The sequence below is a fragment of the Falco punctatus genome, assembly GCF_963210335.1.
Source record: "Falco punctatus genome assembly, chromosome: 6".
Classification (NCBI taxonomy): domain Eukaryota; kingdom Metazoa; phylum Chordata; class Aves; order Falconiformes; family Falconidae; genus Falco; species Falco punctatus.
In genome coordinates, this window is record NC_137585.1 from 7,030,472 (window position 1) to 7,152,367 (window position 121,896).

The following is a 121,896-nucleotide window of genomic DNA, read 5'->3' on the forward strand; positions in this document are numbered from 1 at the left end:
GGGGGGGAGAAGGGGGTCATATCCAATGGAAGAAAGGGAGAAATGAAACGCATTCAGAAACAGTGGTGTGCACGGAGAGTTAGAACAGTAGTGCATATAAAGCTACTTTTAAAACCGGAGGAAGAGGAAAAGCTTCCCAGCTATGGCCAAGGCAGAAGGGAAGGTGCTGAGAAGGGAAGGTTTAGCAGTGACTTGCACTTTGTATCCTTTATCCTGCTGTCAACTGCCAGTCCGTCAGCCGCGTGTCGGTGCTGTGGTCGGCAGGGCCATGCTCTCCCCGTCCACTTTGCCTGGGTGAGCCTAGAAGTTGCCACCTGGCTTTGAAGCCGGGCCTCTGCTCTCCCCGCTGCTTTCCTAGTGTGATCTTGGATCTTCATTCTTTTGGGTTTTCCTTTTCTATGCACAGCTGCCCGCCAGGCTTGCTAAACTCAAAACTTCCCCTGACATCAGGGTGCATAGTCACTGCTACCCATGCAACGTGCTCAGTAAATGGGAGCATGTTGCATAAGCTTTTGGATTTTTCAACAGACAAACCCACAGCTAATGCCGTAGCATTCTATGGAATGGTAAAACTGCATGAATGGGAATCCTATCTTTTGTGGCTAAGGACAGGAAAGGCAGAAATACACAGATGAGGTGATGAGAGGCCCGCTAGTAGCAGCAACAGAAAAAAAAATGCATTTTTAAAAATGAATCATACATTCCAGGGTTCAAAATATGCAGTGTCTTAAGACTGGTTGCTTTTAACAGGGCATTAGAGACATTTATAGGCCATGCATTTTAGAATTACAATGATAGAACTTGTGTGGTATCCTTATGAAGTTTTCCAAGGTAATACACAGGAATGCAGGATCATCCAAATGTTTATGTACTTTCCCCCTCTTCTGCATAATCTGTTGCTTCATTGACTAGAAGAGCTGATAAGAGATAACCCCACTTTCAAGAACAGCAGGTCTGACTCCATGCCCTGTGCAGACAGAAAGGGAAGGGGAGCTGACATTCTTGAAGCCTATTCCCAATACGAGTCACAGATTAAGCCACTGAAGCTTCCTACACCTTTGTTTCCCTATTTGCAAACTGTGCCTAAGATGAGGACTGTCACGAGGCATAGGCACCATTTCAGAAGCGCCTTGCAGATGCCTGTGTATTGCTAAATGTCAGCTTTCAGTTCTAGGATCGCAAATAGGAAATAATAGATATAGACAACATTATCCTCTAAGATAGGCCACAATGTGTGAAACAGGAAAAAAAACCAGCATTGCCATAACAGCTCCTTTGTGAATGGCGCGACAGGGACTGAGGCTTGTGTTTATATGAGTCTGTACAGATCCACGTATAAACACTGGGCTGGGATGGGTCAGTGAATGTACTAAATGAAGGCACCATGGCATTGTCCTGCATTGTCCCACGTGATTCTAATAAAAACACTTAGCAATGCCTAGCCACATGTATTTCTGACCTGCTAGGTAGTGTGTTATTGCACTTGCTTCCTGGAATAACAGAAAGGGAACTTACCTTCTACAGAAATGAATCTGTGGTCAGAGATATTATGATTAAAGTAGGCTTATCACATAAACAGGGCTTCTAGTTATCGCTGCATCACACCCTCACAGCTTCTGTTCAAACGACAGGCTGCCTTCTAGAGGCACCCAGTATTTAGCACAGGTGATGGAGAATTCCCCGGGTCTGAATGCGTTCATTTTTTCCCCACATACACATGGAATGGGAAGGTTTTAATTACCATTTCCCCCCCCTACAAGTGAGTTTAGCATGTGCTGGGTGCTGCGTATCCCTTAATCACACAATCCTCCGGCTGTAGAGTCAGCTAGAGAGGGGGATGAGGGAAGAGAGGTCTGTTTCGGATTAAGGGATTGTTCCAAAACTTTCTGTTCAATGCAAAAAACAAAACACCAAATGTTTGCACCGTGAAATGGCCAGAACCTTTCAAAAGGGACAGGATGGGAAGAATAGAGCAGATGAAAGGAACTTCTTGCTATGACCTGTTCAAGGATGGCAAATGGAGAACCTATGAATGGCCATTAAAGAGTGTGAGAATTAAGTTACAAGCTTGCCACAGGATAATAAAGGCTTCACCATTCCTCAGAATTATTACATTTTTCAAACATAAGGTTTTCATTAATCTTTTTTTAAGTAAAGAAAAAAAAGTATCAGTTCCACAGTAAAAAAATCCCGCATAATTCAACGCTTTCCAAAATATTAAAGTCTGAAAAAGTATGAGGAAAATATGATTTGTGGCTTTCTAGACAGCTAAAGATTAAGGAAGGAGGTTACTGGCTTTTCTATGACTCTGTATCACTCTCTTCCCCTCTCATTCCTCACAGATTTATAAATCTTGGAAGCTTGCTATATAGCAGGCTCATCAAATGGGGAACTCATCAGTAACTTCTCAGTAAGTCTTCCATTTTAATAGGCCTCTGATTAAGGGAAGGATAATTTAATGTGCTCTAAAATAACACCACCAGTATCATTTACATACTATGTTTATTTGCGGGCTATTTTCCCATGAAACGTAAATGGAAGTAGTTTTTTGTCGATATGAAAAGCAGAGGGATGTTTGTATATCATGAAGGATCACACCAAGACCTGACGCTGAGGTAGGGCTGCGAGTGACCATCCAACTTCAATACTGACTGGGAACAGGTTACTGCTTCAGCGGACAATTTTATTTTTCATGTAGAATAAACCAACAGCTCAGATCCTATGGGTCAAATGCTCCTCTCTTAGCTGTTGGTCTGATCGTCACTGCTGAGAAATGCAAACGTCTCTTTTCCTTGCAAAACCGTGGGATGTTCGATTCAGTGGAATAAAATCAGGCAAAAGCAGGAGGTTTGAGTGCGTTTGAGGCATCCATACGTGTCACTAGATGGCGGTGCGAAACAGTTATGGTATAGATTGGGGGCAAGCCACCGGGCTGCGCAGGTTGTACAATAGGCTGCCGTGTTACCGTGGGATGCCCCCGAGAGCGGTCACTAAAGCCGCCTTGGGTACCAGCTCCCAGCCCCTTCAAGCTTGCTTAACTCACGTGTGAATAGGCTGAAAGAATCAACTCGTGGAAATCGTCAGCTTGCTTTCCCTACAACAGCCCTCCACGCTGCTCCTGCGAGCGTAGCTAATCCACTGAAACCGGGGACGAGCTGTTTCCATGCTGGATACGGCCCTAACTTGGAAAATCTGTCAGGCACGTTTCTCATGTCAAGCAGACGTCTCGTTTGCTGCCTTCCCTTAAAGCCTGTGATGGAGCTGATTTTCTAAAAATGATACAGGGAGGTGCTATGTCTATTAATATTTAACCTTAACGGTTTAAAAAATAAAAGCTAGGAGCTAGCTTGCCGTGCTGCTGGGAGCTCTGGGAATCAAGCTGGTCTCCTGTCACCCACCTCACCTGGACCAGGGCTGTCTCGCTCTGAATCTCAGCTCCGCTCGGCTTGCCCCCCCAGTCTGCCCTCACTGATGGCTGTGTGCTACAACTGGTGGATACGAGAGGGGAGAGTGATCGGCCGTGCCTTTACAGTTTAACTAACAAGTTTGCTGATGATGTGTGAGCCCAGAAGAGCCCCGCTCCCCCGCAAGAGCTGCACCTGTTCTGCCGGGCCAGCAGGCTCATGTTTACACAGGGTCAAGTCACACCTGAAGCTTGAGTGGGCACCGCCTGTTTTCCTTCTTCTTTCTGCACGGGATGTGTGTGTGTATCCAGGACTGGAATAGCAGAACGAGACGGAGCCGATGCAAAAGGCTAATACAGTCCTTTAGGACTTATTCCCCTGCCAACAAGATATCCTCCAGTGCTCTGCCCAGCTCAGACTTAAGTGACTCATGCACCATGAGCTCTTGCTATCTCCCTTGGGAAGTTACTTGCAAAGTTTTAATACATCTCCTCCTCAGCCTCAAAAGCCTCACCCTAAAGTTGCCTTTGTCCAGTGATCCCATCACCCTAGACTTCTCGGTAAAAAATCTCCTTCTTTCTGATTCTCTATATCACAGCCCAGTGGCTTGTCATTTTCCCAAGCTTAACATATCTACTCCTTTCACTATCCCCTCATCAGTCAGCCTCTCAGTCCCTCAATCACTTGTGTTGTTCTTCTCAAAGAGAATTAAATCTCTCCCTCTATAAATAGTTCTGGTTGGTGTTCCAGTCTGCTGCTGATCTTTCCATTACCAAAACTTCTTGAAATTTTATAGCCCACCGTCTGCTGTGCATGATGGCATGCAGATGTTAGTCATACAGATGTCAGACATTTTTGGCTACCAGTACAGCACTAAAGAAATATTTCTCTAACACAAAAACTTGAGATCTTGCCTTAAATGAACTAAGTAATGAAAGGTTAGTTCTGTACCGAGTCCCCTTTGCTTCTTGCTGTTGATGAATAAAATCACATTTTGTCACTTACATTCAGGGGGGAAATGCTCATTCTCCTCCTTCACAAGGTTCCTTACAAATCCCTAAAACCACCTCTTTGCTAATATGCCCCATACCGCTGCCACTGAGTTAAATGACAGAACTTTGGCCACTGGTGGGCTACCACAACGGCCTGGCGCTCTTGCCTCCATTCTTTTGTTGTCCCTTCAGCTCTTGCATCCATCCGCGCACCTACTGTCTTCCACAGAGATTACAACCCCCCTGAAGAAGAGATTTTCTCGCTGTCCCAGATTTTCGATTGCAGGTACAATAGCATCCTGGCCACTACTAATGGCCACCATGGATGAAATCAGAAACCCCTACCCCTTAAATGAATTCTTAGCAGTTAATAAGGTTTTATCAGATGTAATAGTGTATTTCCAAGGCTGAGATTAAGGACAAATAGTCTCAGAGTGTTGGTCACAGTTTTAGCACCAAACAACTATTACCAATAGATATTTGCAGGTAGTTTTCAAGGGGGGGTGGGAGGGGCATTACTGGAGGTGTGAAACCAATATGTTTCCATAGATAGTTTTTGAGAAATGGTGTTGTTAGTCAATAACAGAACTGGGTTGCTTTCTCTGTTTTTTTTTTTTATTATTTTTTTTCCTCTGGAAGGGGTAGCAGCTATAATACTAGTAACACAAATGAAAATCAGAGAATAGAGTCTGTGGAAAAAGAATGAAATGGAACGGGTATCTGATCATCTTTGTATCCTGCACAGATGTAATGGATCCCAAATGGCTTCAGAGCACATGGATATGCGGCCTCCTGCTTCTAGAGATTAGAAAACCACTCGCTATAGGAGGTGAAGTGAATGGCTGCTTTATAAGCATCTGTGTCACATGGCCATTTAACATCAGCTGCCTCTGTAGAAAGGTCACTGAAGAGAACTAGAGATCCAAATACGGTGTCATTTCCAGCAGTAGAAGATGTGTTGTGCCCTATACTGTCACAGCTGAAGGTGGCATCAGCATAAATTAGACTTCTTTACTCCAAAGATGCGGATTTTTAGGATATCTGCAAGAAGTAAGATATTTAAATCCTGTTTTACCCATGCCTACGTCACTGTACATAGTACTTAAGACAATCTCTTCTTGGTAGATAGCAGATTTCAGTTCCTTGCTCTCTGTTTTGAGTGCATGGACACACATATACACCCACAAAATTTTGTATTTGACTAGATGATGTCTTCTATATCTTCATTCTCCCAGCACTGACACATATGAGTAAAGCAGCTTTAATAACATTTCTGGTCATTTGTGTGTTAAATTTCCATTGCTACTGGAAAAAATCCCAGGCCATCTCCCCTCAGTGGAAGCAGGAGCTTGCTATAGTAATTATGGAAAAAATAACAACATCCAGACATGAAAACTTGGACCAATTATTTCACCTGGGATCTCTTTCACAACATATTTGCTTTCTCATTTCTTTCTCTCTCCTCTTTAAGTTTTGGAAGGCTGTGATCTCCCTTAAGTTTTCAGCTTAATTGTATCCTATAAATATGAGTAAAATGCAGGAGTCTTCACTGAAGTCAGGAACTTTGCCATTGATTTCAAGGCAGCTGGGTTCATATATCAGGAACACATGTGGATTTACGTACAAGGCCGCCTTTAACATGAAAATAAGAAAGCAAAACCAGCAATGGAAACATCAGTCCTTACTGTGTATTTCTCTGAAGCAATCTGTTACACAGATTTCCCTCCATTTTTTGTTGGTTTTGGAGATCATGAATTGTCAGGGAGAGTTTATCACTGATATAATTCTCTAAGGTGAGGTGACAGAGAAATAAATGCACTTATTTTGGTCTTCCAGGTCTGCTCAGTGCACACCTCCTGCCACTGCTTCTCTTGTGACTCAGTCCATTTATTGGACAGAAATGTTGAGGACATTGGACTGCTTTATCCCATGTATTTAGACAGAAGCTGCCTGGACTGGGAAGTCGTTCTCTAGTCGTACAGTACGTAGAGAAGTACCAAACTCAATGGTAAGAACTTACTGCACTATAGTAATACTAGTGCTTCTAGTACATGGGCACTGAAGTGCTCCATAAGTAGCCTGCAGCAATGATCTGTTAGAAAAGGGCAGTGACTGTCTCTGAATGCTTAAAAACAGGAATATACATGGTCTCTGTATATTGTAAGGGAAGCACATCCAAAAAAATAAACCTTGAAATGCTATCTAATATATAATATCAGATGTGCCATTTCAGATGTGAGCCTCTACAGGGGTATAATCCAAGAACAGCAGCAATATATTAATAAAACATGCTTCGACCACATTTTTTCTGGCAGATAGTATTTTTGCACTGTAGCCCAAAATATATAATGAAATCCAGATCTCGCTAGTTGCTGGAATGTCCTTTGTCAATAACTGTGAAAAATGTCTCTCACCCTGCAGTGCAAAACTGAGCAGTGGAATTTATGTGCATAAGTTCTTCCATCCTTAAAAAGTATTTTTTATCCTGAATGAAAATACTGACACTGATTGTGCATGGCAGAGACCACTCCCTACCTCTGCTGTATATCCTAATCCCTTCTGCACCAATTTTGTTTACGTGAATTTATTGCCTGTGAAGCAGACTACCTTAGCAACCTCAAAACCCCAGATTTTCTATTTCTGTTTGATTAAAATTAGTACCAGTATTACTGAACAGGAAAGAAACGCATATGTACATTTCCTCAACCCGAGACACTGTATCAGGGACCAGGATCTTTTTTTATTCTTTGCTTTTTCTGCTAGGGAAACTATTAGGATGCAACTGCATTGTTTGTTTTTGGCCTGGTGGAAACCTATCCACCTGGGGGGATACTTGGGGTTTGGTTCCAACCTGAGCTGAGATTAGATCACAGCCCTTAAAAAATAAACAAAACAAAAAAAACCCCACCCAGTTCCCAAACCTTTTGGACCAACGTCATGGCTCAAGACTTCTCATACCATTCTGCACCCTCTTCATATGCTTTTAGTTGAAATCACCAGAGTAGTCAGCATCGTTCCATTGGCAGCTGCTGACCCCTCACCATCATCTCATGAATTATGGTTTGAGAAGTAGCTGCCTACATGGTTCTGTGCATACTTCTGCTTCCAGAAGCAGCTCAGCAGGTTCTGCCCCAACACAGCCACAGAAGGGAAACAGAATCCTGCAAGGCAATAGGAAGAAGCGTATTTGCCAGCCAAACAGCATATTCAGAAAGTCAGCAAAGCAAAAGGAACCCCTTAAAGGAGGCTGTGGATCTTCACCCCACTCTAAATGATTCCATAGCTTCTGACTCAATTTTCTAAATACTCAAGTTTAAACAGATACTTGCCCATTTGCCCCCTGTCTCCCGGTGTGCTTCTGCAAGGTTTGGGTAATAGATGCTGTTGCTGAAAACTAGTTCACGGAAAGAACTTCGGAGCCCTGGACTTCCAAATACTTGTACTCCTTTCCCCTATTTTTATGACCCCACCTGCAGACCCCTGGCCTGTGGAGCACTTGATAGCCAGAACACCCACCGCAATGGGTGCCCCCTCCTCTGCCACCCACCAAGGAAAGATTCCAAAAGCGCCTGGCAGAGGAGATCTAGTTCAGCCCAAAGGAGATGAGGGAGAGCCACAGGCTGCCACTGAGCGAGACACGGGAGTGCTGATTCACATGAAGGAAAGAGAAGAGAGTGGCTCCACTGAACATTAAACACCGTAATGCATCTGATAGCATATAAATAAAGACCAGAGCCAGGAATGTCTGCAAGTGAGCACAAACAGCCTGACAAGGAGCGGTAAGTTATCTGCACATGATAATATTCCCAGCTGTCACTTTCAGGCTCAAACAGTCTTCAGCCTGACCTGAAGCAAAGGGACATAAACATGACACTCTTATTCTACTTCAGTCCTCTCCCGTGCCCGCCTTGCCTTGCCTTGCCTCCCTAGAGCCATACAAGCACAAAGGGAGGTGGAACTTCAATATACACTGAAGTGCTTTTCTGACTTCGAACCATCAGAGGATTTGAACCTCCTCCATTGACTAGTAATGAACATTAGGACAAGAATGTGCGCAGCCGTGTAACTATATTAAACTCCAAAGCATTCTGACACGTAACCACTGAGAGTAATCACTGAGCACAGCCCTGTTTTGGAAGGCTTTTCTATTGCTGAACCGTAGCACAGTATGTTTTTTAAAGATGACCCTCCTCTATGCCTACCCCTCCAATTTCATAATCAAAACAAGCCTTTAAAAACAAAAAAGAACAAATAAAAAAAAAAAACACAACAACAAACCAAAACCAAACCAAACAATTCTTTCATTTAAATTACAGGGTGCAAGAAAAGGATTTGTAAGCCAGAATATTTTAGGACAGATAATGAGACCCACAAATATGTAAGGAACAACCCCCTCTGAATCAGTGGGCTCTATTTTCTGGCAGAATCTCATTGAAGTTCCTCTACCAGTGCAGAGGAGAAATGAGTCTTTCCCGGTAAGTGAATGAGGTGATTGTACTGCAGGACAATTTCTACTTGATCTTCTTCCAAGTGTGCAGAGCCGTAAGTGGTTGCATTTGGACAAAACAGTTGTCGAAGAGATCAGACCTGGGTCTGAGATCAGAGAACACTAAGAATCCAAGTCCTAGTATTTGTGCAAAGAGCAAAATTGCATAAGCACCAGCTTCCATCCTGCTTATATCTGCTTTGTACCACAGACTGGGGCCACCAGGGCCAGGAGAGAATTCCCACTGTGTTCAGAAGGGCTCAACGTGGGCTGGCAGTGCCCCAGACAAAGGAAGGGAGAAGGACAAGGAAAGTGCATTGGAGAAAGGAGGTGGTGTGGATCACTGTTCAGACCCATGCCAGCATAAAGCCTTCTGGTGCAGAGGTGCAAAAGCGAGATGAGAATCCAAGCCCTTGCAGCTGGTGAGTTCATTGCCGTGGCCAAATTCATTTAGCTGTGCAGGCATGTGATTTGGGAGGGGTAACTGACAGCGCTTCATGGGACATCTTGAACATCAGCATCGTGAGACGCCAGGAGTACAGCTTCCCTGTGGGGTTACGCTGATGTGAGGAGAGGGATGTTGGCCCCACTCATTGATGACTGGAGCTAACGAAGTCTCCTTTTCCTAATCATCTCAAGAACTATTTCTGTGACTGCCTGCCTGTAACTACCCCAAGACTATTTCTGTAGTTTTCTGCATGCTACACCTCAGCAGCTGTATCATCGAGAAACCATTTGCAGTGCATGGCAATGGCTTTCTCACTCCCACCAGCTTGTGACTGGGGAACACCGTTTGCAAGGCTGGCAGATGGCCATCCCTGTATTCACTCGCTCTCAGGGATAACACTTTCGCCTTAGTGTACATAACATCGGTTGCATCAGTCAGTTTGGGGTAGAACTTGTGTCAGTCCTGGCCAGATGATGTTTTGTTCTCTCTGGCCGATGTTTCCATCCCAGATGTCAACCAGATGTTGAACAAGGAATGGGTCGATGCGAAAGCCTTCTTCTCACCAGGAAGCTCTGTAAACCAGACAAGGTGAGGTGCTAAACTCAAGGTCAGCGCAAGCACGGGCCAATGATAGCACCCAGACATCAGAATTCCACTGCATCTCAAATATAGCCTGAACCTTTGGGGCTGCAACCCTGTCAGTACCTAGCAAGCTTAGCCTCAGGTTAAAACATTTAATTTTAACATTTTTAATCTTTATTTTTAAAGCCTGAAGTGTCACTTTGCGTCACCAGTTTCTAAGCAACGTTGCTGGGGACTCTACAGAAAAATGGATTTTTAAAAAGTGAAGACCCAAATGAGGCCAACCTATTTATCAAAAGCGCCTTTCTATTTTGGGAGCTTGATCTGACTAACCAGGCACTGCTCTTTTTATTACGGGTCACTGCTTTTGCAAGCCTCCCTGTACTGACTCCTTTTCCTGCTTACATACAGGGGGCTGCAGCGCAGTTCCCCTGTTTACACTATTAGTTGTTATTTCTCCAGCTGCTGGCTGGGTTGTGACCCCAGTCAGATCACTAATAATAGCCTCCTCCCCTCTCAGGAAAGCCAGGAGCCAGCGGGGTTCAAGGAACCTGTCCCTTCTTAGAGCATCAACCATGTCTGGCTTCACAGGATTCAGGCTCTGATGCTCTCGGCTCTAATAACCCCCCACCAGCATCAGCAGGGGAACCTACACCTGCTTATCTGGCTCCCAGCTCCCCAGCACTGGACAAAGCAGCTGATGCCAGTTTTCCCAAGCTCCTTGACTCCTTTCACCTTCCTTGTAAGCCGTTTCTCCCACATTCTCTGGAGGATTGCCTGGAAGTCTGCGTAAAAGGAAAGCTCTTCCCACTCACTTCTCTGGCTGCCTCCTTCCTGCTATCTTATTTCTACAGGCTTTGCAGGACTGAGAAAGGATCCCAGTTCAGGAGGTAGTTGGCTTTCCCACTAATTCCGTAGCAGCTGAAATAGTGTAGTTGTGTGCTCACCCCTGGACACGCTTGATGTATGTATACATTTAAGTCTGATACCTAAAGCAGAATATAGAAAGACTTAAGAGTACTGTCATCCTGAAACAGTTATATATTTTCCCTTTGTGGGCACAGCATTAACTTTCAGTTCCTTATTAAAAGCGTTCTGAGGGCTACAGGGTTTGTACATTGCATTCCACCTTCCTCAAATTGCTCATGTCAGTTCAGTGGGCTAAAGAATTCTTTTCCATAAGCCTCCACAGAGGCACTCCTCAGGGGTGGGTGCTGTTTTGGTCTCAAATTTCCCATGTAGATGTGTCCATAGGGATCTCATTCCATCCTTTTGCCATGACTTCCAGTCCAGCCAAGAAGGTCTCTTAGAGCCTTGATTTGAAGACTAAGCAACAGAAAACCACCACATTCTTGAGGAAATTATCCCAGGGGTTGACTGAGACCACTATTAAAAATTCCAAGCAATTGCAATTACTTCAAGTCTCCATTTGTCAAGTTTTAATTCCTGATCATTGGTTATCCTTCTGCCTTCCTCTACTGGATTAAAAAGCAATTTATTTTCGGAAGTGTTTCCTGTGTATGCATGAGAAGATCATGGCCAACATGTGGCTGTGCCTTCCACATAGTTCTTTCCTCACCTCTGTTTCAACAGGATCCCATCCAGACACCTGGTCACTTTTTGAACCCTTTGTAGTCCTTTTGAAAAGCTTCATGTTCATGGCAGTAACCACCTTACTGACATTACACATGGTTTCCCAACTTCTTACTGGGATGCTGTCAGACCTTCTCCTTGCTGCAATATCACATTAAAAACTTATTTCTAGTTATTTATATACTGTGACCTGTAAGTTCCCTATAGAACAGCTGCCTCCTAGGATATTGGTCTTTCCCTTATGCATGTTTCATGCATTTATTATTTTTTTTTTTTTGCTTCTTGCTGTATGGCCCTTTAAAATATATGTTCACTTTACCAGGAGTCCCATGTTGGCCCGTATAAATTATTTATTTTCCAAGAAATTCTGATGCCAAATATTTCCAGCAGTCATTTCAAGCTTATTCCTCACCTCAAATAAAGATACTAACAAACATCAGCCTTGAGAATAACCCCTGCGGCTCCCTCGCACGCTAGACCCTCCATACAGCTGCCTTACAATCCATCATCTTCACTGATCTGCAACCCTTTGATATGTTTAAGATGGATTCTGTAGCATGCTAGTTTTTTAATCAGGTTGGGAGAGCAAAGCAAAGTCCTCACAGAAATTCTTTAGCTTATCTGTAATTGGATGGGATAGGCAGCAGAACAAATATGGAAATCTGTTCCTTTGCTGTCATGTGCTGAGTGTGTTTTCCTTGGCTTCATTCATGCAGATAAGTGATGTTTTGCCTCTGTGGTTTCAAATTATCACAAAACCCAAGAAAATGGAGGTAATTTAGTTTTTTGTTGGTTGTTTGTTGGTTGTGGGTTTTTGGGGGTTTTGGGTTTTTTTTAAGTAATTTACCCCAAATTAAATACTTGGCTTCAGCTTTGTAGGCTCACTTCTTTTTTGAACTTTGTAATAAAGCTGGAGGAAACATTGAAATGAAAACCTCAATTTGAATTATAGTTTCTTTAAAATGTCACAGTGAAACAGTGTAATGTTTAGAGACTTTTTTTTTTCTTGTCAAGATTAATAAACTAGCAGACCGGCCACTAATTTAAGTGGAAAATGTTACTCACCCTTGCTCCGCAGAACTCCAGTTTTGTGATCCTTGTGAGGTACAGTCCTCCTACCTCCCAGCGGATGCAGGATGTGATATTCTGGGAGAAGCTGAGCATTTTTGCACTCACGTTCATGTGAGCACAGGCATTCAGCATCCTCCCCTACCTCCAGGGCAAACCACCAGCCACAGAATTGCAAACTGCGGACACATATTAACAAAACCACTACTAATGTTGATCAGTGCACTGGACAACTTAAAGTAAAAATGAAGCAAATGAGGAAAGAGAGAAAGAAAAGAAAGCTTTTTATCCTTGAAACATTAACTTCAAGGGAAATAGAAAGTAAACCTCCCCTCCCCCCCAAGACAACTGAGGTCAAATCCAGCATGTTATCACAGAAACGCAACAGCATCTTTGTAAATAAGTGAAATATTGGAAAATAGTAAGAGTAATATTAAGGTCTTGGATGTTTATGAGTGTTATCCATCACCTACAATGAAGTGGTGTTTTACACTGAAGGTGCATGACACACTGAAGGCGGTGTGAATTGGCTAAAGACCAGGTGCTGGCAGCATAGCTGTGCCCGTTTACATCAGCTCAACAGAATGGTGTCATTTACACCATGAAGGGAGAGCAAAGGATGTGACCTTGTCCTTACCTATGCCTCTGTAGGGATTTTTGCACCTTTTTTCTTCTTTTTTTCACTGCTAGTGCACATTCAAGGGAAATACATACGATTCTAATTTTAGTACAATAACAACATAAACATTGTGATCTCTTTAAAAAGTGCAAATTAACAAACAGCCATGCCCATATGATGTTTGCAGAAAACAATATACCGACATACATGAAGACCTGCCAAAGAAATCGGTTGGAAAGTGAAGAGAAATTGGATTTCTCTGGAGAACTCCCAGAAAGAAAAACAAACAAGGAAAGGGCAAACGGGAGGCAGAAATAATGGGGTTAAAACCCAATAACTCTGAAATACTGGAGCTGTTACTGACACGGATGGGGAAACCCACTTTGCACAGGACTGCTTTTCAGCCAGGCGGCGTCTGTTCAACGGGAGGAAAGAGAGCGAGGAGCTTGGGGAGCGCCAGGGAGCTGGGACGTGTGAAGGAAAGAGTTAAGGCTGGAGTCACCCTCTCTGAAGTGCTCTGTGATGCTGTGCAGCGTTTCAGCCCCCAGAGCCTTCCTCCTCCTCCTCCCTCCCCTGTCCTGTTGAGTGGGGAGGAGGCGGGTTCTGCTGAGCTGTTAAATCCTGAGCGAAGTTTCCCCCATTTCCAGTGGCCACCGTTGTCTGAGGCTGTTTCGGAGCAGGGCTGGGGTTACCCTGACACTTCTGGGACTGTGGCCAGCCACGAAAGGAAAGAAGAAAAGACGAATCTTTTACAATTTGCTTTTGTTGAAGTGTGGTGAAAGGGGAAAGGGAAACGTCCTTCTTTTTTTTTTTTTTTTTTTTTTTCTCCCCCAGCATCACATTCCTGTGTTTTTCTTCAGCCTGGAAAATATATTAATGCTTTCGTCCCTGGAAACAAAGGAGCTAAACGGGACGGAGGAAGCAAGGAGTGAAAAGGAGGCTTGGGAAGTTTAAAAGAGAGAGACTTGGAGCAGCTGGGAGTTCCCTTTTCTTAAATGAAATCCGTGCCTGTGTGGGTAACCAGTACAGTAAAAAGCCAGACCTGCAGGTAAATGGAGAAGCAGAGATCCCAAAGGAAATTTCCGCTAACCTCATCACGCTTGTCAAGAAGGTGAAGAAGAAAGAAAGTTAAAAGTTACACGGGCAGACGGACAGGCTCTGGGACCTGTTGGGCTGCGTAAAGATAAATCACCGGGCAGCAGCAAAGCTGTATGGCATTGGTCTCCTTTTAAAGGAAAAAGACGTGAAACCTCATCTCTGGAAGGAGAACTTCCCTGGGAGTGTAAGTCTCAAGTCCAGTTCTTGGCTTTCTGTTCTGCATACTGGACCCTTTCCCTGTGCATGTTTGCATGTGTGTATGTGAGAGCGTGAGAGAGACAGAGAGAGAAGGATGCAGATCACTGTGTCCTTTTGGATAGACAGAGCCATGTTACAGATGGATGATCTCATTTTTGCATTAAATGATCCATTTTGTGCCTTTCCAAAAATAACTGTAAACCATACCAAGCCACCAGGGCAGGAATCAGGTGTAATCAGCACTTTTAAATCACAAACACTAGCCAGCCTGTGCTTTGACTTTTATTATCGCTTGTGCAAGGTACTATTATACTGTTAACATCCTACTTTTTCTCCTCTTTCCCTCAAGCAGATTGCACAATGAACTGGAGGCCAGCTCTCAGCTTAGCCCTGCTGTGGGCAGCGTGGCTAGTGTGTGGCTCTGAGACGACAGGGAGGCTAGCAGGGAGAGGGAGCCACGGAGTTAGGAAAGTGCCCCCGGCTTACAGGACTCCAAGCAGCCTCCTGAGAAGGTCTGGAGCATCCCTGAGGAGTTCGAGCCCAAATCCCCAACACCCCGTCACCAAGAGGTATTCTTCAGCACCTCCAAAGACACCTGCCAATCTCCTGCAAGGGGAAGCGCGTTCCCAGGCCAGGGGCATGGGGACCAGAACGAGATGGGTACAGAGACTCACAGCTGCAGCCAAATACACCAAGTCCGAGATGATTAAGGACGAAGGGATATCCTCTGCCTCGCAGTCACGAGCGGTACGTTTCCCTTCAGGGTCAAGTTCCCCCAATGTCCTGGCCAGCTTTGCTGGGAAAAATCGGGTGTGGGTCATTTCTGCACCCCACGCCTCTGAGGGCTACTACCGGCTCATGATGAGCCTGCTGAAAAATGATGTTTACTGCGAACTGGCTGAGAGGCACATCCAGCAGATCATGTTGTTCCATGAAGAAGGGGAGGAAGGGGGAAAAGTCAGAAGGATAACCAATGAAGGAAAAATCCTGGAGCAGCCATTAGATCCTGCTCTCATCCCTAAGCTCATGAGCTTTCTGAAACTGGAGAAAGGGAAATTTGGCATGGTGCTGTTGAAGAAAACTCTGCAGGTGGAGGAAAGGTACCCTTACCCAGTCAGGCTAGAAGCCATGTATGAAGTCATTGATCAGAGCCCCATCAGAAAAATTGAGAAGATGAGGCAGAAGGGCTTCATCCAGACTTGCAAAGCAGCTGGGGTGGAGGGACAAGTGGTTGAGGAAGGCAACAACGGGGGCAGCATCCAGCCTACCCCTGGTGGTGGTGGCCACGTCCAGGTGTCAGCAAGGAAGGACGAGCCAAGGAAGAACAATAATCAGCCAACGAGGACCAAAACAGTGAGAAAACCAATGACAACCACCGTGGCTACTCCCCTGCCTACAGTAAGGACCACTACCCTCCCTCCCACCACCACAACCACGCGCGCCACAACCCGCGCGGTGACCACAGCAAGCCGTTCTATGACGACAACTACACCCCTCCCCACCACGCAGAGGACCTGGACCACCAAGTCACATTCCACCACAGAGTACCACAGGCTGCCAGTAGCCCCCGATGCCACCACGCCACGAGTCACAGCCTCTGAGGACTTCTATTCTCCTGTGTGGAAGGCAAACCGCAGGGACCGGCAGCGCAGCCACTCAGAGAAACACCCGGCGGCCACACGGAAACCAAGCAAAGCTGCCCGCTATGACAGCTTCACAGAAGTCCCGACAGCTCCCTCCGTGCACTACACAAAGGCAAATGTGGGTAGATTTAAAGATAACCAAACAGACAGGAAGGACTATAACCATAGGGACCTCAATGTCACACCAGGGCAACACAAACCAACTAAGAATAAACCACCAAAAAAGAAGGCCCAAGAAAAGATACTGAGCAATGAATATGAAGATAAATACGACCCAAGCAAGCCTGCTAGTTCCCATTTAGAGGAAGAGTTTGCAGCAGTAAATATTCCCCCAAAGAAAGGAAAAGAATCAAAGAAGCATGAGCGAATGGATAAACCTGAGAAGAAGAAGAAGAAGGACAGACCTGAAAAGCTTCAGAAGAGTGAGAAGCAGTCCAAGAAGGACAAAGCTGAGAAAAAGGGCAAGCAGGACAAAGACCGTAGCAAGAAGAACAAGAAGGGGAGTAGGACTGAGAATGAGGATTTCCCCAAGCCCAACAAGAAGCCTTTCCTACAGCCTCCGAGGAAATTGGTGACTGACCTCCTGGAATATTTTGAAGGCAAAAGGCGGCTCATTGTAAGTAACTCATTCATCTGAATCTTATTACCTAAATGAAGTCCTATCTCCCTCCTAGTAGGAATATGCGGAACAGAAAGTTTACAGTGGCTTTGTGTTATTCTTTTTTGGTGCTTCTGTTTAAGAGGTAAACATTCTAGACCCAAACAATCACTTACAACAGGGAAGGTTTTGCAGCCTTGTGTTGGAAATCTTACATTCAGTATGCACATCAATCAGCCAGAAATTAGGCTACAACCTCTTCCCAGTCACTTCCACGAGCCACCATATAGCCGTCAGATTATTTTTTTTTTTGCCAGGGGATATGTAGATGCCAGGATCTGTATAGTAATGATTGGCAAAATGAGGTTCCAATGTGGCTTGCATCCATTCATCGCTTTGGGGTACTTGCCAATGTTATCACATGTTGATGCCCAGCACGTCCTGCCAGCTGGCACACCTGTTTTATATTGGTGCTGGTGTCCTCAAACTGGGAGCAAGCCAGGTGGCTTGGCAGTACGAGGGCATGTCCGACTGAGGATGTGCACAAAGGCGCATAAGACCAGATGCCCTGAGGTAGGGTTGTTACATTTGCTATCCTTTCTGATGGGAATTTGGCATTCAAATCTCCTAGGCATCTTCAGAGATCCTGTGCAAACTTTTATTTTGGTTTGTTTTTTTCTCCTGCTGTTTTTATGAAACTATTACACTATGGTAAGTTTTCAAGCCTGAGAAACTCAGCACGGTCTGGAGTTACTTGTCCCAGGGTTTAATAGTGTTGTATGTTTTTCCAACTACTTATCTAAAAAAACCACTTCACCTGGGACAGGAAACAGTTTTAGCTGTAGTACAAATGTTTTTTCTGGCAGATGGCACATACCCTGAAAGGTACACTTTGAAAAACAGTTCTTTAAAAGTATAATTGTGGGAGCTGGTTTCTTGCAATTATTCCACTGCAAGCTGGCTTGTTTCACAGTTATTGTCCAACAGTCAGTGTCACAAACATAGCTTTGACTTTCATGCCCCATATTCCAAATCGGATAGCTAAGATGCCAAGCTAAGATTTTAATCATTAGAATTTAATTAATCGCTCTGCTGATGATTCACAGACCTGAGCAGAAGGCAACTTTCTTCTCCCCCTCCCCATTCTTCCAGCTGTAGGGGCTTTGCAGAGCTAGCAGACTTGTGTTCGCCAACATGTTGAAGTGGAGAAAAGCCAGATATTTGAAAAATCTGAACTTGACTGAATTTTGCAAACAACACCTATTAGTTACTTGTTAACTAATACTTAGACAAATCAAAGGTCTGAGAGAGAAACTGTACAGAAATTTGGGATCTTTGAAATTCGGTCATACATCTCAACGTTGTGGCTTCCAAGCATATGTGTAGCATCAGGACAAATAAAAATAAATCTACAAAAAGTGTCCAAAGCAAAGCTCACAGATGTCAGGCTGCTAATTCATTACACCAACACAGTCGTGGCAACTTTAAGGATGGCCTGAAATTTGAACCTTCTGATACTAGGCCACTTCTCAGCTGGATCTCCAAGAAAAAAAAGAGTTACACAATCCCAGGTTTTCAGGCCAAAACTCACTGAAGGCAAATGATTATGCCATGCTGCACTCCACTTTTCCAGTTTCTAATACTATCATCAGCCTGCTTGCTCTGAAGTTTCTTGGAGAATAGATTTGATTTGCTCATCAGTAAAAGCGGTGGCTGAACTCTACTCTTTGCCCCGCATGGTACATGTGGAAAACAAAGAACTTCTCAAGCTTCTTTATATCCACACATGTGCCTATTTGCATCCCTTCCCATCAAACTGTTCCGTTCCCTTAGGGTCAGTCCTTCCAGCTAGACGAATTCGGTCATTCATGAGTCTTCAAACTCCCACCCTAGAGAATCAGCCCACGCTGCTGCAGAAGCGGCGCGACCCAAGTTACTCCACACGGCTTTGCTATTCTTCGTCCTTCGGCCGCTTTAACAGACTGGCTCCCAAGGACATGGTTCCAATCCTCTCCCAAAAGTCTTTTGAGAGGGACATGGGGTTTCTAAGTCCTACATGTCATTCAGGATTTCAGATTGCTGATTTCAGTGTGAATTTCAATCATCCAGAATTCTGAAGGCTGTTCTGGGTTAAATTCAATTAATGAGAAATGGAGGATCTAACTGCAGAAACCAAAAAAAAAATGCATGGGCTTTCAGCCTCACCTCTGTATAGGGGGCTTTTATTGCTGTCTCACTAATGGTGAGGAATCTTAGTTTAGTGAGTTTGGGGTTTTTGTTCATTTCTCTGTGGTGATGAAATGCTGATTGACAGTTCATATATAACCCACGTGCACATATATGCATGTGTACATACACACACGTGGATGCGAATACAGGCAGATACAATGTCTATCCTGCCTGGATTAAAACAGTCCTGGCACAGAGCTTTGAAGCTTGCTTTGCCTCTTAAATGTTCTATAAGGTTTGATGAAGTGGATCAAATTCAGACTTGACTGTGCGTTCCTGTTTATGGCCTCCAAAACTAGGAGGACAATACAAACCAATGGTCTGGTTTTGATCTCAGTCCTCAAATCCTTGTCATGATCCTTTTTTCATTGGAAGCTTTTCTATGCAATTTAAAAGCAATGTGTTACATGTTACGGCCCAGAAATCAAATCCTCTTTGTGTCCGACTCTCATTCACCTGCATGTCCCACCACTGCAGTCATGCCAGGGGGCCTCTGCATAAATGACAGTCAGATCTCACAAGCCCAGAAATGCCTCTTACATTTCAGTACATTGATGAACTGGATTTATAAGGGGTATATCATAAAAATTAGCCTCCGGGTCATACAAACATAAGGCGGCAGCTAGATGATCACACTTGTTCCAGAATAAAGCGTAAGTTTGCAAGTAAAGGATTCCGGTGATTGTTTATGACCTTAAGCCATAAAATTTGGATCCAGATTACAAATCTTTTGTGTTTGGGGGATCGGTGGCAGGTGCTTGATTGCAGTTCAGTGCTGGCAGTTAGAATGAGTACATCACTAGAGCTGCGGCATTCTTCTCCAGCTTCTGCTGGGAACTGCTGCACGGGACCGCTGCATGTGGTTACACACACACCTTCCCTGGAATATTTGCAAATGGAGGACCTAAGCTGTGTGCCTTAAACTTTTTAAAAGTTAAATCTCTGCAATTGTTAGGAGGCTTTGAAATAAGTACTCTGTAGAGGTTTTTATACTTTTGTTGATGTAATTGTTCCTCCTCCTGCTCTTCCCCCATAGCCATGCCTTCCCAGCAAACAGAAGTCCCATAAGACATCAAAGAGGCTTAGAACAAAGAAAAGCTAAATCAGCAGCTTTCAGATGAGGTCACAGTGGCCTTAGCAATTCATAGCAATATGCCCATCAGTTACGTAAGTATTCAGGTAGCCCCGGCTGTACTCACCCCATGACAGTTAAAAAGCCACGGGGAGCCCTGCCTGGACCATGGGATGAGGCCAGAGCTGCTGCCATGTTCCCAGTGCTTCCACCATGAGTGAGTAGGGGGATTCCTAGATTCATAGCACCGCTGGAGGCTGTGAGGGAGATCTGGTGGGACTGGCAGGGCAAGGGATAATAGGAAAGTACATGGTTTTCCGTAAAACCTAGTGCCATTTCTTCTGCCAGCACTATGGAGAGGCAGCGGAGGAGCCGGTGCCACCAGCTGGCTGTGCTTCCAAAGGTTTTCCTGTGGCTGGTTGGACACCTTTGGGTCAGACCTGGGCCTAAAGGTACACTCCAAACACAGATTAATAGAATAAGGCTACAGAGCTGTCAACAGCTCTATGGAAAAGAAAGCCCAGTTCACAGACAGTGACTAGTTCTCCTTCAGTAAAATACTCATCTGCTTCATTCTTTACACTAAACAAGCTCTTTTGTCTCTGCCACCAACCAGCTGATCACAACCCCCAAGGCGGACAACACCATGTATGTACAGCAGCGAGACGAATATCTGGAGAGCTTCTGCAAGATGGCAACGAGGAAGATATCAGTCATTACAATTTTTGGCACCATGAACAACAGCAGCATGAAAATTGACCACTTCCAGCTAGGTTCTTTTTTTTTTTTTTTTTTTTTAATAATCTTTTTCCATCTCATGGGCACAATACAAACAGCAAAGGGAGAAATCTCCCCAACTTGGGTCAAGATCTAAGCGAGATTATTTGTAGTGGTCCAGTTGCACTTTTGAACCCATCCCTCCTCCTTCCATGCTACTAACTTTTGTATTTACAGAAGTGTCTCTGGTATTTTCCATGTTTAGGTTTCCAGTGCTGTAACTTGAGCACCTTCAGCTTTCTTTGTGGGAATTCTTAAAGCCAGCAAAACAGTGAAACAGTGAAAAGGCAGAAAAAATGTGATGAGGGCATGGGGCAGAAAAAGGAAATTAGGCTCAGCTCTACCAATATTTTGAGTACCAACTTGGCTGTCTAACTAAATGGCTGCCCTAACACAATGCCCGCCCCCCCCCCCGCCCTTGGTTTTTGCAAGGCATCAGCCATGGATGGCTAGATATTGGCTAGCACAATTTAAACACTGTTTAAAGAAACTGGCTGTTGTCATGGAGGGGAGGAGACAGGGGGCTGGAAACTCTGAAGGGAACTGTATGAGATTATATTCAAAACTTGGCCCAAGTTAATCCTACTTTGAAGTTCAACACCATTATCTCCCCACTCTGCCATATAACATTTCCTCAAGCCTTCACACTCCTCATAAGGTCATGGAAAAATCTTCATCTTTCAGGGGATTCAATGGCTAAACCCAAGACAGAGAGAAGCATGCTAGTTAGGCCCCTTGCTGAGAGTTCCTTTCCTTCCCAGGATCTACTTTCCTAAGCTTTAAGAGCTGATTTTGGTATGTTCACATAGTGAATATTCTCCTTCACTAGTAAGGGGAGGTCCAGACCTATTTTTCCCTCCGTAATGGTAAACATATTAATTCAGAAGATTTCAACAACAGCCTCTAGCTACAGACAACCTTACAAATTTGCACCAGCGTACCCGATATGAAGAGGTTTACCATTTGAAGTCCTGTCCCCTCTCAGTACTTGTAAAGCAAGATGCCCATCAGTGCGACTGCTTATTGCTGACTCCTGTAAAGAGGTTTATCTTATTGAAGACAGAGATTTTGGAGGCACTATAAAGCAGATTACGCAGGACTTGCAAAGTAGCGCGTTCACCCATATTTAGTACCACCTTCTTTACATACAGCATTCCCATGTAGACGGGTGACACTGGGCATCCATCTCTCTTAGGCAGCTTTGAAACAACTGGTATCACTGTTCAGGTCCTGGGGAAGCACCCAGCAAAGCCAGTGAGAAGCTTTCCTTTTGTCACGGTAGGGTTTGGACAAAGACTTCAGGTCCCAGTCCAGCAAAGCACTTTTGAATCACGTAAACAAACTCACTGCTGGCTGTGTCTACAGATGAACAGCACAGTGAACGCTGTGCTGGACAAAGGCAAAGAAATAGTATAAAAGCTGCTAGTTTTGCTTATAAGTCCACAGCATCTTTCCTCTGGAAGTTTATCTGGCTTTACCAGACCTTGAGAAGAGATGCGTGATGGAACAGAAAGCTGAGGATCCCACCACCTCCAGGGTATTTCAGGTCTGGCATACAACAGGCCAGAACATCACAGCTTTCTGTCCGGCTTCCAGTTGTGCTACGCTCGGAGGGACAGCACCTAGGGGGGACCAGGAGCCTCGTGTCCCCGAATGACAGTGAGTCACAAACCCTGCCAGACTGTCCATTTGTGCACCTCCCTGACAAATCTGGAGCGGTGCAGGATTTTCCACATCACGCCAAGGTTACTCAAGGTCACCTTTTGTGTACCTAGATCTATCTGCCTGTCAGTGGACAGTTTAGGACTATATTTAGCTCTGGTCTGGCTAATAAACAGGCATTGACTCTGACATAGACCATACTCTTTCAGCCTGTTCCAAACTTAATTTACACCCAAACTTTCCCCAAACCACACAAGTGTATGTAACAGCTGAATTCTCACAGCAGGAATTAACTTGTTGAAGAAAAGCAGGAGACTTTGAAGGGTGTGAGTTAAGCTTTACATGAAGTTCACCTTACATTTTTGCCAAAAACACCAAATCCTGAGCTTTTTTAAAAATTTTGAATAATACAGACATCCTTCTATTCTACCTCCCCTTCTCTCAACCCTTCCAACCTCTTCACGGCTCCTTCTCACTCAGAAGCAGAGGCAGCAAAAGCTCCTAAGAAACATTTTGTTCACAATATTTATGCTGTCCCAAGAAGCCTTAGCACTCAGCATGATGAGGTCCCCTTGTAGTGCTGCATCCCGGGACTGAAATACAAATGACAACAACAGAAAAGTCCACAGAAAAGACTTTTCTCTTGAAATTTCACACATTTAGAAGTAGGGAGTGAAAGAGAGCTCATTAACACCGTTTGGTCAAGATCATACCGAAACCAAGAAGCATTTCCCAGTTTCCCAGTGAAACGACACAAAAGCCAAGTGTCACTGCAGAGGTCTTCTCTTCACCCTGAGTTAGCCATGGGGTCCGTTTTCCCCAGCTCACGGGAACAGGGCTTTAGTCAGCGGAACACCAGCCCCATGCCGCCTGCCTTACAATCACAGCCAACACCTAGGCTAGTAGGCCACTGGACTGCTACAAGAAGATGCTGAACTTCTTTGCAACCCGATTTGAATTATTTCTAAAGAGTAACTCACCTCCCCAGCCTGTCTAGCTGCTAAAGATGCATGGAGAAAAGCTTCCACACTCTTTCAGTGACCTTTTTAGAAAGAGCAAAGAGAGCGAGGACTTTGCAGGTAGCAGCAGACAGTCTCAGCTCCCATCATTCTTCGTGCCGATCCCAGATGTCCTTTATGAGGTGGAGGTCAGGGATGAGTAGTGAATTGGAAAGAGGTGATTAGATTAGCTTCTTTTTTTTTTTCTCCCCAGAAATCACTTCCAAGTTTGAAAGGCAGGTTGGCCTTTGTGGCTTCTTTTTTTTTTTCCTCCCCTGAAACATTTTTCTGTATCATTCTTGTAATTTAACTTTCTTCTTTACATGTTTTGAAAGCAGGAGAGCCATGGGTCGGTTGGTCTGAGGTACCGCACCATACAGCTGTTTTCCATCACATTTCACAGTAGCATCTTTTGCATTATTCTACCTCCCTATAGGCCAATGAGATAGTCTTTCCTTTTGTAGGGTATTGTTTGCAGGCAGAAGTATGAATTTTTGGTCTGTGTTTTAATGGTCACGCTTGCCATTAGTGACATATAAATCTCACTTATGAAGCACTGATACATGATTTACATATGTTTTATGAAGTGAATAACCAATTAGCCCCTCCAGCAACCCAACCAACGGAGAATTTATAACATTGCCTATAATTCTTTACAAGACTTTCAACTGTGGTACACATAACCATGTAAAATCATGTAAATTACCTCTATAGCTTGACTAAATTATAACATTTTCTGGTTGGTTGGTTGGTTGGTTGTTTTCTGTAAGAAGTGGATCCAGGGTTTGAAACGTAAAGCTCAGCTTCTGATTCAGACATCTTCCCAAAGTTTTAATTCAGAAGTTTCATACAATCTATTATACAGATTGGATCTACTGCAAAATTTGAATCAGATCAGTCTGGTCCTTAAAGGGTATGGATATTTAGAAAATTATTTAAAATGTCTTATAGCATAATGAATCAAATCTTTTCTGTTGCTGTGTGCTCAACTTGGATCAATTAAACTCATCTCTATTTGCTGAGGAATAACGGTGGAGCAGGGGACTGGAAAGCTGTACCTCTGGATTCTAGCTCTTGATCAGCTGCCGCGTCTCTGTTTGATTGCAGGCAGGTCACTTGGGCCATGGCTGGGATTTCTAAGTGAGGATATAAATATTTATAGTGGTGTCATAGGGCATAAGCAAGTAACATTTGCAGAGAGCTCTTTGGTGCCCAGGTGACATTTCACTTTCTGTGTGATTCAGCCTGTCTTTAGCTTTCCAGGCTCGCGTGCATACGGATGCCTGTTCCAGCATCGTTGCAGCTGTATAGCGCAGTGCTGGATGCTACAGCTGAGGCTGAGCTGATGACATGGATGCTTTCAGGATTTGGCCCTAACACACCCTGGATCCAGGGGAAGTAAGGAACCTCAGCATCTCCACGGGCTTGGCTTGTACATGCTTCAAATCTCTGTCTTTAGAGGTCTTTTTCTCCTCAACTGTTTCTGAATGTTTTCTTAGGGTACAGCAGAGAGCAGGTACAAATCCTTCTCAAAATTAATTCTTTTCCTGTCAGTGTGCTAGAATGGGAAAAGAGCATCAACAAGCAGATGGAAGAGAAGTGCCACAGCAGGCTACAGAGAGAGCTGAAGAGTACTCATGCAGTACTCATGACACAGTTCCTGGTTTCTTGTAGTCACTAAACCTCCCATGTAATTTTTTAAGACTGGCAATGTTAACGGTAGTGTCCTGGCCAACCTCAAGCTGTTCTAGCTATGCTGTACTGACCCAAATTCTCCATGCTGTTTTATTTGGATATGGTGCTTTCCAGCTCCTGTCCTAAATTGTTTAACAGTTTCTATTTTCTATTCCTGAAGTGGCTGCATTTCAGGAGCTGGTGAAATGATTAGTACATGCATGTACATGTATAAGCATATTGGAAAAATCTAACAGATCTTTCCAGGAAAGAGCAAGGCAACCAAGATTTTTCAAAAGCAAGTAGAAATGTTGAATACTAAAGGACGCGTTCCCTAGGATAGACTGATTTTCAGAAAATACTGGGATTGAAAACCGGACAGTTAGAAGCCATAGCGCCATACTGATGCTTTTTACTTGCCTATGCAGCAGGAAAAGGGCTTCTGGGAAATTAATTCCCCCCTTTCTTTCAAGGTGAAATTAAAGGCAGAGTGCTGTGTGATTCCATGACTATTCCTTTGTCTCACATTAAGATAACGAAAAGCCCATGAAAGTGATAGAGGATGAAGATCTTGTGGACCAGCAGCTCATCAGTGAGTTGAGGAAAGAGTACGGAATGACCTACAATGACTTCTTCATGGTGCTGACGGACACTGACATGAAAGTCAAGGTGAGGGTTTCGACTCTTTGAAAGAAAAGGCATTGGGAAAATATGAAAAAAGAGAAAAATTTTAGGAAATTACACTACAGGCTTGCATGTGAAGCACATAAGAGACTGATGCAGGACTTGGTCATTGCCGGAGGACAAGAAAAGGATAGTAAGGGTAATTTTCAGGAATTAGGTAGCTACCTTAATTTTCTGCAGTTAGGAGATTTCAGGAATTATGGTTTCTGCTGGGATGGTGAGCTGACACCATAGGAACAAGACTCCCCACTTGTTGGGGGTTTATTGTAGTGCCTGGCATCCTAAAACACACAGTTTGGCCGCTCAGTGGGATGGGAGCACATTGCTATGGACAATACTCAACCTGAATGGCCTTACAAAAGAATATAATGACAATTTGTTGCCTGCAATGGCCTGGCCTTGACACATTAGGCAAATAATGAAAACATGCCACTTCCAAAAAGCAGTTTGACTGCAAAACCAGTAATATTTCCCACGCTTTCTAATCTGTTCTAGACCTTGTAACCTGTGTGAAAACAGGAATACTTGAATCTCTGTATAACCTACAGTGCTGTGATACATGCAGGAAGACTGCTAGCACGTGCAACCTTTTATCCATCTGTTCTTTTTTCTTAACAGCAATACTATGAAGTACCCATAGCAATGAAGTCCGTGTTTGATTTGATCGACACCTTCCAGTCACGAATTAAAGACATGGAAAGGCAGAAAAAAGAGGGCATTGTCTGCAAAGAAGATAAGAAGCAATCCCTTGAGAGCTTCTTATCCAGGTATTACCTTCTGTTCCTCTCTGCTGCTAGTTCTAATAATTATTCTTACTGGAAAAATACCCATCCTACTATTTCTGTGATTTTTTTATTTACAGTGTTAAGCAAATACAGAGATGTAGCCCTAGCTGAATGCACCCTTGTACAGAGCACTGGAAGTCAGGACGCATGTTGTGTTTCCTGACTGCACATTCTTTGGACACTGACTTTCTGTACCTCAGTTCCCCCCCCCCACCATGACATGGAGATAATAATGCTAATTTGCATTAGAAGAGCAAATAAGGATTAATTCACAGATGTTAGCTCAGTGTTTTGAATGCACGAAGCACAGTGTTTATGTGTTTCAATCATCAACCATCACAATCTCATTAATCCCATTCTAATCCCTTCCACATAGATCGAATCAGTAATTAATTCTCTGTAACTTCCTTCTTATCCTGCTTGAGATAACAGTTGATCTTTGCCAGTATTAGTCATGCATATTATTAAAGGTCTTGCAGATGTCTCTTGCAAAATGTTTGGGAGACCTTCCGCAGAAATACAGGTCTGTTTATACAGTCTCTATATGCCACATTACTGCTCTACCTGCAAGACCTAAATTCCAGGCAATAAACATGTCTGGACTGTGGGAATTCAGATCCAAAGAAGAGCTGTGCAGCTAGAGCCCTCTCTGTCACAGGATAATCTACATGAAATTAAGGCTACCCCATTACTCTAGGCTTTACCTGTTACTACCGCATCCTCCTCACCTACTGCCAGAATCCATGGGAACACATTGTTAATGCCTGATGGCTATAAAAATAATGGAGGCGGCATGATGGATTATGACTTGAGGAGGAAAGGAGCAACAGGTGAATGAATAGGTTGTTGATTCATAAACATTTTAAAATTCGATGGCCACTTCAACAGAAAGAGAACCTTTAACAAGATCCACCCCACCCACCCCAGCACCTCCTGTTTAGGTCTCACTGATTCATCCTCAAGACCACCAAGAACAACCACAGTTTGGAAACTGCTGACCAACACAAGAAAGAGCTTGTATGCTGGGAAGTGACAGGCCCCAGATCCTTCTTTGCTTGGGAACAGCCCTAGTAACAAACATACTTTAGAAAAACAGGCAGGAAAAATGCAGAATGATGCATCTATAAACAGAACTGCCAGTGCACAGAACATATTTGCTGTCTGTGAAAGAAGCATCAGGCTTTAAACGTTGGGTGGACTACACTAGCCACATTAACAGAGCAGATTCCCAGCAAAATTCATTCCAGCTTTGTCCAAGATTATCTTCCTAGCTGAACAAGAGTCCTGGCATCATCTCCCTGGTGGTGTGCTCATTGGGGAGGTCAATAATAATAAGGCAAATATTGTTCTTAACCAGCATGGCTGAATGAAAGAGGACCATGAGAGCCAGAGCTGTCTTGGGTGATGCTTAAAAGCCATATGTATCAGGAGTATCCTTGAGTTTTGGGGCGGGGGGGTGGGGGGGTGGGTGGGGTGGGGAGTCTCCCTGTAACACTAAGACACTGGCTGTGCTGCTCCCTGGGCTCACAAACAAAAATGGGATGCAAAATAGGTAGAAGAGGAAGAAAGGATGCACACAGGGGGAAGGGTCTGGCAAGTTTGCCAGGACAGAAGTATTGGCCTGTGGCTTCTGGTGTCAGAAATAAGGCATAAATCTGTACATTAGTGATGGTGAACGAACAGCTGTGAAAGAGTGAATTAATTTCTCAGTAAGACATAGCCCCAGACAAGGACACCAAGTACAGGGATTGCCTGGGGCAGGGGATAAACAGCTTGAGTGGCTTTCAACCCTTTTCAGCTCTGTGCATCTATAAAGGAGATACTAAATAAAAAACAACTCAGAAAGCAATTAAAAGTAGCTTAAAGCAGCTCACAGATAAGATTCCATGCTGATTTATGCCCTAGACAAAGTATGATCCAATTCACCCAAATGACATTTTCAGTCACTGTTTACAGGTAGCCAGGGGCTTTTGCTGTGCAAAATATCACAAAGATTATTTTTTCCCCATTTTGCGGTATAACACCACAAGATTTCCCTCTTTTTCTTCACATCATGTATGTGATGCTTAATGCTTCTCATTCCTATTCACATAACTGTATATACATGCCCAGGACTCTTTGCTGTTTCTCCTGGCCCAGATTAAAATTAGAGTCCTCCAAACCCTTGCTTTTCAAGGATTCACTTTTTGAATGATAAAAACCCACACAGTATCAGTCAGTCAACAAGACAAAGACATCAGCATCCCCTGCTCTTCCAGCAACTTCTTCTATGACTTTGAGCAAGTCCCACCATATTTTCTGCTTCCCTCAAGTGGAACAGAACTGACCCATTGCATTAGACTTTATTTTGAGATCTTCACATGGTGCTGCAGAAAGGAAGGCTATTATTATAACGGAGTAACATCTGCATCCATTTAAAAGATCATTTCCTGCTATAAAAATATCCCTGCAGCTTTGCAAATTCCTATAAATCTGATTTATTTAGGTTTAGTGAAGAAGTATCTATTTAAAAAAAGAGCTTGTTTGGAGAGTATTAAACCCCTCTATAGTGAGAGTTTTTAAAAGTTTATGGCATTGCCTTTCCTTGAAAGAACAATGGAAGGTACTCCTTGTGCAAAAGTCTGGTTAGATGGGGCATCCCATATTAAAGAAATATCCAAGATTTATCTTATTGCCCCACGCGTGCCTTAAATAGGCACAGGCTCACACAGCCACATACTTAACAAACAAGCTCAGATTTAAAACCGTGTTAAAGGTATTTCGAGCAAGTGTGGTATAGAAGAAAAAGAGGTCAGTGAGTATTTACACAGAAATATGAGTTATGTCTGAAATGAAGATACACCCTAATTCTCAGACAGCCCTTGGACTGCAAAATAACTGTGTAGTTCCAACAGCGGTGAATGACGTAAAAGCTAAATGTCTAGTGAGGAATTCTACAGGAATCTTTCTTCGCTTGAACATACACTTCTCAGTGTTGCTGTAACTACTGAAGGGGGCTTTCAGCAAAGATCACAAGCTTTGCAGTGTTGGTTAGGTGAAGCAGCAAAACTGCAGACGTTTCTTTGAGCATTTTGGAGTTGTAAAATTCAAAACAAGCTTTATCCTCTCCCAGTGATGGATAGAACTGGGAAGATCTCCCATCAAGCTGTTACTTAGAAGTTGTGAGAGGTATGACATATCTCAGCCTACAGAAAACAAAAGCGCTGAGACGGCTCGAGTTATGTGTCACGACCATGCCCTGTCGCACTCTCTTCTCTTTTCAGGTTCCGATGGAGAAGGCGGCTGGTGGTGATATCTGCTCCCAGTGATGAGGACTGGGCTTATTCCCAGCAGCTTGCTGCTCTCAGTGGACAAGCCTGCAATTTTGGTGAGCCAAAAGAAATTATACTCTTGCTCCTCAAACCCACATCCTTCCTGGTGATGCGATAGATTCCTTTGCTCAAGTCTGAACCTAGACAGTCTGAGAAGTCTGACAACTGAAAAGTTTGCTGTACCTACTCCAAACCCAAATGGAAAAGATTGTGCTAAGCAGGTAGTACAGCACACCCTGACAGCTAAGACAGCTAAACAATGTGTTCCCTGCAATCATTTGTGTAAGGCAGAGAAGCCTCTAAAGCTTCTCTTCAGGCTTGTACTTCAGGATATAAATCGGGGGGGGGGGGGGGGGGGGGGGTTCTTACTGCACAAATTAATGACACCTGTACAGTGCTTTGGGAAGGGCAGATCCTCTAAGACCCAGCTCGGAAATGGGCCAGGTATCAAGGAGATGCATGGGGCATTGGTATTTTTCTCTTTTCCTTCTTGCTTCATTGCCAATACCTGTAAAAATATTAATGGAAGTGGCTTTAATCCAATAAGGGCCCTCCCATCCCCCTCACTAGGTACTTAAGATCCAACTACATAGTCAGTGGAGAGAGATGGGCTTGTCCAGGAGGCAATTAAGAGCAAGATCCAGAAACACTTTACTCTTTCCATTACAAAGCCCAGAGAGACTTACTCCTTAACTTAGCTTCTGAGCAATGCAAATACCATACAGGGACTAGACTCCTGCAACAGAATGAAATGAGTCCCATTCAAAAGCTGCTATTTCAATACATTTCAGTTATGCCTGAAGGGAGATTTGCACAGTATCACTGTTTATTCATAATCACTTGACTTTCATTCCAAGCATCAGCGTCATCTCCTTTGGTAACTACCAAAGTAAGCTGACACGGACCACTGTAAATTGCTTTCTGAAGAACTGAATGTAACCAAAACAGTTCATTGTCTCCACCCTTGGTTAGGGACAGCTTGAAGGAGATCCAGTGAGTTCCTAAAGCATCTGTCCTCAATGAGTGTTTTAACTAAGTGATATGTTTCCAGGCATCTTACCCCCAAGCTGTAAAAAGAGTTACATCAAAGATTTTGTAGATAACATGAACTCATGTTACACAAACAGTTTTGACAGCCCCTAAGGTTTGACAGCCTCCAAAGCAGAGGCAACAGTCCAAGCCCCTGCCCAGAACGAATGAAAGAAGCAAACGCCTGTCATAAGCTATTCCCCACAGTCATTTGGAGTTTAACTGTGATAGGTTATATGACCTCTAAATACTTCTTTGCTCTGTGTACGACAAGTAAAAACTTTACTGGTGAACAAAGCAGTGCAGAAACATGCTGCATTTGGGGAATGGCCTCTGCAATTTACTGCTGTGTCTGACGCTTGTATCCCTATGCTACAGAACCACACCAAGTGCTGTCATCCCTGGGACACTAGCAACAGCTTTTATGCGACTGATGCCACGTTTACTTGACACACTAGCTTATCCCCATGTTTGGGACAGGTGATGTAAGCCCCCATAGAAACCAGTGACTCTTGCTCCTAGAGGGCTGGTTGAGACTGGGCCCTAATTTAGCATGCATAGACCTGGCTGATTAAAATCTGCCCAAGAACAAGCAGAAAGGTCTGGTCTGACTCAAACCCTCCTTCATTTCCTCCACAGGTCTGCGACATATAACTATCCTCAAATTGCTAGGACTTGGAGAAGATATTGGAGGCGTCTTAGAGTTGTACCCAATTAATGGTGAGTGACTGTTCCCAGTTTCTTCAGTACTTCGCATGAAGGGCATAACATAGTGCTGTTTCTTTGCTGTAATTTCTTTAGAGGGCTGAGTATAACTGTGTTTTTCTCTTTGGTTTTGTTTCTTTTAAGAAACAGGATGCAAAAAGCTTTCTTGATGTTCCTATGCTAAATATTATATAGCTTCTTCCGGACAGAAAAGCCCGAATATCATCTGGAAGTCATCTCATGTCTTTATCTCCCACCTAAACACACAGTCCCAGGTACACTCCTCTGCCTGCCATGCTGTCAAGGACAAAGGGATGTCTGAGCCTTTTACACGCTCAGGAGTCTGCATCTGCAGGGCTAACAGAACACAGACTCAGCAGGCTCTCTTATATGGGTCCCTAATTCATGTTCATCGAATGGTTTGAGCTGGAAAGGACCTTTTAAAGTTCATCAAGTCCAGCTCCCCTTCCATGGGCCAGAGACATCTTTCACTTGATCAGGCTGCTCAGTGCAGCCTGGACTTGAACACTTCCAGGGATGGGGCATCCACAACTTCTCTGCATGACCTGTTCCTGTGTTGCATCACCCTCATCCTAAAAAACCTCATCCTTATATCTAATCTAAATTCACCCTCTTTCAATTTAAAATCATTACCCCTTGGCCTGTCTCTATGGGCCCTGGTAAAAAGGCTTTCTCCATCTTTCTTATAAGCCCCCTTTAAGTATTCCACTTGCATCCCAGCAGGCTACTTTCAGGTAGCTACTCTTGTGAGATCTCTCTGTCAGGGTACATTTCAAATGCTACAAGTTCCTCGGCTACCTAATCCCAACAACTGCCTCCATCAGTGGAGGCACAAAGGCAGGAAGGAGCTTATCTGTCCCATCGCCACTCTGACTGCTCTGTACGTGAAAGTATCCTATCCTTCTACCGCATATAAACATTAAGTCCATGCCTAAGGAAGAATAACAACAGAGGAAACAGGTATCGTACTTCTTCCATCAAAACTCTTACAGCCTCTGCTTACTTTTCACTGAAGGACTTCACGACCTTGGCTACAGTTCCTATTTATTACGATCAACAGACCTCTTTTCAATTAATGTGAATTCAAAACGGGAGATTAGGCAAGTAAACTTCTAGCATGTGTCCTCCTGTGAGAACCTCTACAGATCCGCAAGGTACCTTTTATTTGTCCCAAACATGGCCCCTATAGCTTTGTTTGATTCCACTTATCTCTTGTGTGGGGAAAAAGGTAAAGACTTAATCCCTATCCATCCCTGCAGTGACAGTCACAATCCTGCAGACCTCCCCCCAACCCATTTATTTTACAGACTGCAGCCTCTGCTCGCTTGGTCATTTCTCACAGAGTTTATTCCAAACCTGTGACCAACCTTGTTGCCTTTCTGACTCTTTTCCCCCAGTGCTGCCATATTCTTTTGAGATGAGAGAACCAGACTTCCATGCAGTGGTCAAGATGCACACAAACAATAGGTTTCCATAGTGGCGTAATAATACCCTGCTTTGGGTTTTATTATTTTCCTCATGGTTTATAACATCTGTTTTGGCTTTTGACCATTAGTGAGCACTGAACTAGCCTTTCATGAAACTCTCTTTCATAGCCCTAAGATCTTACTGCCAAGTGGTAACGGTCAGACTCCATCTTTCTTATGTGGAGTTAGCAAAATTTTCACCATGTGCATCGTTTTACTTCAATCTGAAGATAATTTCTTCCATCATTTTATTAACCAGTCACACAGTCTTACAAGGGCTTTCTGCAATGCTTCACAATCATCCCCTGCCCTTACTAGTCTGAGTATCCCCACACTCTCAGAACACTTCCTCACCTCCCTGCTCATTCCTTATGTCCGTCATTTACAAATACACTGAACAGCACCAGTCGCAGCACTACCAATCACAAACTTCACTGGCGACCTCCCTCCACTCAAGGAACCGATCATTCACTCCCACCTTTCAACCAAGCTATCAAAGGTCCTTTTGAAGCCTTCTGGAAATCCGCACAGCTTGTACCAGCCAGACCACCCTTGGCCACCTGCTTGCTGACCTCCTTCAGAGAACCTCAACAAGTTTGCAAGGCAGGACGCCACTTTGTAAGAGTCCAGCTGCCAAGCCGACTGTGCATATGCATGTGTGTATACCTGTGTGTGCGTGTATAGGTGTCCACTGATCCTAGTTGCCTTACAGTTTCTACTCATTTACCCAGCACTGACTTCTCATTTATAAGCCTGCAGTTCACCAGATGTGTGCTAGAACATGTATTTTTATAGTAGACATACTACCTACCACATCCCATATCTCACATGACAGTTCAAGAGTGAGGCTCTGTACTGCCATAAATGACCCAGCAAATTCATCCTGCAGTTCTTCACACTATCACACTTCAATTCTTGTGATTTCTTTCACTGTGACTGTTTCTCACATATGCCTTCTGCATTACGTGAACCAGTGAGCCAAGCTGCATACAAGCCAAAGAAGTGCATGTGTGTTGGGTGACAAAAAGGTGTGCCACCCTAGTAGCTTCAGCCTAAGACACGTTTACCAAACCTAATCAAATTGTTGAAAATACATCTTTAGCTCACAGTGGAGCAGTTTCATTTCAGAACCAGGAAATCCTGAACTTGTAAATGGCAAGAATCTTAATGTTGCCAACTGTTGGGTTGTATCCTATGTCACGTTGCTAACTCGCTTACCTACAAACCATGATCATTGCCTAAACAAAATACCAATGCTGTTTTCATGTGATCACTTTCTAGGAAGCTCTACTGTAGACCGAGAAGATATCCCAGCTAATTTGGTGAAAGACATTCGAAATTATTTCCAAATTAGCCCAGAATATTTCTCCATGCTTCTAGTTGGGAAAGACGGAAACGTCAAATCCTGGTATCCTTCTCCAATGTGGTCTATGGCGATCGTGTATGATCTGATTGATTCCATGCAGCTTCGGCGACAGGAAATGACAATTCAACAATCCCTCGGCATGCAGTGCCCAGATGATGAGTATGGTGGGTATGGTTACCATAGCTATCACCAGGGATACCAGGAAGGTTACCAAGATGACTACCGTCACCACGGAAGTTACCACCATGGATATCCATACTGAAAAGAGCAACTTAGCCTCCAGCTGCCTCGTTGTCTGTCTTCTAATAGCTATCCAAGCAATAGGTGGCCGCTTGCAGAAAGTCTTCCCAGGCCACCTAGGTATCCATGCCTTGTTCTTCCACTGTTCGATCAAGGGACTTCGGTCATTTGCCTTCTCAAAAACACAGACGCCTTTACAGTGAAGCAATTCAAACCAGTAGTATTGAAGCTTTAAACAATAAAGACTCCTTTATATTTTTAAACCTTTATAAACAAAGGGCATCAGCAGGTGCTGTTTGTATTAAAACCAAACAAAAAAACCCACAGCCCCAAGTCCATGGACACTACTGTAGGGCAGGACATGAACTGTCCAACAAATATTGCAATGCTCTTTTTACTGTTGTTTTCTAAGGAGGAAAAAATAAGTATATTTATTGGAAAGTGAGATTGCATTGTGCTCATGAAGAGAAGCAAAGAATCACACTTCAGGACTTTCCCAGAAAAGGAAAATTAAAGAAGCGTGGGGCAGGCTCTTTAATAATTATAACAAAAATAATAAAATCCTTTTGAAGTACCTTGTCTAAAAAGATAGCATCCCTTCTACAGTGCATTAACATTGTAATTAGCTGACTTCATTAATGAAAATACGAATTTATGGCTATGGCAAGATTTGTTCCTATACAATACGACGTAAAGTTCTTAACTACAAAGCTGCTGCATAGCCATTTATTCTCTTAATGGGGTCCATGTTCTCTTACATCCTGCCCACCTAACAGTTAAAGCCAAGTTAATGAGAGCCAAGTGGAAACACCAATCATAGTTAGCACTGTCTGAAACACAGAAAACTGAAAAGCATTATTTTCATCAGAAAAAAAACGAGGAAAAAAATCTCATTCGCATATATTTCAAATGAGTTGTAACTAGCTCTCTATAATAATGTCTTTAATTAAACTATTGCTCTAAATTTGAAATTTCCTTCTACCTCTTCTTCTCATACCCTCCCCATGAAAAAAATAATCTAGACTAAATGTCTGTAAAATTGTTTGGGAATAATTTGATCTGCTACTAAACCAGCTCTATTTCTGCCACACTTTCTGAAATGGTTTTCTTCTCCCTTCTCATCGGTGTCTTTGGGCTTTGGATCTGTTGCACCACCCTACTCCTCTGAAACCAGCGCCAGGAACTGCATGCACAGCCATGCTTTCAACACCATTTGGATTAGATTTCTGAACACTAAAGACCCAGCAGAAAGATTCAGGAATATCCTGAAGTGAAGGTATCGTGCAAGTATTCTTAGTGGCACAGTGGCCACTTCTAATGATGAAGGCATGCCTGACCAGTCACATTTCTTTTTATAATCCATGACAGGGGGGCACATGTATAGATACATGTGACAGGGCACTCTTACTAGGTTTTGCCATCACAGCAGTAGCACGGGAATAGAGAGAAGCTACAGCTGTAAACCACCAGAGCACATCCCACAGTTTGAGTCTTAGCATTTTCCTGATTTTCTTTTGGGGTTTTTTTTTGGCCCAGATGAAAACAGAACTGGGCAAAACAAGTTCACTCAAAACCAGATGCTTTCGTCAGAAAGCTAGTCACAAAAGTCAGACCTTGCTTACCCTTCTGAGTGTCAGAAAGGCAGACCAACATGGAGAGGTCGCAGGGTCAGTTCTTCCTTAGCTTTCCAACCCTGGTCAGCCCCTGGAGCAGGCTGCCCTCCATACCACAAGGTTTAGTCAGCACAGGGTACAGCTCCTGACCTACCTGTCTCAGGTGACTGGAGCTAAGTGAAGGAAGGCAGGCATTTGACAGAACCATTCTGAAAGGACCTGCTGTCTGCAGAGAGCTTCCAAGCTCTCATTAACTACAGCACTTCCACAGCTGAAAGCAGCAGAGAAATTAAAAAAAATGAATAGGAGCTCTGAAAAAAGATCACAGAACTGAAAGGTTTCTAGAAGGAAATGGGAGGTCCCGTAGCTCAGTTTTAGAAAACAAGTGCTTATTGCATCAGTAGTAAGGTCAGCTGCCTAACTTTCTTTGCCTAAAGCAAAAGCAAAGCATACCAGATGTCCAACAGCCACCTCCTGTACACAAAAAGAGAAACACCTCTGGGATGTTCTCTTTCAGGTACTCATTTTAACTTTTCTGTAATCTTGTTTTCATGTCATGTCTTTAAATGAAAGCCCTTTTAAATCACATTACGAACCCTGGGAACTAAATGTCCTGTGCTGAGCAGGAGGAGACAGCTTACAAAAGAGAGTGCAACACCCGACCCACATTGCTTCCCCCCACAGAATTCAGTTAAGTTGTGCAAGTACCAAACCCAGCCTAGGCATTCAGTGGAAGTTGCACTAAGAAGACAAATCCAGAGAAGTTGTCAACTTATAAGAGAGGTTGGGATGGGCTCTTAACCTAAACTACACATTCAAATGTTCACAGAATTTTAGGAAGACTCCGTTATTCTGCCTTGTGGTGCTGATTCCTGCCTTCATTACAAACTGGCTCAAAATTACCAGAAACTGATTTACAGCAGTGATTTAAAATCCTGATTTTGCAACCTACCTCTCCTTATTAAAAACTAAAAGTAAAGCCTGAAGGAACATCAAGCCAAAAAATCCTTTCAAAAACAACATATAGTCATCTTAAAGACTATAAGCATTTGGGAGCTACAATACTCCAAAGACTTCATTTTGCAAAACACAAATCAAATCTAAAGCACTAGATCTATCCCTGCAGCATCACTCTGAGGATAAACTTAGTGAGATTACTGTCTTATTTCTATAGCCCTTAATGGGAAGATTCCATATGACAAAGAAAAAAAAATTTCTTATATTTATGTGATTTGATTCAGCTTCAAGAAGGCTGTTTTCATCCCACAGCCTGTCCCTCAAGCACCATGGCTCAGTTGCTACATTCACAATGTAGCTGAAATTACAAAAAAAAGCTTTAATTGGCATGTTATAAACAAGGGAAACATGAACACCTCTCTCTGACTGGGAGGTTTTGTGAACTATTTCCTCAAACCTGGAGGGAGGAACATAACATCCCCAGCAGCAATTAAGTTCAAACGTTTGTGAATCTGGGCTCTAAATTACAGCTTAGAAAGAGGTCTCTGCCCAATGCATTCATTAAAGACTATGTGCCAAATGAATGCCGCTCTCCACAAATCTCCCCATAAATTTCCCTGTTGTCATCTGAGAGGAAAAATAGTAAGCCTTCCAACATGGAGTAGGTCAAAAAACATACAGTGGAAATACTTAATCAAGTGAGATTCACATGATCTATTTGAAATGTGTAGCTCTATAGAATAGCTCCCCCTTGCTAACCAGGGCTGCTCTCCAGCCAACTATCGTTTACAGTCACTTCCTTTAACAAATTTCTTATACACACCAAATTTGACTATCGCCACAGACAGTACAGCTGCACAGAATTGCATGTTCATACTTTCAGGTTACTTTATACACTATTTTTATTGCCACATCAATGCAAATCCTTCCATACTTTTAGACAGCAGTTAACATGCTTGTTGCTGCAAAGGGGGATATACAGTTCTCTTCCATTATTAAAAGAAACCTGCCTGGCCAATTCAACAGAATCTCTGAGACCTCCAACCTGAAGACAACAGAAAGATTTCTACATGTTAGACAAGACCAACTCCACAGTGCAAGTTAACATTGGATCAAAAATTATATACCTGATATCTTTGTGAAATCTAAGACTTTGACAAATACGTCAAGCATGATGGCATCGGTGAAATTTATAGAAGGAAAAACCATTAAGCAGGACAAGAGTTGAAAGCAAGAACTAAGAGCACTTTATAGAACTGCGGAGCAGTCATTTCCATATTTCATTTGTCTTAATGCAGATATTGCAGCCAGAAAGGGAAACATATGGGTTTTAAGACAATAATCTTTAGTTTGATGCTCTGTGGTTAGAGGTATGAGGCTGATTTCTATGTTTTGACTTCAGACAAGGCAAAGTTCTCTGGAAAATGTCATGTAAAAAGCTACTGCTCATGTAAATGCAAAGCAATCTAAAGCTAACAATACTTTCCCTCTTCTTGGAAATACCTGCTAAAGTTGGTAGCTGTGATTGAAAAAGGCAATGAACTCAGGCAGGTATCTATTGCAAAGCTGTATGTAATGGAAAAGAAATGAAAATGTCTTACTGCAACTAAGTCTTAACAGTTTGGGCTCTTTTTTTTTTTTTTTTTTGTGTTGAAGTTTCATTTCCCAAAATAGGACACCATAAACAAATGAAAACCATGTTTCTGGAATTTACATCGAAATATGCTTTCTTATTCATTCTGTATAGATGCAAACAACTAGGATTCCTTTTGTTGAAATGGCCTACTATACAAGCACAGTGAGTTTAGCTGTAAAACATATTCCAACAGTAATTTCACGTTGTACAGTTATTCTTAATATATGCTAGAAAAAGTTAATACTCCTGGAAAACAGAAGAAATGAGGTACTTTAGATTCAGAGTTTATAACTTGACAGTCATTGACTGCATATGGAAACAGGCTGTTCCTCTTGATGGATCAATGACAGGAGGTATGTTAATTAATATAGCAATGAGTCATCAATACAGTATGCATAAGTAAGCTGTTATACACAGTGCCTGGAAGCAGGATGGCAGAGGGGAACAAAGGCAGGACTGTCTTCAGTCCACAGAGAAATGCATCACTAACTGATTACTATACACTGTGGTATGAGGCTTTGACACTGAGCTCATTGCTTATCTTCTTAAGAATTCTCTTCACAGTATCTCTCAACTATGAAAGACGCATTTTTGAAGGGAGGAAATTATAAACCAAAATATTTTCCACTGTTCTGAGAGAAGAGGCTTTAGGCACATACCAAGAATCTCTTATCTGCATCCCCTTTCCCTTCCCCCTTTTAAAATTCTCTGAATTATTTGGAACCTATTTTTAATCTCACTCAAAATGCAATCCAGCAGACGCCTCAACAGTGATTCTGAGATCACTATGCCTGGCACTCTGCAGAACAATTTCTCTACAAAACGAATGCAAGACCTTACCAGTCTGACAGGGTGGAGCAACACCTGTAAACTCAGTCCTCCAGATGTTGAAGGGCATCACTGTAGCTGCATAATACTTGCTTTCAGACAGCAGCCTCAGTGCAAACTAAGGCTCCACACACTGCCTTTCTAAACACAAAAAAAGACCCCATGATGTATTCATGCTGTGTAACACACTTTTGTTTTATTCAAGCTCTTTCAGATTTAGGCCACATAAATTGCATGTAAAATTCACTATTTGCTACAAAGGCATGCCAAATTTCCATTTCCCCACACACTGGAAGACAGGCACACAACAGTCTCACACTGAAAATGTGAGGAGATCTAGTGGCTGAAGCCAGTAAAATCTGTTCTGCTCTCAGTCACATCAGAGAAAATCGGAAAGAAAGGACTCCATAGGAGTCAGTACAGAGTTACACGGATGTACAAACACAAACGAAGACAGAATTAAGACCATTCAAACTCAAAGCACAAACTCAAATCTGCTCGACAGATCAACATACCCTTAACACAAATTATTGATTTTTTATACATTCTTAAGTGAAAATTTGATGAGGTTGGTTGTTCAGAAGGACTCTTCTACTCAGCCACAGATATGTCAATCTGAATTGCCAAAATACAATAAACCGGTCAATATGCCTCATTATTTATGAGGTTATTAGTAACATCATAAGTCCTGAAAAGAAAACTTACTGGACCATTTGTACATTGGAAGATGCAACAGAAACATTAATCAACACTCATACCACTTCTGCAAGGTGGAGAACTGTATTATCTCTGCTTTGCTAACCAAGGAATTCATACACAAAGTTGCAGTGACATCAGACAGTCAACCGAAGTGGTGAAAGACATATGGTTATAGTCCAGGACTGCCTTCCACAACGCAGCACGTCATCCAGACTACAGAGTCCAGGGTCCAAGCCTGTTCTTGTTTTCATCAGTTACAAATGTTATCTCTTTCAGCAGATTTTGAACTCCTGATTTACACGGATAGGAAGAGGGAATACAACTCTCCATACATATAGCTTGAATGTTTTCCTCATCCACCTCTAACATCCAGCACCAAAATAGTCTCAATTGCTCCACAAGTGGGGAAAAATAACCCTTCTCTATGTTAATAAAATATGAACATTCTCTTACTAAGAGTAATAAGCACTCCCCTGAGCCAGCCTTGTGCTAGAGGGACTCTTCATCTGTATCGATGTCACTGCTTGGTTTGTTCAATCTCTCAAATTCTTCTCCATCCTACAGGAACCAGAAGCAAAAGAGAACAATGTGAGCATTGTTATTAATACCAAAAAAATAAAAAAAAATGTTGAAGGCATCATTTACATAAAACAAGACATTTTATTTTAAATCTCTTATCAATGTGTTGTAATCTTGCTCTAGGATATATATGCTTATAAAAAACATCCCCTGTATCTTTACCATTTTCCAGTGACTCGCTCCCTAGCCTATTCCTTCATCAGGAAGCTTGCCCACATAGTGTTATTTGTTTTTACCACAGCTGCTCAATGTAAGCGCTAAAACAGATAACGCCTGGTACACCAAAAATATATGACTTTGTGTTATTTACTTCTTATTAAACACAAGCTGAAAAGGCACCAGGTGCAATTTCTGGAAAACATCTCTTCAAAGTTTAACGTTTCTTGGCAATACATGGAGACAGCACTCCCTTCTGGTTGCGACACGTATTACAGAAAACAGCTGTACACGCATATTAAAAATACAGACATGAACCCTTCCCCGACAGACTGACTGCTGGGCTCAGCTGAATGACATATCAAAGAGCAAGCCTGCCATGCTCTGGTTAACTAGATTACTATTCAGATTAAAACAAAACACACTAACAGGCCTGGGGGAAATGTTTTGTAAGAAAAAAACGTGTTAAAACTCTGTGTTTAAACACTACCTTTTGGTCTTCAGGTATCTTTTGACTGTTAAGGCTGAAAGAACTTAACATCAAATCTACCAACTTCTTCATGATATAGGCTCGGCTACACAGATTTATCCGTTCTACTTAAGTACAATTACTTCCCAGGCTTCAATTCCAATTTCTGGATACCCAGTGCCGTATTTTGGTTATAAAGGTTTCAAGGAAGGATTTGTACAAACGTAACATCGCTTGTGGAACTGTCTATAGTCACAGCAGGAAAGCAATGCTTACTTAAGCTTCATGAGCTGAAAAAGTGGAATATGCAAAGCAATACCCAATCAATGTAAAAGATTTTGAGAAATACCCAGGGGGTTTTGTGTTTCAGGGATGAATCCGGTCATGCAAAATGAATCTTCCAAACATTCCATGGTGTAAATGGAGGTGAAACAAATGAGAAACCAGAGGTGGCAAGAACTGAAAAGCCTTACCCCACTTGACCTCTCCCATGCATCTCCTTTGACGAGTTTGCCCCTTTCCCGCAGAGTGGCATATTCCAGGCCTCTTGGTTTACTGGCATTATAGATGAATATGGAGAGAAGCACTACAGGAGCTTCCAAAAAGAACTCTAGAGAAGGCCTGAAGTCAAAGATGACGAAAGAGACGGTGGTGATGATAACAGTGGTGATCTGAGCAGTCATAACATGGAACATATTGTCTCGGAACTTCAAGATGAAGGCTACAGACAGCCCCAGAAAAGCTGTGACAAATATGAGAGCCACCGAGAAGATGTTGTGCCCATAAAAGAAGCCGCAGTTCCCTATCTGCCTCCGGTCCTTGTCCCGCAAGCCCAGCATAAGCCCATTGAACAGCACCCCAAACGCATAGAGCTTGCTGTTCTGCATGAAGATGCTTTCAGCATGCTGATCCCCATCTTTCAAGATCTTTTCATTGTAGATGTTAGCCAGTGCAGAAATGAAGCACTGCACTAGAATAAGCAGATGGCCCAGGCTGAGGCGGAGAGGCTTCAATGCTCCTGCCATGGTACTGGTGACATTCCACTGGAAGCTGTGAAGGAAACTTGGTGCTACACAGTTGCCCTTTTCCAAGCATGCTTCCTCGGGTCCAGTATAAAGAAGGCAGTGGTTAGATGGACTAAAAAACATACTGTGATGGAATCCGTGTACAGCCAAGCTTTGCTGATGGCCTCCAGTTCCTAGAGTCAGGGCAACGATGGACAGGAATAAAATCACCAGAGATGCCCACTGTACCCAAGAGAGTTTTCGCCTAGGAGTAGACAAAAAAAGCCACCAACTTCAGAAACACAGTGGCACAAATTAAATTACAGGAGAACAAGCTCTATAAAACACATGAAAGACATCATGCCACAGGGTAAAGAAACAGATGCAAAGAAAAATCTTGTGTTTTTAGAATCAAGACTAAAATGCCAAAATGCAGCATGCTTTGCTATGGCAAAGGGGGGCCAGGCTAGAAATCACAGAAATACAAAATGGAGTAATCTGTAGAGACAATTTAAGGGAAGTCTTTCAAGATTGTGTTAATTCCAGATACTAACAACTTAAAAGCAAGCGTTGTCTCCATCTGAACACAGGTCTGATGGATAAAAAGAAATCACAGACATTCAAATAAGTACCCTCTGTCTTGGGTAAACTCTCACTACATTTCACTTTTCCCCCATGATTTTGTGCCCTTTTCTAGTATTTTATGATGGTAAATTATATAAATCTACGAACATAATTTATAAGACTGTTAGAATGATTTATACTATTTTTTCACTCAATCCAAGCCTCTTTAACTTGGGGAAAATCAAAAATTTGGATGATTAAGTAAACTGTGACATCACAGGAAACATAAAACTAAACAAATGAGAAAAAGCATTTCAAGTCAGACTATCAGACACTGTTTTGGTATATTAACACCTGCAGGAAAGGCATCTTTGCTCCATGTTCAACACAAGTGACTTTTTGAGTCATATCCATTCCCCTGTCAGTCTTTTCTGAATCTAAATCATACCACACAGAGCACAAATCAGGTGAAGCTGAACATATATGACGGAGCGTCTGGCTTTTGTCACATGAGTAACAGATATATAATCACTTTTTAAAACGTACTATGCAGTTGACCAGAAACACATCAGGGCTAGCACAATATTACCAAAGACACCACTATCTTTCCCTCTTAAATACCCCCTCTTGTTAGATGACATTTACATTCAATTAAGAATTACAGCAGACTGTAAAGAAATACTGCTAATCATGACATGTGAGATTTAATGTTCAAAGGAAAGTACCCAAACCTTAATTCTGACCATCCAACAACTATATAATCATGATTTCAGTTGTTCTGTTACAGCTGACCAAACATGTGGAGATACATAAGGAATCCTAATAAACTATTATTTCCTACATCTTCAGATGTAGAAAACAAAGCCGTCTCTCCAAGTTGGTATAGCCACAAGAAAAGAGAATTACTGTTCCCATCAAACAAAGAGAAAGAATGTAGCTTAACTTCTTCATCAATGCTAGGAAGATATAAAATTTCATTTACTTTAGTAAACACTACTTACTTTAGCACTATTCTGAAGAGAAGAGCCGTTGTTATAATGACAAAATTTGAGAAGAGTACAGCCATTGCCTAGAAAGAGGAGGAGGGGAACAAAGTTATACTCCAGACATAGTATGGCTGTCAAAAGCCCACCAACTTGAAGAGTTCACTGTTCAGCAAGGTGCCAGAGTGAAAAGCATCATCCTGATATTGAACTTTCTTCCTTACCCAAGTGGTAGAACAACACGCCCCTAAAACAACATTCAAGTCCATTTCAGAATGTCAGGTAAACCACAGAGCCGAAGTTCCACTGTAGTGGGGAAAGCTGCACTGAAACAAAGATGTGAGGAAACCAACCCAGTGGAAAACTTACTTAACAAAAAAGAAAACGGTGTAGTTTTCTGTCAGATCAGTTCCCCAGCCAGGTTGACCAGTCAGCTGCAAAAAGAGCTGCATCAGCACAAAGGAGGAAGCTGCTTCAAAATGAAAAAAGAAAAGAATAGGAGAAGGCAAGGCTGCTTCTCGCTGCAGTGCCAGCTTGCAGCATTCATGAAATTCCAGATTTGCACAAGGTACTTGCAGATAATAAAACTTCTTGTATGTCAAATGCATTTTCTGCATCATTTATCAAAGGTAGAGCAGGTACTCAGCTTGAATTTTCAAGACTGCAACTATACAAAAAAATTAAACTATTTTAAAGTATAACCGAACACAACCCTGAAGTTCCTGTCTAATTTGGGAATAGCTGTATAATAATGACAGTGCCCTAATCCATGGCCACGGCCAAGCTGCAAACTCCTTGTGGCAAGGACTGTCCTTTTGGTCTCTGTTTTAGATGCTCCATACTGGGACACTGAACCAAGAAAAGGCTCTTTTAGGCACTGCAGTTACCATTAAAGATCAGAATCTACCAGGACCATTGGGGAAAAAAGGTTCTTTTTGGGAGGTGGGGGTGTTTCTGAAAATGTGTGTCATTCAGGGATGCCTTGTGTAGTCGGTACACATACAAAAAAATCTAAGCATCTTTAGTCTTTTCTCCAACTCAGCCTTAGAGTAAGGTCACTTTTTTAGACAATTGTACACAAAACCACATATGGACTCAGAAATGTAAAACAGAGACTTTATCTTGAGCTTTTTCATCTGTATTTCCACATTCCCAATTCTGCACAGCAGAGCCGTTTTCATTTATCAGAGGAAAAGCACAGGCTCTTTCTTTTCCATTATCTTAGTTCCACTCTATTCCAACATACTATCTCATGATTAATATATCTCATGAAACACCACAACACAAGGCCTCAAGTAAGCTGAAAATTGACAAGAGACATCTGCCTAAGAAAACACAGCTTAATTTTCTAACTTGCAAGTTTACAACTCAATAAATATCTGTGTTAGGTGAACACTGTGGAAGGAGAAAAATACTGAACAAACAAGTGAATCTGGCAGACACCACTCTAGAAAAAAGAGGCTTGGTGCAAAATGTACAAGTGTTCTGTGTATACTCTGGTTTTGCTTTACAGTCAAAGCCCCCCATCCAACATCTCTGGTAACATAACACAATCAAAATATATAGCAGGACAGTTACAAGGAACTAATTTTGAGTCTGTTTTGTTCTCCAAAGCCTCGAGGGACTTCTGCCTTAGATGAGAAGGAGTAAGACAAAAATTTACCAAAGATCATTGTGCCACTATTTCACATGTCACAAACTCTCTACAAAGTCAAATCTTACCACTACGAAATGTTAGCCACTGAAAAGTATCCATAGTTATAGCTGAAGCTTCAAGAGAAAAGTCTCACCAAAGCAATTCCACACTTCAAGCAACTGCTCACCCAGGTACTACTTAGTCCCAAACTTAGTTTTTTAAGTCACATGAAGCCAGTTCAGTCAGGTGTGGCTGCCTTCTTTCAAGCATCTTGCCTCTCTGCCTTTACACTTTCATGGTCTTCTACACTGTCCAGGTATTCTGTCTTACAGGTATTTTAATTATCTCTTTTAGCACTTGTTTACCATAATGTTAGAATTTCAGCTAACCCTTATAAAAATATATCCAGTTAAAAGGTGTAAGGTGCTAAGAGTTCTAAAAAAGAAGAATCTCAGAGCACATAGGTCCTGAGGGGAGAGAGACAGGGTGTGTGTGTAAAATATAAAACCTATGCATATTACAAAAGATTACTTTAACTGAGCCAAATCAAGTTGCTTAAGAAAGCAATAGTGTTTATGTAACCTTCTAAACATCAGGCTTTGCTATTACAAACACTATAGCTGAATTTCCTTCCTGAAGTAAAAAAACCCAATCAAACAAAAAACCCACACATGGCAAACCACGGAACCAAGCTCCCATGCATGTTATTTTAAGATATCTGACTCTTGATTTAATTAGATTTTTTCCAGACAGGTCCTATTCCAGACACTCATCTGTCCCTGACAGAAATGTACACCTAAAAGGACAATATTTCAAAGACAAATTAAAAAAAGAGAAGTAACGGAAACATTTATACTTAATTTTAACGTCAAACAGGGGCAGCCACAGTATTTTATAGCAAGCACTAACCATCTGTTTCCATGTAACTTCAAACACAGATTCTGAACCAAAAATTATCCTAGCATGAAAATAAAAGAAAGCACAAGAACTGTACTATTTACTAAGCATATGCAGATTCATCCAAAAGGACGAAAGTACCTAGAAGAAAGTACCAATTAAATTTTGTCCTTAAACATAACTACAAACAAATGTAAAAATTAAGAGTCAGAGTTTTCTTCCTCCTCTCCACAGTCCCTGTTACACTTCCTCCATTTGTGGGGTAACATTTATTCACTTTTCTTTGGAGTCAGTGTGAGAGGAAAACAAGTCATTATGTGAAGCCACATAGAGTGGTAGAAGCTGCACAGAAAAGTGCATGTCAAATACTAGCGAGATAAGCAAATGCATTAAAAGACAAATACAGAGTTGAAGAAACCAAAGGAGGGAAAAGCACTAAAAACCTGCCTAGTACTTAAGCAATTCAACCTATTTCTAAGTCAATTCAGATAGAGAAAATACACAGACCATGTCCTCTACTGAGAGCTGTACAATACTGACTAGTGGGCAAGAGTATGGAAAAGTCTGGCTGGTCAGTTAACAGATCATTCTTTTACCTGTAAATCTTGCCTTGCCAGCATTACAACTGCAGATAGTCTAAGGGCAATGTTACCAACCACTAAGATATCGGAAGATACTTTACTCAGTGTATGTATACTTACTGGCTGGAGGTAGGACAGTACGTAGAAGACAATCAAGTTATCCAAAAAGTAAAGAAAGGCAGGAATTGACCATTTCATGGAATTACAAAAATTCTTCCAGGAAAGACATTCAAAGGGATGATCCAAACAACCCTCTACAAGGAAAAGAAATCAATAAGAAAGACATTTTTTGTCGTATCAAAAGCCCATTCCCTTGTAACAGAATAGGTACCACTGTTCTGTTTTCAGGAACACCATTGGACTGAAAAAACTAAGGTACCACAGTCCTCTGACACCATAGAGGACAAATCTAGGGCAGAACACATAACTAGAGCAGCAATCCTGCATGTACAGGCATTTACCTCCTTGCTTCAGCAGAGAAAACATCATATTACCCCCATCGGAATATTCGTCCGCTGGGAGCAAAAAACCAATCAATTACCAACCATTCTTTGAGGACCAAAAAGCACCCTGAAGTCCCCACACAATAGCAACATCATTACTGAGTATTATCTTCTGATGATTATCAGTCAAATCTCAAACTGAAAAAATGACACAGAAGCAGATCTGTGTATATAGCACCCCAAAGACAGCCAGTAATGTCAGAAACGCAAAATAAACCAGAACTCAGTATCTGCAGCACACAGCACATGACCTGGGTAAAACTAAAACATATTGGAAGAAGGATGAAAGAAAGGACAAGCACAAAGAATGATATTTACTTAGGTATTGAGGACACACGCATGACGAGGAAGGCTGTGATAAACCTTAGACTACTCTAGAGCTGGTGACAGAAGTACTTTGTTAGCACAGGTTTAAGACTACACAATGTTATCTAATCATCTTCTGAACCACCGACACACTGAGTTCAGCAAAACTCAGACATCTGGAAGAAAAAAGTTGGGGAGGGGGCAGAGAAGAAAACCAGAAAACGTACTCAGCAGTAGCCAAGGATGGCACACACTGACTGAATACATTTACTGTCTTAGGTATGTCTGTACTAAATGGTAGAGGTGAAAATTTCATCAGCTAGCCAGAGCTGCAGCCATCAACGTGGAGAAGCCAACAAAACCAGCAGTTCAATTTAACATGAGTCTCCAGTGCCTTACACCCTCTTCCAATGTCAGCGTCTGTTCTCTACCATTTTGAAATACTATGAAATAAACCTCTCATCCTTTCTACATAAGGACAGAAAATCCAAGAAAGAAAAAAGAAAAACGGCCTGCAATGCAAAACCAGTAGCTAGTGAAGCCTGGCACTGCTTTCTCTGAACAACAGCCCCAAGATTTGTCTTCACAACAAAGCTAACTTGAATTCTAATATTGAATTCTAACATTGTTGCTTCTGACTCAAATACCACTAAACACACACAAAGCCTCTTCAGTAGAAGGTGGCAGTGTTTTTAAATAAAAGCAATCAGAACAGAGGCCAATAATGGCCAATCCTTGAGTTAGAGCAATTTATAAGCTTATGTTCGGTCATGACTTCAGCAAGGTGATTCCTATTATCCTTGCATGATACCATATTAAAATTCTGAAAATGTTAAACTTTGTTACACTTTCTAATTCAACTTACCTGTCTCCACTTCAGCTACTGCACACACACAACTCAAGAACACCTGAATTTACAGTGCAAAGTAGAGTTATAAAAGTATAGTTATAATTCTGCATGGAGGACAATTCCAGTGAAACTTACTATCAGGACCTACTCCATACTACTACATGTATGTAAATCCATCATTAAAAAAAAAAACAAAATGCCCCCACCCACCTACCCACCAAAAAAAACCCACCAAAAAAAGAGATTTGAAGTAAAGAAAATCTTAAGCCAACACATTTTAGTTATTTTAAACATAGGTACTCACCCTTTTTCTTAACCCATAGTGCCAATACCACACACAGGACCAGTTTTACTACTTCAGAACATATGTTCACCGTTGTAGGAAGGTAATCGTATTTATTATCTGTGGGATTCAGCAAATCATAGAAAGCACACAATCAGATCCTGTCTCCTGCATCCACAATTAGAGCAATAAATTATTTTAACACCCACCCCCCCCAGTCCCAATTTTAGCCATTTTCCATAAATGCAAAAGGTTATGTCAGCACTTTCATTATAAATATTCCAATTTTTATGATATACAGCTTCCTGAACAGCCTCCTTTCCGGGTTGAAATCTTTCCTTATTTGGTCTCTTTCACAGTTCCAAACCATTGGCTTACCGCAGAACTTTTTGGAATAACTCAAGAACATCTATGTTTTAAAGAAATTTAAAAAAATGGGAATGTTTTCCCCAAACAGCAATATGCTATTTTTTCCCCCTCGCAAAAACCAGCTTCCAGATGACGCAGCCTTCTTCCAGGACTGTATCTTTGTTAGCATACTTTGCTAAAACTTGGCAAAAGGAGAAGCAGTAATACCAGCCAGTTACAGCACACCCACTATGATACCACTTTCCTCCTAAGCCTGTTGCAAGACAAATATTTCAGTCAAGACATGTACCATCAATAGTACTTACACAACAATTTAGTTTTTGAAAATCAGCTATAAAATAATTCACTGCATCTTTTAAGGGTGAATCTCCACAGGGATCATACACCTTGCAACCCAGATCATTGCTTTATGTTAGACCAGTGACTATACAGAAATTTTTCCAATATAAAAATACACATCACTATTTACATAATAGAATATTTATGCCAGGAGCTCCACAGGTAGAGAACTAGGCTCTTGAGCATCCATTTCACTCCACACAAACTCCTTCTTATTCAAGGTACATGATGTTTATTCCCCAACAGCACCTTCATTGGCGGAATACTTCATCAGGAGGATTCGACTTGACCCCAACACAATAAACACCCCTCCGAGCAGAAAGGTATAGATGGTTGTCTTGGAGCAAAACACAAATCGATTACAGCACTTGGTCTTCATTCTGCTGTCTTACTGTCAATGCCCTTTGGATGACAAAATCAAAAAATACATTGTAAGCAGTGCTTCCAGAAACTGATTAAACAAGGTGAAATGTGTGTATTTCCCTGCTTTGTGTTATTTTATACGAAGATGCTTAGATTACAAGCCATAATCTCATTCTGCAGTGGTTGGAGGGTGGGTGGGTTGGTTTTGTTTAAATAAATTTAGGAGAGAAAGAGAAGGACACTATGAGAACCAGTAAAGGGGGATAAACAATGTACACACAGCAACCCAAAAGACGGCACAGAGGCCAGTTTGTCAGAAGACTGCACCTATGGAACACCGATTAGTTTAAAGAATTAATCAAGATACAAGATTATTTTTCTGTAATAGTTTTATAAGTGGCTTTGCTCCCAATTGCAGCAAGGAAAAGTTTTGCAGCTGTAGAGAGAGCGCAGCATCTCGGAGGTCACCTGGCAGTTACTCTGCACGGGCCCGTGCCCAGGAGGCAGGGGAGGAGCAGGGATGGCCGGGGGCAGAGCTACCTCCAGCGCTGCCGTTACGCCTCACCGACCCGTTAACGGCTCCCAGGCCTGAAGAGCCAGCTACCGGCCGGCCAGCGCCGGGCGGGCTGGGGAGCCCCTTGGGGCGGCTGCCGGCGGGGCGTGCGTTAACGGCGGCCGCAGCTCGCGCCGTTCCCCCGTTCCCCCTTCGAGCCAGGCCCCGAGCGGCGGCTCCGCGGGCCCCGAGGGGCCACAGGCCCAGCACCCACCTGGCGGCGGCAGCGCGGCCGGTAAGCGCCACCGAGCGCCCACCGCGCTGCAGGAACACCCGCCCGGCGCTGCCGAGCGCCGGCTGCCACGTCGCTACCTCAGGTTGCGGCGGAGAGCGGAGGCGGGGCCGCGCACGGTAAGCCGGGCGGCAGCGGCCCGGGGCTCAAGCGCCACGGCCAAGCACAGCGGGCACAGGGGGGCTCCCGGGAGGCCGCGACACCGCGCTCCCCCCTCACCCCCGCTGCACGCCCCCAGCGCCCACCACCAGGCCCCTCCGCCAGCCCCTCCTCACCGCAACCGGCGCCGCGCCCCCTCCTCCCCACCGGCCTCACCTGGCGGGACGGGGCCCTCCCGCCCGGCAGCGCGCGCCCCCTGGCTAGCCGCCCAGCGCGGCCCCGCGCGCCCCCTCATTCTCTTTGACAACCGGCCGCCGCCACCGCCCCGCCCACGTGACCACGGCTCCACCCACCACCCCCCCGCTCCCCACGGCCGGCGCGGCGCGCATGCGGACGAAGAGCCCCCCCAGCACCGTCCCGCCTCGCCGCGCGCACGCGCTCCGGGGCGTTAGGGCCGCCGCTGGCCCGGGCCCGCCCCCGCGCAGGCGCATCGCCGCCGTCACCAGTGCGCCACATGGGGTGGGCGGAGACGGAAAAAGCCCAGGGAAGGGCGCGGGGGGGGGGCTGTCATGTGACCCGCTGGGGAGAGGAGGGGGGAGGGGGGCGGTGCTGCCGGGGCGGCCGCCGCCGCGGAGATCGTTATCCGAGGGGCGGGGGAGGCGGCTGTCCTCTTGGTGGGGCCTGCCGGCAGCATGCAGAACGTCATCAACACGGTGAAGGGGAAGGCCCTGGAGGTGGCCGAGTACCTCACCCCCGTGCTCAAGGTGCCTGGCGGGGGGCGGCGTGAAGTGAGGGGAGGCGCGCGCCCCCTGAGGCGCTGGAGTTGTTAAGGGCGGGGGGGCGACAGGGACAGGGAGGACGCGCCCGCTCTTGCGGAGGGGCGGCCGCGGAGCACCGAGCCGCCGGCGTCGCGGGTAACGTTGGAGCGGCCCCAGCGTCCCGTTCCCCACCCACCCACCCCCCGCCGGGTGTCGCCCGCAGTGCGGCCGCTGGCTTGTTATGGCTGTTCCTGCCTGCGCCGGCATTGCCCTGCCGCACCGGTGGGCTGTGAGGGGCGCCCGGCCGCCCCGGGGCTCGCTCCGCCTCGCCGGAAGGCGGCCGGTGGCGGAGGCTTCGCTCTTCGTCTGGGCCCTAGGAGCTCCCGTTGCGGCGGCTTTACGCAGCCGGCGGGGGGTCTCCGGGAGTGCGGCGCTTACTCCCGGCTCCGGGGGAGGCTGTGGCGGCGGAGCCATCGGCCCTCGTCCTGCGGCGGGGTGGAGGGAGGGTGACTCGGAGCTCACCGCCCAGCGGAGGTGGGAGCACTCACCTGGGACGTGCAGGCCGTCGGACACCAGGTGTTGCTGGTCCTGCTGCTCCAGGAATAACTTATTTGTTGCTGTTTTCTGTTAAAGGGGCTAAACTTTAACTGGTTGTGTGACCAGGAATGGAAATCCAAAGGTGTTCGTGTACTGATAGGCTTAAGCCTGGTTTCAGGAATGCGTTGCAATGGTTATTTTGGGTAAGAGTGCAACTTCTTCAGCTGACATAAGACCCAGGGCCTGAGAAACTGAAAAGTCCTTGACTTAGTATAAACATTACTTAACAACAACTAAAAATATCAGTGTGTTATCAGCATCGTTCTCATACTAAATCCAAATCACAACATTGTACCAGTAACTGAAAATTAACTCCATCCCATCTGAAACCAGGATGATATCCACCCCTTATTCCATACCATTTATGTCAGGCTACGCTTTCCAACACACCATCACTTTCCCAGTCTTTTGATAGAACTGTACGGTTATCATTCCCTTAGGCTATGGACTATCTCTCTAAAAGTCCCATTGAGTTCGTTTAGTCCAATGTTGGGCTCTGTAACAGTCTGTCAAGGCAGGAAAGATGGTGCTAGGTGTTGCATTGTGTGTTGAAACCAGTTCTGATTCTATCACTGCTGCACTTGGTCTGGTTTCATCAGAGTTCATTCTTCGTTAATGTGGCAATTGGGAGGAAGTCAGGTTCAGGTTTGTAAATCCGGAATGGCAGACAGGCACTGCGTGCATACAGAAGCGACAGTATACAGTGTTGTATAGCAATTAGCATCACACAATTTGATTTATTGACTGTTTTCACCCAAAATCGATTCCCCTTGAGGGGATAATTTTCATTATGTGAGCAGGTCTAAAATTATGTAGCGTAGCTTATTTCTGTATCGGTGGTACTATATTAATACAAGCCTCTGCATTAAAGTAATTGTGAATAGTAGAAATGGACTGTTTAGTTCTTGAGAGTGAATTGTAATAGCCTCCTTGTAAAGGTGGACAGCACATCTGTTATGATTCCTGTTGTTGCTTATTTAGGTGGAAACAAATCTTAAGTGTTTTCCTGCAGTTGTTAGACTACATCCCATGTTACGCCTCCTATTTACAAATGCTTTTTTATGTAAAACCCACCTTTGTGTGTGAATGCTTAACTTGTCAGCAGTTCTTTCACTACTGATTTTCACATTTTTCCATGTTTTTGAAAAAATACTTCTACTGTAATCGTTTATAACAGTAGCCTCTCTGCCTGTGGTTTTATGGTGTGACTTTCTATATACCTTGTACTCTGCAGCTTTAGATCTTTGGGCAGAAGACAGGGATACTTAATTATTAATTGAACTTGTCCCTCTGTGGTATATAGTACGCCCTTACCTGGATAGTGGACCTTTCTAGAGTTGCCCACCAATGTGACATATATGGGATGCAGTGAAGCTGTGGGGTGGAAAGGTGAAGTGACCTGTTTACCATAGTACAGTTGCTGTTGCACAGCTGGTGTAATAGTGGAGGAATTCTTGTGCCCAGATGTACTAGTGGGAGAAGGCAGGGTAGAACTTCCACAAATGGGAGGTTGTAATATTATGTGTATGTGTTCCCTTTAAAGGGATTGAAATAAATTCTCCAATTTGGTAACTTAGGAAAGAAACTAGACCTGTGTCTCGCTGATTTACCTACTACAGAATATACAGAGATGAAAAAGTGCATTATTTACCCTCAGGGAACAGAGAGTGGATATTTTGTATGTTTTTCTTTGTGTAATTCCAGAAACACAAGTTTGTTCATGTTGCCTACAGCTTGTAGTTAATTTTGCAGTTAAATAGTAAGTTGTCTCCACTGTAGTGTTGCATAATGTGTTATTGAGAATTCTCAGTTTTACAGCAATTCAAATTGCAAAATTAGGGTTGTTTGAGTTTCTTTGGTTTCTGTTAAATAGCATATAGTGATGTTATGGTATTTATACAACTGCTGGTTTGCTTTTCTTGATCTTGTTCTTAAATGTCATCTTTAGAAATGAGGGAGAAAGGAAGTAATCAGTATGAAACAGGTGTGCTTATTTCTTTGTACATAGCACAAGTGATAGCATACACCAGGGCAAAGCATCAATAACCAAGTTAAGCAGTGGCTGGTTTTCTTTAATGATTTCTTAATGGTTGAATAAGGTGAAGTTGTAGCTAAAAGTGAGGTACTTTACAGTTCCTGCTTTTAGTCTTGATAGAAAAAAAATCATGAGTTCTTTAGGGAAAGAAGTTATTCAGTACTTAATGATGCAAAAACTTGAAAAGTCAGCTATGCCATGGTTGAAATTTTATCCTTTTTCAAAAGCCATTCTTAGGTAGCTCTAATGCTGAGGAACAGTAGGTTTCCTTGGTGCTTGAGATTTTTCTGAAATGAAAAACCAAACAGAAACAGAAGTCTGAAACACAATACACTTATTCTGTATTTAAATATGCTAAAAGATATTGTATCCTTAAACTTCATAACTGTTGTCTTTAATGCAGAAGTACTTAATCTCTCCATGCAGAAATAAGTCATGTTGCTGCTTGCCATCAATTCTGTCGTCCATTAAAAAACATGACAATATAAGACAATCAGAACTGTTTCCATGGGATGCATAATAAAAGCACAGAAATTACTATATAAAAAAAAGCTAAACCTAAAGACTTTCTACATAACTTTTCCTACCACAGACAAAAGTCAGTTTGGTCATTCATTTCATGGCCTTTCCTAACTGCAAAGCATCATACCGATGCGTTGCAGTGCTGTTCAGTGCCTAAACTAGTCCCAAAGTCCTGACTGTGAGAAACACTAATTCCAATTTGTGTCTTACTGCCAAATGTAATATTCAGTGCCAGGGATCTTTTCTTCATTACTGATATAATTGACTAGCAAAAAAACCCCAAAACTTTGTGATCTTTTTTCATCATACCCCACATTCTGCTACAAGTAATTTTGCTGAGCCTTGCATTATAGGATATGGAAGTAAGCTGCCTCTCAGCCCTGCTAGTGGTTGCCTCCAAGCAGATTCACAGATCACTGTGGACAGAGCTAGTTTCAAGTCAAAACCAGAGCAGATGTTTGTCTTACCAGGAAAGTGGGGTACTTTGATTTGTCAGCAGTTGTCAAAATTTCTAAACTTTCTTTATTGCAGGAGTCCAAGTTTAAAGAAACTGGAGTAATTACACCAGAAGAAGTAAGTATTTAGAAACGTTGAAATATATTTTGAAAGTAATGATAAAAGTTACTCAAAATGACTGTGTTAATCTCAAGCAGTTCATGTCTTTGCCAGCTAATTATTGCTTCTTGGCACAGTTTCCACAAAGTGGAAGTTCTAAATGGCCTTTTTACTCTATAGATGAAGTAGATAAACAGAATTCCTCTTGAGATGATACTTGACATCTGAATGTGGGATGCTTTTTTCCTGTATTATGCTGTGAGAAGCTTGTGAGGAAGCTCGTGCTGGGTCAGTAGCTCTGTTTTGTGTCTTGGAAGTTCAGGACTAGAACAGGAATATATCAATTTCAGAATTCTCTTCCATAACCAACTCAAAGGGGAACTTGTATCTTGGGTATAGTCTTTGCTTACTTCTCTTTTGGTCCCTTCCAAGGCTCTGGCTAAATTATTACATGTGCTTGTCCACACCACATATCCAGTAATTATTATTTTTTCCCTCCTCTTCTCTATAGGCTGCTTCAGGCTGGTTGTATTTTGGATTGCAGCCAAGCAGTTGTAGTTTTTTAAGGAGTCTGATGGGAAGAGAAATAAACAGATTTTTTTTCTAGAATAGTAAAAACACTGATTGTGCAGTGCTGTTTTGACTTCCCTGTTCTGCTTTTTCTCTTATTAAAGTGCTGCTGTTCTGAAAATACATTGTCTTTACAGAGGTATGAGAAAACAATATTAAGACTGTTAGGTAGAATGAAAGAAAAATGAGACTGAATGCACAAATGTGAAGATGAGATGGAAAAAGATGGAACAAATGATGACTGATGCAGGTAGATAATGTGGACAGAAGCACTTTTTCCTAACGTTGGTACCTAGCATTTTTTTGTTATGTTGCATGGCAAGCAAGAACTCGTGCTTTCTATGATCCAGAAGAGTAGTGCCCAGAAAAACAGGCTTAGCAACATGTGTTCTGCTGTTCTGATAACCATACAGATGTGTGTGTGTATAGAAATGCTTATATATTATATAATATGTTTATATTTATATTGTATATAAAACACGTATAACAGTGAAAGTCTAGACAAATGTTCTACTAATGCTTAATCCCTTCTTGACCTATGGGAGAAAATTTTGCAGTAGTACTGGAAGAAAAGGTACTTTCTGTTGAACATGGCAAGAACCACAGTATGTTGTGTTAAAGTCTGCACTATTTAAACACTGTTAAGAATGTGAATGGCCTGTATTCTCTGTATAAAGTTAGATGCTGGTAGGATGAAGAAATTGGATCCTTCAAAGCAGTAGTCAAGAGAAACACTTAGAAAAGTGTTTCCTAACTTAGAAAAGTTAGAAAAACAGCAAGATTAGTTTTTTTGTTAAGTTTAGGTGAGACTGGAATGTGGATCTGCTGATCATCCCTTTGACAGTCTTTCCTCTTTCCTGATGATTTTCATCTTTGTAGAGTAATGATTGCTAAAGAAGAGTTGAAAGTCATCGATAATGATTTTAGGATGTTATCTTCGAATGAGTTTGGATTTCTAGGGTAATGAATCTCAGTTCAACTGTATTTTAGTCTGAGATGCTGACTGTTTTACAGACATTGTGGGGCTCCTGTGGCGTGCCTACGAAGATGAATCAATTAGCAATAAGGCTAAAGATGACTCATTAATCAAACTCAACACCTACTCCCTCTTTTCATATATCTGTGTACTTGATTTAATTGCAACAAATTCTCGCCTGTCATGAGTTCTTAATAGTTTATACCTCAGAAAGATAACAACGGGTTTAATTTTACGTATATAAAGCACAGGCGTAATATATTGAAAATAATTCTTCCCAGAAATAGAAGTTGTTCTCTTGCCACTTCTGCAATATTGATTCAGGTGTGAGATAGCATTAGTGCTTGTGAAACAGAAAATGAAACCAGCTAGATAATTTTGCTACCTAGGTGGAAGAAAATGCAAATAAAATTTCAAGTATTGTTTTACATTTTTGCATCTGTTAGACCTACAAAGTAAACACAAAGATTTTTTTCATCGTTAATAATATATTTTAGCAGTGGTGCTACAGTGTTCCAGTTCCTTGAACAGAAAACTTTAAATAATTCTGGAGTTTCATGTGTTATTTATTATTACATAAAGGCTAATGAGTTTTAAAATTTCCATATGTATTGGAAGGGATTACTGTTTTCCTTAAAGTGAAGACTTCACTTTTGCTAGAGGCTTCTGTTGGAAAATGGGTGAAAGCAAGCACTTTGCAGAGATTAAACCTGTTAATCCACGTGCAGTGCATGTTGTGGAGTTTTCCACTACGCTGATACGCCTCGCTTTGGAGGACATGGTGAGAAAATGGCTGACACGCTGCAAGCCTGTTGTGTCACAGGAGCTTTTGGTCAGCTTGGGGGTATGTTGTTATAAACTGGCATTTTAAGACAAGAAAACAACTGTAGCAATTGATGTGCACCTCATTTACAAAAGTAACTGGTGCAAAGACCACACAGATCACTTCTCTTAAGTGCAGGCTTGACTTCCTCAATTTATGTGGACAAAAAATAAGCTCAGTGGGTTAGACTTTGCTGTGTGGAGTTTTGAGTTTGTACACAAGTCTAGCATGCGTTTTCCAATATCACTTTGAAATAGTGATGTAATTTTATAAAAGCCTTTATCTCTCATACTTAGAGCAAGTACAGTGAAGATTTTTTAAAGCTATTTCTTCAGAACAAAGTTATACATAGGGTTTTTAAATGTACTAAGTACATGGTTATCCATATTAAGTTAACATCAGTGGTGAACTATTATAGTACTGTATCTACTAGTATAGTATACTACTATATATATACTACTAGTATAGTACTAAGTATCACTTAAAGTATAGTATACTACTATATATATACTACTAGTATAGTACTAAGTATCACTTAAAAGGTATACTGTTTATTCCTCTGTTGCAGTTCTCTCTCCGATTCAATGAATTGGTGTCAGTCACACTTTTCTTGCTGCAAGATTGTTTTGAACACTGAAAGAGAATGACATATTTTTTTACATTAAGCTCTTCATTGACTTTCTTAAACTTTGAAGATGGCAAATAAAAAGAGTTTCTTCATCACAAAGTAAACAATGTTACTGGGTCTAGAAACTTTTTTGCTTGTTACAAGACTGATAGTAACACCACAGCTTTTTAAACTTTTATCTGAATTGGCTGTTGTGCTTAGTATGCATTTCCTTCAGGTGAAGTTGATTTAGTCTTTGGGTTTTCATGGTTAGCTGAGAAATGGAGTTAAAGCATCAGTCATATAAACAGTTGTTAGTTACATAGTTAATCTCTCAAAGGGATGTGCAACTGAAATATTGATAAAAAATGGAAATTATTTCCTTATACCATATTTAACTGTAGGTTTTTTCCTGTCTTAACAGTTTGTCGCCGCTGGAGATCACTTAGTTCACCACTGTCCTACTTGGCAATGGTAAGTAAAAACAAAAGAACTGTAGAAAGCTAGCATCCCTAGCTATGCTTTTATGTGTTTCTGTTGGATGCAGCTGTACAGTTGTCGTGTTCAGAATAATCCATGGACTCTTCCAGTAGAACTTCTGCTGGTTTTCTGATGAAGCTATCTTTAAGTCAGGCAGGACTTATATATTACTCTGTGTAGCAGTAGTTGAGAATTTATTTGGGGATTTTTTGTTTGTTCATTTTCCTAGAGTTTTAAAGGAAATAAGCTGGTGCATACTGTGAATGCTTTCATTGCTTACCTGCAGTAGCAGCATGTGTACCTACACTTGCCTTGGTGACTGATGATTGAAAAAGCAAAGGCCGTGTGCAGCTGGAATTGGTAGGAAGTAGTTGTAATTGGTGTATTTTAGACAGGCATTTGTTAAGTACGTTCAAGTTAGCCCACATCAGATCACTTTGTGCAGTGCTGGCCCTTGGAAATCCCTTATCTTTCATGTACAATAAGGATGCAAATAAGGTGCTTCCTCATGTTTTACTGATGTCTTGCATTATAAAACTAACCAGTGCCTAGATGGGCATTTCCTGTGCAGCTGGTGTCATCAAGGTTCTTGGCTCTATACTGGGCCATGAACTGCTGAAGGAGGAGTTATGCTTGAATCATTGTTTCTTGCCCTTTTACTGTCTCCTTCAGAGAAAACATGTTGAGTCTGGTCTATGTGCCAGCAGTTTGGAACAGGCTATTTAGAATGTTACTCTCTTTTCAAACCAAAAACTGCTGAAGGTGAAAGCAAATGCTTGAGTAATGTGAGTCAAAGATTACTTGAGTTCTAGTGACTATGGGCAGGTTTTATGTTTATAGAGGTCTATTTCTTGCTTTTTCTGAAGTTGTTTTCTTCAGACATTTGGGACTATGTTGTTGCTGATCCTACAAAGTTTCATATAGACTAGATTGTTCTGTCAACCCATCTTTGCTTGGCCATTTCAAAGTGAAAGTAGTTTTTGAAGCAGGGAATAGTTTTGACCCCAGACTCCATGGTTTAGGGATGACCCACCTTTCTGACCCCATACCTATATCAAAGTCTTTGTATAGGGAGGAGTAAAATCATAGCGAATGGATTCTGAGAACAGGTCAAGTATATAAAATGTTCCTGATATACACTGAAAATAGAAGGATTCTTCTGTTTGCAGATCATCAAATTCTCAACCCTTTATTGGTTCTCTTCATTTTACAGGGCTTCAGGAGAAGAACTAAAAGTCAAGGCTTATCTGCCAACAGACAAACAGTTTTTGGTAACTAAAAATGGTAAGGCTGAAGTTTAAATACGTGTTCTTAGTGTTGATAGCATGGTTGGCTGTGCTACTAACTCTACTGATTGTCTGTAGTGACAGGGGAAATAAATATCTTGTACTTTGGTTGCTTTGGCTTTGCAATATTAAAAAAGTTTTTCCTGCATATCTAAAATCTTTTCCTTAGACCAGTTGTTAGCAGGGCTTTATACTCATAATACAGTTTGCCTTGATGAAGTAGAAATGAAGTTTAAACATTATAAACCTCCTTGTGTGTCTTAACCTTTCTCCTGTCCTTCAACTCATATTCAGTGTCAAAAAGGAAAATATATTTATTTTGCTCTTTCTTTTGGAAAACCTAGGCTATTGAAGTGTTTCAGAAATGTCTTGCAAGGTGACACTGATACTTCTAGTTCAGATATGTAATTAATGTTACTATCCCTGTCAATAACAATAATATGAAATAAATTTTTAAATAAAATTTTGATCAGCTTTATGGTTGTGTATATATAATACTTGTGGTGACTACCTTTTTAATGGATGAGAAGGCTAACATCTTGACACAACCATGGAGAAATAATTTTCTGAAAAGATCTTGTATCAAAATGTGTCAAAGACAATGCCATCGGATGAAGCTTTAGTACTAAGAACAGCCTGAGGAGATTTTTAGCTGCAGTGGGTTGTACTTTATACTTGGATTTCACTTGCTGGCTGTTGGAGTCATGCAGTGCACTATCATGTGAAAATGCTTACAGTAGTGCTGGACAGACTTTCCTAAGATGGTTCTGATGGCTGGATGGCCAAGTGTTCTATGTTGTTTCTCTTGTCCCCCCACTTCCAGGGTCCCTCATTGCTCTGATCCTTCTAGATCACATTTCAAAATAATGTGTTTTCTGCTGATAGTGATGCATTGGCACTACCACCTGAGTAAAAAGTTGTGGGCTACAGGTGAGGCCAGGAAGCATCCTACAAACCTCATTGTGGAAGTCTTTGGAGAACGTCACTTTCACACCACTCTCCTCCCTTTGTGAAAGGCCTAAGAGCAATTTAAAAATTCTGCACTTCATGCAGCAGGTTTTCTTTCCTCCACACTAGTAGAAAAGGAGCATTTTTTACATAGTCATTGTTTACAATGTTGGAAAATGTTTGTTTTGTCTTAATCAGATCTGCATTCTTTCTTTGACTATTTTCTGAAAACTTTGTATAAATCTTTGCTTGAATGGCTCTGTAATGCACATGACTAGAATTAATATCCTATTCAGAATTATTTCAACCTGTTCTGAACCTCTAGATGTTAATTTATAATTCAAAATACCTAATATATCACATAAATGGCTGATGCAAACTTTTAGCAGAATTCTAAAGACAAATCAGTTCAGTAAACAGATGCTAATCCAGGCAAAGTTGGACTTAAACTAAAAGTTGTTGAGCAATGTGAAGAAAACTGATAGGTTGTCTCCAGTTGTTAGCAAATGAGAAGTTAATTCTTTTCTAATCCTTAAGAGTTTGGATGAGCGTGCTTTAATGGATAATGGAAGAATGAGTTTTTAAGGCCACTGCAAGTAGTGTACTGTATATGAAATAAACAGTCTGGTACATCACATCAATGTTTTTTTTAAGTTCATGCCTTTGCACTTGTCAGCTTTAGGATTCCTTAAATAAGGATGTGAGACTATCACGTTTCAGAAGGTCTTGTAGGATAATTTCTTGCTCCAGTCTGGTTTTGTATAGGAATGACTGCATTCATTTTGTTTTGCAATTTTTTGCAGTGCCGTGCTACAAAAGGTGTAAGCAGATGGAGTACTCAGATGAGCAGGAAGCAATTATAGAAGAAGATGATGGTGATGGGGGATGGGTAGACACTTTTCACAATGCAGGTATTCAAAGTCTTGCTTCAGTCTTTGCATTTGGTAATCTGAAAGATTTTCGGTTTCCACTCTTAGAAGGTAAAATCTTTCTTGTATATGGCTGTGTACTGGTATCTGATATGAAAGAAATAGGTTATGTTGCCAGTTAACCACTTGATTGGTGCATAACTGCTCAGATGTTTCACTGTATGGCTGTATATGCCTGAAACAAGCTACTTTTTAGAGGTGTTGACAATAAATTATTTCAGTATTTTTGTACTGAACTTCTAGGAAGCTATTTCAAAAATGAGCTGTGTAGTGGCTCATTCCTTAGTAGGGAGATCCTGTGAAGAGAATGCGGGTTTACATTATTTGTTTGAAGATTATGCAAAATTCTGGTTTTTTTAGTAGATTGCATATGAAGCAGGTTGAGATCTTTCTCTTAATGATGACCTCAGCTGACTTTTATTTTAGTATTTCCCATTCTGTTGAATTGTTAGATTGAGCTAAAAGTGTGGGAATCATTAGAAAATAGCTATTACCTTAGTATCTGAGATCACTGGGGGAAGCAGAAAGGCACAACAAAGAAAGAAAATATTGTTAAATGCAGAGGTGAGTGTGGGTGATGATTCTTTTTTACACTAAGTCCTCAGATGAGCTTGTGTTTATAAAGAAGTCTAAAAATTGCTGCTAACATGAATCTGTCTCTAGCTTTTCTAGCACAACCTCTTATACATCTTTTTGTTCTTTTCAAAAAATTAATTTTATTAGTTCTAGTCTGTTTCTTGATGTTCTATCATGAATTGATATAATTCTGTCTTTCAATCATGTTTTCTCCAACATTTTCAAACCTAGAAGGTACTCCATGCAGTTTTTACTTCCTGTGCAGTAAATTTTTTGCTGTAATGTGGAAGAAGTTGCCTAAATAGTTCAGCCAAGCTGGGGAGAAAAAGGGTGGGAAAAGATGCCTTTGGTTTCTTTAGATGTACGTTTTTCATCACTGACAATTCTTCAGTGTATCAGAGTTCATAATCGAACACCACACACCAAAGAAATAATTTGACATAGCTTTGTCTTAATCCCTGAATTAAGGTTAAGGATGCATTCTCCCTCCCTGCTGTGGACAGGCTCCTCTGCCAAGTTTTTCTTTTTAGGGTTGACTGGTTTGGGCACTATGCTGTGGTAGCACAACTGCAACGCTGACTAGACCTTAGCCAGCTCCCCAAACACTGTCAAATGAGATTAAAAACCCATCTGTTTCCCCCCCATCTGTATAGATGTCCTTTATAACGCCACTTTTTCTGGTAGGAAAAAATGTATGTAAATGATCACAGCCACTAGAAGTGCATTGTTTTCAAGCAGCATTCAACTGGCATTCCTTTTCTTTGAATAGTTATTTCAGATGAGCAGTTACTTGATTCCAGGTTCATTCTCCATAATAATCTAACTTCTTTTCAGCTGAACTGTGTCAAAGCAGGATCTTGTCATGTATCGCAAAGAGTACTGGGTGAGAGCTGCAGTAAAACTAGAAAGCTAACAGGGATGGTTTTTACCCCCCCTTTCTCTCAACTAAAAGCATTGAGTGTTCTGCTATATTACGTTTTGTCATGAACACCTTGCTTTCAAGATGCTCAGAAATATTCATAAATGCATGCCTTGCCTATGAAGTGGGGTTCCATTATTGTGATGTGAATGCCTATCCTGAACTCACTTTTATGCAAAAATTCCTGAAAATAAAAATCCAAATTACTTTGTGGTGTTCCATCAACAAAATTTGAATGACGTGCAAGAGCTGTGCTGTTGTTCCATGTTACTAGTATGATTTATTTATGGATGTCCAGCACCAAGCATGCTACCAATAGCAAATAAACAGTTTTTCAAATATCAAAATTATTGTGAGATGTAACTTGGAAAGGTCACATGCTGCTTTCTGAAATCTTTGCAACCTCTTTCTGTACTATTCTGTAACAAAATCTTTTTAAATGCAAACTTCTTGTTTGATTGACAGGTATAGTGGGTGCAACAGAAGCAGTTAAGGAGATCACACTAGATAATAAGGTATTTGTTCCTGAATTTTCCTTTTGCTTTATTACAGGACCTAAAGGTAGCAGAAGTCCTACCTGCAGTAATCTAGTACTGCCTGTGAAAGATTAAAGTATACTTTACCACTAGGTGTGTTGCATATACACCTCGACCTTCAGAGTCCGTGATATTAGTCTAAGCACGTGCCCCCCCTTATTACTGTGTGTTTACTGAGGCAGTGTTCTCTTTGGAATGTTTTAGCCAGTGTGCTCTTGTGCCAAACTCATACAAACTGAAAATGAAATTCTATGTACAGTGATACTGCACCTTTGTGTCTTAAGAAGCTAATGTTCGGAGATCCAGTGTAAATAAATTTGTATATGGAAAAATAATGTAGGGATGTAAAGTATTTCTTTGTAATCTTTAACTACTGCAGGCAGGGTTTAAACACATTTGGTCCTGTATGACTGGCTTGTACCCTCAAGTTTAGAAGTCCTAAAAGTGTATCTGTCTTACAGAGTCATCAGTTTCTGCAGATTTCCAAAAAGTCACTCTGCAGCAGGAGCCAAATCCGAAACTTAGGCCTTCAGGAAACAGAATAGTTGGAAGTACTTGAACTGGAATCATGTTAGCTAACATGTTTAAGAAATGCAGAGAAAGTCAGAGACACAGAATACTTTTAAAGATGAGTTGGTTGTTAAAGTGGAGTTCTGTCTGTATGCTACAAGAGTTTCTTAAACCATCAAAGCAGAAAGCTTTGGATTCTAAAAATTCTGGGGAAAGAATGGGCTGCCACACGGTACCGCACAGTTGTAAACAGCTCAAAATGCTGTTGATATGACGGAACTGTGGAGTATGTGTATTTCAAGTCAGACTGTGCTGAACGTAGTAAAAATACTACTTTTTCACAAGTCAGTACAAGTCAGTGACATAACGGTGAAAGAAACACTCTGAGGAGTACCTAAAGGTGATCACTATTTCTGCAAAACACAATACCTGTAGAATCTTATGTGATTTGTAACTGCTGTTGTGTGTTATGAATTTGATTTCACTTATATTATATGTAGAAAAATTTGCTAGTTTTGCAGTACTTCATTTCTTGGACAACAAGTCCAATCTAGAAGGTCAAGTCCTTCTCTGCTAACATTCCGTTTCCCAAAGCACTTCACAAATTAGTTTCTTACTGGTTTTGGCCTTTTTTTTTTTTTTTTCTTTTTTCAAATGAGGAAATCGGCCACCTGATGCTTACAATTAGAGCAGTTTCTAATTGTAATCGTTATTTGGTGTATTCCCCTTAAGTTTTCATGAAACCTGTGTAAATTGAGACCTTCCCCTTCTGAATTTCACTGGGGTTGTCTGTTGGCTTCAGATGCTACGCATGGGCCCACAACACCCAAAAGAAAAAATTGGCTGAGGGCTTGTGCCATATTAATTTCTGTTGGACTGTGCTTCCTCAGACAACGATATCAAAATATGATAAACTTTTGGGACTCTCTTGTATTTTAAAAACAATCATGGAACTGGATGATGCTTTCAGTCATACAATTTAGTTTCAGGGAGTCCCGCAAGAAGCAGGGAGCTGGATTCGATTGTCCTTGTGGGTCCCTTCCAACTTGAGATATTCTGTGATTCTATGATAACTGCTGCATAGTTAGCTGTGGCTTAGGACATACAAAATCTTGACCTCCATGTTTAGTCATAGCCTTTCATTTGAGATAGGTGGGCTTTTTGAAGAAAAGCTATAGGCTTAAGTTTAACACCATGTTTATTCTTCTTTGCTTAGGAATTAAATCATTCCAGATTACAAAGTCAAAGGAGAATTTTTACTGTCATACTAGGACTTTGAAACTAAGACAGGTTAATAAGCAAATATTTGAATTCAGTATAGTCCTTCTTAATACTGCAGAAATTACTTTTCTGGTTCACTGTATGTATTGACTGGACTGTTAGGCTGTGTAGATGCAGCAGTCTTTAAAGCAGTGTTTTCAATTTAACTTCTAAAGGATAATATAAAAATACCAGAATGCTCAGCATCTTGTGAAGATGATGATGAGGAAGATGAAGGAGAGGCTGCAGACATGGAAGGTATTTCCTTAAATTGGGTGGGATGTGCTTTATTTCAGGTCTTTAACTAAAGCAGTACACCCTAAGAAAACACTACTCTTTCGTTTCATGGGATGCATGCTGAAAAATTCAGCAGGCACATGTTCTTTATCATCTTTTGTATGGTCTTATTTATGCATGTTTACTCTAACTTTTGTGCCAAAACTTGTGTGAATGTTAGTGACTGGGAAATTAATTTGAGTAGCAGAACAGATCCGAGCAAGTATAAATCAGGGATTTAGCACAGCTTCCTTCCGGCTTTATACCTATGCTTAAACTCAATCTGCCTGCTTAAAACCACTTAAGGATTGCTTATCATGTAGTTACTGGAGTCTTGGTCAAATCTGTATTAAAAACATTTAGTCTGGTTTGGGGATTGGGAAGTCTACTTGAATAAAACATTTTTAGATACATCTAGATTGTTTTAAAGGAGTTGTTTATGGATGAGGAATATGATGACTAGCTACAAGCTGAACATAGAATTTTATGGGTCTTCTTTTCAGAGTATGAAGAAAGTGGGCTATTGGAGACAGATGATGTGAGTGAAGAGTTCTCTGTCTTGTCTGTTACAATGCTTATCACCAATATGAGCACATGCAAAGTAAAAATAATGGTAACAAATGGATGACATAACAAGCTCATTATAAGCAGTGGGATTACTGAGCCTGGTATCCTATGGATTTGTGTCCTGCCAACCTACTGCAGTAACCTTAGGTCCTCAAAGATTTTGATCACAGTAATTTTCCTAGTTTTTGCTGATCCTTTTTGCTCTGCTTACACATAATGCTGTATTCATAAGAGGTAAAAAATGCAGTGGTTGTTCTTGAGGCTTACATGAGGAGGATGACTGGCTTATAGGTTCAATAGATTATACTGATGCACCAGACTGTCATGAGAGAAAAAAAGTGATTTATCTTTTTTTTTTTAGATTTTTTAGACAAAGACCTCTTTGTCTAAAGTCTTCATGAACTTGCATAAACTAAGGACTCTGCCTTCTGAATTGTCTGTTGGGTTCAAAAGTTATTGGTGAAAGAAGGGAGGGGGATGTGACAATTTAGTTGCATGCTTCCTTAAGAAGCCAGACCTTTTTTTGAAAAATAAAATGCCAAAAATAAAACCCAAGCCCACTTGTTGGGAGAGAAACTGATACTCCTAATTTAAAGATATAAACAAAAGCCTATGTTTTTTTTAATGCTCACTTAAGAACATTAATTTAAGTTTTACAGCTTTATGTAACTACTTACGATGGGAAAGGAGGGAACCCAAACAAGACTTTACTAATATTGTCATTCTTACCTTGAACCAGGCAACGATTGACACAAGACAGATTGTAGAAGCTAACAAAGCTAAAGTTGATGTTGGAGGGGAAGATGCTATTCTACAGACTAGAACTTATGACCTCTACATCACTTACGACAAATACTACCAAACTCCAAGGCTCTGGTTATTTGGATATGATGAGGTATAGCTATGTTGTTTTTTTCCCCCCACTTCTCTGAAATTAGACTCACCATGTCAAATAGCAAGACTATTTTGTTGTTTATTTTCAGTAGAAATTTAAAGGAAAAAATGGTGAGAAAACCGTTACAGAGTTAGGGTTGCAGCTAGGACTTAAGGTACTTGCAGGAAGTAGGAACAATTTCACTGAAAATGATACTTGGTAACTGAGCACATGTAGAAGGAAGCGAATCATGCTCTGTCATTTCAGTTTCTGTTAGCTCTGTAGAGCTAGTAATAACCCCAGTAAACTCAGTCAGGTAAGCAGGTATGTGGTTTTATCATCATCAGAGGGAGAGGATTAGATAAATCACTCTTTCCTTTAATGAATAAATTTCTTGATCTAAAGTTGGTTAGGGCTTACAGCTCAAATACCTAGATGGGAACCTAGATGGTTCTCAAATATATTGACTTTAGCATTCACCTGTATATTATAAACAGAAATTTGTGCAGTACAATTTATACACCATATGGATTTTAACACACTTGGTTCTTTCAGTGTGCCTTCAGAACTGTTGTAAATGAGATGCTTGTAATTTATGGTGTTTCATCTGTTAATGGTATCAAAATCGCTGAGAAGGAGCAAAAAATTCTTTTAGTAATGCTTTTGTTCTCATGTTCCCTTTTCCTATATAGCAACGGCAGCCTTTAACAGTAGAGCATATGTATGAAGATATTAGTCAAGATCACGTCAAGAAAACAGTGACCATTGAAAACCATCCTCATCTTCCTCCACCTCCTATGTGCTCAGTTCATCCATGCAGGTAAGTGTTCCTGGTCTGATTCAGCATGCAGATACAAGGCACTTCACTGGTCTTGTTAAGCATTTAGTTTGGGTTTTCTGGACATATTTCCACAGTTGACTGCCATAACGGTCTGTAAGCTTCTGAGGCAGAATGAAAGGAAGGTATTGGTGATTCTCTGAAGTCATTCCAGTGCTTACTGCCGCAAGTGTATTCTGCAGTTAGAGCTGCCTTAGCTCTGGTTTACTTTTCCTCCACTTTCCTAAGGACTCCAGAAGATGGCAGACTACTAGAACTTTATAAAAGAAACACTTTGAGAGCAGAAAGCACCATTTGAACATGAAATAACTCTTTCCTATTTTGCAATAACTACTCCCTTCTGCTCCTCCAGAAGTCCTTGAAACTTTCCACTGATAAATAGTGGTCCTTTAATTGCCACACTGAAATATTGGGGCGGAAACGATCTCAACCTGTTCTCAAACTTTCAGTTGTTAAGGGGGCCGGCTCGCTGCTGTGGAGCCTCGACATGGAATGTGAGTGCTCAGTGAGCCACTTTCGGTAAGCAGAACTGGCACTGCGGGATGAACCACAGCCACTTGTTGAAAACAAGTACAAAACACACTTGTGGGTTTAAGGGTCTTTTCTGTTGCATTTTCCACGTTGTTCACCCAAGACATAGGGAGTCTGTAGTTCGGCTAGCTGCACAGATATTTTTTCTAAGTCTTTGAAAGGTGCCTTTCATCTTAGATGTAAACCCTAACATCCTTTAGGGTGTCTTAGTGATACAGAGCCAGTATCTTAAACAGTGTGATTCCTCAGCTTCTTGATAGTATGAAGTTCATAAATATGAGTTTGGGCTTTTATCTCATTTTAAAAATGGGACATCCTTTGTAGTCTTGCGTATGTTTTAAAAAAAAACCAACCCAAAAGTCCACATTGCCCCTTTAAATATTACAATTTCTTTTGACTTAAAGAAACGCTTCTGGGATCTGTGTCACTAGCTGAGGTGTCAAATAATCAGCTTGCTGTTGACTACTGTAAGTTTGTTTTTGCCTATTCAAAACATTCTTCATTTCTGGTTTAGGAATTATTTCATCATAAGATCATAATCTTGGGAAGGGTGAAAGGGAGCTTTGCACAAAGTAGTTTGTGGCAACTTTTGATCTTACTATGAGGACGTATATTCATGGGCTTTGTAAATCTGTCTCTCACACTTCTTCCAGTTCATAGTTCTTTAACCACTGCTTTACAAGGGTCGTTGCTTTCACCAAGCAGTCAGGCTTATATCTAGACAATATTTAGCAGAGAAGCCACTGTAGACCCAGGAAATAGCTTTTTCCCAAATTTAGCTGTCTTGTAGAAAAGTTTAAAGTGCTAAATTTGATTGTTGGTATTTAAATCCTTGGGTTTAAGTCTACACTAACACAATAGACCTGTGAAAATGTCAGTCTCAGTGCTCAACTAGTACAGGAAGCAGAACTTACAACTTAAGAATAAAAAATAGAACAGAAAACAGCGTAAGGCCTCTATTAATCTGTGGGACCACACACGTGTCGAATACTGCAGTACAGCTCTGGTCATCTGTTCTGTAGTCCGTGAGATGAAAGATGACTAAAACTGGAAAAGATACAGAGGAGCTGGCCAGGCTAACAGGTTATGAAGCTTTTTCCCGTAAGAGATGATTGAATAACGTGGGGCCCTTCAGGTCTGGAAAAGGCAGCTGAGGAGGGACTTATGATGTCAGTGACCTTCATTATGAATGCCACAAAAGGTGAAGTAACAGGTGTTCCATTTTTTCTGATAGAAAAACTGGTGACATTGAATGCTACTCACTGCTGGCGTGTCCAAAGCAAGAAAAAGGATTAAACTCTGCACACAGCACCTAATTAAATATTTAAGCAATATGATGTTAAAAAAAAATTGTCAAAGAGTTGTCAAAAGTGAAGTTACTAGAATGCTTCAGAATTAGAAAGTCCTTGGGTTGCATACTGCTGGAAACTAGTCGCACTTTGGAGGAAGCATTACTAGGTGCTTGCTCTGGCCTCTTTCTTAAGCATGTACTACTATAAGATAATAAACAGGACGAGGCAGACCTTTGGTTTGATCCCATAAGGTATTCTTGTACCTTATATGAACATATCAGTCTTAATAGGTCAACCTGTTAGTGACTTTGCCTTATTTTTTGCCGTCTGCAGGGATTTGGACAAAAAAGTGGATGTACCTTTTTTTGCAACTAGTGTTTTTGAAGGAGTGTCAGGTGGAATTAATGTAGAAAGGCTTAACAGACTGACGAGGAAGATTATTAATAGAAGAAAAGGAGGGGAAAAAGCTTAAAGCCAAGGCTTAATTTAGTGATTAGTATTAGCTCTGTTAATAAATTGTTTGGGAAAAAGCTCCTGTTGATGAATGCAGGCTGGGAGGGCACTCTCAAGAGAAACAATGATGACCAGATATTTGGGCAGGACAGCCTTCATTGACTAGGTGGCCCTGTGGGTGTGTTGTGGATGGAATCACGCACTTCACTCTGAGAGAAGCAACAATATACTTTATTGATATAACAAATGATAAATGTGACTGGTTTAACAAGAGTCAGTGGCAAGGTACGCTGGATTATTTACTGCATAGAGGACAATGTCAGCCAAAACTGTGAGGGACACCCTTCTGTCAAGTCATGAGCTTCAGAAAGGACCTCCTTGTGTAATCCAAAAAGTGGGATCGTTCATCCAGTCTGCAAGAGCCAATTGACACACATAGTCAAGGTATTTCTTTATTACAGATTTGTGCAAAGCTGGGGGCTAGGTAGTATTCCACAAAACAAGCCCAAAACTCAGAAGAACAAGAATAATATTTATACATTTTAGTTATACATACGTATTTTCCAAACTCTACCTAAAAGATAGTACTAGTAATTAGTTATGCATAGTAGCTTTCTATCGGTCTATCTATCTCTCATTTTGGTTTAAAGTTACAGTGTATTTTTAATTTACTGCACATGTCTGAGGGAGGTGGGGAGTGAGTCTTTTAGTCCTGAACTGAGTTCAGTGGTTGTGATCTCCTCTAGCTACAGTCTTGTAGCTGATGATTTCTTGTCTTTGTAGCAATTAACTGGCTCTTGGCCCCTCCTGGAGTAGAATGTTCCCCTTATCAGGCTTGCAGTTGTCCTTCAAGGGCACAGTCACTAATACAGTTACAGATGCATCACTAACCTAACTTCACTAGAAGTGAATCATTTTATGTTGACTACAATGAGATAATGGGGATTGAATGCATAGCTAGACATTGCTTACTTTCTAAACTCCGTCGCAGAGAGGAGTCTAAGTGCAGCTGGATCCATTCCTAGTCCCAGACTTGGTCAACGGTTTATGTCTAAAGGATTATATATGCACAATCTATCCTTTACGTCACTTAGTTAAGATTTCAAAATTTAGCATGCTATTATTCACTTACTGAGAATCTGTTGCAGCAAGGCATCTCCCAACCTGGAAGAGCAACCCTGAGAGCTGTCCCTACTCAAGGGGAGATCTCGCCTGGCAGGCAGCCCACTGCCCTGCCGGAGAGTTCAATGGGCCCAGGGATGTCCACTTTTTATGAAGTTAGATGATTGTCTTACAGTTGTATTTGCTTACCAGCAAGACATCTGGGTCACTGTTCCAGACAGCCCGTGGCTACCATGTTGCCATCCATCCCCCAAGCTCCAGAGTAAGTTGGGTGCAGCCATTACAACCCCCACTGGTGGATATGGCTTAGGCAGGGGTGGCGTGGGGGAGGAGGGGTGGCACACCACCACAGGGTTTTATACTGGGCTGTGGCTGCAATGTAATCTACTTAATTTTGCAGACACCTTTGCAGAGTAAGAACCAATTTAGTGCTAGTCAGTGAATTTGAATAGAGAGTCTTCATGGGTAACAGCTCTTAACTGAAAAGTCAAGAGTTTATGAAAACAAATTCTGCATGTTTTCACTTCTTCATCTGAAGCCAGTGAATGTGGATTATGTAATCCACATCTACACTTGAAGAAATTGTGGGCATCATGAGACTTGTTCTAATTAGTCTTTTAAGCTTGAAAGAGATGATTGATACTGCAGTGAGACAGATTTGTCAGTAGTCTTAAATGTGGAGAAAACCGTCTGGTCCTCCTTAAAAAGCAGTCTAGTTGACTGGCAACTGCTTAACGACAGGAGGGTTTGAAAAGGTCATCTTGAGACTGTGAGGAAAGAGGCTAACAGCGTAAAAATGGATGTTTTAAGTATATTCTCTTACTCCACAAGGTGAGCTATTCTATTTTCTTGAATTGTTGAGGCTAACAGTTAAGAAGGTCTGGGCTTCTGTGGGGAAAGATAATAGCTAAAAACGTTGCTTTGTTCTTATTTTAGCTAGGCAGTACCAATGTTCAGCTAGCTCTGCTGCTGTTGCTTCCGTACACGTTAGAAAAATTGGGTAACATAAGGTATTTGGATGGTCCTGAACTTAGTTGGCTGTTTCTTGTGATGTGTATATCCTTACGTCATGCGTCAGAGAAAGGAAAGAAATGACAGTTGGGTGCCTCTGTCAGCTGCTTGAGATTGCTTCTATTTTTAGTATTTAGTTGAAACTGTTCATCTTGCAGCTGTGCTGTAAGTTGTATCTCTTGTCAGCATTTTTATATTACTGGGAGGAACATAGTCAACTTCCTCATGAATTGCTGCAACCTGATTTAATCGCAGTTCTCAACTTTTTTATGTGCGTGTTATGAAAGAACTATCAAATTAGTTAATGCTAAACACATTTACAGTGAGATCTGAATTACTTGCACTAATTCCAGGGGCTTGTTTTTCTCTATTTCAGAAGAAATGGTGATGGGCTTCTGTACTTTTTTTCTTCTTATCTACTCTAAATGTCTGTAGGGAATTGACTAGAGGCAACTACAAGGATCAGGGAATTGTAGGTCTTGAGGTTAACTTGACTATTGCAGATTCTGAACGTTTCTCGTACTGATGACATTTGTGGGGTTTTCCACACCTGTTTCATTGTGTGTGAGCACTTACAGACACTGAATCATATTCAAAGTTTTTGTTGGTTGATTTTTTTTTTTTTTTAAAAAAAGTACCTTGTTCCAAAATGTCTTGGATTTTACCCTCTTTCATGGAAGCTTATAGTTGTTGTCTGCTACACTGAAAGTCCTGTGGAAGGCCTTTTATGTCTAGTAACTGCAAGGTGGCAGGGAATGAATAATTTCTGGTGTTGGATTTTTTTTCCCCATATGCCAGGAAGGCTTTTACGTTTTCCTTTTACTTTCTGATTATATAATACCTCCCTTCCCACTGATAATTCAGACAATGTCAGTATGTCAGCTGAATTCCAATGTGAAGTTAATGACACATATTTTGACTGACAGCTTGCTTTGGTTAATTGCAAAACAGGAGAGGGGTTCTTCAGTTTGGAAGTGAACATTCCTAATGAGAGCTTAAAGGGTCATCTAAGCAATCTACTTCTTTCAACTTATTTTAAACACCTTAATGGATGATTTTAACTCTGTATATTTCAATTTATTTTCAATAGGAAAAGCAGTATTTCTGGTTTGGAATGTGAATAACTCATTTATATTACTTGAACCACCTCAAGAGTCAGTTGATAGGCCAAAAAGTAAATTAGGTGACTTTAGTAGATGTTTTAAATGTCTGATCTGTTCGGTAGCTCAAGTGATCTGCAGTTCCTGGAACAAGCATTGGTGAGCATGTAGTGTATTTAGTCATCTGGAGTTAAAGAGTTACTTCTGCAGGACTTTTATTCAGAAGTAAAATTAGAAAAAAACCAACCAAAACAAAAACAAAAAAACAAACAAACAAAAGAGATTTCTAGATAGCAGGGTATTTTAGATGACATTTCTTCCAGTTATCTTATTTCTTTCCATTGTTTGGTATACATACTTCATATTAATTCCTCAAAATTTACTTACACATGAAAACTGAGAACAGGAAACAAACTTTTGAAAGTTTATAAAGCACCGGCAAAGCTTTTCATGAGTAACTGTATGACAGTAAGAATGACCATTACTATGGTCATTGTGTGAATTCCAGATACCTAACTAGTCCTTAGAAAACAGAAAAGAGGAAATATCTCTAAAGTGTATGAAGTTCAGCCAGTATCCTGTTAAAAGACTTCTAGTAGCTGTAGGAGTAACCTGTACTCTGTGCCCGTACAAAAAATAGTCCACCATTATGGATGTGGTCAAAGCTTAAGTTTCGACAGTGGCCAGGTTCCTATATAGAAGCAACAGGCCTTGGCACCCTATGCGGCATGTGTTCCGCAGGGGCATCGTGAGGATCCAGAATTGGAATCATCTGTGAGGGTTAGCTGATTTGCAAAGACCAACAGCACAGCAAATGACAAATGCTGACCTTTAGTATTTCCCCAGACTTGCGTGTTCCTGTTTACAGTATGTCTTGGTAACTTTGCAACATCTTCCTTCCTTGCCTTTGCGGTGGCTGGCAGCATGATTAACTTCGGAGGTAACTACTAAATGCCAGTTACTGGTCAGCTATTTAGATTTGCATAGTAGTATCAAAGCATGGTCAGTAAGTCATGCGAACTCTGCTTACCACTCTCCCTTGTTCTCAGTAGCACATAGGTTGTTTCAGGGCAGGTATTTTCAAGTGCTGCTGTTAAATAGCTTGCAGTGTTGTGTAGGTGAACGTCCATCACCCTGTATGATGTCACTGATTGCCTACAGAATCATGATTTTAAAACAAAGCTAAAGTCTAGATAAAAGTAAGCTGAGTTATACAGATGAGTTGATGTTTTAGTTATATATTTTTAACACAAATTGATCACACTGTAGATATCCACTCTGATTTAGTATGTAGTTCATCCCTTGGTTTATGTGGTACAAGAACTATCCTGAACGCAAGACCATTACTTCTGAATTGTAACTGGTCATCACAAGATTTGAAGTCTTCGTCATTGGAGATACTCAAAACCAGACCAGACAAGGTCCTGGGCAGTCTGTTCTAGTTTACTGCTCAGAGTTGGACTGAAGTTAACCAGTCTCTTCCAGACTTAGTTATTATGTGATTCTATGTTTTATTCCCACAGTCAGCTCTGTACATAAATGTTTCTGTGGTTCGTAGTAGGTCTGGTATGTCACTGATGACTTAATATCGAAACGTAGTGACCTGAGGATATGTTTGTCCTCCCCTGTAGGGCTTTACAATAACAGAGTCATGAGAGAGAAGAAACTGGTTTAGAAGCTGTTGATCTGCCATAGAACCTAAGTTATTGCCAGAAAAAGTTTCCATACCTTAAGTCAGTCCCAGAGCAACGGTTCTGAATTCACGCAGGGTTGATTTGGCCTGCCTTTCCTAGGAAACTATAAGTTAAGTGTTAGATACTTAAGTTCTGCAAATTGAAGAGTGCAGCAGAGGTAGCTAAAAAAGTTGCAGCAATTTCTGGGCATCTTCTTCAGGGGTCATCTGGGAACTTCTGGTGGCTTGCTGGTGAGGATTACCTTCTGGGGACTTACCTGGTAGCTTCTTTGACATTTAGCAATTAAAAATTGCACTAGTGACAAGCAACATGTATTGACTGTCATTCGGGCACTCAGTCTACGTTGTAGCCGAGAACAGTTTTTGCTTTCCTTGTGAATGTAAGGAGCTGGCAAATAATGTTGCGTTCATCAGGTTAGTATTAAACCTTCAGTTATTGTTGAGATATTTTTCCTCAATAAACTGATAGTTTCCTCTTACTTCTGAAGAGAACTGGCCAAAACTATTTAGTAGGCACAAAACCTAATCTAGCTGAGGGAGTTACTTCTTGCTTAAAATAGTTCCACTGTTTCTGCTCTATTTTTCAGGCATGCAGAAGTCATGAAGAAAATAATTGAGACTGTTGCAGAAGGTGGTGGAGAACTTGGAGTTCACATGTATCCTTTTTTGTTACTACACGGTATTATTAGAAATGTCTTGCAGTGTAACAAGCCGTTACCGCAAGGTACCTAAACTGGAGTGCAGTTGTGTGTGAAAGCAGTAAACAACTGCTTGTGGTGGCACTTACTACAGTTCCAGGATGAGCTCCTTTGTGCAAACAAACTTTGTTAATCAGTTGTTAGGGGCAGAGGAGGGAGGGTGACAAGAGCAATGGGGGGGCGGGGTGGGAGGGAAGCAGGTAGGATTGAAGGGACAGGATTGAGCCCTTGTTTGTAGGGCTGTGAAGGAGGTAACTGTGAGTGTGAAACAGATCCCAGTGCAGGAGAATGAGGCTGGAGGTTTGTAGATTCTCCAGAGTGTAATCCCTCCTTTTGGTACAGCAGTTTCTGTATTAGATTTGAATCTGAGATTAATTTCTGAAAGGTATAGAGGTCCCATTATTCTCTACTCTGCATGTGAGCAACTAACAAAAAAAGCAATGAAAATGACTGAACTTGTTCTGAACATCAATATCAAATGCCTCACGATTAGAATTTTCTTTTTGCAAGGTGACTGATCTTAGTTATGCTTTGTAGTAATTGATGGTATGCTTTCTGACTGAAGTAACCTCCATCTTAGAAGCAAGTGCATCCTTTGAAAATGGTGTTCTTTTGCTGCTGTAAGGCGAGCAAGGGGGGATTACTGAGCAGCTGTAGGCCCTGAATCAGTAAAATTCTCATTCACTGTATGAGTTGGGAATTGCTCAATTTGTACAGCAAGCAACTGAAACCAAACTGGAGAATAACTTTTCTGGCAAGGTAGTTCAAGTCTTCTACTCTTCAATAGTTAAATAAGCTTATTTTCAAGATTTTGGTTACTTTTTTTGCTATTACTTAACAAATTGAGATTTTTATTGAACAGGCATTTTCTTCCCTTATTATTATGTAGTTTGTGTTTGTCAAGAAATGATCCATGAGACTGACGTGTCAAAATAGTTGGGTTTACTTATATCCAGTACCAATGTAACTTAATTGTCAGTTGAAAACAGTGATTTATTTTAATTTTTCAGTTTGCTGTCTGCCTCAGTCCCAGGTGGACAGACGCTTTAGTTTGTAATTGTCCAATATACTCCAGCCTGCAGATTCAGGCCCATTAGCAAAGCTAATCTCTCTACTTCCCTCACCAACAGGAAGGAGCTCTTGCAAAGGATGGTTCAGAACAGGAACCTATTTCTTCTTCTGAGCCACTGAAACACTGAGGAGGAGCCTGCTTTCCCTGCAGCCACAGGAAGGTAGCTAGGGATTAGCCTTGCTAGGTGCAATTTAACTTGGCATTTGTTAGTAACAAATATTAAGTATGTAAATGGGATTGTAAAGTGAGGCGGGGGGGGGGGGGGGGGGGGCGGGGGAAGCAGAGAGGGAGTTGTAAGATTTATTGAAAAATAAATTTCCTGGTTCCCTGCATGAACTTAAACCAGAACGGTCTGTATGTTTGGGCAAGCATCAGCTGTCATTACCAGAGTTCTGCTGTATTAATTTCCCAGTCTCTCAATTGTATAATTGCTAGGTGTTATTTTCCTGTTAGCAAGATATACTATTGAGTGGACCGTTGAATGCGACTTCTGATTAGTTTTACAGGATTTCTAGCTATTCCACATTTTCCTTAACAAAAAACTCAGGTACCTTCTTATTTTCTTGAAATTTGTACAGGCGGTCATTCCAACGATAGAATATGACTATACGAGGCACTTTACAATGTAACTAAAATAAGAGATGTCCTTCTCTAATTATCAAATCTTTTTTTAAATAACCCATCCATGTGACTTATACAACATTATACACAATTTCTGTAATTAACCTTGTATCAAGTTGATGCATTAAAATAAAATGTTCCATTACCAGCCTTTTTAATAAAAATCTTTGTGTGTAATATAAATAAATCACTTTCATTCTGATACAGACACTGCACTAAGAGGTGGGATTTCTTTCTCCATAATTGCTTCGATTTCCTTTCAACAGAAGACTTTTTTTTTTTTTTTTCTATATTGGAAGCAAAATCTACTTTCCTAGTAGAAGCCTAATGCTTTTGGCTTCATTACTGATTCCTGAAAATGTCAATTTTTGGCTATTTTTTTCCTCCCATTTAAACTCACTTGAGAGTTATCTGGGTATTTCCCTACTTATGAATGATTGTTTCCTCTAGCTGGAGGAAGATTTTGAAAGCTGAAAGAAAATAAGTGATCATCTTACTAGGAAAGTTTGACTCCATCTTAAACTAAAATAGCTGTAACTAACCAGGTGATTTAGATTTATATTTGAGAAAGACTAGTGTTTTGATGGATTTTTTTGGGAGACAAAGGAGGAATATTAGTATGTAGTCTGTTCATCTTGTAATGAAGGCAAGAACAGTCTTATATTGACAGAATTAGAGCTTGAGCACAAAGGGAGAAGATTGCTATGCTAGAGCAAGGTTCAATTTTGGCTACTTGTCTGCCTCAACTACACTAGCTGGTAGTCTAATAGCAAGATTTCCTTTTGGGGGTAGACGTACATGGAGTTGTTTATGAATTCAAATATTGTAGGCACATCCAGGCTTTAGCATCCACTTTCTGCCCTGTAAAAACTAAGATTTTTATTAATGAAAATTAGAGGAAAGGACTATCGTATTTGTGTGTGTATATATATATACATATAGATATATTTATATTTACTAGGTTCGTTTAACCTCTGTTCAGCTTTCAGGGTAGCATCCTTGTCTCCCAAATGTCCCACTTGCATTCTGCAAGGTAATCTGAAGTTGGATGTCTGCAACTGACTGAATTTTCTGTTGAGTAGGAAGGTTGGTCCCTTTCCTGGCACAACTAGTCTCTGTCTTGGCTGCCCTCAGTACCATGCTTGTACATGACAGCCTGTAATGAAGTTCTGTGTACTATGCTTAAATTGGCTTTCCTCTTTTGATATCTATCTTCACTTCCTCTTTCTTGAACAATATCTTAAGCAATGTCTATATAAGTGAGTATTGCAAGCTGAAACCTGTTAAAATTTAACCACACCCACTGAGTCATGCCATAGGATTTTCCCTATCAGACCAATCTCAAAAATGTTCTGAGCTTTTGGGTAACAAAGGAAGTAGCTGTCCTCCACCCAACAAATAAGGGGATTTGGAGGAGAGCAGAGAGGGAGTATGTCTTAAAATAACCAGCAGGGATGTATATTTTTTTTCCTTTGCTCTGTCGGAATCTTTTGAAACATCCCTCTCCCTAAAAGGTGTCTGTTCTTCTCCTTTAGGAAAGTGAATTAGTCTTTCACTGGTCTCCAGTATGCTGAGTTAATATCACATTCTTCTTTGTCAGGCTGTTGACGGAAGTAAGTGGCATGACTTTATTCATTTATATTTTTTTTAAAGTATAAACTGATGAAGGCCTTTTGCTCTGACCCTAGCAGGAAAACAGAGGAGCAGCAGAACTGGAAGCTATTGGCAAGTTCGCACCATCAGCACCGTTGATATTTAATGTCTTATGGCATTTGTAGCACAGAAATATCTAGTATCACAAACCCCAAAGCTTGGCGACTAATGTGGTGCTTTGCTTGGCTGGATATCAAAGTGGTTGTACCTGAGCAAGCAAATTTGACCTGGGTACGCTTGCAGCAGTTATACTGTATGTGTTAATCCTTTTCTTCTTTTGTGACTGCTATTAAAAATTCATGTTAGAAGTAAAGATTGCTGCTGTAGGAACTGCTCTAAACATAGGCAAGGATAGTATCCTCAGTTACAGCTTCTGGCAAATCCAGTGTGGTCATTGACTGCCTGAATTTTGCCTCTACATCAAAATAGCTCCTGAGAAGTTCTGCTTTTCGGGAGTCCCTTTCCCACTGCACATCTTAGAGTCCTTGTGGCTCTTTACTTGCCTTCTAGATCTCTATCTCTTGTTCTTGGACTTTAAGTACGTTCTAGTTTACAGGCGCTGCATGCAGTGAAGATATGGGTGAAATTTTGATTCCACTGAATCTGAATCAAAGTTATGCACAGGGAACAGGTTATGATGCAAAGGGAATAACCTTACAGAAATTTAAAATAATGACCATCACAAGTTCTGTCATCAAACTTAATATACCTAGTCCTTAATTTACATGAAATACCTTTAAAATACAAAAAAAAAAAAAAAAAAGATTTGTTTCCAGTAAAAAATATAGAAGAAAAAAATCAATAACTTCCAAGCAATACATGGGAAGCACACTTCTGTATTTAGTCTTCTAAGAAAAGTCTAATCCAAGTCTAAACTATAATGAAGGGTGGAAATAGTGTTTAAGGAATTAGGGTAATTTCCACTTTGTCGTTCTGTGGCTGCATTTTTAGGTGTGGAAAAGTGGAGCTTTTAAACCAGCTTGCTATCAAACGGCCCGCTCCTCTGCTAGAGAACTAGAGTGCCTTGAATTTGTCTGGGTGTTGTAAAGTCTGTAGGGACAGATGTAATTTAGTGTGTTATTATGCTATAAGCTTACTGATTTCATGTTTCTTCCTGAAACATACCTATCTGCTTTCCTATTGGAAAATAACCTTCTCTGTTAGTAACTTGTAAGAATTGTTCCAAGTCTACTTTTTTTAAAAAATCATACCTTGATGTAGAAAATGCAACCATAATGGAAGAAGAAAAAGTTAACGCACATGAAGTCTCATACCGATTGTTTGAAGTAGGTATGTATACAACTTGGTAAGAGACTGTCTTGGTTCCAACAAGGATTTATGATAAAAAGATGCAAACTCTTGCGATCGTGTACCAGCTGGTTAACATTGTGTTGTGGGCACTGATATTCGTACCGTTATTCTCTACAGAAAGAAAGCCGATTGAATAAATGGCTAGACTGACTTAGCCTGAGGGCAGCTGGTCTGATTTAGCATACCAGTTGTAAGCGTGGGCAAATAAAGAAATCTCTTAGTAAAGAAGACAAACTGGAACACAGAGAACACAAACATGGATTACAGCAGGAGCAAAATTCTTTGTGCGGCCAAACTGAATTTTTTTCTGGCAAAAATTAAATAGAGGGGGGGAAAAAGGCTTCTTTGGGATCAGTCAAAAATTTTCAGCCAGACGTGATATTTGAAGAGAGGAAGCTAGTGTATCCTCTCTTTTTGTTCCTTGAAATGAATTTTTTTCAGACCAAAAGCCAGTGGTCTTGGACAAATTTGTTAAAACACTTAAATTGGACTTCACAATATTTAGAAGAATCAGATACTTCTTTTTATCTGAAACTGTTTATTGGATTCAGCATTGCTGTGCAAAGTTTTTGGTCCTGCTAAGTAACTGGGTTTGGCAAACATATTGGCTGGAGAAACACCCAATTGTAATCAAGCACACTTGCTTTTCTCCTAAGGAAAAATACAGGTTTTAAAGATGTGGATGTATTTAGGTTTAAATCAACATGATTTTGTATCTTCTGAAGTCTTTAGCACCAGAGCAATCTGAAATGCTGCTCTGTCTTCTTACTGCCTTGTAGTGTTCACACGCGAGTTACACAGCCTGCCGCCTTTTAACAGTTATGCAGAATGGGGTTTTATATGAGCTGCCATCAAATACAAAACGTGTATACGTATTCCTTTTGAATAAGTTGTCTGAAAGAAAGCCTAAGTTTCTCTGCCATCTGTTCTTTTTGCCTGCTTGTGTAGTTTTCAACATAGTACCTTTACTTTAAACTTCTAAAATGAGCCATTTCACAGATTAACCTCTCTTGGCTTCGGTGCCTTGCGGAAGTGAAGATGTTTAGCTGATGGCTTCTGTTCCAGGTAGTGGCTATAAGGTTTGGTAAGTGCCCTATCTGTTTTTCACCTACTTCAGAACCATGTGTTCACTGCTGATCAATAATTAACTCCTTGTTTGCCTATGAAATCCTTTCACCTAAACAAAGTACGCTTGCTGGACCATTGTGCATCGATTTGTGTGTTTGAGAGAGAGGGGGCTATGTTAAGGCAATTATTAGCAGCAAATTCAATAATTGTTTTACAACATTTTCTTCTCTATATTAGCTCCCTTTTAGTCATGTCTAGGATAACATTTGTGATGAAGTAGATACAAGCTTGTTGTGGGTCCTAATCTTTAAATCACAGAAAGTTGCAAATCACCATTTTACAGCTCTTGAAGAGTTATCCGTTCTTGATTGCTCAGACTCAGCCTAGGCTATTCTGGGTAAAAAAACTGGTGATGCCAGTTAGTTATAAAGGTCAGCCTTAGAGCAGTACTGTGAGTATACTATTTCAGTATGTTTTCATATGTAACATAAGAAGAATCGGGGCCATAATTACTGGGTGTCAGAAGAGACAGTAATCTTCCCCGGTTAGAAGATGCAGACCTGCTTTTAGTGTTAAAATGTATTGCTTGTGCTTCTCTTTCCATGCTTTGTTTTAATTTGGCATTTCAGTGTCAGGACATCCCAAAGGTACTGCTTCTTTTTGGGAATAACATTGGTCATTGTTCTGCAGAGGCTGTTTTGCCAGTACGGACTAGACCTGTGCTCCTCCGTGCATGGCTTTTGCCCACAAGATGTTTTGATGTTGCTGGTGACCAAATGCAAATTATATTTGAACATGTGGGTAAGCAATGAGGATAAAATATGAAGTCTGCAGCATGTGCAGTGTTGTGAAGTAGAAGAAGCTAACATCATGGCTATATATATGAATAGATAATAAAGTTGTGTTGTCTTGGAAGACTTCAGCCTGAAAAATGTATTCTGTAGTCATTTGTCATATGACTAATAGTAATAGCTTGCAAGTAACCAATGCTAACTAGAACAATTACATGTATATATTAGACTTTCACAGAGGATAGAGGTTATAATTGCAGATACTAGAAATTAATTGTAAGGTGGAAGGGAGCAAGGTCTTTGGATTACTAATAATGATTTTCCGAACACTGTGGAACTTCTCAAAGCCTAGAGGAGACGATGTGATGCAATAGCTTAAAGAAACAAAAAACCACCAGGCTGACCCAGATAATTTCAGGCAGCTCAATCTTACATTGATCCCAAGAGGTGCGGGAAGAGGAGAAAAGGAGGGAGTAGCCAATATTGGACTTCTTAAAGAGTTAAGGAAAGGTAATACATGCTAATCAGTGTAGTTTAGACAGGAAAGTCTATCTGGCCTAATTTGATACTGTTCTTTAAAACTGTCAATATTACCAGCCGCCCTTATAAAAGTAATTTCACTGATAGAATGCATTTTGTTTCCTTCTACCATTAGATTTGTACTGCATGAATCATTAAGAAATTTCAAAAATACAACCCCCAAATTCATCAAAATGGATAAAAGATAAGTAACTAATTGATGTCAGCTTTGATGATTCCTAGCTCACAGTCACAAGTCACAAAGCAAGGGATTTTAAGCAGGTATTCTGGGTATTAATTTTTAGCCTGCAATGTTTTAGCTTTTTATTACAGGGAAGAATGAAGTATTAGAAACCTACCTATAATGGAAAATTTGAATACTTAATTCATTAGACGGAATCACAGGAAGACTTGCTTAATGTGTATTTTAGTTTCATCTCTTCAGCCAGTCACATAAGAATACATGAAGGTGTTCAAATCCCTGCACAGGAAGGAGCTTTAGGAACAGCGTTGTAAAGCCTCAAGGATAGAGATTGGAGATGACAGAAGCTAACCTAAAAGTCAAGATCATTTAGGTTTAACAGAACATGCCAGGCACTTCAGCATCATCTGCTTCACATCAGTTCCGGATCAGAGGAAGGAATTGTCCATTTGACCAGAGATTTCTTTCATAAAAACTAAATTACAGGTGTTTTCACACCAGCTATCAAACTCTTAAGCACCAGCATTTAAATAGATCCTGAGCCAGAGATGAGGTTAGGACCAGAGCAGAAATGAGACAAAGATAACTTTTAACTAAAAAGTTATTGAAGTAGTTTACTAAGGCTTATGGTGAGTTCTTTAATCAAAACAGCGATTAATTAGTAATGAAATAATATTGGACTGTGTTTAGTTAAGATTTGTTCTTCAATATCAGCGCACACATTCTGGTCCAGTTTAATTGTTGCTTGGATTCTGGGTTTTGAATTAATTTCGTACTTGATGTATGTGTCAAAGTGACTCATGGAAACAAGGGATTAACTCCATGCAAATGGAGTAGGAGGTATTTTAACTTGAAGTTCAGTGTGCTGCCTTGAAACTGTTTCAAGATGTCTGTAGTCTTACACTGTCCGAGTGATCATGATTGTTTTCAGTTTTAGGGAGGGAGCATTTAGCTATTGGTCTTCATCAGTGTTTGTCCAACCATCTTCCCTGTCTCTTCAAAGGCCATATGGTCCCATATAGTTTGCATGGTATTAACCAAGCTGCCAGTTAGACCATTCTGCTGTTGAACAATATATCAAACCTAGATTTGATCAGGTTTTATTTTGAAGTAGTCTGAGGAAATGTTGTTCTTATTTCTGTCTGGATCTGGAGTGGAATTATTTTGATTTGGGGGTTTAGGTAATTTTTTTCATGAAAATATTAGCAAAACATTATTGAAAAAGTTGTGAACTTCTATCCATGAGAAAAATAGGTAGAGATTTTTTCACTTTCCAATAATCCCAGTGTACGGGAAACATGCTCAATAATTTTCTTGTTTAGTCAAATTTCTCATTGCTGGCAAAAGCCAGGAAATATTTTTTATATGGTTGATATAGTTGACATTGGTAATTATCTTATCAAAAGGTATTTTCCTAATCATTGCTCTTTAGATAAATATCAACAGAACCTAATCAAGACTAGATCAGAAGGATTTTGACTACAGGCAAGTCTTCAGGGTGACCTGTTAGCTGCCACTGAGAAGCCTGTTCATTACCCATTACCTGAGGTACTTGGGAGTGTAGTGGGAACCAAACTGAAGCTGACGACATGTTTGGAAGGGTTACTGACTTGCTGTTACGAGTATGCGGTATATGGTGATCTGAACTAGATTTAGCTCTGCATCCGCTTCTAGTCCCCACACCTAATCCCTCAGCATTTTGCTTCCTAACTAGGAATGATCTTTTAGGAGATGTAGCATCTAACTGGGAAATTTCCATGAATGCCAGACACATGCTGGGTGTCTTTTCTGGGAAGACAAAAATATGCCCCCCTTCTTTCTAATCACGCAGGTCAAACATCCTGTAATTGTAAGTAATTTGAGTAATTGTTTTCTGCCTCTGGTACCCTGCTGCTTCAGTAGACAAAGACCCAATCACAGTCTGTAGCGGGGCTGAAGCTGCTTCTCCTTGCTGCTTATATCTTACTGAAGGTGGTGTGGAGGAGGGGAAGGAAGGTAGTTTAAACAGTTTTTTATCTCTATTGGATCCCTGTCAGTAAGGGGAGGAGGAGGTAAGGAGCAATGACCTGAGCGTAGCAAATGCTGTTACCCTCTTGCATCACAATTATTTCATTTCTGAGGGGAAGTTAAAAGCAGCAACAGCAATAAAAGCAGCAGTTTCTGCCTTGTCTTCCAGAGCAGCATCAACAGGCAGCTGTACCATGAGGCTCCACTGCCTGCATCTTTTTTTCTTGCTTCTGCTTGGTTCATGGTGGCCAGACTCAGAGAAGCATTTGGTGGGAGCTCTGAAGGTCAGGGAGCACTATATAGCTGCTCAGATCACTAGCTGGACCTACAGACTGAAATCCGAGGAAAAGTCCAGGTAACAAAGTACTGGATAAGAAGGATGAAACTTGTCCTGTCTTGTGACCGAAAGTGTTTTCTGCCTCCCACCTCCTGTGGAATTTTAGAGCCCAGGAGGACTTTAGAGCCTGATCTGTTGACTTCAGAGGAACTTGTGTGACTTTAAATGGCATGATCTGAACTGGAACCAGTGAAGTATTCAAAGCTCCTTTTTATTTACTTCATTAGTGGATAGAATTATTTTTATGTTTTCATAGCACTTTTGTTAAATATGTTCCAGGGCTTGCTTATATAATCTTCTGTCTGGGTTGATGTTTGTTGTTTGGGGTTTTTTGGTGTTTTGTTTTTTTTTAATGTAATGATTTTAGGTTTATGGAATTTAATCAATGTTAAGGAGCTGCGGTTTCATAAGATTTCGAAAACTTGCAGACTTTAGAATTTGCTGAAGGAAAAAATATGTTCCAATTTGCACACTATCACTTTCATTTAAATCAGAGCCAGATGAACTTTGGAACTAGCTTTGTTTCTGAGTTGTTCAGTAGTTTTTGTGAAACGAACATTCTGAATTCTGCCAAGTAAAGGTTGTAGGATCAAGCATTGCGGTATTTCATTAAATAAAAATACTAATTTCATGGTTTCTTTCAGATAGCATTGCAGAATGGCTAGCGAACATGCATATGCCAATCAAGCATATAAAATACTATGTTGTATTACCACTGTTATCAGGTTTATAAACACTGCAAGTGCAATGCTACAGATGACAGAACTTGGACATAATTTAGAATCCTGTTTAAAACAGACTTCAGTCTTGTGCTGTGCTCTCTATAGTCACCATACACAGCTTTTATTTGCTCATGAAGTGGCATGAAATGGTATGAATTACTTGTTCTCCTACACTGAACGGTGTATTTCAATACTACTCCATTTTTTTTTATATTGGTGGATGGCTTGTTTTCTTTACTTTTTAGTTTGTGATTATTTTTTTTAAAAAAAAATGTGTATTGCATTTCTGGATGTTACAGAAAGGACATTTCCAGTTCAGATTTAGACTTTCTAACTATTCATTTTTAAAGACTTAATTAGAACAGAGTTTCTATGATTTCTATAACTCCTCTTGGAAGTTTAATACAACTGGTATAAGCATAATGTCAAACTGGCAAGACAGACAAGTGTAGGAATATGAAGATATATGTAGGAATATGAAGATAAATGTTATTTAAGTATTGACCTGGACATGTGAATTTAGTAGTTAGAACTTCATTCTCGTCTGCACTGGATGGATCAGTATAAGAATGAAATGCTGTTTTGTTAAATTTGACATTGCATGAAAACAGTCTATCCACAGTAGACGCCCACAAGACTGCCTCAAATCTTGGGTGAAATACTCTGTGATTAACTAATTTTTCATACACAGTGCCTATTGAGATATGTCACATAAGTATTTAGAGCAAGTCACATCCTGGATAGGTCTGATGAATTTTGTAGAACTTAAAGAAATGTAACTTAAAAAAAAAAACCAACACAAAAAAACAATAACCAAACAACAAAAAAACTAACCAGAACTTACAAAGATACTCACTAAGAAAGAGTTAATGGCTTGGATCCCAAAGGCATTTGGGTATGTAACTTACTGTGATTTCAGTGGAAGCTGAATGCCTAAATACAGTGTAAGAATCTGATACTTTGCTGCTTTTGGTTCTAAATAATTGAAAAGAGGCTGAAAAGAAAATTAACTTCCTGAACTATTTCCTTAATTTTCCGGTCATACAGGCTAGAAAAGGACACAACTTCTCTGAGTGTCAGTAGACTTATCTTTGTAGAGATTTTTTTACCATGTACAAGTGGTATTTGTAAGACACTTCAGAACAAAATGAAAACATGCTATTTGTGCGTGCAGCGTTGCTGCTGCCGTTCCCGAAAGTTACGTAACTAGACCTGCTGGCATCATCTGAGGTCTCTGAAGTGTTAGTAAGCTGTGTATTTTGTTCCTTCTAGCTGTACAATTGGCGCTGATAAATTCCCTCTTCCTCCCCATAGTCTTATGTGTGCATATCCCAGTGGACATTGCCACATTAGGGCAGCGCTCGTCAATGAATGTTATGGACTGGGTCTTTCCCCTTAAAGACTGAAGCAAAATTTTATCAGTGACTTTAAAGAGGGAAATGAATTGAAACATGAATTGCTTCTGTCTGAGTCTTCTGCTGTGAGAGAGCATCGCAGAGGGATGTATGAGAGATACCTACAGAAAGAGATCTCCCCCTTATGGGCCCTGGATGTCACTGGAGCGAGCTCACTGTGCTACCTCTGCCCAGCCACTCTGTGCTTGAGCAGCCTGAAAGGGCATTATAAAAAAAATCACATGGAATTACTGTTGGATCCAGTCATCATACATACTATAAGAAACCAACCAACAAATATAAATCTAAATACAGGCTATTATCCCTCCAGTCCTCATCGTTACTTCCATTCCAGAAGTGTTGCGTGCTGGTTTCCTTCTGCTTGCCTAAATATTTGCTAAGAAAACATTGTGTGGTCTACTGGGTGCCTGAATCATTTGCAAAACTAAGGACACTTGCCGTGTTTCTCAGAAAGCAATTTTCTGACTTGCTGAGAGATCCTTAGTTGTTGTCAGGGAACAGTTTTGTGCTTGCCTCCAAGGTCATTGCTGCTTCAGGAGCTTGCTGTTAACGCTGTTGTACAATCCTTGTGGTGAGTCTTGAAGTTCAAGCATGGAGCTGAGTAAAGAGAAATTTAGATTTCTTTCACTGTGTTTTGTCAGATGCTTTCTTGGGTAAGCATGGTCAAAGCATCTTCCTCTGTGTCGTAAACAGAGTCAAAAGGACCTATAGAAACCACCAGGAAAATCAGGGGTAAACTGTGCTAGGTACCATAATTGAATGTCTAGTACGAAGTGGCCTAGCTCAGGAATGTCATAGATTCAGTAGAGGTAGAGGAGAAGACACTGCAAAGAGTTGAACTGTGTGCCTTGCCTTCAGCAAAATGTGCACGTGGTTAAGTGTAGTTCCAGGAGTCATTTTCTGAAATACCCATTAAACAGCAAGGGCATCTCTGGGAATCTTTGTCCTTCTGATTTATTTGTTTATAACTCTCTTGGTTTCAGATTGGAACATTCAGATCCTGTGTTTAAGAAAATTTCTTACAGAGAATATGAAGTGGATTTTAAAAAAGAAAAGCCAGCAAATATATTTGCAGGTAAGCAGGAAGGAAATACTCTTGAGTATTTGGGGGTTTGCTTGTTATAAAGCCAGTAACAAGCTAAGCAAGCTTGTATTTTTGTGTCCATTTGTGCTTATTTGTTTTGCACATAAACCAAATAAGCGCGGGGGTTGAGGTATCTGCCGTGCACTGGGCTTTCAAAGTCCGTAGAGTGGTTGGATTTTCAGAGGCTGGGGCTCAGTGCTATCTGCAAATGAATTGCACAGTGCAAAGTTGTTCTCTTTGGTTTTAGCATCTGATGAGACTTCGCATACACATTTAGACTTGTATGGTAACAGTTGTAGTGGTGACGCTATAAATTCGTGTGGAAGGAGCCTAAGGCCTGAGGCTAGATATGTTTCTGATAGAACTGTGGAAAGGAAAAGAAAACCTGTGAGGTTGGGTGGAAAGATGGAACTGATTATTTCTTTAGATAATATTTTGGGATTGAAAGCTCTTTTTGTTCTGTAACTTCTGGCATTGAGAGTGCCACTCAAAGAAATGCCTTTCTTTAAACTCTTACTCTATAAAGTATCTGCCTTCCTAAAACAGTTCAATTAAATCATTATGTGAAGGATTCCTAGAAATTCCCAAGGAACCTCAACATGAACCTTTTGATATATTTTCTGTATCTAGAAATAACTTTTTGTTTTGTAAATCTACAATTTTCCTGTGATTTTTTTTTTTTTTCTTAGTTGCCAGATAATACAATTTATAACATTTCCCACTGTGAGCTGCAGGTTTTAAATTTCCACATGCCTTTTTACAGGTAAATCTTCATTGAAGTGGTATTACATTCTCTGCCTGTATTAAATTTGCAACTTGTACTTTGAGAGCTCTTATTCCCTAATGGGGGGGGGAGAACCCTTCATTTCACTAAACATACTGGTTTGCTCACATTTTCCTCTTTCTTTATCTTAAATAACTACAGGACTTCTGGGACCAACTCTGCGTGCTGAAGTGGGAGATACTTTAGTAGTTCACCTTAAGAATATGGCTGACAAGCCAGTCAGTATTCATCCCCAAGGCATAGTTTACAACAAAAATGCAGAAGGTAAATGCCATGTGTTTTGTTCATTTACTTGTAGGCTATTGCATGAAATATTGAGAGGGGCCCAGACCAATGTTTAAGGAGATGTATAACACAAATACCTGTTGATTCTGGATTAAAACTTCACACCCTTTGTTAGCTCCTTCCTTCTTCACCAGTGTAACACTAGGAATGTCATCCGACCTGCACAGTCTCCTGTGTGCTACTACTGTTTCACAGAATCACAGAATGGTTGAGGTAGGAAGGCAGCTCTGGAGGTTTCCTGGTCCAACTATCATGTAATTGCAAAATATTCTAGTTCAGGAATGTAAACTCTTAAATATAGGTCTTAAAAAACTTTTTCAAATCCCTTGCAATAGTGTGCATCAAGGAGTTATTGGTAAGGCAGTTAACAGTGCTGATCGTGTTGTTCTGATAGCCAGCATTTCATGCTCAGCTTCGTGGTGTTCTGCTCCTAGATCCCTCATAAGACTAGCAAAAAGAGATCGTATACTGTGACCAAATTGACAGTTAAATGTCTGCACTAGCACAGAGTGAGTTTGATTGCCCTGCCCTGGCTGCTGAGCCTGAGCTGTGACCTGCAGTTTACAAGCTGACTCGAGGCTTTGTTTGTTGTGTTTGTACAAAGGGTTTTGCAACCCCATCTCATGGAGTTGAACAGAACATGTTGTTGGAAGTGACAGGCTGTTCAGATTGACTGTCTTATGAATGTGCCTTTTACACCTGGGATTTTGATTCTCTGGCTCCCCTTTGTCACATTGCAGATTTGTTGGATATGGTAGGCATAGATATGAGCCTTTACTGCTATCTGGATATGCAGTGCACAAAAGGTCTCAGGCAGCAAGGCAGTGCTAGCCCACGCAATGGCTTTATGAGAGATAATTAGAATGTTGACAGAGTGGTCAGTATTCCTCCACAGAGTATCAGCGAGCAGAGGCTGAAGCTTCACTCTATCTTGTTAACCCTAGTCAGACTGATGAAGAGCCCCCACCTTTTGGCAGTGAGGGCAGTTCTAGGAAATCTTTAATCTGTAAGAAACAGGATGGTGGAATAGCTGCTCTCCACAGTGTGAGTGGGATCGTGAGCTATCTGTTTGGAGCTGAAGTATCATATTGGCAAGAAACAAACCAAGCTTTTGCAATTGATTGTAGGAAGATATTCCAGATGCTTTAATTGCTCTTTGTCTTCATGGCACTCTACTGACTCTTTTCTTGGCAGGGTCCCTGTATGATGACAGAACGTCGTCTGCAGAAAAACGAGATGATGCTGTACTTCCAGGCCATGTCCACACATATGTGTGGGATATAACAGAAGAAGTTGGTCCAAGAGAAGCTGACCTTCCTTGTCTTACTTATGCATATTATTCTCATGAGAACATGGCAATAGATTTTAACTCTGGTCTGATTGGAGCGCTGCTTATCTGTAAGAAAGGTAATTAAATACTTTGAGACTACTATAATGTAATATGGTTTCATTTCTTAATAAAGTTAAGTTTGTATGATAATGAGGGAAGATACATTCTTTTCACATCTTTACATGCAGTGTAAAGTAAAAGAAAGATGTTGAAAACCATTTAGATGTTAAGGGTTTTAAATGCCAGCTTTCATGCAAATCCTTCCTATCATTTATAGGATGGTCAGAGAGTGCTATTAATAAATACATTTGCCTGTACTGGTTGCATATTCAGTTGCTTAACTGCTGAATATGTGACCTTAGATTTCCTGCCTTAGAATAAATACTTTTAAAGCTTCATTCAAAATGGTGTAGCCATTCCACAGAATAAGGCAGGCAATTATTGGTTTACCCATGCTTTTTAAAGTCTGACTGATTAAGAGGCTGTAGCACACTCTCCTCTGTAACAAGGGTTTGAAATTGCAGAGCAGTATGTGCCTTTTGCTAGTCATTTGAAAATATGGCCAAATATGAACAGATTAAAAGTCTTCAAAAATTGCTTTGCATGTGATTAGGGACTTGAGATTTTAGCAGTTTGAGTCATTGAATTCCATCTCCACTAATATGAACTGGTGTCTTGTTGGACTTGCAAATGTGCTGCTAGGTGCATAACCACTAATGCAAGGAAGACTGAAACAGCATGCCACTGTGTAAGCTACTTAAACTGCTTCCTGGTCCCTTAAATCCAAATTTTTCCAAGTTAAATATCCTTCTTTTAAGCTTTAAGAAACCTCTGTGAGTTATTTAGCTTCATCCTCTTTCCCTGCAGTTTGATTCAAACATTTTGTATAGACTGCATGGACTTGGACCTTGAAGCTTTCCTGAAAGTAAACATAAAACTGGTTCAGTGTGGGTTGTACAAGGGAGGAACTCTTCTCACCGATAGGTATCCATTCAATTGCAGAACACACTCATATCACTGCGAAGGAGTAGCATTAATATTAATTATGTTCCTTCTGAAGTTTTTTGAGAATTAGGGCTTTTAGTATTATATAGGACTTGTTCTTTTCCTAATTTGCTTGGGTTTTCTCTCTCTGTGTTCATGTGTGTGTGTGCATTTTATGGTGTACTGTTGGAGTTAATCTGGACAAATGCTTTGGAATTACTTGCTTTCCTTCCTTCTCAGGCTTCTCAAATTCACGCATATATTGTGGACTTGAGTTGAATGTGAGTTTGAGATCGATTGGTCTGACCGCTACCTTCAAGACAATTTGAACATATATTTCTAGCTACAGCAAAGACAAATGGCTAACTATTCACATTTTTAAGAATTCTGAACAGGGTTTCTTTGGCTGGGCACTGCATGTGGTAGGCGTGCAGCATGCTGTGTGTTTGGTCTGGCTGGTATGGAGTTACATTTCTTCACAGCAGCTCATTGCAGTGTTGTGTTTTGGCTTTGCGGCTGAATAGCATTGGTAATACACTCATGTTTTAGCTATTGCTGAGCAGTGCTTGCATAGTGTCAAGGCTTTCTCTTTTTCCTGTTCAGACCTCCCTAGCTAACATGCTGGGGGTAGGTGAGAGATTGGGAGGGAACACAGCTGGAAAGATGAACCAAAGTGGCCAAAGGGATATTTCATACCATGTAATGTCATTCTTGGCAATAAATACTGGAGGCAGAGGAAGAAGCAGCAGTGCGGGGGGAATGAGGGGTGTTGACTTCCAGGGTGGCTGTTCGTGAGAGACTGGCTGGGCATCAGTCTGCTTGTGGGAGATGATGAGTGATTGCTTTCGTGTTGCTTGGGCTTTTTCCCCTCTTTCCTTCACCTGTTGAGCCATCTTTATCAACGCAGAAGTCTTCTCACTTCTGTTCCTCCTGTTCTCTCCCCTGTCCTGCTGGGGGCAGGGAAGCATTGAAGTGGCTGTGTGGGTGCTTGGCTGCCGGCTGGGGCTGACCCATTAAAGCAGTGTAGGTGGTATAACCTGGGAAGGTTATAAAAAGTGGGCTGTTGAGTTAAAGCACTGACTGAACGTTCTTTGTGTGACAAGCAGATCAATTCCTCTGTTGATCTGAGACTTCCTTTGTGCAGGAAAACAGGACTTTGTAGCCTCTCATAAATAAAAAGGAGTGCATTAAAGATAACTGCTTCCACTGCCAGTGTCTCACCCTAAGTAGAATAATCAGCAAGTTCCCAAATTTTGGGTTCTGCAGTCCAGAGGGACATCTATTTTAGCCCTGATTATGTATTGAAAGTAGCAAATGGAAGTTTTTGATGTGAGAAATCTACAGAAAGAATCAGTAAAATCACACCAGTTCTTTGTGGCATGTCCAGAATGATTTCTACATGTTGATAGAAATCACACCTGTATTACAATCTCAGCTAGATGGTTTCTTATAACCAATCCCATTCAGCAGTATTTGCCAAGTCTTTTGTATGTAAAGGTTGTTTGCTGCGTGGTTGGTTTTACGCTTTTTAAAGGAGCTGGTAACCTCTGCAGGGTTCTTGAAAAGGCAGTGTTCATGCTGCAGTTGACTGCCGTCATTCTTCTTGCCTCACAGTCTCAAAACAGAGGCCAGTGTCTGACTGTGGATGGAAGGCTGTTTGGCGATCCCTACAACATATTGCCAGAATTGCCTGAGACAATTAATTACATGTTATTTAATCTCCTCTGGGATATTAAAGACCTTTGATTTTGTGGTTACCCAACCAAAAAGTACTTTCAGAAATAAAATAACTTCATGAGCATTCCTAAGGTCTTGTTTTGGTCAGGCTTAGCCAGTACATGTTAACAGCTGAAGCAAGCTTATTAAATACATATTAATGCCACTTCATTGATGTGAAAATTGCTTTACTACTACTTCAAATTAAGACTTGTTCTTTCTTCTTCATAGGAAGCCTAAATGAGGATGGGTCACAGAAACTTTTTGACAAGGAATATGTACTAATGTTTGGCGTGTTTGACGAAAACCAGAGTTGGCAAAGATCAGCATCACTCAAGTACACAATTAATGGCTATGCTGATGGAACGTTACCAGGTACTGTTCAGGCTTATGTGAAATGAAATTAACATTGGTGAAGACTCTGTGTGCTTTTTATGCAAGAGAACAGGAATGCAGAGGGATGTGATACAGCCTTTTTATAGAGCAAGTCTATGAGCATCTAAATTCTAGAAGAGAACCTATGTGCTGGAAGGAAGTCGTGCCATATTGCTGAAATTACAAAATTACTTCTTGGAATAGTTTTGCTCGAAGAACAGGGTTGCTAACTTTAAAAGAATAATAAATCCTTCAATTTTTTTTTTACTCAGCTGATGGGAGTGATGTTAAGTGAACTGCTAGTTTCACAGGATATAGAACATACTAGGTGAAGAACTTCCTGCATGTAGAAAATAAGTTTCCATTAAATTAGACAATTAAGTGGGAAGACTAGGAAGGTAGTAATGGGCTATTCTATTGCTAGTGTTTTCCCCTTGTTCTCCTAAGTAACTACTTTCATATCTCTGTCCAGTCCATTCAACAAATACAGAAGACTGTCTTAGGTGGGTTTTTTAAACAAGTGTTAGATAAGGCAGTTACTGTCATTAGATACAACCTTATTATTTAGCTTTGATCCTTGCCTTTTTCTCTTGTCTCTCCTCTTTTTTCTCCTTTTTCCTCCAAACAAAGACAGATCAGCTTTCCAAAAGAGGCTACTGGTTTTCTTGCTTCTTCCCCAGCTCACTTAAGTCAGGCTGTCACTTGCGTGTGAGATTTAAACACCTGGCTTCCACAGGATTTTGGTATCTGTTCTATTTACAAGCTTCTGAAACTTGCTCTTGTTGCAAACACTGATCACAGGAGTGATTATTTTTTTAAATGTTTTGATCAAAGATTTATTTCAGACCTAGTGGGCATAGGGAACTTGCATTATTGGCCTGTATTCTGAACCCTGCTGTCATTTCTCTTTCAGATCTAGAGGCTTGTGCATATGACAACATTAGCTGGCATTTGATAGGAATGAGTTCCAAGCCAGAAATCTTCTCCATTCACATCAACGGCCAGTCCATGGAGCAAAGACATCACCGAGTTTCCACCATTAACCTAGTGGGAGGAGCATCAACCACAGTAAACATGACAGTGAGTGAGGAAGGAAGGTGGCTGATATCTTCTCTTGTCCAAAAGCACCTGCAAGGCAAGGAAACTATTTATTAGGCAACTGTAGAGTTGTCCTTCTCTTCTTTATGTCCCAAATGTCTTATACTGTTTTGCAATTGGTACAGTTACTGTGTTTCAGATGCTTGTCAGTTCACTAAGAAACCATTGCAGAACAGGGCGTTCTGTTGGGATGAGAAGCACATGCTAAACTAAAAGGCATTCTTATCTGCAGCTTTACTGCTGTGTGCAGATCACAGAGCAACAGCGAATCTGTACTCCAGTGCCTAAGTCTATGAGCTGTTCAGATAAGCACTGTTATAAAATGAGTAAAGAACCACCCATTTCCTGAGAAAGTGAGCACTTTCAGCTAAGAGTTACTCAATCTGATTAAAATATTTGCTGTTCCTGATTTGAAAGTGAGTATCTCTCAGCAGTGATCAGAATTCTGTTTTAAAGAATGAGAGAAATGTCTCTCCTACAAGAGCTGGACGATATGTTTTGGAAAAAAAAAAAAAACAGCAGGAAAGTAAAAAGCTTTTTATCTGTTCAGCTGGTATCCTCAAAGAGGGCCAGCTGAGAGAGCCTTTGTATTCCGTTGGGTTAATATGGGCTCCTTGGAAGGCTCCTGGCCTATATATAGTCTACATGGATTCAGGCTTTTCAAGCCTGAAAAGATGGCAATCCGAGGAACAAACACTTGCTGGCAGCCTAGCTAAAGAAGTGTGAAATGCAGCTGAAGTGGTAAGGGTGCATAAAATGGAAAATCACTATAGTACTGTTTCTTCTCTATTAGCTGGAATGCATGGTTACCTCACTGTAAGAGACTGTGGGGACAAGGAGGTGAAGAAGAGTCGTCTCTCCTATAAAGAACGTCTTATGATCAAAAGCTGGGAATATTTCATTGCTGCAGAAGAAATTACTTGGGATTATGCCCCAAATATTCCAGACAGCCTTGATAGGTAAAATAATATTTGTCAACATAATATAGAATGTTAACATGAAATGACAAAATAATTCAGGTTGGAGAGGACCTCTGGGGATCCAACGGCAAAGTTGGATCCAGTTGCACAGGAGGACCTTATCCACTTTTTTGAGTTTTTATTGTCTCCAAGGATGAGGACTCCTCAACTTCTCTGGGCGCCTTTGCAACATCAGAGTGAAAATTTTTTTCCTTGTATATAATCAGACTTTCTCATGTTGCACTTTGTGTCCATTGTGTCTCATTTCTTCACTGTGCATCTCTGAGAAGAGCCTGGTTCTGTTTTCTCTGATGTCCTATTTGATAGTTGAAGATAAGATGTTCCCTTAGCCGTGTCTCCACACAACTGAATAAACCAAGATTTTGCTTCTATGTCATGTGTTCTAGCTCCCTAATAACCATGGTGACCCTCCACTGGACTGGAAAGTGTTAATAACTGTCTTGCTGAGGAGCCCCAAAGTGGACACCTCCTTTTGCCTCTGATGGGGAGCCCAAAATATGAAAAGGACTTAGGAAATGCCTGAAGTAGCATACAAGCCTATTTTCTAAATTACTTTTCAACCTGAGTTCTGCTGAAATAAACAGTCCTTAAGAGGAAGGGAGGGAATATTTCTGGAGAATAAAAGTTTTTAAAAAGTCCAGTACAATAAATTGTTTAGGGAATGGGAGAAAGAGAAGCGTCTCTATAAATGACCTTTGCATGGCACCATTGTAGATGTAGTAAAAATCATAACAAGTAAGCATATTGGGCTCTTTTGCTCAACTTAAGATAAATAGAAGGAATTCTCAAACATACATGAGGTCATAGTACGCAGCGCTGCCCGGCACTGTAACGTTAAATTTGCAGTGTCAGTTCCCCACTGCTAGAGTACTGGTGACTCTACAAGCTGATGTCCATAAGAACCTTTAAGGATTTCAGCAGAACAAGACAAATTTCATACCCTCTATGGGGTTCTGGTTTCATATACCTACTTAGAATTTAGTGTTCACACAACTCTCTGATTATTTCTCCTTCTTTGGTATGACTTGCTTCTCTTATTTGCTCTTGTACTGCGTGGAGCAAACTTCTGTATCTTTCCTAGCTAGTTACATGGCATTACTTAACTGCCTCTGTGCTCTGATTTTTCCTCCTTTGTTCAAAATTACAGAGTTTATTCAGTAACCTTTTTTGAAGTGCAGGTGACCAGGACGAATATGTTACTCTGTGTTACTTCCCAGTATTTATCCTAGTTTTGCTCTCCCTATTAACAATCCTAATGTTTTTAAACCTTTGTGTAACACTAACTGTATGGTGCTTGACTGGGATTTTCTGTTCTTGTCTCTCCTAGAGTCCTAGACTCTAAGCAAATTGTTTATTTTTTTTCTGTCCTCAACTATGCCTTTGTAAAAGAAGACTGTTTTCTGCTATCTTATCTTGAAAATGTAGCTGCTGCTTCAGTTTGTTTCTTTCTTGCATGTATACTCTATTAAATGAAACGTAAACTTTGATAGCAATTGGTCAAATGTGATACTAAAACACAGATAATGTTCCAAGCTTCTTCTTACCTAATTTAGGTTAGAATTTGAGGTGACAAGCATTAGGTTAGTTTAGGGTTTGGATTTTTTTTTCAAGAAGTGAGGTTTCTACCAGTTGCTTGAGTACTAATCCTTTATTCTGATAGACGTCACTATTCAAGTTTTGTTGATCATTTGCCTTTTCCTTTATTTTTAAGACACTATAAAACACAGCACTTGGACAACTTCTCAAACCTCATAGGTAAAAAGTATAAAAAGGCTATTTTTAGGCAATATACTGATGCCAGCTTCACTAAACGTCTGGACAATCCTCGTCCCAAGGAAACTGGAATCTTGGGCCCTATTATCAGAGCTCAACTCAATGACAAAGTCAAAGTAAGTAACATAAATTCGGAGATTTATGCTACAACATAGATTTCTCTTGGCCAAGGACACAAAAGAACTAATTTGATATGTGCTTTTTGTCCAAAAATATAGCTAATGTTATAAATACTGGCCCTATTGAAAGGTATGATCACAAGTGACAGTGTTTAGCTGAAATTTTTCAGCATTCCCTCTATAGTTTCCATGATTGTGCTTTATTTTACAACATAAACACACTTCATTCACACTCTTTGTAAAATTCATGTTGACACTGGTCCAAAATGGAAGAAAGCTAGACCCAGTTGGACTTCTGGATGGATTTGGATGTGAGGCCAAACTCATGAGCCCCTCATTCCTTACGTTGTTATTTTTTCTGGCTGTTTTAGACAATGGTACTCAGTTCTCATAGTTAAATGTTCTTTCATGGTATTATGAAATGAAACTACAATGCATTTGCATCACAGGCGTATACTACTGTCTCCACTTGTCCTTCTGTTGTCATTTACCGATGCATTACAATGTTTCATGACCTTTAATTGCCACCATGACTCTGTGACTCGGAATTGGAATTTATCATATTCCTTCTTTTTTTCTGGTTTTGACATTTTTGTCTTTTCCTCCTGTATCCTCTATGGGTCTTGGAATCTGGGACAAAATTTGGTTTAAAATCTGTTTAGGTTTGGTTTCTCCCATATTGAAGTTTCATAAGAACTTTAGTCAGCAACCTCATATTCCCTGAGGTAGTGTGTGCCTAGTAGCTGGAAGAACAAGTGTTCTTTTTGGATTTTTTTCAGAGACCAGGTTTAAGAAGCTGAACTTCGCTCAATGGGCTCTACAAAGCCCAGCAGCAGGGTACCAGCTGCATTTAGACTGTGGGTTTACATTATCAGACAATCTTTAAGATATCCTTTTGCTTTTCCAACACTTCCCAGGCTGAAACCAGGCAAATTTTACTGTAGTCGAAACTCTGATATGTATTCAGACAAGGATTTGCTGAATACTAGATTTATCTTTTTTCATTTGCCTATCAATATAGATTGTATTCAAAAATAAGGCCAGTCGACCCTACAGCATTTACTTCCATGGAGTGACACTTTCCAAGAATGCAGAAGGAGCTGATTATCCTCTGGGTCCCACAAGTAAGAAATTTGTGAATTAGATTTTGCATACCTCTTACTGTTGTGGAGGGTTTGGTTGCTTTGAAGGAGATGCTGTGGCTTGGAACGTGCATGGCTGGGAGACCTCCGTTCTATGCACTGCCTCTGCTGACCTGTTGTGTTGCCTTGTAGAGAAACCAAGGTATTATCTGCAAAGTGTGAGCAAACACCCTTTTTTGGTGTCTTAATTTTCTGTTCTTGTTTGTGATTTTAGAGAAGTTCGTGCTGAACTTAGCGGTAGCTTGAAATGGCATAACTGCACCAATTTCATTGCAAGGTGCTCCTATATATATATATAAAGAGAGAGAGAGATGTGTGTACAGAGAGAGAGCCTGCAGATCTATATAAAGATCTGGTTCTAAGTTTGTGTCATTACTGTTCTTTATTTTTAATTAGGCAATGACACCCAGAGTAAAGGAATTGAACCAGGGAAGACGTACACTTATGAATGGAAAATTACTAAAACGGACCAACCTACGGCACAGGACGCACAGTGTATTACAAGGCTCTATCACAGCGCTGTAGATGTTGAGAGGGATATAGCCTCTGGACTGATTGGCCCACTTCTGATTTGTAAAAGTGAAGCACTGACGCAGAAGGGTGTGCAGGTAACATGTTTGACAACCTCTTAGAGAGAGGTTTTGCTTAGATAATATGATTTGATCTACAGTGAATTTGGTTTTGCTCCCCTTCAAGAACGGTCATGTAGGCAGCAATTAAGCCAACAGCCTTCTGAAGAAATGACTTGAAGAAAAAGTCCTTTAACTGTCCACAGCCGGAGAGGAATTGTATTCTGATTTTCTTAGCAAGAGCAGCATTTCAACAGAAGGTCAGCCTGACTTGAAAGTCTGTTTCTAGACTTGATAGTAAACTTCCCTGCTGCCATTATATCTTCACACTCTAAAGACATTCAGATCTGAGCTGGTCCCTTTCTGTAACAGATAAAACTCAACAGGGTCTTACAGTCTCAGACATCACTGAATCCAGAACAATGCAAACAGCACAGGAGAGTTCTGAGAGATCTGTTGAAATCTTGCTTGGCAAAGACTTGAGCATCACTTGGGAGAAAAAAATGTCAAAAGCTTGTCCTCTGTTCAAACCAGGAGACTGGTCCTTTTACAGAGAGCCCACTTGGACACCATCTGCATATCAGCAGTGCTAGTGGTTTGCTCAGTGCTCCACCACAGCTTGGTTGCAGTAGTAGGACTGTGACCTTGAAGGCTTGACCCCCTACTCCCTTTAACTTAGCCCTTGGATCACGCCTACCGCAACTCTGGTGAAGCTCATGTTGCTTACGTAGTAAGAAAGACAGTAGGATTGTGTCCTTAATACGTGTCTCTGCTCATAAAATGTAACTGCTGTATTGATTGTCTTTCAGAAAAAGGCAGATGGGGAGCAGCATGCAATGTTTGCTGTGTTTGATGAAAATAAGAGCTGGTACATAGAGGATAACATCAAGGACTACTGCAGCAACCCTGCCAGTGTTAAAAGGGATGATCCCAAGTTCTATAACTCGAACATAATGCACAGTGAGTGGGATATCAAGCTGAATATTGCCAAAGCTCCTGTGAACCTGAGTGTTCAGTGACTGCTTTTTCTCAGCTATAGTGCAATCAAGGAATTCTCTAGAGAGTCAGAGAGTCTAGAGAACTTCTAACCATGACGGGTGGCACCATACAGAAATATGCAATATTTTAGGGACCAGGCTGACTCTGGAACCTGAAGCAAAGGCAGGGGTTATTTGGCTTTGATGTAGCAGCCTGCTGCCTTAGAAATGCTATTTCCAGAGCTGGAATCTCCTTCAAGGCTATTGTGGTTTCAGTCCTGTGCCAGCCTCTTTCTAGGTGCAAATGTGAATCCAGTGCAAGTGGACTGACATCAGAACAGGAGGTTTTAAAAGTCTTGCTCTGAAAATATTGAGACCGCTTTTATTTTGCTTTCTTTTTAGCGATAAATGGCTATGTGTCTGACAGCAGTGAAATCCTGGGATTTTGCCAAGACAATGTGGTTCAGTGGCACTTTTCCAGTGTTGGCACTCACGATGATATTGTGTCTCTTCGCCTTTCTGGGCACTCTTTTTTGTATCGAGGGAAATATGAAGATGTGTTGAACCTTTTCCCAATGAGTGGAGAATCAGTCACAGTGGAAATGGACAATGTTGGTAAGTGGTAAAACTATGGTGTTTGACAGCTCTTCTAGGACTTATTTTTTCTTTTTTTTTTTTTTTTTTTTTTTTATCCAGTCTGTAAGAACTTACCTAAATAGGAAGGAAAGCTTTTTAGCTAAACATGGTGCTGGAAAATGTTGAATTGTTCCCCAGTGCAACTCTTGTGTATGGAGTTTTGTTGGCTACACAGACTTAGCCCATAGCATAATTGTATGCTATACTGAGGCTCTTTTTGTTTGTTTGTTTTCAATGAACAAATAGTATTGGGGTTAGCAATGATCATTTTAAAATAATTCTAAGGTAGTCCTTGGAAATAATCCAGTGTCAACTCCAATTTTGCCACATACTTGTCCACCCTGAGCTAGCTAAAATGGGCCAAGACTGTCAAATTATGCCAGTCATTATTGGACAAAGTGGCTACACCTCCTCACCTTAGGCTTGTGGCCATTTAGCAATGGTAAAGTCTGCCTGACTGGATTGGATTACTGGTCCATCAGTCTCGACGTCTAATTAGGATTGATACCATATCTTGAAAAGGTGATGTTAGAAACCATGTAGTCCACACTTACGGAATCATCTGCAAAAGGACAGAGATTCTTCTTGATTGAAGGCTGGGAGTGTTTAGTGATCATCCTAAAATCCCTTAAGGTTTAGATATCCTTATCCTATTTAAAATACCAAGGTTTTTTATATCTTTTATCTATTTAAATAGCAAATTCTTTACAACCTCAAAGCTTGTTTTCAGTGCTTGCACAGCATCAAGACCTTATAAATTAAAAATATGTTGGATGTTAAGTGTGTTTAATTGTTCAGGACTAGGGAATCATAAAAACTCCATCAGACTTTATGGAAACCTCCCCAGTAATGAAGTTGTACTTTCGCTTGATTTTGGTATGTGATCTGTTCTTTCCATCTCTAGGGCATGTTTTCTTTTGTGAATTGGCTGTTGTTAATAATCAGAAAATCTATGCAGGTCACTTCAAACTCTGATAAATACAGAAAAATTGTATGTGACGTGTTTAATAAAACAGGCTGGTTTTCTGATGATTAATTCTGTCTATTCTATCATTTCTGCTAGTTCCAAAACCAAGCTGTAACAAGCAAAGAACTTGATGCTGTTTAGGGAAACCTTGTATTTTGTACTCTGCAGAGTCTAGTTTCAGATAAAGAACTTTACTTTCTGATTAGGTTTTGGAGCAATTATTAAAACCTTTAGGTTAATCTGAGATTCCTCAGATTGGCAGTTCAATGTTTTGTGTCCAGATGGGAAATGCAAATTACTTTATTCTTTTAAAGATCATTCTTTATGCATTCAGAAGCTTTTAAAATACTACACTTGTCAGATGTTTCTCCACATTGCCTCAGAATGTATTTGTTCTGTTCAGAATGTTCTGTCTGGGTGGCAATGTATACAATACTAAGGACAGGACAAAATTAAAACTTTATCTCGAAAGATCCCAGTCTTAGATCCAGGTCTAAACAGAGGATCCTTTATATTGTTTCTTTCTTTCTTTTTGATGTCCATCTCTTTCATGGATTATGTTTGGACTTGGGTCCTAGGTACAACCTAGTCTGAGGAGAAGACCTCCAGCTCTTAGATGTATTGATTCATGTGTGCTTTTAATTATTTACATTAATTATTTTTCATATCAATGAGAGCTCGTTGAAATCCCAGATGAGGATTAGCACTCTGCTATAGCAGGTGCTGTAGAAACAAACCCAGCAACTTGTCCTGACCACTTGCATGATAGGCAACGTTCACTCTGGTAACTACTGCACATTAGAAAACCACTTTTATTTTGATTGCAGGTACTTGGCTTTTAGCATCCTGGGGTACCCCAGAGATGAGTCACGGCATGAGGCTGAGATTCAGAGATGCCAGATGTGACTATGAGGAAGATTACATGTTTGATGTTGTGGATTTCAGTCCCACCAAGACTGATAAAAAGGCAGTTTCTGCCTCAGCTGAAGAAGATGTGCAAGAAGAAGGAGATAAGGAGGATATGGATTATCAGGATTACCTGGCTTCTTTTTACTCCATCCGAAGCTTAAGGCAGGCATCAGGCAATGAAGAAAACCAAAATCTCACAGTGCTGGCCTGGGAACAGTATGAAGGCACTGATGACACGAGGTCTGAGGTGGCAGCTGGCTCAGGTCTGACAGCTATAAATAGCAGTGAATCCACAAACACCTCCAACTTCTTAGAAACTCATGTCACTACTCTTCCCCCAGTCAAGGCTGAAACATTCCAGTCAAACCACACATCAGTCACAGCAGAAGAGGACTTACTTTTAGCTGGCACAGGCGATGGAAAGGCTGACTTGGTATTTGAGACGAGAAGCCAAAGCAATTATGAAACAGATCATGGTAACGTGTCTGCAGGTGAACACTTGCTGAGCAGTGGGGAAGGCCAAATGAATGTTGCAGAGGAGCTTCCAGCAGATGGAAAGGACAGTAAATCTGTTCCAGAAAAGAAGCAAGAGGAAAGCACAGGAAGAGGAAATTATAACATTAACAGGAAAAGGAAAAAGCGAGCCTCACTGGCTATTAAGTTTTACGCTGTCCAACAGATGAATGCCCTTCTAAATCACGTCAGAAATAAAAATGTCTCGTTTTCTGACAAGACAAGTGCACCTCATCCTGTGCATCGTGCAGAGAACACATCCGATATAGCCATGGTGGGAGCTGGCCAGCTACCGAGTGATTATGATGATGAACTGGAAGAGGAGGAAACCAAAATGGAAAATGCCATGCGTGCAGTTAACTTGACACTTGCTTTGGACCTCATTGTACAGGATGGGTCTAATGCATCCAGCCTCTCTGAACCCAAGCTATCCAAAGATAAACAAGCAGACACTTTTTCTTTAGATCATACGTTAGGCAATATAAGCCCTAATTCCAGCCCTGCACTAGTGAAGAACTTACTAGAAGAGGCATCGTTGCCCAGGGCTGGGAAACACTCATCTAAAATGACAAATGAGGAATGGAATTTGGTGTCTGCAAAAGAGAGTCAGGGGTTAGAGGCAAATTTAGATAAATCTGTTCATGGTAAGTTAAATCATCGTGGCAGAAATGGTACAGCGTTCATAAATAAGAAGCATATGAAGAAGTATCAAGGGTTCTCACATGTAATGGGAGAAAAACAGAAAGGGAGCCACATGCACCCAACTCTGAAAGGAAAGGAGGGGAACAAGAATGATACTTTGAGTACATCTGGAACTTTCATCAAGATCCGAAGGAAAAAAAAGGAATACCCAAAAATGACCCACTTGCTGAGCCCAAGGAGTAAAAAGCCCCCAAAAGTCACGAATCCCATGGCAGGGTTTGGCCGTACATTGTTTCCAGGTGAGGCCAACTGCACAGTGGATCCTAGTAGAGCCAGGCACGGGGAGTCACTAAATTACACGCTCACCCCTCGACAGCTTAAGCCATCGATCTTGATTGGGCTTCCCCAAGAAAATGGAGACTATGAATATGTTACGGAAGGATCTTACGGCGAGGAGACATCTGGTAGTGAATACGAATACCATTACGTGAGCTTTGATGACCCATACATGACAGATCCAAAAGTGAATATCAACGAACAACGTAACCCAGAAAACATCGCTGAACATTACCTGCGTAGCAGAGGGAATGAGAGGAGATACTATATTGCAGCTAAAGAGGTCTGCTGGAACTATGCAGGATCTAAAAAAAGGTTTGGCTAAATAATTTGCTTTAATTTTGTACACCATCCTGAGACAGACTAGCAGAATGTTGATTCACATGCTGATAAACGTAGAAGTATCTGTAATGTGCGATGTGATTCCCAGCATCTCAAGTCACAGAAACCTAAGCATTTTCCATGGGAGGCTGGGACCCCCCTAGAATGTCACAGAGAGATTACAGTAATCAAGAGCAACACAAATAATAACTTTTTTCCTTTTATTTTTTTTCTTCCTTAACCCCCTTTTGTAGACTCACTAGAAATACTCATTGAAACAGAATTTTACAAACCCGCTGTAAGAGGTCGAGGGAAACTACTTCCACTTGGTTTCATTGTACTTGAATGGCCTGTTTTCCTTCCTCCTTGAGTTCTCGGATTCTGTAGTAGAGACAGGATAGAGACTTCCTTGTACAAAGTCTTCCCGGGAATTTCATGGACTGGCTGATGTAATATAGACAGGATGTGCTTATAGGCAGGATGAATTCACAGTTTCCAGCCCTAACAAGAAGTGGTTCTGGTGTCTCAGTTCTGTATCATGAAATGGGATAATAGCACTTTCCAACTTCACGAGGCTGCAGTACTAAAAATACATGAAAGGTGCAAAGTGATTAACCACACTGGTGACTGACTGCCTTATACTTAAAGTAAAAATAAAGCTGCTTGAATTACTGCATTGTTGTTCCTGCTGTTTAGAGAACTCAGAAGGTGACTGGATCACAAACCATAAAGGTGAATGGTTTTCTTACATTTTGACAGGGAAGACTGGCCACTATGCCACAGAAAAGAGTATGTGACTTGAGAGAAACTGTACTAAAAATTCATTATCTTAATTCATACGAATTAGGATCAGTTCTCACCCTACAATGTGTAGAATTCCTAGTCGCTCTTCATCAAAAAGCTGATGAACAAGACCAAAACTGCCGCAGCTTCAGGTTTTTATCAAAAGCAGCAAAAATAGGAGCCAAGAAGGTTTTCATTATACAAAATTCAGCTCCAAACATATATTATTTCTCAAATTTAATTTCTATTTTATTTGATTGATATTTTTCCCTCCACCTTTTCAGCATTCTTCAAGTTTACTCCTGCCTCATCTGTGTCTGTGTAAATGACACTTTTTGCAAAAACAGCAGAAGCCACAGACAGTTTCTATGCACACTTGCAAAATAAAGGAATCCCAGTGCTCAGAACTCTGTACAGATCTCCCCAGTGAGGTTTATCCTCAGCTGGTGGGAGGTGGATAGTTCCAGTGAAAATAAGAGCCCGTGGCACATACTGTGTCAGTGTGTTGAAGAGCCGAAAACCACCCTTTCTTCCTACCAGATGACTTTTTTTCAGATTCTGCTTTTTGTAGACTTGACAACAAAGCAAGGTTTATAGGAAATGATAATACGTTTTATCAGAATAATAGCATTTTGGTGCTTCTATTTAAGATCTGAAGAATGGTGCAAATGCCTGAAAGTTGGTGGTTGTTTTTTTTCTTACCAGCTCTGTGTTGCAAAATGCAGATATAATCGAATGTAAAATGTGTTTCTGTTGGCTTTCCAGAGAAGGTACAACTGTGAGATAGTGAGCCCACCACCTATACTTTATTACGTGCTGAGCTAAGCTCTGATTCAGATTGTTAAGTTTAATGCTAAAGAAGGAAAATAGATCTCAGGTGGGTTTCCAGAGATTAGTTGCAATTTTCCAGTGAAAGCTGACCAAATCTTTGAAGGATCTCATGTACAACTGTAGAACTAGAATTGCTTAAACATTGCAAGGCATGATTTTCAGAATCATCTGACATTTATTGGTGGTTTATTCTTTATATTTTAAAATGCTTCTGCCATATGAGTTCTCGGATTTCATCAAAGCTGTTATTTCTGATTCAGTGTGTGGGTTTTTAATTGAGGATTTCCTTTCAGTACAACGATGAATGACAAAACCTGTAAAGATGGCACCACGTATAAGGTGATCTTCCAAAGCTATACAGACAGTACCTTTACGACTCTTCAGGATGAAGATGAATATAAAGAACACCTTGGCATCCTGGGGCCAGTTATCCGAGCTGAAGTGGACGATGTTATTCTGGTAGGTCCATGTTTTGAATATGTGTACAGGGTAGGGTTCTTATGGTGATCTTAGTGGGACATAGAATGGGTCCCAATATTAAATACTGACATATCAATCTAATGTAAAATGAGATTTAAGTTTAACTTTTTTAAAAAAACTACTGTTTTTTTTAAAACCCAGATTGCACTGAAAATACCACTTTATATATGTAAAGAGAGCATCTTATTTTTTTAAAAACTAGTAAATTTGTATTCAAGATGAATTTATATATATATGTCCAAAAAGTGTGGGGGTTTTTTCTCTGAAAACTTTTGCTTTAATGGGTTGGCCAGTTCTAATACAAACAAGGATGGAGAGGAACTGTATCCCTGGCAATACGGTGGTATATTTGCATTAGGAAGCACATTGCTGTAGAGTTTCTCTTCTCTCATCCTTCTTCATCCAGTCTCCAACACACAGGGGTGGAATTAGATGGGAAGAGTAGATCTCACTTGCAGATCTCACTGCTTTCTGCTTATTTCACTGGGAGTAGTGCACAACAGGAACACACTGAGCTACATTTAAAAACATGAGTAAAAGAAAGCGGCTGTTTTAGCTTGGGAGTGAGTGTCATTCCCTAATGAGAGGTAAATAGATCATCTCCCTACCTACATACTTCTCTGGGATAAGTGAGAAGCACTGATTTCAGTAAGAGTGGTACATACAGAGGTCTAGTTGTACGGGTTTGTGCCTTCCTTCAGTGCAACTGCAGCAAAGCATGAGGCAGAAACTCCCCAGTTCCCTGCCTGCTGTAACTAAGCATATCCAGGTGTGAAGGGCAGCAGTACAATTCCTAGGAACCCAGTTTCAGTGGAAGACGGGGAGTTAGGCTCATGCTTTCTACTACTTAATTAACTACCTGCATCAAAGAGGGTGACTGCATGGAGATACCAAAAGCTATCCCTGCAGCTTTACCATGCACAACATAACCTATAATCACATGCAGATCTTGACCCTGGTTTGAGGTCACGGGAATGTATTGTGTTGGGATTTTGGTTTAGGCCTGAATGTGCTGAATAGAATCTACTTTTATATATATATATATATATATATATTTTTTTAGGTTCATTTTAAGAATCTGGCATCCAGACCATATTCCCTCCATGCTCATGGACTCTTCTATGAAAAGTCCTCTGAGGGAAGCATTTATGATGATGAATCTACTGCTTGGTTTAAGGAAGATGATGAGGTTCAGCCAAATAACAGCTATATTTACGTGTGGTATGCAAACAGGCGATCAGGACCTGTGCAGTCAGGAGCAACTTGTCGGTCCTGGATCTACTACTCTGATTTAAACCTGGTAAGAAAATCACAGTGGAAGTGGTAGTGTTGCTGGGGTTGATTACAGAATCACAGAAACATTTACTTTGGAAGGGATCACTAGCAATCACCTAATCTGGCACCACCACCACCACCACCACTCAGGCAGGGTCAACTAGAGGAGGTTGTCCAGGACCGTATCCAGTTGGGTTTTTAATATCTCCAAATGATGTTACTCTGTGGCTGTAGAAATGTACGCTGCGGGCCACGTTTTGGATAGTGATCCTGTCTTTTGGGCCTGATGTTCCCATCTGACATTTAATAAGATGTTGAAGAATTCAAACTGGGGGAACCCTTTGGTAGCCTGAGCAGGGGAAAGTAAAGGTATAAGGCAACAGCAATTCTGGCATCTGCTTTTAAATTTTTAGGACCTGAAGCATTTCTACAGAATGCTATGGGGTTTTGGTGTATTTTGGAAAATCCACCTTTACATCTAATATGAGTTTATTACCTCCTAGGAGAAAGATATTCACTCTGGTTTGATTGGGCCAATACTGATCTGTCAGAAAGGAACCTTCAGCAAGTCAAACAATGGCAGCACAGCCACCCGAGACTTTTTCTTGCTTTTTATGGTCTTTGATGAAGAGAAAAGCTGGTACTTTGACAAACGTTCTAGAAGACCTTGTACTGAGAAGGCCCAGGAAATGCAGCAGTGCCACAAATTCTATGGTACTTAATTCATTTTACCAAATATTCAGTTTATTGGGGTAAAGGGAAAGGTGTTTGAGGAGGTATCTCAGCTCACAGTGCCTTTGAACATCCATAAATCCTACACGCTAATTATGTAAACAGTTTTTCTTTTCCTTTTCTTTCTGTCTCCCTCCCTCTGCTCCTCCCCTGCCATCTCCCCTTCCCATAATAGTCATAGTTTTATATGTAAAGATTAGCATTGACTAGAAATTAGTTATTAAAATGAAGAAAGGACATATTAAGCTGAAATTTTCAACAGAAAACTTGTCTCTCACACTTACATATATCTATGCCCCACATTAAAAAAAAACCAAACAACACACCACCAAACACAAAAAACCAAACTCTTTTCAGTAAGAAGGTAATACCCTGGAAAGTTTTTGAAATTTTAAAATATTGTAATAATTTGATAAATCAACTAGTTCTACTGAGGAATTCAAAGCAGCTGTAGCACAGCCCTTCATAGACCTCTCTGTGGATACAGAGGTTTTAGTCATGTACAGTGAAGTAAGTGGCTGCCTGTTCAAAGGTCGCCCTTTGTTCTCTTTGAAATAATGGTCAGTAATGAAACTCTGTGTTTCTGTCTCTGCAAAGATGATGCTTGTGTGCTGTAAGTGATCATGTTTGAAAAAGGCACGTTGAGAAGTGGAATCTGCCTTTTGAAAATGTCATCTATTGAATCAGTTATTAATTGAATATTCAGTTGTGACTAAACAGCTGTGGAAATGTACGCTGCAGAGCACGTTTCGGATAGCTGTCGTTTCTTTTGGGCTTCATGTTCCCATCTGGCGTTTTATTTCTTACATCTTCTTGATTTCCTGGCTGCCGCGTGTTGCAAGCGAACTGCTCAGATTCTCTGGTGAGGTCCCTGGGTTTTCTGAATTGATGTACATAGACCATAAAATGTGTAGCACTCAGAATTGGAAAAAGTGGTGTTTTTCCCAAATGCGTCCCTTCAGTAAAAGTTTTACTCGTTTTAGTAATTGCATTCTAGCAATTTAAAAGACCAGCTTTGTGAGTGGTTTTCCTCACAGTAATTTTTTTTTCAGCCATTAATGGGATTACCTACAATTTGCAAGGCTTGAGGATGTATGAAGGTGAACTGGTCCGATGGCATTTGCTGAATATGGGTGGACCGAAAGACATTCATGTTGTTCATTTTCATGGACAGACCTTCACAGAACAAGGAGAGCCAAAGCACCAGCTTGGTACATACACACTCCTTCCAGGTACGTATCAGAGCAAAGTTCTAAGGGGTGACCGTTGCAGTCTGTTGCCGTTGAACCAGTGTAAAGGTGAACACAAGTTGGTTTTGAGCACAGTAAGAAAAAGTTTGAGAGCACTTAGAGTTCATTTGGCTATGATGGTCAGAACTTTGAACCTCCCTCGGTGCTGTGGGAGGGGGGAAATAAAGGTGTCATGGCTGTCTTTTAAAACTGGAAATATGAGTAGTTATAGACAAAACTTAAATGCTTGGACAATTGTCTTCCTCTCCGATGAGAAGGGATATATATGGAAAATGAGTAGCAGTATGGTTCTGTAGCACTGCCTTCTGTTTTCCACTTTCCTTGGCACTCAAAGAATACGTGAGCAGGAGCGAGTTTCTCTCCTTTATTGCATCTCTCTTTTCCTATCTGCAGAGGAGGTCATCGTGCTGGGCTTGGCTTTGGAAGGTGTCCGGCAGTAAAGGTCAGAGTACTGGAAAAGGGAAGTCAGTAGGATAGTGTCAGCCGCCGATTCCTTGTGAAATGACGGATGTACAAGAGCGCAGCAGTCCTGTTGCTGTGTCCCCAGGCTGCAGTACCACTGCAGTCTCACTGACAGCTGCTGCGAAATACTATTGGTATTTGGCTCAGTGTGGTGGGGGTTTATTTTGTAATGTCAAGATGAGTGCAGTATAGAAGAGGAATAACCAGTGTGAGCCCTAGGAGAATTCTTATGTCCAGGGAGGAAGGAAATAGGTTAAAAGCATTCATTAGGCCACAGGATATACTCCTTTGCCCATCACTGTCAGCAGTGAACGTGTCCAATAACAGCACTTACAAAGCCTGTATTGCTAGCCACAGGTGTTTAAAAAAATAAAATAAAAACCAGCAGAATAGGCAACAAGGAGATCAAAATAATGGGATTGGCTTAGAATGATAGGAGTTTATTTTAATGAACATTTATTCACTAAGCTTTTTAAGGCGATGTTTTTCACTGTAACAACTATTATGTTTTTGTTTAAATGGGAACCAGAATTTTCATGTCTGTACTAACTAGGAATATAAGAAAAGCAATGAAGGTATGTACTGTGCTTTCTAAAAAGTGCAGCAAACAGCCTCAACCATATCTGCTTCCTGCTCAATCCTGGGCACTCCTGGCGCACACGGAAAGTGAGAGGAAGGGCCCGTACATTCTCACACACCGCTTTTGGCTTCTTTATGTTACTTAACAAAACACCGGGGCAGCAGGAGTAAGAACTATAATCAGCACCACAGAATTAACATCCTTACATTATGTAATAAACTTAGTAGCACTGTTCAAACACCGTTCATTACACGGCTCAGCACTGTACTTAATGTGTATACATCTGTTGTTACAGACATGCATCCAAGGTTTTGTACTTTGCACCAGCAGTGAAGGTTAGGTTTTGATCTGGTCACGTAATTCCAATCTCAGTCTCCAGCTGGAACTTCCTTACTAGGAAAAAAAATGATTGAGATGATGCTCTCTCTGTAACATGTAGCAGGTTATTTATTTTTTCTGGATTAAGGCATAGGATGATCTTTGGTTTAGCCTCCAGCCTCACTAACATCAACCTTATCATTCATGCTCATGTTTCTGATACATTTCTCTTCCATTTTTTTCAAGGCTCGTTTAGAACAATTGAAATGAAACCACAGAGACCTGGCTGGTGGCTTTTAGACACTGAAGTGGGGGAATATCAGCAAGCAGGAATGCAGGCATCCTATTTGGTTATAGAGAAAGGTACTGAAAAAAGGTGTTTTTTGGCTGGGGGAGTCAAGCTATAAAGTCATCTCTACCCTTTCAGGATCAGTAAAGAAAAATTTGGGAGATTGTTCTGCAAAAAACCAAAGCAGATTTTCTGTGCATTCAAGGAGGGGGTGGAGTAGTTACTGTAATTTTTTTCTAGAACAAAAGATGTTTAGCCTCTAGCATACTAGCTTTGAATTACGTAGAATACTGCCTTTATTCCTTTAGTGTACTAGCTTTGAATTTGAGGTTTCCTCACTGTGATCAGTGGATTAATTTGTTGAGAGGAATTGCAGAGATTAACTTGGCCTTCTCTGAGAAGTTGATGTCACAGTATTACTAAGAATTCTTCTGAGTGATGTTGTCTTAGAAGATTCCACCAGAATATATATTGGATTAGCACTCCTTTTCTTTAACAACCAACTTACTGTGCTCTCTTTAGAGTGCAGAATTCCAATGGGTCTAGCAAGTGGAGTTATACTCGACTCACAAATCACCGCTTCAGATCACGTAGGTAAGTTAATACTTGAAAAGGTCCATGCTCCTGAATATCCCCAACAAAGTGTTCCAGTTCCATATTCTTTTGTCATCTCATGATACATCTTACAAGATCAGCTCAGCAGTGAGTCAACTGTCAGGCTAAGAAGCTCTCCAACGTTTTTGCAAGCTGTATTAGGTAGGCCCTCACCATTGTATTTTAACAAGGTCACAGGTCTGCTGTCAGTATCACAAGCCTGAGAGTCGGGAAGTCCCCTGGATGGCCTACTGGATGAACTGGAACAGATCCAGCTTTATCTTTTTGTCCTTTGGGTTCCCTGCTTGAAAATGAACACCAAAGTGTTCAAAAAGCTTTTGAGATTTGCATGTGGTATGAGATGTGAAAGGACCAAATAGATGTGTTATGAGAGATTTGGGAATCTGGCGTCCAGAGCAATGACAGAGTCTTTAATTTACCAAGTTTATTCCTGGTATAAAAGTAGGATCATTTGGTAGAGAAAGTGATAGAATATTACATGGGCAGTGGCAAGCCAAGGCATATAGGTTACACATATGTGCAAGCATATACACATCCTCTCCCTTGAAATAACAAATTATTTATTTTGGAAAACTGATTTTTCTGTGGATTTAATTTTCTTTCTCCATTCCTTGCCACAGTGTTACGAAGGCTTGAAAGCTGTCTTGTCATATATGTTCCATATCAGTTGTTAACATTTTGCAGAAAGGAGCTCTCTTCCGTGAATGTAAGCACATTCTGTGTCTCATCCTGCTGGCATCCAAAGCTTGTTTAGCAAACTCTAAACCCTGGTTCCAAAGCAGCAGACAGTGCGTTACATAAAAGGCCATTATTTTTAAAGTCATCCTGCCAACTACAATACTTTGCAGGGTAACAGCTGACTTTCAGTTGCTGACCATGTCCAAATTATACTAGATTATGGATTTTAGAGTCTGATTATGGATTTTAGAGTCTCTTGGTGGGTTTTTTTCCCCCAAGACAGGCCAGAAAAGAACTGAAGCATTCAGCATCACTAACAAGTTACAGCCCTCTTTTTTTTTTTTTTTCTTCTGCTCTTTTTTTTTTTTGTTTTTTTTTGTTTTTTGTTTTTTGTTTTTTTGTTTTTCCTCCCAGTATCTCATCTTAAATTCTTGCTTTATTCATATTTTCTATCTAGATTATTGGGAACCTAAGTTAGCCCGATTACACAATTCTGGAACATACAACGCTTGGAGCACTACAGTGAAAACAGAAGGATTCCCTTGGATCCAGGTATAGTTGGTACAACACGTGCTTGACCATCATTGAGTTGTGCTTGAGAACATCAAGCTACTCTTGTTCTCGCTGAGAAGACTGATGGGGAAAACTGAAAAGATGTAGCAAGTTTGATTGTGGTGCGCAAACTTTCCACCTCCCCTGGAGCAGCCCGTTGACTGGACAGTTACCCTCACAATTTAGATAGAACCGTTTTTTAGGCAAAAGGATTTTTTTTCTTTTTTTTTTTTTTTCATTATTTCTACTACTTCCCCCCACCCCCCGACATCTACCCAACAATACATACTTATATGTATGTGTTGGGTGATCATTTAAAGCGTAACACTGTCAAGCATTGCTTCAGATAGTTTTGGGGGGGGGTTGGTTGGTTTGGATGCTTCTGTGTCCAACTTGACACAGCACAGTGTGGCTTAACAGGGAAACCAAGCTTGTAATTATGGCTGCAAGCACTATATCATTCAATCACCTAATTTCTTCCATCTTTTTCTTCCATCCCAATCACTGTTGCACCAGAGAGCCAATTTGCACCCAGACTTAGGGAGGATAGTTGATTTTTTTACAAATTTCATTAAAATAGGCAGTTAGGAGAAAAGAAATTCTCAAATTAGTGTTGCAGTTTAAGTTCAACAGGTAGGTCTTTTGTTTGGCTCGCTAACACTTGCTAGCAAGTTAGTGGAGGTGAAGTAGGGGGAGAAGGTTGGGAGATCTGATGTGGAACTGGAAATAATGTTGGGAGGAAGAAGAATTTGATAAGGGGGCATGGCAGTGAGAAGCTGAGGTTGCTGCAGTAAAGTATGCAGAGACGTGGAGTACGCATCCTGAAGAATGAGTTTCGCTGCCGATAGGAATATCTTGCCGATTTGTTTTTATGTGCTAGGGGCTTGGGTAGGATATTAACAGGAATGGTGGCTTTTCTTCAGAATGTCATATGCCTTTTCTCAGCCTGGGTGTCCCAAACTAGAGGCAGATTATGAAAATGTGAGCCTTTAATTTCTCCACACTCCTTTTGCCTACTTGTGAGATGGGGTAGCGGAGTTCTGCCTACCGTGGGGACACAGGTATTTTTGAGGTGTCTTTGTGGCGCTGTGCTGAACGCTGAACACTGTAAAGTGGCCTCTGAAGTTAAACGCACACACAAATACACAGGTGAAAGGAGAGCGAGACACAGTAATTTGGCCTCCGGCACCTGGTTGTTTTTTCTCTGGAGAGTGTTAGTGTCAGAAGGCAGGGCTTAAAGCTATTGTGTAGATGCTAAAGAATGAAATTTATTTTGCTGTGCATTATTGGCTCTATAAACACTGTTTGCTGTTCCTAGGTGGACTTTCAAAGACAAGTTCTGTTAACTGGGATACAGACGCAGGGAGCCAAGCAGTTTTTAAAGTCCTTGTACGTCCAGAAGTACTTTATTGTCTACAGCAAAGACAAACGAAAGTGGAACACCTTCAGAGGAGACAGCTCATCAGCACAAAAGGTCTGTACGTGCCATAGGGGTTGCAGCAACCTAGGCAGTGTCACTGGGTGATGCAGGGAGGTGACAGTTTTATGTTAAGAGAGAGCAGAAAAAATAATGGCCTTCAGAGACCTAATAATACCGCTTGACACCCCAAAGGGTGTTTACCAATACAATAAAATTCAGACCAGTAGAGGGATTTTAAGGTGAGAAATCTCCTAGACTGGAGTTTAGATTGGTCCTGTGACCTTGGCTGTATAGAGTATGGCTTTCTCATGAGCATCTCTCCCTGCTATTATTTCCTAAGACCGTGTCACCCTTTTTGAAGCAAGCAAGAAGGAGAACTAAAACTTGGATCTTACCTTGTTTGGGATTAGGTCCTCCTTCCTGTCCTTCCTTTTCTGCTGTCACAACAATTGAAAGTTAAAACTGCCTGAATTGCCTGCAGAAGGCCTGTGTAGTAAGCGTGGTTGTACCCTGAAAAAGGTTCATTTGACGCCCAGCTGCTCCAGCCCTGCCTCTTACAGCTTCAGTTTACCCTGAGGTTTCTGTGGTACAACTCCCAAACCGAAAACCTGGTGTCTCTTACCTGTCCTTTTGCCTCTTTACTAGTGTCTTCTTACAGGCTTATGCAGCGTGTAGAAAGGGGTTGCTTATTTGGATTGAGGCCTTCAGGCGCTTCCAAATATGCTAAGATGGGACCGTGAAATATTTCAAGTTGCTCTGCAGTGTGGGGTGTTTCATCACCACGGCTGGGGCTAATGGTGTAAAAAAGACTACTTTTGTAACAGAGCAGGCGTTCAGCATGCAAGCTTGTGTTTGAATTTCATTAACTATATGTGGATATTTTTTTCTTTTAATAGATTTTTGAAGGTAATTCCAATGCCTATGGAGTAAAAGAGAACATCATTGATCCCCCTATTATTGCTAGGTACATCAGAGTGTACCCAACCGAGGCCTACAACAGACCTACTCTTCGCATGGAGCTTCTGGGCTGTGAAGTAGATGGTAAGAATGGGTCACGTGCTGGTGCTTCCTTTCTGGCAAATTTTTTACCTAATACGTTAAATGAAGCTAAAATTGCGGGCGTTCTCAATTCCAGCATGTTGTTTTGGCTGTGGCTACTTGGATGAACTGGAGATAACATGGCACTTCTCTTAACAGGCTGCTCTTTGCCACTTGGAATGGAAAATGGAGAGATCAAGAATACCCAGATAACAGCCTCGTCGGTTAAGACATCTTGGTTTAACACGTGGGACGCTTCGCTTGCTCGTCTCAATCAGAAAGGGAAGGTGAATGCCTGGCGAGCCAAGGTAACAAGTGAAAACCAGGGACAACAGTTAATAAATCTGTGCTGCCTGTGTGCTCGTGCACGCCCTGTACGCTGTGTTCAGCGCCAGGTGTAGCTAAGGTTACTTCACAGCCATCCTTTGGGAAGAAGCCCCCAGTAGGAAACTTGTTGAACTTCTGGCAACAGCAATGAAATCGTGTTTTGAGATGGGTGGTGTCCTCTGGGCCAGAGCCTGCAGCACTTCCCTGCAGAGGCAGCCCTTTTAATTTCAGGAGGTGAATATGACTTGAATATTTGTCTCAAAGGGGTTAAAGAAACCCATCCTGGGCTGGCTTATAGGCGGTGCAGCTTAATGGGTCTGGGGGTGGATGACCCAGAGCAAGGAATGTGAGCTTCTGTGTCTTCAAAATGGAGGTGCATTTCTTTACAGAGCACCTTGAGGTTTGCTCCTGGTTTGTATGAGCATTTGGTATTAGTATTATGTATTATATTTTAATACTGGAGATGAATCTGTGTTATTTTTTATGTATTGAAAATTAATGTGGACATCTTAAGGCACCAAATACACCACCTGCAGTGAAGAAGTTAATTGTATGGACTACCAAGAACACTTGTGACTTTTGCCTCAGCTTTATTCTTCTGCGCTTCTCTGATACAGCTTTGATGCAGTTTTAACTGTCTCTAAACAGGATTTTTCACTTAAGCAAATACAGACAGGCATATGTTTGCTAATAGACAACTTTTTTTATCAATTGTAGCTCAACAACAAGGAACAGTGGCTGCAAATTGATCTCCTCACAGTTAAGAAGATAACTGCTATCGCTACCCAGGGAGTCAAGTCCATATCTGCTGAAAACTTTGTGAAAACCTATGTTATCCTATACAGCGACCAAGGCTCAGAGTGGAGGTCCTATATGGATGGTTCAAGCTCCGTGGCAAAGGTATCACCGTCAGCTCAGGCAGTCGTGTTCGTTGCTTGGTTTTAGACGCTGAGCACAGTCAAGGCACGAGGGCAGAATACCCAGCCACAGAGGGGTCCTCACAGGACTTTAAAATACTAGGGAGCTGGGGTTACTACAGGTAACGTCCTAATATGCATCTGATTTTGGTCATAGTAATTAACATTAATAGAAGGAAAGAATGCCAAATCTGTAGAGAATGCAGTAAAAGGAGCTGATGTTATTTGTAAAGGAGGACGTTTAATTTGAATGAACAATGGGGTTGCCAGGGCCTCTTTTCAGCTTTTTCATTTCTGCCTTGATTTTATAAGTGAAACTAATGTTAGCGAGCAGTTCTGCTGTCACGGAGCTGGAAAACTCCAGATGCCCACAGAGCAGACACAATACTTCACATTGTTCCCATATCACCTTACACCAACCTAACCCACAAGGGCTTTTAGCAGGAGTAAAATAAGGGAAGTTTGGGTTTTTTTAGTCCATCCAGATTAGAAAGACAAATTTTGTGGTGTGGATGGAAACGGAGGCTGTTCAATTCATTCAGACTCAGGTATTGCTGGCCTGAACTACCTTTGACCCAGCATTTTAGAAAGAGACTGGATGTGGTCCTGCCTAAAATTGGAAGTGACAGTCCATCTACCCTGGATGGGTAATGCAACAGCTTGGAACCATTTAAAAAAGAAAACGCGGGGTGGGGGTTTAAGCGCTGCCTTTTAACTAATTGTGTGATTGTGTATTTGCAGGTTTTCTCGGGTAATGAAAACAGCAACGGGCACGTCAAGCATTTTTTTAACCCACCCATTCTGTCCAGGTTTATCCGCATCGTTCCAAGAACATGGTATCATGGTATTGGCCTTCGGGTAGAACTCTATGGCTGTGATTTTGGTGAGGGTCTTGCTGTGAAGAGGACTGACAAGTCTGGGAGCTCTTAACGTTTCAGCAATCATCATGCAGAACAACAATTTTTTAAAAAAAAACTTAAAACAATCATACTTAGTAGCTTGCGTATGTGCTTCCTCAAAGGACCTTAATGTTTGCCAGCAAGAGCCGAGAGAGATTTCTCTGGCAGATGCTTCATTCCGACAAATACACACTTTAGAAAACAGCTTCTCTTCTCTGGGAAGAAATAGCAGTCCCTTCTGATTTGTATTATCACTTCTTCATCCTAACAAGTATTCTGTCTTTTTACATAATTTTGAGTTCTAAATCTCTAGGGATGGAGACTCTGGCCTTAATCCTGAGCCCTGATTATCCCCATTTTGTAATGCTTCTGCAGCACGGGGTGGGAATAGAAAGCTACAGCAGGTGGATGTTCTCCAGACATAGGGCTGAGAGGGAAAACCGGTGCAGATATGGAGCTGTGGTGCTGCATTCCAGCAATGTCTGGGTAAGAAATGATTGTAGAGGTGGCCTCGCCTCCATGCGTCGCTGCGACCAAGGTGTAGAGCGATGCCAGTGCTGAGGTGTGTGCAGCCCCTTCTCTGAGAAGGTGGGTTTGCGTTATTGGCTCGGTTCTTACATACCCAGCATGTCTGAAATGCCGTGGATTCCACAGAGTTAATCTTCGCTGCCCTGGCAAGGGAAGGCGGAGTCAGCAATATCTTTCTTTCCCAGAAATGAGAAGGGAGGTGATATAACCTGGCAGGTCATGGAACGGCAATGGCAGAACCGAAGTGAGAATCCAGAACTGACACTTGGTCCCGTACAGACGTTTAGACCGTGGGAAGGAGGAGCTCCCTCGAGCAGGAAGGCATTGAGAACTGTAGCTGTTCAGTGAGAATACACAGTGGTGGTGGCAGAGAAGGTTAGATGAAACTGGGTTATAGAAACATCTGCATCTTCTTTACCATTTAGCTCTAACGAAGTTTTCACTAATGGAACTACTCTTGTGCATGGAACGTACATGGATTTTTCCCAGGATGACTACATCTAGTGAAAATATATACACAGTCCATGAACAGATTACTCCAGCAGAGTTTTAAGCTAAGCTTTCAGTAGTGTTTTTGTCTTCCGTCCTGTAAATATTTTAATTACAGAACTTCCACTTATCACACTAGGTACAGTTCAGCAGAGTGGGTTTTTCAAAGTAGTTTATCTTTGAACCTCGTGTGGTGTTATCCAAGTTATTTCGGTAGTTTCTCAATTCTTGTATCTTACAGACCATGCATTTCAAAATGAAGGTACAGAACAGAAGTGGAAAAAAAATATAAAAACTAAACAAATATTTTCTGTCTTTTTTTACTATGTCACAAACTGTTATTACTTTTTATTGGAAAATATATTGGAAAAATATTGGAAAAGATAATATTGTAGCATGAAAAACATCATCAACATTTTATTGTGTATATTTGTCTCGACAGTATTAGTTCTTTGGCAATAATCAGTGAAATTTTGTATCACAAGTAAAAACAGCTTGATGGGAATTTTCAGTATTAATTAGAATTAATTTCAAATGGTGAAATTGTATGAACAATTGCTTCATCTTAGAAAATCAGTTTCTTAATATTTTGTAATGATGCTTAATTTATTTTTGTTTGATACAGTCGTGAAATAGCAATGCAAGCTATATTCACTAAAAAAAGAAAATGTAAATTTCAGAGTCAGGTTTTACCCTAGAAAACAGGTAATTAATGCTTGCTAACTTCAGCAGAACCAGGATTTTGTGTGCTTAAGTGCCAAACCATTTATGTTTTAGGAGGCCATGATCTTAAAGATTCTAAATAAATAATTAGTTCTTTAACTTCACACAGACTCATACATATATAGACAAATGCAAAACTGATTGCAGGAGCGTGACTCAATACACCTGCATCAGTTTCACAAGTTGGAGATTTTGCTTCTACTTGCTGATGTATAGGACTTCAGTTAGCTCGGGTCAGCTGTCCCAGGGCTGTCCCCTCCCCAACCTCTCACCTACCCCCAGCCTACTCGCTGGCAGGACAGAGGGGGAAAAAGAAAGACCTTGATGCTGTGCAAATGCTCTTCAGTAACAGCTAAAACATTCGTGTATTGTCAACGCTGGTTTAGTCGAAAATCCAAAATGCAACACCCTGTGGGCTGCTATGATGAAAATTAACCCTGTAACACATGTTCCAGTATATCCAGTATAGCAGCACAGGAGCAGCAGCAGTGCCTGGGCCCTTTGCCTGTTGCTGATAACAAAATGTTCCCTGGCACAGCCTGGTAAAATGATAAGTGCTACAATAAACAGCGAAAGTCCAAAGTAGCCACTAACAAGCACCAGATTCCAATATGCATTAAAGCAAGCAAGCACAGGACCCTGCTAATTAACAGCTATAAATTCTACCTACCGTGCTCCGATCAGATGATGTTGTCTCAAAGTCCTCTTACCGTGCGCTGGACACCAAAAAGGACTGGTGGGTTGACCCCAGCTGGCAGCCAGGCCCCCAGTCAGCCACTCACTCACCCCCCGCCCCCAAGGTGGGGGGGAGGACTGGAAGGGCAAAAGCAAAAAAAACCCAACTTGTGGGTTGATGCAAAAGC

General features: G+C 41.0%; 4 protein-coding genes across 18 annotated transcripts; 3 read left to right on the forward strand and 1 right to left on the reverse strand.

Moving 5' to 3' along the window:
* The first annotated feature begins 13,801 nt into the window (after positions 1-13,801).
* CCDC80 (coiled-coil domain containing 80) lies at positions 13,802-38,928 on the forward strand. 2 transcript variants are annotated; one of them, XM_080393598.1, is made up of 8 exons: positions 13,802-14,474; positions 14,841-16,747; positions 20,647-20,803; positions 25,674-25,810; positions 26,444-26,592; positions 29,874-29,977; positions 31,590-31,670; positions 34,424-38,928. In XM_080393598.1, the coding sequence occupies exons 2-8, from the start codon at positions 14,849-14,851 to the stop codon at positions 34,768-34,770; spliced, it is 2,874 nt and encodes a 957-aa protein (XP_080249724.1). In that variant the 5' UTR covers positions 13,802-14,474; positions 14,841-14,848; the 3' UTR covers positions 34,771-38,928. The 2 variants fall into 2 exon arrangements, with proteins under 2 accessions (XP_080249724.1, XP_080249723.1); XM_080393597.1 differs by having other exon boundaries at positions 13,803-14,474; positions 14,838-16,747.
* A 1,028-nt stretch (positions 38,929-39,956) lies between these two features.
* Positions 39,957-51,610, reverse strand: SLC35A5 (solute carrier family 35 member A5). 3 transcript variants are annotated; one of them, XM_080393652.1, is made up of 7 exons: positions 51,464-51,610; positions 50,250-50,402; positions 49,314-49,412; positions 47,471-47,604; positions 44,255-44,322; positions 42,159-42,954; positions 39,957-41,039 (listed from the first exon to the last, which is right to left on the reverse strand). In XM_080393652.1, exons 2-7 carry the CDS (start codon positions 50,377-50,379, stop codon positions 40,971-40,973), a joined length of 1,296 nt encoding a protein of 431 aa, XP_080249778.1. In that variant the 5' UTR covers positions 50,380-50,402; positions 51,464-51,610; the 3' UTR covers positions 39,957-40,970. The 3 variants fall into 3 exon arrangements, with proteins under 3 accessions (XP_080249778.1, XP_080249779.1, XP_080249780.1); XM_080393653.1 differs by lacking the exon at positions 51,464-51,610 and adding an exon at positions 51,131-51,347; XM_080393654.1 differs by lacking the exons at positions 47,471-47,604; positions 51,464-51,610 and having other exon boundaries at positions 50,250-50,264.
* A 242-nt stretch (positions 51,611-51,852) lies between these two features.
* ATG3 (autophagy related 3) lies at positions 51,853-78,490 on the forward strand. Its single transcript, XM_080393678.1, has 12 exons — positions 51,853-52,011; positions 55,691-55,732; positions 59,115-59,164; positions 60,384-60,454; positions 62,208-62,315; positions 64,294-64,343; positions 66,311-66,392; positions 66,914-66,948; positions 67,717-67,872; positions 68,544-68,671; positions 76,479-76,547; positions 78,209-78,490. The coding sequence occupies exons 1-12, from the start codon at positions 51,940-51,942 to the stop codon at positions 78,288-78,290; spliced, it is 945 nt and encodes a 314-aa protein (XP_080249804.1). The 5' UTR covers positions 51,853-51,939; the 3' UTR covers positions 78,291-78,490.
* F5 (coagulation factor V) lies at positions 76,554-121,137 on the forward strand. Of its 12 annotated transcripts, XM_080393589.1 has the most exons (29): positions 76,554-77,821; positions 79,265-79,368; positions 79,818-79,895; positions 82,246-82,330; positions 83,005-86,188; positions 89,291-89,382; positions 90,317-90,439; positions 91,655-91,867; positions 94,722-94,865; positions 95,779-96,000; positions 96,757-96,922; positions 98,655-98,832; positions 99,857-99,959; positions 100,374-100,585; positions 101,356-101,506; positions 101,926-102,138; positions 103,954-105,841; positions 107,755-107,920; positions 109,005-109,241; positions 109,720-109,930; positions 111,001-111,180; positions 112,805-112,921; positions 113,370-113,441; positions 114,598-114,692; positions 116,011-116,166; positions 117,009-117,153; positions 117,310-117,458; positions 118,195-118,377; positions 119,136-121,137. In XM_080393589.1, the coding sequence occupies exons 5-29, from the start codon at positions 86,028-86,030 to the stop codon at positions 119,322-119,324; spliced, it is 5,766 nt and encodes a 1,921-aa protein (XP_080249715.1). In that variant the 5' UTR covers positions 76,554-77,821; positions 79,265-79,368; positions 79,818-79,895; positions 82,246-82,330; positions 83,005-86,027; the 3' UTR covers positions 119,325-121,137. The 12 variants fall into 12 exon arrangements, with proteins under 12 accessions (XP_080249715.1, XP_080249714.1, XP_080249706.1 ...); XM_080393588.1 differs by having other exon boundaries at positions 79,265-81,225; positions 85,259-86,188; XM_080393580.1 differs by having other exon boundaries at positions 79,971-86,188.
* Positions 121,138-121,896: the final 759 nt, after the last annotated feature.

Excerpts from the sequence above, each read along its gene's own strand:
- CCDC80 (XM_080393598.1), top strand. The coding sequence starts at position 14,849 with ATGAACTGGAGGCCAGCTCTCAGCTTAGCCCTGCTGTGGGCAGCGTGG. Across the intron at positions 25,811-26,443 it reads ACACTGACATGAAAGTCAAG|CAATACTATGAAGTACCCAT; the intron begins GTGAGGGTTTCG and ends TTTTCTTAACAG. Across the intron at positions 26,593-29,873 it reads CTTGAGAGCTTCTTATCCAG|GTTCCGATGGAGAAGGCGGC; the intron begins GTATTACCTTCT and ends TTCTCTTTTCAG.
- SLC35A5 (XM_080393652.1), bottom strand. The coding sequence starts at position 50,379 with ATGAAGACCAAGTGCTGTAATCGATTTGTGTTTTGCTCCAAGACAACC. Across the intron at positions 49,413-50,249 it reads GAAGTATTCCGCCAATGAAG|ATAATAAATACGATTACCTT; the intron begins GTGCTGTTGGGG and ends TGAATCCCACAG. Across the intron at positions 47,605-49,313 it reads ACTATGGGTTAAGAAAAAGG|AGGGTTGTTTGGATCATCCC; the intron begins GTGAGTACCTAT and ends TTTTCCTTGTAG.
- ATG3 (XM_080393678.1), top strand. The coding sequence starts at position 51,940 with ATGCAGAACGTCATCAACACGGTGAAGGGGAAGGCCCTGGAGGTGGCC. Across the intron at positions 66,949-67,716 it reads GGCTATTGGAGACAGATGAT|GCAACGATTGACACAAGACA; the intron begins GTGAGTGAAGAG and ends ACCTTGAACCAG. Across the intron at positions 68,672-76,478 it reads TGCTCAGTTCATCCATGCAG|GCATGCAGAAGTCATGAAGA; the intron begins GTAAGTGTTCCT and ends TCTATTTTTCAG.
- F5 (XM_080393584.1), top strand. The coding sequence starts at position 86,028 with ATGAGGCTCCACTGCCTGCATCTTTTTTTCTTGCTTCTGCTTGGTTCA. Across the intron at positions 114,693-116,010 it reads AAGGATTCCCTTGGATCCAG|GTGGACTTTCAAAGACAAGT; the intron begins GTATAGTTGGTA and ends TGCTGTTCCTAG. Across the intron at positions 117,459-118,194 it reads TGAATGCCTGGCGAGCCAAG|CTCAACAACAAGGAACAGTG; the intron begins GTAACAAGTGAA and ends TATCAATTGTAG.